Source organism: Tauraco erythrolophus, chromosome 3 (genome assembly GCF_009769465.1).
Source record: "Tauraco erythrolophus isolate bTauEry1 chromosome 3, bTauEry1.pri, whole genome shotgun sequence".
Taxonomy (NCBI): domain Eukaryota; kingdom Metazoa; phylum Chordata; class Aves; order Musophagiformes; family Musophagidae; genus Tauraco; species Tauraco erythrolophus.
Window position 1 is genome coordinate 89,466,684 of NC_141467.1, and position 144,179 is coordinate 89,610,862.

Below are 144,179 nucleotides of genomic sequence, written 5' to 3' on the forward strand. Positions count from 1 at the left end.
CATCCTCTACAGCTCTGTGCCATTTGCTACCGCTCAGCATACGATGAGTTGTGTCAACAGCAATCTGGTCTGTCAATTAAAAGATTGAAAAAAATAAAACACAGGCCAAATTTTGTGTAAACCTCTTTCCAGTTGTAAAGTTGGTATGAAAAGCTTCTGAATCACTCCCTCTGGACCAGTCCCTAGGAGCAGCACCCCCATGTCTGGAGCAGTGTCCATCCAGTCAGTCCCCTGCAGCTGAAGACCAGGGGCAGAAGAAAGTTTAACTCGGGGCCATATCTGATACCTGAGCAACCGACACTTCCACCATGAATTCAATGTTCAGCTCACAAAATTTAGAACATCTTTCCAGTTGCAGGTGAAGTTTTCTAGAGGAATTCATGGAAAAGTAAAGCACGTAATGACAGAAGGCACCAGATTTAGAGCAGCAAGCTTTTTGATTAAAAATCAACAAGCTGTGGGCAAAACCTGAAGAAAATTAAAAGGAAGTATAAAATCCAGGGGAAGAAAATGCACAAGCATAGAAAATCATGAGGGACATATCTTTCACCCCAGGGCTGGTAAACTGGATGAGAAGCAGTTCTACAGAGAGCAATTCAATTCCTCTTACTGCACACATTGCACATATTTCAGCTGGTGATATTATTTGCATCACCAGCTCCTAACGACTTCTTCACAGAGCACCAGGAGTCCTTTGGCTATCAAGTGAGAACCATTAAATAGCGCTTGCTTCTTAAAGAGGTCTCAGATTGTCACCAGTGATTTGTCATATCAGAGTCATCAGAAGGCAAAAAAAATCAGGCAATACTGATCAACAAGATTAACAAATGACTCTGTGCTCAGAAATTTGCAAAGCATAAAGAGTGTAAACACAAAGACATCAGATGTTTTTTACAAGTGTTACAGGTCACCACTGCCAATCCCATCCAATGCCTTTGTTAGCACCGAAAAGGACCATCTCCAACCTCACCCAGACCTTCTCTACTCCGTACTCTCTGCAGCTGTTGACATCTGCACAAACACTACCCAGAACCTTATACTGACGCTGTTCAGCTCTGCACTGAAGTCCAGACTTTGACAGGGTGAAGAGGAGTAGCAATTCAGCCTCTAAAACATTTAAGTATTTGGAGGAACATCGTGTGGAGCTGAGAAGAAAAAGGACATGATAATCTGTGTGGATGGGGGAAAGCATCCCAGCTTTCCTCCACGTGAGCAGTCAGCAGCAGGATGCTTACAGTTTAGATGGAGTTTGGTCCAACTTTGAGAACATTGAAAGGAGAATGAAAGCAGCGCATCATGTCTCGATTGAGATAAGGGCACACCAAGCATGTTTGGATGACAGCCTCTCATGCTTAGTTTTATATTCCTCAAATATTAACATTAAGAATTAGTCTCTGAAACAACTGCGGCAGTTAACCATACCTGAGGAATTACACTTATTTCTTTAGTTAAGCACGTAGATGGTCCGAAGTTTAGCATCCTTTCCTATTGCCTGTCCTGTAGATAACCTCAGGGCTGTCAGACACATTTCAGACTGCTAGAAAGGCTCAGAGACCAACCTATTCCCCTTTGCGTTGTGACCGTGTAGGCGCATGCACCATCCGTTACTGCAACTCCTCAGTGAGAGTGTTACCTCCAACTACAGGAGCACTAACTTTCTATCTATTTACGCAACACCAAATTGCATCCACCCCACCTTACACCAGCAAAGTCCTTATGTTTTATCTACATGTGAAAAGGGAGCTGGGACAGAGGACCACATCCTGCCCTACGCAGGCAGCCATGGCACTATGACCAAGTTAGCGCTACCATTAAGGGAGACGGCACTTCACATCCCACATAGGCTCAAATTATCAGTACACTCAGAGATGATCTTCAAGGTCCCTTCCAACCCAAACCATTCTATGATTCTATGATTTTACGAGTAGCAGGAGAACAGAGGCAGTAAACGTCAGAGCAAAATTGGAGCTATACTGGTGAAGATCCCAAGTATTGACCAACTAGAAAAAACAGTGGGTTCCTTCAGCATCTAAACTAAAATAATCATCCCCTTTTTCTCCTTTCAAACTTTACTTTCCAGACTTGCACAACATCTAGCTTATAAAACTTTCCTGTAAAACTCATGTCAATTAGAGCTGGATTCCAAAGTAACATTTTTGTCTTACAAGGATTATAGTTCTACACAAATCAAATACAATTACAAAACAGTTCTGTCAACACAGATCTGCATGGTTTGGAGCGTGAGAGGAGAGACAATGGCCAGATGTGGACTACGTGTGTAACTAACGACTGCAGGGAAGGTTTTCCCTGACGTGCACGTTTTGTCTCCTGTGTGCATATGCATTACCTGTAGACACACGCTGGAGATGGAACCACGGGGCAGAGGCCGTGCTTCCACTGCAATGACAATAGGCTCGCTGACCAAAAAGCAGTTCTAACATCTTCAGAGGTGATTTTTAAAGACTTTAACGTCACTGGTTTTTTATTAGTATACAGAAAAGCCTTTCACAGCCAAGGAAGGAGAAAAAATAGGTAGCGCTATAATTAAAAATGGAAAGGACATGTTTTATGGTGAATGAGCTGCCAGTCATTCACATTAGGAAGAGAACATGTAAAAGCAAAGTTCCAGGAATACAGAAATCTTCACAGCTGTTGATTCTCATCTATAGAACAACAGTTTCAACTGACTCCACCTTCCCCGCTCGGCAAGGCTTCCTCTAATGATTTTCGCCACAACAGAAGACCAAAGTGCGATTCAGAACAGAATAGTCAAAATCATCGCCAACATCTCCTTACACCTCACCTACTTTCGTATCTCATTTCCCTGCCTGACTCAAACCCATACCTTTAGAAGACACAATCTTTACTGAAGTCTTCCATATTTCTTCATAGGCTTTAACTGACATTTAGCACATTCGATTTAGCTGTATAAAATTTGCTGAACTCATTAAAACTCCAGCACAGTAGAATATTACTGCCCTCTTTCTCACACTTACATCTTCAATCTTAAAGAACTAATTCAAAAGACATAGCTTGTTTTTAACCTATTCCAAGTATTTATTTTGCTAACACCTTTGCAGACCTTCTACTACGTATAACGTTACTGCTGCTTCCTTCTATACACAGTTGCTACAGAGTCAGACTTCTATTCCCCGTTACACAGAAGATCGTTTTTTCTCTCTCAAATGTCTCATCTTAGTCTAATTATCTGCTCTGACTTCTGTTCCCTGGTGGTTATTTTGGTGCTTCAGAAAACTAGAAAATTAACACAGTTTGAATATTATTTGTATAGGAAATGAAACTCAGTGTGGCACTGTAGCAGGATACTTAACTAATCTTTGATTTCAGAGAAGTTCACTGTATGAAAGCTACCACAAAGGTGCCCAAAGTTTCCAAGGCAAAAAATCAGACCGGCAATTTGCCAGATATGTGAGGGCTGAACAAAATTTGCATCCATATTTACATAAATACTGCAATCACTATAGTTTAGACTGGAAAATAATAAGTTCTTAGTCTAACCTCCAGTTTTCACACACTTCTGACTTTCCAAAACATTCACCTCAAAGGCTGAAATATTCCATGCTAGGTCCATATTTAGAGGATGTTATTTATTTTAAAAGACCAAACCGCACTCCTTCAGCCATTTTAGGCTCTCAGAACTCATCACACAACAACATGCAAGAAAGAACTCAAGAAAAAAAAAGAAATCAATGACAGTGACATGTGTGAGCTGCCACATACTAAACCTTCAAATTAACATTCTTGTTAAACAGATAAGAAACCCAAGTTCAGGAATAAAAGCACATCCAGATCGCAGAGTAGGCATGGTGTCCATTTACACTACACTAGCTGCTTCAGGTTAGCTACTTCAACAGTTTCTGTCATGAAGACTTTAGTAGCATCATTGGATTTCAATCCAGTTGGTGGTAGCAACAGAAAATAGGAAAAGAGCTTAGCATGAGATGGTGGGGTTCAGTCTCCACATACCACTAGTTTTGTGCATTCTGAATGTGAAGCCTGTGAAATAAGGAGGTGATTGGTGACAGTCAACATGGCTTCACTAAGGGCAAATCCTGCCTGACTAATTTGGTGGCCTTCTATGATGAGGTTACAGCATTGATGGATAGGGGAAGAGCAACTGACATCATCTACCTGGACTTATCCAAAGCACTTGATACTGTCCCACATGACATCCTTGTCTCTAAACTGGAAAGACGTGGTTTTGATGGATGGACCACTCGGTGGATAAGGAATTGGCTGGATGGTCGCACTCAAAGAGTTATGGTGAACAGTTCAATGTCCACGTGAAGGCCTGTGATGAGTGGTGTTCCTCAGGGGTCAGTACTGGAGCTGGTGTTATTTAACATCTTTGTTGGATACATGGACAGTGGGATCGAGTGCACCCTCAGCAAGTTTGCAGATGACACCAAGTTGTGTGGTGTTGTGGACACGCTGGAGGGAAGGGATGCCATCCAGAGGGACTTTGACAGGCTGGAGAGGTGGGCCTGTGACAACCTCATGAAGTTCAACAAGACCAAGTGCAAGGTCCTGCACGTGGGTCGGGGCAATCCCAAGCACAAGTACAGGCTGGGTGGAGAATGGATTGAGAGCAGCCCTGAGGAAAAGGACTTGGAAGTGCTGGTGGATGAGAAGCTCAACATGAGCCAGCAATGTGCACTGGCAGCTCAGAAAGCCAACCGTATCCTGGGCTGCATCAAAAGGAGCGTGGCCAGCAGGTCGAGGGAAGTGATTCTGCCCCTCTACTCTGCTCTCGTGAGACCTCACCTAGAATACTGTGTTCAGCTCTGGAGTCCCCAACATAAGAAGGACATGGAGCTACTGGAGCGAGTCCATAGGAGGGCCACAAAGATGATCAGAGGACTGGAGCACCTCTGCTATGAAGACAGGCTGAGAGAGTTGGGGCTGTTCAGCCTGGAGAAGAGAAGGCTCCAGGGTGATCTTATAGCAGCTTTCTAGTACCTAAAGGGGGCCTACAGGAAAGCTGGAGAGGGACTTTTTACAAGGGCGTGTAGTGATAGGACAAGGGACAATGGATTTAAACTGAAAGAGGGCAGATTTAGATTAGATATAAGGAAGAAATTTTTTACATTGAGGGTGGTGAGGCACTGGAACAGGTTGCCCAGAGAAGTTGTAGATGTCCCATCCCTGGAAGTGTTCAAGGCCAGGTTAGATGAGGCTTTGGGCAACGTGGTGTAGTGGAGGATTTCTCTGCCCATGGCAGGGGGTTGGAACTAGATGATCTTTGAGGTCCCTTCCAACCCTAACCATTCTATGATTCTATGATTCTATGAAATATTTGTGATATGGAAGGTTCATCACACCAGCTGTTCAAACAAGATTAAAATAAAAATGAGCAACCGCTCCAAGTGACTAGCACATTATGGTTTTAAGTTCTCAACCAAAACTGGGAAATCTTAAATTTCTTCCGTGAAGTCAGCTATACTGAACATTTGTAAGAATTTGTTTTTATTTCAGATTCCAAGTTAAATAAAACCTGTATTATTTGCTATGACTAAACATGAATAACTGCCAAACATTTAGAAAACCTGAGTGACCGCAGAAAATTCCAGTCCAATAGGGCCAACAAATAAGGAAATACTAAAATATCATTAAAATTTGCCTTTATTTTTCTTACAGGAGAATTCTACACAACCAAGGTGACTCTGTTTTACAAGACTTTTCCCAATATACTAAATTTTCAAGAGGATCATGAACAGTATAGAACAGTAAAGAACTCCTCCTGTTGAGGGATACAGCAAAGTTTCTTCAGTTGTTGTAATCTTGGAGAGCCTGAGCCATGAAAGCTTGCCCAGGTTCTGTGCATTGAACTCCTTAATATTCTGGCAATAGGTATTAATTTGACCTGTCAATAGGAAAGAAGAGTAAACACTTGTCAGTTTTGAAATTCAGAAAGACATCCTAGAATATAATTTTTAAAAAGCCAAATGTGCATGAATCATTCAGGATTTATACAAACAAGCAACCAAATCAGCTCGAGTACTCTACATTTAGAAATTTTACATTTTCGGTATTCCCAAATAGGAAACTAAATTAGCAGAATAGGTAAACTGGTATGCTCAAAAAAACTTTAATTTTCTACAATTCTATTACGTACCATTTCTGAAAAGACATATGACAATAAAAAGAATAAACAATTCTTGCTGCTGTACTAGAAGTATAATCACATTAACTGTTCAATTTAGTTCCTCTAAAAATACTACAAGACTAAATTTCTGCTCTGTTCTTCTGCATCTGCTGTCCCTATTAAAATATTTCTAACAAATATTTTTCAGTAGCAGATTGAAAATTGTGGTAATCCTGTTTGACATTTTGCTAGCCTTTTTTTCCACCTAATATTACACTTTATTAGCTATTTCAAAAATCATCAGGGTAGGAAGACTTGTCAGTGCTTTAAAAATCAAACGTGCCCATCAAAACATTTTTATACACATACTGCTACAAGTTATTTCCCTTGTTAGCTAGGAATAGCAAAACATGAAGCCAGTTTAATCAAAATTAAGACTGTTTAGAAGGCCAATAAACTCTCAATTTAATGCTCTATTTGAAAAGCTTTTAAATGCCTCAGAGACAAAAGAGCGAAGTTTTATTCTTTATCCACAAACTTTACTCCGTGTAAGTTGAAGTGGATGCTTTCAATTCTTCCCCTGACTATGGTAAAAGAACAAACAAAGAGAGTGCTTTGGCTGAAAACTGTTTTTTCCTTATAATATAAGAGTTTTCAATTCCTGCTCTTATAAGAGATGATTCATCCTAAGCTATCACCTTCATAAAACACACATGTACACACATACATGCTTCTGTTGCACTTTTAAGCTATGCTAAAGCTGAACGTTTAAATACTTTAATGCTGCTAAGATTCATTAACTGGTAAAAATTATCAAAACAATAGGGTTTTTTTAAAGACTCTGGAAGGAACAATAAATCAAGAACATGATTTCTTCTAAAAGCAGCACTTACTAGCAGTGTGAAACAGTACTAATATTAAAATAATAATCTTTTGGTCACTCCAAAATTTAAAAGCAGTAGTTCAAATTCACTTATTTTTTTAATATCAAAGCACTCTTTACTGTACACTACATTACCAGGACGTTGGTTTAATTTTCTCTCAGTACAAAACAAGGTGATAGCTAACTGATCCAAAAAGCCTGCTATAGTTAAACAATTTGCTTTCTCACATGTTCCGAATTTAGATTACTTAGCAGGGCACCTAGGTTTTCTCTCTCTGTTGCCACTGTGAGGTCCAATATATTCTTACCCTTCCATGAGGCATAGGACAGGCACTAATTTTCGTACCAAACTGCAGCTATGCACTGCAGCATACCAGTAAGCTGAAGAAATTGTGGGGGTGGGACCTATATCTGTGCTTTGTTCCTGTTTACATTTTCATTCACTTTGGGGTGCAGGAAATGGCGATAGTTTCCCTAAAACTCTGGCTGTAGAAATCAAAGAAATTATCCCAATTCTGTATGAAATTAAAAGTAAAATCTCAGGGGCTGCAACAGCTCAACACCTTGGAAGTTATCAGTAACTTAGGGCTGCAGACAACTGCTCTGAAGAAGTATTTCCAGCTCAAACAGCTCATTCCTGCCTCTTGTCCATACAGCCCCCTGACTTCTGGAGTTGAGGGAGGAGCTGGGGTACGAGTGCAGGGAGCAGCCTATTGACTGCAGCAGTCGCTACACCGACTCGTGCAGAAAGCCTGCTCCATGGGGCAGCTCTCCTTTAAAATCCCTTTTCACTCTTCTGCCTTTTCTCATCAACCCAGGAGGCACAGATGGTCAAGCAGAAGTTAGGTACCACAGCAAAATAAGAAGTAAAGGGAGAAAGTCTCCATACACGAAGTCTGAAGCTTTATGCAGCCATTCTGGTTAAATACAGTGGTTTGCTTTCAAAAAAATCACGTGTTCATATCTGCATGGTTAACGTGCCTCTGTTAATTACCTAGATGGTTTAAAATTCTCCTATGCGTGGAACTTTACTTTCTAGCAAAGGCATGGACTGCCTTCTAGCAATGAGGTAGTCCTCCTTGGTTTGGTTTTTGTTGTGTTGTTTGGGTTTTTTTTGTCTGATTTTTTTTAAATACTTCAGACATTAGGGCTGTAGATCACAGGTTGAAACCACTGCCTTTGACCAAATGAAGGACAGCATTTGGAATACTACCAATGCCAAAATATCACACCATAATGGCAAAGGTAATGAAAAATTAAGATGCTTTCTAAGGTAACAATTGCACTTTCTCCCCAAGCTAACATTCATATATGGAAAGATGAGCTGAAGAGGCTGCTAGAATGTTACCTGCAATAAGGAGTGACTCCATTCTTGGAGGCGGCTGTGGTGGTTTAAAAAGTTTGTTGATGTCTTCCTCAGGAAGAGGGGCTTCTCCTCGGCTTTGACGCTGTATATTTTCTTGCTGACGTCTCTGCTGGTACTGAAAATAAAGCAACGGAAACAGAATGCAACAGGAGTTCTGAAGTAGCAAAAAAGCTTTTTCTTTTCAGACACTCTTTACATAACCAGCAAGTATGTCTTAAAACTTATACTTAGTCAATGCAAATCAGTTTATTTCAAATAATGCAAATGCAGCTCACAGTTTAGTTCAATTCACTGATAACATGCATTTCCAACTCCAAGTTGGCACCTTAAGTGAGGTACCGGAAAATTATGCGGTACTGAGGTGGTGGGGTTAATTTTAAAATTTTTTCATAGAGATAAATACTGTATCTGATGGAAAGAATACAGTATGGTAGATGAAGGCCTCCATTTCCCCATGTAAAAAACGGAAAACAAGGTTAGAATAGGTAGATATGAGGAGCCATTACCTCAAATAGTGATACAAACCAGAAATATTGAATTTTATACAAATTAAAGAGCAAACAATATTAATATGAAAGGGAAAGAGAACTTGATTGAAAAAGGTATTTTAAGCCAAAAAATATTAACTCTAAACTGAGAACAAAGTGGTGGCTGAAACAAAGCATAATGGTTCATTTCTCCATTCCAGTTACTTAGACTTTCTGCCGCTTTGATGCCATTTCTTTGTGGGTTACCAGAGGATATACTAGAGTAGCAGTTTGTAGAAGTTATTCTGCTATTAAAAAAAACCAAAACCAACCAGATTTGTTTTTCAGTGCTTTCCTTTGCCATGCAGATTACTCAAAGTTGATAAAAATTAAGGTAGACCATTTCTTCAGCTATTGGATAAACATTTTTTCTTACAGAAGTACATACATTCAAAAACACATATGTGAGATTTCGTACTGTATGTCACAGTGAGGAATTAGTTGTAAGGTTCGTCCATCAAAGCCTTCATATCCAACACAAAAAAAACCTTTAAAATAAACAGGCCAAAGAGTACAGGGTGTTTTCTCTCACTTACTTAAATATATCTGTGCATAAGAGTCTGAAAACAGTTCATACTTGGTGGCATACTCAAATGAAGTAAATTTTTTTCCAGTAGTAGTGACAAATACATGTTTTTGGACAATGTTAAAAATAAAATCTTAAATGCCCATATTTGTATGTGAACTGCATGTAGTTTCTTCTTTCTTTGCATTACCCCATTCAGATCTCAGCAGTCTGCCTATTATTCTCTATTGAAACGGCTTGCTCTTAATCACAACTGCTCTGCTTTAGAAATGAAGTTAAGACCACTAACTATGCTGCAATGAGCCACTACTAAAGCAGCTATAGTTAGTAAAGAGATGAAGTGAGACACCATGGAACCCACTTTGCTCTGCTTTTCAAAATAAATAGATCCTCTTGTTATTAACAAAAGCCTTTGAAGTGGATGCCATCTTTCTATTCAAATTAGGTGGCAAAGGAAAATAAATTTTCTGAAGATAACATGCATGAAGCTGCTATGTCCTCGGGAATTACAAAGCCAGGAGAGACCACTGATCATCTGGTGCTTCCCTAAAGTACTCCCTGTTCAAGCTACATTTTACTTAAGTGAAAAAAGCTATTTTTTGATTTTAAAATAGTCAGTGATGAAGCATTTCACATGAACCACAGGTGCTCTTTTTAATAAGTAGCTACTTTGTGTGGCAATACCTGCAATATTTTATCTTTAAAGTGGCCTGGCCCATTTTCAGTTGGCCAATATTGAATCTTGTCATATATCTGTCTGCTAGATTAAAGAGTTCGAATTTATTTTTCATGCAGGTACTTCTTGAGTAAGCAAGTCACTCGTTAACTTAATTTATCACGTGAAGTGAATTGTGTTCACCAAGATCTGCTTTCCAGGTTTTTGTATCATTCTCATAGCTCTTTTTTTTGCAATTTACCAGCATTCTTCTATAGTAAGACACAGTATTGCTTTATTAAATGCAGCAACAGTAAATAAAGTAATACATCTCCAAATCACACAAAGGTGAGGTTGGAAAGGACCTCTGGAGGTCACCTTGAACAACTCGCCTGCTCAAGCAGGGCCACCCAGAGCCGGTCTCCATACTCAGTATTTTCTAATCAAACTATTTTGGATTTAAAGAGGCTCTTTGGCATCAGGAATTAAAAGTCAGCATCACCTGATGAATATTACAATCTACTGATAGAAAACATGAATAAAATGTCATTTCCAATCAGAGAACAGTCTCCTGTCCTTTAAATATGGACTATGTTTCTTTATTTCTAGATGCATGACTACATGTGATGGTATTAAAGCATAGTTTGTTTTGGAACAATTTACTTGTAGTTTCAGCTCTTTCATTTCATTCACGAAACCTCTAATCCCTGTGTCCACAGTATATTTACCAACAATTTTAGTTTATCATAAATCACTAACAAACCTGTAAAACAGCAAATACCAATCCACACTACACGTCGGCAGAAGTGAATCCATTTGATAATTCCCCACTGACTAGCACATTTTATAAATCTACTTAATGGATATCTTTCTGTAAGAGTTTTATCTTGCTTAGATGCAAATTCATCTGTCTTAGAGCACACCACCTAAACTGTATTTTATGGAAAAAAATCCTCGCATTCAGGTTTTCCATGTTACCAACCTGGTGTTTCTGCTGCTGCTGTTTGCTTACATTCCTCAGGTAAGTATTGTATTTAACAATGTCTTGGCTCATCTCATCCACTCTGTCCATGAGCAGCTGCAGACTCTTCCCTAGGTGATTACTGAAATATAAGAAATATTCATGAAAGATTGAATTAAAAAAAAAAAAGCATTAAAATTTAAAAATCATTTCAAGTCACTTGACCAGCATTTCTGCATTAATGGCATGGTTCACGAATTCTTAAGTTCCTAGTTATCTTTGTTCATTTAAATATTTGACAATACTTTACATAGCATCTCCTCTAGCTAACATCTTCACCATATTGCAAGTATCATATTTAAGTGTTTTGGTCTTTGCAGGGAACCTCGTAGTTATGAAAAAACAATATCTGGCATGAATTTACTGATATTACAGATGCAGGTCAAACATTTGAAAGAAAATGTCCGATGCTTTTGTGACATGCAACCTCAAACAGCATTCCAGGAGATGTGTTCAAAGAGTTTGGTTTCACGTTGCTGCTAGCTTTTTCACAAATATTTAACTGTCCCTCTAGAGGATAGTTAAATATTCTTCAGAACTCCATGTCATTAACTAGTCTATCAAACCACACCTGGAAGTTCAGCAGACATCGCTTGATCTTAGCTGTTGAGAGGGAGTGTTGCGTCCAGTCCAGCCAGCTCCACATTCCATACCACAGGCAACATGGAAGCGGCTAGGCTGGGCGCGTCCAGTTCCAGTTATGCGATCTACTGCCTTGGCCAGACAAATGCAGTCTGTTAAACAACTTTTATTGTAACCATTTTTAGCAATGGATTCAGTATTTTGCAGGAATGCTCAACTTAAGGTATAGCTTCCAAGTTAAAGTTTTGGAAGTTTTTAGGTTGCTGCCCATGGAGACAGTATTCACCCTGAACTGTGTTTACTGGGTAGTGCAGTAAAAGAAGGATACTTGCTGCTCTCTGTTGATCCCTGCGATCAGAAGCTAGCTTGTTGGCTCTGATCTAAGCCTTACCCAGTCCTACTTGGCTGAAGCCCAACGACTCAAAAAGCTGAACTTCATCCTTCTCCTCCTCAACTGAAATCAACTACAATTCACGAGACTCTCTTTCAAATCAAAAATTTGGTGCACTTCTACATTAGAATCACATCCTTCAGTCACTGCTTCTCCACGTTATCTGAGATTCCTCTGCCTTTTACAATGCATTCCCACCATCCTACAGCCTGCGGACTGGGGAAACTCTAACTGGAAGAGACAGGCATAAAGTCAAAAGGGAACCACATACGTAATACTGTGCACATCCCTTATTAAGTGTAAATTATTCCCCAAATCCATAGAACTCATAGCTGGAGACCAAAGCTGGTAACGTAGCACCAGAGACACCAGAGGATACCTGCTGGGAACGTAGCTAAAGACATCCTTATCTCCGAGTACCAGGACAGCTATTTCACTAGCTGAGCTGCCTGAACAAAAGGCTGTATCAGTAACTTCAGACCACCGTGTATCTACCAGCCAGAGATCTAAATCGCAGTTGTGTACAGGGGCAAATGGTGAAGAGGACTTCAGCTACACAGCAGCAAGAAAGGCGCCACTATAATAATTATTTTTAAACTTCTTGGGGTTTTTTTTGGTTGACCATTTCAAGCACATGATATTTAGAACGGCGGAATATTGCCATGGCTAGGGGTGTGCATATTTTCAGGGTTTTATAGAGTTTATATTATAGAGAGTTGGTGTTAGAACTGGATATTATCAGAAATGCCTGTGTAGGTACACACTAATAGCTTTGTAGAGTATGTGGACATCAGGAGTACATAATTATTTTACAGATAGTGCCCATATGAAATATAGCTGGTTACAAAGAATGATTTTATGTGAATCTCTTTGGGACCAGCTTAGCACAGCAGAATACAGAAACAGAGAGTTATTGTTAGAAGTTACAAGAATGTTTGCTCTCATTGCCAGGGAAACAAAAAGCTAAAACCAGATAACTTAAACAGATGTGAACCGAGACATGAAGTGATAAGTATGCTGCAAACACAGGACCAGCTTTTTCCTCAGTTCTCATGTGTCCATCTTTTAAAAAAAGAGAAAGACCAATAGAAAGTAATTTGTAAAAATGTATATATACAATGTTTAAGCAAGTTCTGTTCAGCTGAAGTTTATTCTGGTGAGATTTAGGAAGTTAAATCACAGTGCTCCAGCCCACAAGACTCATCACACGCTTACTTAGCCCAAAGGCTCTTTTAGGCACCTCCTTAACCTTGTGCATTTCCCTACAGCAGATCTTAAAGATCACACTGCTAGGTACCCAAATAGCTCCTACGCATCAATGCAACTACAAAAATTAAAAATAAACCGAAAACAAAATAGAATAAAATTAAATTGAATTAAATTTTTAAAAAGAAGTGCCAGTAAATGCTGCTCACATCCCATCAAGATTCACTTTCCTACAAGGCTCTGTGATAGTCAAATGTAGACGTGGAGCTCAGCACTTGCGTTTGTTGTTGTTCTGAGGGCATGGGTAACAAAGAAACTGCATTTTCAGTGGACGCGTTTCAGTCAGCTGATTCAGCAAAAGAGTCAATTTAAATAGAGTTTACATTTAGATTAGCGAGTAGTGTGCACCAACAGGAACAGATCTATAAAGCAAAACAGCTGGTACTGAGAAACCAGTGTCCATACTACATGTGTCTCAAGGGGGTTTCTTATCATGTGCTCTGACATGGTCTGCTGATCTAAAAGTCCATTAGTGGCTGAAGCACAGTAGGTATCCTCCTAAAGACTATTTGAGTTTAGTTTCATCTGAAACAAGTCAGGTCTGAGATCATCCAGTGGTGATGATCTGAGCACACTCTTGAATTGAACTAAACGACATAGCTCCACCTTAAGATAGCACCAGAAGATCACCACACCTCGGGTTTCAGTGAATCTTTGTGGAAGAAACATCAGCTGCAGAACTGCTATCATACTAAGCATCAGAAAGTCCACACATGGGGGATGTGTTCTTTTATTGGTAGAAATATAGATGATACAAGGGGAAAAAACAGAATGGAGTTTCTCCTGCAGTTAGGACAGTCAAAACTATCTGTCATTCATTCTTATACAACTAATGAAGAAATAGAACCATAGAACAGTTTGGGTTGGAAGGGACCTCAAAGATCATCTAGTTCCAATTCCCCTGCCATGGGCAGGGAAACCCTCCACTACACCAGGTTGCTCAAAGCCTCATCCAACCTGGCCTTGAACACTTCCAGGATGGGACAGCCACAAATTCTCTGGACAATCTGTTCCAGTGCCTCACCACCCTCAATGTTAAAAATTTCTTCCTTATATATAATCGAAATCTCCCCTTTCAGTTTAAAGCCATTACCCCTTGTCTTATCACTACATACCCTTGTAAAAAGTCCCTCTCCAGCTTTCTTAATAATGTACTATGAGAATACTCCTTCACTAGAATTGTTATTAGGATCACTCACCTGTAGTGACCTGTAAAACTTCCTGAAATTTATCATTTGAGACTTATCTGTGTAGCTTGGATGACATAATCAAAAATGCCAAAAAAGGACAAAGACACACAAACTGTCAAAGGGAAACTGTCAAAGTCTGTTTAGAAAAATACAAACAGGACAGTATAGCCTGCAAAGCAATTTCTCATGCTGTGCGTTTTTGCTGTAACAGCCTTATAATTGATGGGGTATAATCTTTCACCCAAAAGGGCAGGTATGAAATCAAGTCCTTGACACATGGATTACTTCTGATTCCTTGTTTAACAATTATCAAATATAAAGGCCAAATAATTCTGAGGGTGAGAAGCAGAAACCTGTGAACAGAGCAACCTAATCTTCAGGTAACAGTCATGGTCCTTTCTGTCTTGTTCTTCCCGCTGGTGCCCCTTGCATTTGGCAGTGTAATGGTCCAGCATCCAGAGAAAGGGAAAGCAACAACTGTACATTAACTGAACTCACGGATCGCTCGCTACACGAAGGCATCCTGTTCGCATATGGATCTGGCTAAGAGACCTGAATGCAAGTCTCCCTCTTCCTGAAGGAATGCTTGTACCACCAGACCCTGCCTTTGCAGATACATTTTAAGGAAAATAAAGGTGCAGTTTGCTGTTGCCAGTGAAGGCAGTTAAAGAACTTCCAGCATCAGCATCTTCCTGACTCTCCCTCCCTCTCTGCCCAAGGATCACAGCATTCTCAGCTGTATGGATTCAGCTGTTTGCGTGGGCACACTTCAAACTCTTTCAGTGAAATACTCTACTGTAAATGCAAAACCACCCTCTGTTGGGGTTTCTCCTTTTTTTTAGGGAGGCTGAGGGAAAGGCTAGAAGGGAAGAGCAGGAGTCTGACTTTTTCCACCAGACTATTCCACAAAGCTATTTGTTCACCCATATTCTGAAACAGATGAGGGAATAAAAATCTTTGAGGGTGGGAGGGATGTAGAGATGAAATGGGGGTGGTGGGGAGGAATGAAGCAAGCAGCTGGGGCTGGAGCCTCAAACTGGCTCTGCTTCTGTAGGATTCGTAACGGGGAACTACACATGAAGCCCACATTTACTTCAGCATCTTTAATCAGGACAGGACTCCAGACACACACTCGCTAAAAGTCTGAAACACCCAAAACGCAGCCTCAATTCTCATCATTCGCAGCTTCCAGTGCCCTGTTCATTAGTTTTAAGCGTCTCTACACACAGCTTGTGGGCCTCAGCCTGCACTTTTGGAGAAGCCCACCTACCTGCACTGGCCCAGGCAGGTGCCCAGCCCCCGAGATCTGAATCACTGTGCTGTACCCAGGCACCTACTTTTGGCGTATAAGAATTCTGACGCTAGAGATGTCCGAAAAAGACAGTCCACTAAACTTGCCTACCATCATCATAAATGTATCCTCTCACCCGCTTCATTTCATTTTGCTTGCATCCCACTAAGGAAGATGAGAATAGGGACCACAGCAAGAGGAGTCTAAGGAAATGCTGTATCTGCTGTCACATTTTCCCACTTCCCATCGGTTCTGTCGGAGCCCCTCTGAGAGTCACTGTTTTTTGGGAAAGGTGCCACCCTGTGCAGCATTTCTCCTTCTGGTGGGAACAGCTTTGGGTGGATTAGGGAGATGCTGCTTGGCAAAGCACATATTTTTGATTAAATATTTCTAAAGAACATTCCCACCGCTTAGCAGAACTTGTTTATGTCTCACCATTTCAGCCCGAGTTCAACCTATGCTCTTTTTAAGAGGATTTTGTTTGAATGAGATATGTAAGTCAGGAGTCTTGAGCTCCATTCCCTTTTCAGCTCCGACTTTGATGTGTGCCTTTGGGCAACACATTTACCCTCTCTGTGTCAGCCTCCCCCATCTGCAAATTAGAGATTTTCATAATTATCTTAATAATCCGTTAAGCACATTGAGATTTCTGAATAAGCAGTACAATGCATAAAGGTTAACATTGTTTTCAAAAGCCAAAGTAACCCTCCTTGTGTCACTTTTGCAAAAATACTGCATCTGATGTTTGAAAAATGTATCTGCCAAGTAGAAGTTACTGCAGTAAATGTTCAGCACATGTTTGCTTCTACTGACGCAAACTATTAGAAAAATTGCTTGAGACAAATTGAGATATTATAGAACAACCCTATTATGAAGCTAGACCACAAAAAAGATTTTTTTAATTTAAACTAGATCATCAATAGAATAGGGAAGAGACAGATGAGAGAATGGGAAAGTTGGTTGTAATTATTTCTCTGAAGATCTGGAACATTATCTGACAGGATTTTAATTCTTGAGTCTCTATCAAAAGACTGGCAGTACTCCAAGGTCTTCAAGACGTTTTGGTCCTTAAGGGTAGCAGGAGGATAACAGTTTGAGTAAAAGGCCTTTACTTGCTATTACTTGCTAACCTTGCGCTATTCTGCCTTCAACTTCTTTCCCTAGAATTCCAGTCAATTCAGATTTCACAAGAGAAACACAAATTTATGTCCAAAAAAGTAAACTACTCTATACAATTATCACAATTGTGCTTCAAAAGGAGAAAGATATTAAGGTGCAGACAAAGTACCTCAAATAGGTACAGCTTCAAACTCAGGCAAGGTGGGTGGCTGAACACGTGAGACTCTTGATGAAACAAACACTCCAGAGGAGATGAACTATGGGTATATAATTTCATTGCCAAAACCATTGCTTCAGAAGATTAAAAAAGATTCAAGGATGCTCCCAAAGGACAGAACAACAACAACAAAAAAAAGTAGACTTAAAGTCACTGCCAACTAATTCTACAATAGCAAAGTTAAGTGAGGAGGACATGCACCAAAATGAAAAGTTGATACCTGAGATGTTTTAGCCACAACTATTCAAAGACAAAAATAAGGAAACACAAAATGAAAATAAAACTCCAGAATAGCGGGGGTTTGAACTCCCCTACTTGAGGCAATATTTTGACTGAGAAATCTCAGTTGTTGAATTCAAGCAAAAAGTAGTTAAATATTTCAGTAGGCAGTATAAGTCACCTTGCCTTGAATAAATGAGGATTAAAATGTTTTAATTTGCCAGCTGAGTTATACCAATGTAAGATACCCCTGAATGTAACCTCCCTCATAACTAAAAGCAGTTATCTATTAAGAAAAAGACACATTCAAAAACCTGTTAATAAACTCACTGGAGCAATTTCCAAAACTTTACTCTGCTCCAGATAAAACTAAGCACCGTAAGCTCCTCAAATAGACCAAGTGAGCCAGAAGAACGCTGTCAGGAAAGTCAGCTCAGGAGGCATAATTCAGAAATATCTCTGAAAACTGTTGAATTAATTCCCCATTAGTAATAACTCTGGACTTCAATAAGCTCAAGAAATTGCTGCCAGTATAAGGGATAGTAACAATGTAAGTTCAAAAGAAACACATTTAATTGAAAAGGAACTTTTAACCAGGTTTAACAAGAATCCAGTTCCAAACGTCACATCAAGAACAGCACTGCACTGCTTCAAAAAAAAAAACACTCATTGAAAAGAAACACTGATTCACTAAGACAAAAATTCTCCTTTTTTCCTGTTGTGAAGGATTCCTAAACAGAAATGATGGAGTTTCTTTTTTAGAAGAGAATCATAGAATTCTTTAGGTGGGAAGAAACCTTGAAGATCGTCAAGTCCAACCATTACCTAATACCGCCAAGTCCACCACTAAACCATGTTCCTAAGTGTCACACTGTCCTAGCTTTGACTGGGATATAACTTTTTAGCAGTTGGAAGAGCTCTGTGTTTTGGATTTACTATGAGGTTTGTTATGAGAAGAGTGCTGACAGTGCACTGATGTTTACAGTTGGTGCTGAGACATCAAGAACCTTTCAACTTCCCGTGTTTTTACCAGTGTGTAGGAGCACAACAGGCTGTGGGGAGCATGGCTGGGACAAAGGGCCCACAACTCCTCTTATGATTGAACTTAGGACTGATGGTCAAATTGGCCAATGGAGCATTCCATATCATGCAACGTTATGCCCAGTATATAGATGAGGGCTGACCAGGGAGAAAGGCCCTTGCTCTTCTGGGAATTCTCTTCAGAGGGCTCTCTTGGACTCTCAGTGTCTCAGAGTGCTCTCTCGCTCTCTTTTCAGGCCTCTACTCATCTGGGATTGTGGTGTTGAGGCTTATCTGTTTTGGGATCACTTGCCAGGACAGGATAGGCATTGATCACCGGGGGTGAGCAATTACGCTGTGCATCATTTGTTTGTACATATTATCATCATTACAAATATATATTTATTTCTATTATTATTTTATCATTATTGCATTTAATTTTATATTATTATTGTTATTAAATTGTTCTTATCTCAACCCATGAGTCTCCTTCCCTTTTCGCCTTTAATTCTCTTCCCCATTCCCTGGGGGTGGGGAAGGGTGAGCGAGCAGCTGTATGGCTAAACCACAACACACATCTACAGGTCTTTTAAATACCTCCAGAGATGGTGACTCAATTACTTCCCTGGACAGCCTGTTCCAATGCTTGTCAACACTTTCAGTGAATAAATTTTCCCTAATACCCAATCTAAACTTCCCCTGTCCAACTTAAGGCCATTTCCTCTTATCCTATCACTTGTTACTTGGGAGAAGAGACCGACCTCCACCTTGCTACAACCTCCTTTCAGGTAGTTGTAGAGAGCGATAAGGTCTCCCCTCAGCCTCCTTTCCTCCAGGCTAAACAACCCCAGTTCCCTCAGCCACTCCTCAGAGGACTTGTGCTCTAAACTCTTCACCAGCTTTGTTGCTCTTTGGACACACTCCAGCACCTTCTTTTGGGTTCATGTTTTTCTTGTTCACTTCTCATTTACTGATGTGAGGACCAACGCAAAAGCCTGTCTTGCACCAGGCTATAAACACCATCGTTCCAGAAAGGAAATTAATTTGTACAGTTCTTGTTTTTTATCTTGAGTCAGGGCAATGGTATGGAACAGTTACTACGTAAGATGTAAAGCTGATGAAAAACTTCATCTGTGGTTTGCGATCTGTTCAAATTAATTTCCATTTCCAGAATTGTACTGCACGACTAGCAGCAGCCCATGCCAGGATCCAGGGTGTAAAAACACAGGAGTAAACCCATAGAAACAATAAACAGCAATTCTGTCAGGTCACCTGGAAACCTGCCGTATACTCCGCACGGTCCTTCTTCTCACACTAAAGTCGTAGAGCTCATAAGGAATCACTGTCATCTCCTACATCCAGTGCCCACTCTCTCCTCAGTTGGTAAAAGCTTTGTGATCTTTGACCAAAGAAAAAGCCTGGCAGAAAGTCTGCAAAGTCAAGCAGACTGAACATCTTGGCAAAAATTCTTCACTTTGTTAATTCCAAGGTGCAAAGTCACAACTTTACTGGACAAAATTATTAGTAATATCTCTTGCAACATGAGTAAATTCCATGGCAGAGTTCAACCCTATACCTGTTCTCTCTTGACCAGTTTCTCTAAAAGCTATCAGATCCCTCAATACATCCACATAAGCTCAAGTAAAGAAAATAGAGTGGAAAATTTCTGCTAACTCAGACAACATGTGGACCGCTAGCAATATGGATCCATTAACAATAGCCTTAGATGATGTGGGGGGGAAGGAAAAATACGAGACGCCACTATTATTCAGCTAACTTGGTTGTCAGAGTCAGAGTGGATGAGAATCCACTTGGATTCTGGCAGATAATGCCTTGATGCAAAAAGAAAGTGCTACATCCCAAAAACCTATTAGTGAATACATCCCAGTTTCTATACGTAACAAGATACTACGTCATTTTCTGTATTTGGCTATTTTGGTCAGCTCAATAATAATCCTATTAATTGTACTGTGCTGTGTAAGATTAAGCATCACCAGATTTCTGATCATACTGCTGGAAGTCATGCCTACTTTGTTATCACAAATGTATTTTCAGGCCAAAGTGCTACAAAAATAAAAGTTATTCTTAGATAAAGTTACAAGAAGATTATTCTAGAAACTCTTAAACAACTTCTGACATCATGAATGCTGGCTGTCATGACAATCAGTCTGAGCATTTTTGTCAGCTTTTCAGATAGAGGGTTTATGATTTCATTTTATTTTCAAACGCATCCTGCTACCAAAGTAGAACAAATGCAATTTACTTTTTATTAAAATAATTTCTAGAATTACTTAAGGAATATTTAACAAAATCAATTTTTATTTCCAGATCTATTTGCCTGAATTTTCTCAATGCCAGTATTTTCTTGAAGAAATACACACTACTGAAAAGGTTACACAGCTCAAGCAGTACAGGTATATGCACATTAGAGACTGAATTTAGCCCTCGAATCTAACGCTACAGTTTTACTATGCAGTTTTTCCTTCAGCAAAAGAACATGAAGGGTAAAGTCTTAACCCCATTAAAAGACAAGGAAAGGCTTCCATGGACCGTAATGAGACTGGGATTTCACCCAAGGTGTTAAACTGTGGTTTGGGAAAGCGAATAAAAATACATCCATTATTGTAACAAGTACTTACCTGCTAGCCAGACTGAGCAATTCATGTCTATCGGCTACTGCGGATTTCTTTTCCAGTTCCCACAACATCACATTGATCAGGTACGAATTCTTAATTACAATGGGCACTTCTTCAAACATGTTTTCATAAGCAATATTGGCTTTTTTCAAGCTGTGAAAAAAGTCAAGAAATATTTATTAAGATAATCAGTAACTTTCTTGTTCTTTTTGTTGAATTTTTGCTCCAACAACAATTGGCAATTTTGTAAAAACTGTTGATTTTCATAGTTCCACAACCAAACAAGAGTCAGTTTTGGTACGAGAGCATTTGCATGGCAAAACCTCACCTTTGCAAAGACTAGGAAAAGCTGCTCTAGGAAAAACTCTCAGAAGTCAAGTAGCTTCTTTGCTTGCTAACATATTACTTACATGAAAAAGCCTCCAGCAAAAGACTGTACTGACAGGATTAATTCTGCCCTTTCCAAAATATTTCACTTATTTCCCTGCCGTCAGGTTTTCTTAAATGCAAGTGAACAGTTAGTTACCACATGACACTGAAATGCCTTTAAAATTCTGACTACTACAATGAAAAACTATTTCCCCAATAGCTGAATAATGAAAACCTTTACTGACCAAAAATTAGACTGACAAAATAGTGTGTGTTTTGGAATAATTAAATTTCATGATGGACATTAAAATATAAATTTCTAGTGTATATTTTTTTTACAATATACATATAAAAACTGTTGTTATTGCTTTATAATAAAGCAGACAGCAATAGCTTTCATAAAGTCTGGAAATAAAGGCATGATCTGTAAGTTTCTAACGAAATATATCCTTAACTTTTTTTGTATGCACACTGGATTTTGGAATAAAAGCTTTTGCTTTTGGCCTCTCATTCTTTTTTTTGTTTTTGTTTTACTAAGGACAGTTTTCCTTGTTCATCATGGAAATGTTAGGTTTAGACACCAAGCAACGAAACGATTCCGTTTTCCCTCAACGAAGACAGTTTAACAAGCAGTTGTGCTTTTGCCACTGAACACCAAGCTGTTTGAGCAAAAAGATGACAGCTAAGGCCTACACCTATTTACAAGCGGATAATCTTTTGAATTATCCTACTTTACTCCAGAAGGTTGTGTCCACACGGGGGAGTTAATTTGGAATAAATACAAAAGAACAACTATTCCAGAATACCTGTTCAATTTTCCTTCTGGGAAAAAAAAACACCTTAAAGACAGACCAGCTATTTCCCGTTCTCCATTTCTTTTTTAATATTTTTGACTCTGTTCCCAGATCCAGCTATCTTCAGCATGGTTCTTACAGCCAGCCTGCTGACCATCTCCAAAATCTCCACCACTTCAGCCCTTATTTAGAGGCCCCAAGACAGACTTCCGTGCCTTCTCAGCCCACTGCATCAGTCCATGCCTATGGCTACCCACAGATATCTGGTTTCCTCAGCACACACTATTACATGAGATTTTAAAATACGTTATTTCATCATCCTGTGTACCCTTCTGCCTCCCAAATAATCCAGGAAAACCTATGAGAAAACATTCTTTTAAGTTACTTACGCTTCTGGAGAGAAGTCTTTTTCTTTGCAAACTTCCATCAGTTTGGGAGTCAGTCGATATGCCTTTAGTGACAAGGACCCTTGGGCAGTCTTAATGGGATCTATAATTAAAAATGGAGGAAGTGTATTATTAGTAACTCCAGATTGTCTTTTTATTTTTTTAATATCTGAATGACAAAAACAGGAAGAAAATATCTAAGTAGTTGTATTAAAAAAAAAATAAGCCAACCAACACAGACAAGACACTATATACTATTGTACTGAAATGTAAAATACATCTAACTATATACAAGTTAAGCTAATTAATAAACTTAACTTGGAGAACATGGAGGGGGGAGGATCTAGACCCATTCTACTTATATTATTTCCCCATTAAAGGTCTAATTCACATTTTCTTTTCTTTCATATGAACTATCCACAGAATTTATGTAAGAGCTACCTCCTTTAAATAAAGATTTTTCCCTTCCAGTCATTATGCAGTAAATTAAAATATTCATGAAACTACATTTTATACCAAAAAAAATTGTAATTTTAGAGTAGCAATAAGCTAATTCAGATCAAGTTGCCCCGCTGCTTCGTGCATTACAATGTAACTGGTATATAAAAAGATTAGTTTTGCCTTGACGTACTCTACTGAATTCAGGGGGAAATTTTCTAAACAAACTGTTACATTCCTAGGACAAAGAAGCTTAACACTTGTAGCATGATAACGGCTGAAGCATGCCAACATGAGAATAAAAGCTGTGTTAACATTCATGTTGTCTGAAACTTAACATAGTAAAACTTTTAGCAATCGGTGATAAAATGAAAACCAAAATAGACTGAAACAAGTGGAAAATTCATCAAGGTCTGATGATGCAATGTTTCCAGCCAATATAAGTATACTTTAACAACTTGTTCTTTACTGTAATCCAATTGTTAACATACTGAAACAATTTTGGGGCAGCTCATAAGATTGATCGTATTCATTAGTATTTTTTCTGACAGATACTCAGGACGTTACATTTACTTCTCAGCTGGAAACTATATGCAAGTCTGCCAGATATGGCAAACTGTGAGTGTTTGGGGAGGGGGAGGCTATAAAGCTGTTAAATTGCCTACGGTTCTGATACAGCACAGAACATCTGGTCTGGAGAGCTTGAGGAAACACCATTAAATAGGCAGAAAAGAAAAAAATCTTTGTGCTAAGAAACAGGCCAGGTTTTGTATGCTTCTGTCAGAGGTATAAAAAAAAAAAAAACTTGGCAATTCCTGCGATGATTGGTCAGTCACGTACAGAGCCAGACACGCTAGCAAGCGGGGTTTGTTAGACATCTGGTCGGGTTCCACCAGCCCCTTCCACAAGGGAGGGGAGATGAAGGAATAAAAATGAAGCAGCTACTCCAGCATTCCAAAACGTACACATCAGGGCTCTGATAGCAAGAAAAATAAACAGAAAGAAGGAAACCCTGTCTAGACTTAGCTGCTGCTGAGGCTGCCGTAGACACAGGGTTGGTATTTACTCGAAAAGGCCTGCCAGGCTACTCTTACAGGCAAAAGACAGAATACAAAAATAGCAGTAATAATATTAAGAGGGGAAAAGAATAATAAAGGAAACCTCATACTAACCGTAAATGAGAACTACAGACTCCTCAATTGCGTGCTGGTAACTGAACTGGGAGTCCAGGAGGGCACGAGTGACAAAAGAGCCATAGTACGTGGACTGGTACCAGCCAACGTGAAGATGATCAATGTTTACGTGGCGAAGGCTTCGCATCATTTCCATCTGGTATTGAACTAGATTAAATAAAAAGTATGTTTAAAGAGTAAACTCACACAATCTGTACTATTTCGAGAGAGAGCTTGATATTGAATGAGTAAATTGTATTTGATTTTATTTTCATTTTTCCAACTGCGTAGAATTTTGTTTACTCACTGCTGGACTGTCTTCATTAAAATCCAGAGCTTCCTCAGAGAACGAGAGTAAGACTAGCCTCAATAAGCAGACTTTTTTCAGCTGCAGTTAATTGCTAAAGCTATCAACAAACTGTTACACGTCATTTACAGTGCGTATTACCTCGCTCATTCATGAAAAAAAAAAATCTGACGCTGGGTTTCATTTTACCATTTGGTAACAAAGAAGCATTGTGATTTAAGTTGTAATACTGTCAGGAATTAGATAACTTTTGGAATCAAAAGGAGAATTATTTAATGAGCATATGAAGTAGAAGATAAACTATTTATGTCTTTTTCATAACATAAAATTACTTTTCAGTATTAGAGTTTGAGGGATAAGCTATAGCTATCAGGTAGTTTTGACTGCATTTATCTTCAACTTTTCCACACTGTTTCTTCTTTTTAGATACATATAAATGCATAAGTATGCATGTACGTATATATTATACATAATACTGTGTATAAATATGTGTGTGTAAGTTACCCTAGACAGTAGAGAACATTTTTTGTCAGGCTTTTTACACCAACAGCTGTAATGTTTCATTGCACCAACGCATAAATTCTGTTAAACGTTTCATTCAAACAGATTGCCTCGATGGAGCAGGATTCTAGTCAGGAATGTTTAACATGATCCCATCGAATGGATCAACACACCTTATCACTTATCAGACCTTTTAAACAGGCAGATACTGTGCCTGCTGGTTAAATTTAAGGAAGCAGATTTCAGTGTAATTATCAAACAAATCAACACTCATAGCCAACTGATAGGAAATCAAGTGCAACAAAACTACACAATCCTTAAGTTTTGTCTGCAGCTGCAAAATTTACAAAGCCAAAAACCAACCCCCTCCTATGCATTCATTTTTGTTAATTTTTTTCAAGGCTTCTCCTTGTGTAGATGAAAACATGACATTCATTATAAAAGAAAGCAACATAAATAAATTGAAGAACAGAATGTGCTACATTTTCAGACTCCACTTCATAATTCTTTCAAGAGGAAAAAAAAAAAATCCAACCATATTCTTTAAAGATACGAGGAGACATTTTTCAAGATTGGACACATATTTTTCCAACTTATCACCCTTACAGCACAAACTACATTCTGCAGTCTGCTGTCCCTTTTCATTAAATTGCTAACTTTTCATTATCTTACTAACTGTATTTTTAAAGTAATCTACGTACATTTACATAAGCCCTTGCAGATTTTTTCCATCAGTGTATGTTGGTGCTTGCATTCTATTTCATAATATCTTAATATAAACGACTTGCAATTTGTGTTTCAGCCAGAACACCATGATAATGCAGCATCCCAAAACTAATACAGCAAAAACTTCCAGGCTACAGTCTGAAATCCCATAATACACCGCAAGCAAAGAAAAAGCCTGCACCATTTGGCTGTCTCTAAACCGAGGCAAATCTAAAGATGCCACTACACGCTCCAGGACAGACAGCTAAGCAGAACTGATCAAAGAACTATTTCAAAGTCAGGTTGAAAATCTTTCCCCTTGCCAGATCAAAATAAATTTTAATCCCACTTTCATTACACAACATCCAGAAGTACTGGCCAGCTTCAAGCACACTCCTCACACAGCAGCCTGACGCTTTAGCAGGTAGCATCTCAACGTTTCTCACAAAAGCAAAGCCAAGATCCAGCTTGTCAAAGAAGCTTAGTCCTTAAACTAACAGGTTTTATTAGTTTTTTCTGGGGTGAAGATGTTAAGTTTCTAAATTTTACAATTAAAACATAAAGAACACAGACCTCCCCTGGAACAAACTAAAAGACTCCTGCTCTGACCACAATTTTGAATTGAAAAAGCATATGATTTATTAAATGTAGCCGGACTAAACTATTTTGGTTAAAAGAAGCTTTTCAAAGATATATCTGCGTGCAAAGCAAATAAGATTTGCTTTTGACATGACGTGCTACAACATGCTAAGATGTGAAATTATGGTTAGATCCTTTCTAGTCAAATGAAGTCATGAAAAGGGAAAACTAGAAAGGGATTTTCAAAAGCAGCTGAAAGGAGATAAAACATTTTTTGAGAATGAAGTTAAGTGTGGACTTTTACATAGCTGAGCTAGACTGCTCCTTGCCGTGGCAATTCTCTTGTAATTGAGGACGCTGTCTAAGTAGAGGTGGTGATGCAACAGTGGTAAAAAGATACTCCTATAAAGATTCCTATGAAATCATGTGGTCGACCCATTCAGATAATTTCTCCTTTAAGAGGTATAATGTTAAAGACAGGGAATACCCTAAGAAAACATTCAGATCTTTTACAAAGATGAATAAAGGTACATCATGCTCTTAAAAGTGTTCATCCGAGAGGTAACTGGTAACAAAGTTCCAGGGCAGTTTCTTTTCTTAAACACAGTATAACCACCAATATGTCACTGAACATAAGTGTAAGTGATAATGTCTAAAATAAAATGGACTCAGTGAAAACCATCCAGATTTCAAGTCAGCAATTCCTCTTCTCATGACTGTTAGCAGTTAGATGATAATGAAGGCAATAGTGGAAAAATCTCAAAGAACCAATAAAGCACCAATAGCTAATGTCTCTGCCTTGGGAAAACGACTACAGAAATTAAAACATGATGCAGTCCCCACCAGGGAGAAATGGAAACTTTTAACCAAATGTCTATACTTTATAACACGTATTAGTAGCTAGATAGCTCCAACAAGCCGCCAACTTGCACAAATGGATAACAGCCGCCAAGTTGCTTTTGTTGACATTGTTACCACTGTTTCTTTACATCTTTTGCCCAATATTCAAAGCATCATCCTTTTATCTAGAAGTTTAGCACAGACTAGGCAAGAGCTCTCTCCTTCTACCCAGTCCTCAGTCTGCTGGGACCTGGGACAGTCATGCACAAGGAGTCATGAACAAGGAGTTCACTGTTTTAAGGAGTTCACTGTTTTAAGTCACAGTCCTTCCCAAGCCACGCTGCAAAAGTGCCGCTAAAGTGCCACCAAGGCTCAGAGTGCCCAGAGCTGAGGTGAGCAAGGGAAAGAGCAGGGCAGCAGCCAGGCCAGGATGCTTCCCCCAACTCCTCCGCATGTAAACAGTGTACCTACATTTTTAAGCAAATCATTCGTTCAGGAACGTCCTTTGGATGAGGAAAGCCAACAGTCATGCTTGAGCTTCTCAGCGTGCTGCTTGCATTGACAACACACAGCCTCTGTCTCCTGAGACACGATCCATCTCCTAAGCACCTCTCTGGGGTGCATTCTTCTTGAAAAAAAAATTCTCTTTTGCTATTATTAAAAAAACCTCCTTCCTCTAAAAGGGCAAATTTTTGTTAGTTTGCAAACAAACTGGGGGGAGGGGGGAATTAATGCAGCTAGTAAACCCTATTACAGTAGTTTGATGGGTATTTTTTTTTCCCCCGAACTAAATTAAGTTTAAACAAACTTGTTGTAAAAGATTAAAGAAAATACTAAAATAACATAAACACTTTTTAGAAAAAGTACTGGCAACATTAGAAACTTTATCTGACCTTTAACATATAGAAAGTATATCTTCTACCTTACCAATAAGAAAACAACACACCCAAAACTATGTAACAAATCAGAGACAAGTCCCAGAAGGGAACACTAATGTGATGATGCATTCAACACTGGGACATCTCAGCCACGTTCTCTAAATACCTTAAAAATATCCTCTGTCAATAATTTCACTATTAGAAAACCTAATTTAAGAAGGGATCAAATCAACTGAGGTACTGGAAAAAAAAAAAAAAAAAAAGAAAAAAGTCTATGGGATGATTTTAAAATGCAAACAAATCTAAGACACCAGAGTTTACAAACAACTGGTAAATTCACATCCTTCCTGAAGTAACAGCTTGTTTCTAAAACACTTCCAAAACAAGTGTTCTTGTAGCAACTTGATACATAATGCAAGTTTATCACTAAAACTGTATAACTTTCATTTCTTTATAAACAATTCACTAAAATTCAGCTCTCAGGAGGTCACATATCAATGTACGTGTTGCTGAAATTCAGTCCTTAAACACTTCTCATTACCATCACATGAGATGCATTTCGGCCTGGCCATATTCAGACTGCTGGTAAACATTATTACATGTGAAACCCTGATCAAAGATGGCCTGGAGGCAATACATTTGATGGCACCTCAGATGCTGAAGGCCTTAATTTCCAAAACATATTTTAAGTTGATACGTCTTAATAAATCTGGTTTTAAGAGTGCCAGACAACACATCTCCTAAAAAGTCAAGCCCCTCCAAGGTGGAAGAACTTTGTGCCCAGTATCACATGCCATAGGCTGGGTTCACATTGCTGCTCACCCACCTCCCTGCAGCGTGCGCTGGACACAGGCTGCACCACCAAAGGAGGTAACAACCAACTCTGTGCTACGAACCACTAACACCTGCATAGCCTTCAGTCCGGACTTCGCAATTAAGTGTTCGTCTTGAGTCACGTTTCACAAATTTGTCCTTCAGCTATGAACTCAAACAGCACGCGTCTTCACGAAGGCAAGTCACTCAATCAAGAACAAGGTAGACCTTTACTGCTCCCTCACCCACAACAGCCTCCTCAAAAACGAGAAGTATCCGAGTACAAATACTGTTTCCTTGCAGAATCTTAGGCATTCAGAAGACAGATGAGCTAAAACTTGAGAGTTGTCACTCTTTAAAATTTACTCAAGACTGAGTATACTTTCCAAGGGACACAAGAGTCCATCAGAAGCAACAGCACCCAGTCTCTGCACTAACACTTCTCTGAATTTAACTGGCAACACAAACACGGCAAATTCCAGTTACTCTGGTCAAACCATACCGAAAAACAGCTAAAATATTCCTTGTACAGTACCACTACTAATGTGGATAGGATTTTTGAGGCAATAACTTGTCTCTTTTGAAGTGCTACCATGTGGTAGCATGCGTACTGAACAAGTGCTACACACTACGTGGTACTTTTTAGCAGCACAAAAAATTCTGTTTTTTCTATACACATTAAGCTTTGCCAAACCACATGTATGCTTCAGTCAGTATCTTCAATGACTAAAACAAGTTAGCAGATGCTAGTTCAAGGAATCAGAGTATGCATTTGAAAAGAAGGAAAATTGATTTATTTAATTTAATTAAGCACAGAGAACTATGGAGACAAGAGATTAATTCGTTTCCCTCTGCACACACAATCTCAATTAATTGTGAAAAAAAACTATGAATCACAATGACTGCATTTATTGATAACAACTCCAATTGTGAAGATATAAATATAATCAGTACCACAACCAACTTATTCTGGTTAAAAAAAAAAAAAAAAAAAGAAAAGGATGGGCAAAGAGAAATAAGAAGGCATAGTTAATTCTGGCAAAGGCAATGTTTTATCTGAAAAAGCATTTAGATACTGCTGAAATGTATTTCTTCAGTGTATGTGTGAAACACACATGCATGCATGTATTTGCAGATTTTTATCTATATCCAACCTCTCCACGCTTCTCCCAAGACAAATGCACAAGCTCAGTAACTCAACAATTCTCCTATTCAGGGAGAAAAAAAATTAAAAGTAAATATTGCCTTCCTCAATAATATTCATTTCCTCCTCTGAAATATCAAGTCAGGGTTACAAAACAGTACTCTATTTTATTCACTTTTGCTATACTGAGCTGAAAGCACCTGATCTCCTCTAAACTTGGAAGCTAAGCAGACCAGGGCCTGTGAGTAGCTGGATGAGAAAAAAAAACCCACCTGAAAATAGGCAAAAGTCCAAGAGTCATAGTCAATCATAAGACCACAAAAACAAAAGTGAGTCAAAAGACTTAATTCAACTCCATTTTAATTGCTAAATTCAAGGATGAAAAAAGAAGACCAGAACATATTTTTCCAAAGTGGATTAAGTTTTTCTTAAGGAATTGTTATATTTCAATAAATTAGCAACTGTAGTGGAAAAACTGCATGATATCTGAAAAGCGTATTTTACAAATTTGCATTTTTTTTATAGACTATGGGATAAATTGAAAGCAATTGTAGCAAACACATCCACCTATGCCACTGATACTACTGCTCTAGAAAGAGCCAGCCCAGCTGCCTTCTGTAAGTAGATGCTCACTACAGCAACTGAGGCTTTGCTACTGTCTTAATGCTTTCTAAAGCAAAAAGTCCTTCATTTTATGAGATAGAAGAGGAGAAATAGAAGAGGGAAAACTCTGAAGTAACTATTCATTGTGTATGCTCAGTGAACTCATTCATTTTTAACCTTGATCACAAATCAGTGTTAATTTCACTACAGCACTGTGGATCTTAATCGAGAGCTTGTTCTACAGAAGTAGTATGGGACAACCAGAGGAGGTATCACGATCAGCAGGTGAACAATAAAAAGTAACAGGCACATAACAAAAATAAACCAACATGTTTGGAGTCCTCCTGTCTAGAGATACTTACCCATGATGAAAGCACACTTCTCCAAACTGTTATTTACTACCAGTTTAGACAGCAGTTGATCATGCGTAAGTCTCCACCAGAACTGAGGACGAGAGGCTTGGCAGTAACTGCACAGGCAGAGGTAACCGTCCCGAAGTCTGGGACATCACATCCGTGCAGGCAGTAACTGCCCATCACCACCTTGTTGCTTTACAGAGGTTGTTGCTCGAAGACACGGGCCAGTACAAGGACATACTTGTTACCAAAGCAGGGCAAGGTAGGAAAGGGTAGCTCTGTCACTGGTGGGAATAAAGAAGGATGAGAACAAGTTTTCAGAGAAAAGGAGTAAAACAAGGGAATAGGGAGCATGGGGATGTGCGTGACGGGACAACGGGAAAGCAGCAAATGGAAGTACACCACTTCCTGCACATGTGCTGGCACTCGCCCAGTGCTTTCTGACAGCAAGCTTGGGGCTCTGGTCTAAACATATAACCACTGAATTAGGAGGCAATCAAACCAATGAAGCTATCATATAATTTTATTAACACATGAGCAAATACTCAGATAAACCTCTGGAAAAAAAAAAAAAAATCTCACTGACCACGTAATTCCCTACAAAACTCAAGATAGTGGAAACTTGTACTGTTTTTAAATAAACACACCCAAGCCTCAAGAATAGTGTAAAGATGATGGGCAGGACTGTCAAGATGACTTACAAAATTGTCTTGTAAGGTATGCAACATTATTCCCAAGGATTAAAGTATTATAATACTATCTTCCAGAAATATTAGAACACTCAAGTCTTCTAAAAGCATTTTTAAATTCGCAAATCCATTTTAACCTAGCATCTTGAAATTAAAGTTGAAATCAAGCAATATAATTCCGCTATTTTTTTAACAATAATCTTTAAGAAGCAACTGCCAGAAGACATGTAAAACATATTTTGAAGGTCTTCTGCCATATATTTAGAGAAGTTTTCTTAGCAATTATACAGAAAGTTCCATCTTCCCGGTATCTTACAAACACTCACTACTTAATCTCCTCCTATATGGCAGGTAAACATTATCCATATCTAAGTATTCATTTGGCTTACTACACTACTATTTTTATATTGACTGAAGATGGATTTGACATAAGATTAAAATCTTTATCATGAAAAAAAGTTTCAGTCCGCCTATATTGTCATGACAGCAGTAAATTACACTACTAAAAATGCCATCTGGGCAATTTAATTCTTGCTTTTCTTGTAAGAGAGCAAGAAGATGCTATCGCATTTCCTAATAAACATCAAATGCCTAATGAAAGCATCAAATGTTTCCTATTAGGAATGGATTCCCATGAACTTCAGCACCTTGAAGTCTTTACTTACACAATTTTTGTCCAAGGAATACCATTCTAGCTGCTAAAACGCAAAGTAGGATTAAAGGTATGAAAAGGAACCAGCATGGTAAAACCCCAACTTGTATGTTAGAGTAACCTCATATTTAATTGAGTATCTCCTTAAAAAAAAAAAAATTTAAAAAGCTCAGTAAGACAAATTCCTACAGAATTTCCTTAAGTTTTTTCTACTGGCCATTGATTTTTGCTTGTTTACTCTAGTGAGGCTACATTAACAGGTAAAAGCTCTTTCTTCACAAAATATCAACATCTCTACCTTAGTGCTACAAGTTACAAAGCAACTAAGCACACAATAAAACAAAAACGTGTGGTGAAAATCTAATTCCTTTCATACATAAATATAAATCAGATTAATGTATTTTTATGGAAATTTTATATTACATAAAGGTTCAGAGAGGTTATTAAATTATCCAGGAAAAAGTCGGAAATGTTTAAACATTAACAAATTACATGATCATTCTTACTTTAATTTAACACAGACTTTCATATTCAACAATTTGAAAGCAGAATGGGGGCAGACACTAAAATAGAAACAACTTAGCAATTGCTGCGCTTTGAAAATCAGTCATGTCATACAGTATGCATCATAAGAAACTGGTCTCATTTTGTTAATAACTTTACAATAGGTGAAGAAAAACAATGATGACTTTACATAAGGGATTCTCGGGCTTTCGAATCCCCCACCTTCCCTTGAAAAGCAGAAAAAAAGATTTTTCTTTTTTGTAAAGCTTCATCGTTTGAGTGATTTGTACCACTCTTATTTTTGCCAGGCAAACACTTCAAAAGGCAGAGAGAAGAGGAGGGACATCTTCAACAGCTTGCTTAAAGCCAAAACACCCATCTCATCTTACCAGATACAATGAAGCAAGTGGGTTTATGATGACTTGGTATTAAATATCCACCTCTGTTTTGAAGAATCTCTCACACCGTTCTCAAGTTTCAAGTTCACAAAACGTGGTCTGAACACTGAAGCAGACACACGCCCCATACAACACTTTTCCTGGATTGTCCTTATATTAAATCGAGACTCATCACAAGAAAAATCATTTTACAGACTGTTTCTTCAGTTGCACGTTACACAAGCTGTTTGTTTTCTGTGACCTCCATCAGTCCATCATGTAGGGGTAACACTGTCAAACATTTGGCAGGCAGAATCAGTCAAGAAAAGTTCTAATTTTTAGCAAAACAGAAGAACATGGTAGCTACCCCCTTAAACACGTCTTTTGAATCAAAATTAGAGGCTTCAGCCTCAGGCTTACAGCTTCTTCCACCAAGGACCTCTGTGGAGAGCAAGATCTCCCTGTGTGCCAGGAAGGCTCAAAGCAGCTAACATCTACTGCTCCTTTAAGGAAGAAAGGAGGACTTCACACAACCTCAAAATTCCCATTAGTTTTACAAAGTCTACTAGTTCTGTCTAGCTCAGGTGCTGTTACTCACTGATCAAGCAGCAGTAAAAAAATCATATTAACAACTTCTTTTGGGCAAGGATAGCACTTAACTTTCACCCCTAATTTAAAGCAATAACTAGGAGCTTTGTGTGATACCTAGGCGAACAGTGACGTTTCCTGAAAAGGTCTTGAAACACAAGGACGTTTCAGCAAGCCTCTTGCAACACTCTTAAAACACCACCTGACACCTCTCTCTCACACATCCCACACAGCAGGGAGCCATTTAACTGTCCATGATACAAAGAAAGACCGAGACATCCCATCTGGCTATCTTAGATAGCGATAAATAAACCGAATGAAAGTGCCAGTCAAGGGTAGCTTCGTTTGAATCTCCGCTGTACGACCATCTACGTACACTCCTCTCTACCGTCAGCCAAGTCCTCAAGCCATGGGCAACGTAACTTTCATTCACACAAGGTACAAGTAAGAGAGAATTCAGGCAAAGTCCTACCCAGCAGACAGATGAGAAAACATCTCTCCACTACAAGATCCAGGGTGGGTCAGCCACTCGCTTTGCCAAGCACTGACTTTCAGATAAAATGCATCTAGTCCTCTTGCTTGCAATCCCTTCCTACAATAAAAATCTTTACCCTTCTCTAGCTTGCACACAGAAACATCCAAGAGTGATAGGTTCCCTGCTGGTTTAGTTCTCAAGCTACAGATCCAGCCACTACACAGGAGACAGACATTCAACATCACTTATTATCACTGGGCAACCCTAAACAGAGGGAACTTTTACTATCCTAGTCCTAAGACAAAAAATTCTCAAAATGCAGGTTTCTGAAAGGGTAACTAAACAACCCCATCACCTGAACATTTCTACAGATGAAGTGAAAGGCTTGTGTTGCACATGTGGAGGATACATGGATCCATACTTAGCTGACACCTAATGACAGCCAGAACTGAGAATCTGAAATAACTGGTTATTTTTGAAATATATTAAAATATTCATAAGGGATACACATTACAATAGTATTTTATTGTAGCATGTTGGTTACCAAGAACTGTTCTCAATTCTTTTTTAGAATAGTTTAGAGTTTGTGAAACAATATGAAGGAAACTGATTGTAGGTGGGCTCAAAAGTAGGAGACCCTGATTAACTTTTTCTAGGGAGCTTGAAGAAAAATATTCAATTTTAGAGGAAGAGTAGAACCAATGGTTCAAATCTCATGAAAGAATTTGCCCGAAAGACTCCTAAATTACTGCATTAGATGACAAGAACTTTTCACATCTCATGAAAACCTACGCCTTTTTACTAAGTCCTCCCTGCCAGCGGCCATGGCACAACCATTTTGGAAGCTGCTGGCTGCACCAAAATCAGCAGGTTAAATCAAATTCTCTTTGAGACAGCCCCTTCCTGCATGAGAAAACCAGCCTCCTTTCACAACTGAAGCCAAACAATGGTAAGTAAATATCAACCTGACAGGCAACAGCATTAGCAGTGTATCAAAGATGCAAAAAGTCATTTAGTGGCCATGGATGCTAGCAAGCAGCAAGAGCTTACAGTGCTGAGAAACATGACATTCAGACTAGAAAATTATCATCCAGAACTGATGGCATCCAAATTTTCAACACATCTCATCCCATACAGTTCAGCAGCTACGTTAGAAGAAAAACAATGTCCTAAGAATTTTGGAGCTTATCAATTGAGGAAGTATGTTACACTTCATTAGGCAAAATCTCGTTTTTATGCCAATTCCAACACAGAGATGTTCAAGAACATCACTAGTACATTGTTGCACTCTTTCCTTACATGACTGCTGCCACAACAGCTATCCATTAAGCAGCATGTGCAACATTTCATTAGTGAAACAGTATTAAGGTACTTAACATTTTCAAAGTGCACAGTTTCAGGCACAACAATACAGATTTCTAAATAACTCCAATATGATGCTTTAACACAGAGTCAGCAACTTACAACATAGGTGCCATGGAAAGCCAGCAATTACAATTTTGAAAGGCTCATTGGCAGGAACTACACCATTTTGACACAAGAATCACGGAAGTCTTTTTTTTTCCTCCAGTTCCCACTACCTTTGTACCAGAATGCTCACTCCTTAATTTGGAGAAGAAAAATACAATTTCACATGCCACACTTAGTGGGGAGAGGAAGAACATCAGTCATTGTTTTAACAGACAAGAACCTACTAAAGTACTTAAATAAGCATTGTTTAGTCCTCAGAGGCTTTCTGCTTGGATTTGAAGAAAATAAAACCTGGTACAACTAAATGACATTTCAACAGATCCTGCCCAACTGTGTTGATGCATGAACATGCTCCAAATCCCAAAACTATTTCTGTATCAGACTTCCAACCTTGAATTGGACAACCTGAATAGTTAGCTATTAAAGGTCCCACTTCCTTTTCCTTTCCAAGGAAATTGGATTTCACGTTACCACTTATTGCTTCCTTGTTTTCACATATGTGTGTATGCATATGTACATATACACACACATTGTCAGGGGAGAGAGAGAGGGAGAGAGAATTACACAATCTTCCCTATACTTGAATATGCATTTAACCAAGAATCAAGATGGATACCATGGTAAATGTTAACACAAATGGCCATGCTTTAATATACGTGGAAAAAGGGTGTTATAAAGCAAATTCAACAATAAATAATAGAGAGGCAACTTCTCAGCAACAAACAAGACACCAAAGCCTGACAGCATGTGTGTTTTTGCAGTATTACAAGGTTCATCTCTATCTCCCAAAAAAAAAAAAAAAAAAAAAATGTCACTTATGTTTTCACACCATTGCCCAACCTGACAGTTGGGGAATTCGGAGCAAAGTAACTCAAAACAGAAATCCTCATTTCATTGTGTGTTAGTGCTGTAAGGTATCCACTGAATGGCATTACCATTGATATTACTCAGTAGAGTTCCTAAAGCCCAGGCTAACACTAGCAACGCCTGTTGTTAGTATAACTTCTTCAATGTGTTCTCAAAGAAACAATGAATCCAGACCAGCTTCAAAAAGTCTTTTCCATAGCACACCAAGAGGAACAATAAAAACAGGAGTGGTTAGATATTTGAGGTGAAAGACAGTCATGCCTTCTCACAAGCAGCCTCTGGCATCTAACAACTTGAGATCATGCACTACCTTGAAATGCAAAAGACATAAAATAATTTAAACAGAACTAAAATGCTCAACAGTTTAAGAATATTAAGTTCAGAAAATAAAGCTCATGGCTTTTAGATCAAGCGACATAAGACAGAGCTAGGGTGAATTTCTCCCATTTCTAGGGCTTGTAACATCATATGGCAGGATTCTGCAAGCCAAAGCTAATATTTCAGCAACATAGCACTGGCAACTTTTATATCTAAGTGTGGCTTGTTCTTTTAAAGTAGTCAAGAACTAAACTCACACCCTGTTTAAACAGGCAGGAAAAGTGCTCTGTGCCAAGGAGGAAGTTATAAACTTAAAGTAGGTTTTGTACATGGGAAACAAGTTGGGAAGCAGAGGGACAGATCCACTGCAATCAATTCTCTAACAACTAAGAGAAAAATCATAGTGTAACATGCAGTGCATCGAAGCTGGAGGCAGGAGGCTGAGGTTCCACTGCTCGATCAGCTGAAAGACCCCCTGATGGGGGCTGGACAAGTCAATTAGTTCCATTCCTGCTTCTTCTCTGAAGATTGTAAGCCGTTGGGACAGCATTCCCCATTTACTCTGAACACAGCCCCAAAGCAAAACAGCCCCGTTTGAGGAAAAGATGAATCACCGTATCACTTGGTGGTACCTGTATTTCACTGACTGCCAAAACACCTTCTCGACTGAAGTATATTTACAAACCTAAAATACAACTGGAGGAAAAAAAAAAAAGTTTATCAAGATTAATACTACCTAGATAGACTTCAGATAAAAGACACAGTGATGGTGAGGCACGCAAGGTTGTGATCAGCAGCACAAAGTCCATCCAGAGGTCAGTCACTAGTAGTTTGTCCCAGGGGTCAATACTGGGTCCAATACTCTTCTGTTATCTTTGTTAATGATCTAGATGACAGGAGAGAGTGCATCCGCAGCAAGTTTGCAATAACTAGGAGGAGCAGCTGATATACTAGAGGTTTGTGCTGACATCCAGAGGGACATCAACAGGCTGGAGACACGAGCTGACAGGAATTTCAAAGTTCAGCAAAGGGAAATGCAAAGTCCTGTCCCTGGGGAGGAATAATCCATGTTCGTGCACATGCTGGGGCTGACCTGCCAAAAAGAAACTGCAGAAAAGACCCTGGGGGTCCAGGTGGACACCAAGTTGACCATGAGCCAACAATGTGCCCTTGCAGTAAAAAAAGCCAACAGTCTCCCACACAGCACCAGGCAGAGCATTGTCAGCAATTTGAGAAAGGTGATCTGAGGTGCTGTGTCCAGTGCTGGGCTCCCCAGTACAAGAGATAACATGGACTTACTGGAGAGAGTTCAGGGACAGGCCATGAAGATGACTGCGGACACCTATCATACAAGGAGAGGCTGAGAGAGCTGGGGCTATTCAGCCTGGAGAAGAGAAGGCTGAGGGGGAATCTTATCCATTTGTATAAATATTCAGGAAATTCGACTTAAACATAAGACAAAATACTTTTTTTTTTTTTTTGGGGGGGGGGTGGTTGGGGGATTTTTGGAGGGAGGTTTAAACTATGAGGCTGTAGAGCCTCCATCCTTGGAGATGATCGAAACTCAAGTGGACTACCTGTTCTAGTTGACCCTGCTTTGAGCAGGGGGTTTGGACCACAGCCCTCTAGACATCCCTTCCGAACTCAGCTATTCAATGATTCTATGAATGGAAAAGATAGCTTAGTAAGTTAGAACACCATAAAGAAAAAAATAACAATCACACCCACCAAACCTTACTTCAAGTCACACAAAATATTATCAGTTGATTTTTTTTAAACTTTTTTTGTTTTATTTTTTAAACGAGGCCAAGATCACAAAAGTTCTGCTACGCACTAATGAAAAATTATAGCGACCTAAGTAACCCAGGTTTGGTTTGAGGAAAATATAGGCTTTTGGAAACAGACAACCAAAGGAGACTTTTTGTGTTTCAAAGCAGTTATTGTCATTCTGCATTCATTTTTTTGTTAGTTATTGAAAACGTTAAAGCAATTATGCAGAGCACTATATAATTCTCAAAAGATTGAGTCTACATACTTTTTCAAATGCAAACAAGACACTAGTCACAATAGGTACAAAATTTTTGGTTAACAGCCACAGACTATATTTATTTTAGCCACTCTCATTGAATGTCAAAAATGCAACAGAAATGGTTTAAAAAAATTAACATGAGTAAGCCAGTCTGAAAATATTTTGTTTCACAAACTGTGCTTACATTTGCGACTGCAGTTCAATATGGTAAGTAAACATGAAAATACAGAACTGTCAAAGGACAGAAAGGAAACAAAGCCAAGGACTGAATAGCACTGAACTGCAATGTCAAGAGGAGTTGAAAAAAAAGGCCTAGAGAATTGATTTTGTTCAACAGATGGGGAGACATGGCAGAAAAAAATACAAATCAAAAAGCATCTTAGCACTCTGGCCATGGTCTCCTGTTTAAAATTGCATTTAAATCAAGAAAATTCAGAAATACTGTTGCAGCCATCAACAGTAAAGTCAGTGAATTCTCTTGAATAATAATATAGCCAGCATAAAATATAAATGAACTGCTGAAGATCCTTTCTCTGCAAGACATTAGAAAGAATGCTATTTTCTGAAGTAATTCACTGAAAAACAAAAATTTGCAAGTGCCAGAGATACACACACATATCAGAAAACAGTTCAAAATAATAAAAGTTTTATAAGATCAACAGTGGTAACTTCGAGGGATCTGGAAAGGTGACACTTCAGTTAGAAAAAGGTCAATTTCTGTTTACTTCAAATAATTATTTTGAACTTCCCAATTTATTTTATGTATCACAATCAGACTATCAGGTACCAGCAGGAAATACTGCAAACTTTGTCAAAAAGTTTTCTCTGCCTCAGAAGAAAAAAGTTTATACTTCTCGGAGTCTTCAAACAACTACTTAAAAACTGCAATTTGTGTTTCCAACACCTCCATATTTTATCATAAGAATACACTCAAGGGGATTGAAAAAAAAATATTTAAAAATCCTTCTTTCTGTAGGAAGCCTCTGAGGCACAGCACTGCTTATTAGAGAGCATTAACGTATCCACACAGACACACAGCTTGTGGTGTGTGCACATGGAGTCCTTACCCATAAAACACCAACTAGATTATGTTGGTTGGTACCATAATGAAAAAAGATTTTTTTCTGCATAGTAAATCATTTCAGTTACTGTTTAGCTTAAAAGTCCAAGACACTTTTTCTACAAACAACCTTTCTTGAGTTTTTAGACTTAGAGTTCAAGAGTCTTGGAAACCATGCTCCGCTCCTTCAGCAGGTGGAAGAGAAGATTCCACATGAAAAATGGCCTCATCAGAGTCCTGTGAGTTAAAAAACACTCGACAAACTGACAATTGCCCTACCAAAACCTCAGTGTGGGAGAGCTGAATCCACAGCGATTGCACAAGTCCAGACTTCCAGCAGGGTTTCAGCACAACCCAGCTGATGGTAAACGATACCATTTCTGTAACGGACAATCCTTCAGTGAGATTTTCAGGTAACTGGCTAAATTAGCTACATGATCACTTCGACACAACTGAACATCAGCCCATTTCACTGTAGTCTTTTAAAGGAGAAGTGGAGCCCAGGCTGTTCTCTCTTCTCTACTCCTCCATCCCCACAAGGCCATGTGGCAGTGAAAGTCCATCCTCAAGGCCTCCTTTCCTAGGCGTTACTTTGGAAGCATGAGGAGGAACAGAAATACTATCCCGGAGTCAAAGATATGCCAATTAATTTTAAAACACAGTTCCAAATTCTGTTTTGGAGAGCAATTGCTGATCGCATCACACTGGCTCTGGTAGCCAGCTGTTGTTAAAAGATAGCTATAAATACATGAAATACTCTTCCAATATGACTTTTCTATGCGAGCAATCGTAGCTGCTACACGGAGGCTACGTAATTAAGTCCCAAAGGGGAGAGATGTTTGCACAGTCACAAAGGAGAGACCCGCAAACAGAAGAGCGTGTGCACAGAATAGTCTTTGTTAAGACCTGTTCCATGTTACACAAGAGTTCACAAACTCTTGACCCAAAGTGTTTTTAAAATTACTCTTTCTTTTACTTTTCCTTTCAAGGACAAGAGCAATAAAGAACCTGTTTTCCAATGCTGCATTTCAAGTGTAAGAATTGCACTTGATCTTTGCTTAATTTTGCAAAGTCTGACAACTTTTCCTCAGAACTCCAGTGTAATATTCAGGTCTACAGAACACAGTCAGATTTAAGGGTTTACTTAGTTCCTACTTACCTTCTAGTTGAAGTTGACTAACAGTTCAATCTAGTTTTTCGGTAAGTTTGTGCATGGAGGTATTTCTTATTCACGGAACCGATAGTGATGAACAAAAAGACAGAGGCAGAGATGGTGCCTGATGAGCAACACCATTACATGTGCTTGATGAGCAAAATCACTAAAACAGACTTTATAGACATTTAACTTGTAGTCCTTTACAATTTTCACCTGTAAAACTTCCCAAAACATCGTTTTGTTACACTCCCGAACTGCCAGTCTCAAGTACTAAAATCTTCATCAAGAGACACCAAATTCAGCAGCTTTAGAACAATCTTGTAACTCAAACATGGCAAGGATAGTGCATGGTTAGCTGAATTTCTGACCTCCTGTCCTTCACAGAGGTGATGGCCGCTGTACAAAGACAAAGACAGCGAGCCACAGAAGTGTCCCAAAAATCAATTTCCTTCCACAACTACCAACTGAATCACCCTCTCTGAGGGATCTCTTCTTGAGATTCACAATTATTACTGAAAATGCTGAGGCTTCTTTAACCAAAAGATTATTTTAAGTTGTAAACAAATTTTAACAGCAAATATGTAAGATATTAAATCACATGAACTATTAATAAAGGAATATAAAAGTAAACAATGAGCTTACATAAACAAACAAAACCTGCTCAGTTTAAGGTTACATTATCTTTACCAGCAAGCTTAGTGTAAATCAAATTGGATCAATACATGAAACTATAAAGTAGTTTGTTGAAATATAGTTTAAAAAACTGTATATTTAATATGAGACATTATAATGCTTCTTCGGGTTATAAAAGGGTTCCTTTCTCTCCAAATACCCATAATACATTTAAAATACGTTCTGAATTTTGATTTCTCACAGTGTTTGATACAAAAAACAAACCAGAAGGTTGCCCTAAAGATAAATGAAACATCTGGTGAAACATGTAATAAGCTTCAGGCTCACATCTGCTACTGAAGTTAGTATTCCCGCACCATAGCTACAAGCTCAATGCAAAGCTCTATAAGAATAACTGAGAACAGGGAGGATTATAGGGAACACATTCCTCAATCTAAATTGATATTTCCTCTTCCATCTGAATCAACATTGTGCTTCCATATGTATGCATTAACGTTCAGCGCTAACCCTCAGTGGAAAAGAATTTCTAGAAGTTATCTCATTTAAAACCTATCCTATTATTTTATATCATAGGGGGTTTTAGGCAGCTTTATGCATATGCAACCATTTATCTAGGCATACTTATATGCACACATATATATATGTAGGTATCTCCAGATAAAACTAGATACGCATGGATAGATAGATACAAATAGTTGTCTCTAGTTTTAGACCACAAGCAAACTTCCAACAATTAATTCATCCATACATGGTTACATTTGACAAAACTTTTTTATATAAAACAAGAGTAGACAGTAAAAGGCATTGTTACTGTAATTATACACAAGTGAAGCCCCAAGTATTTTCAAGCAGTAACTGACAAAACTGAATGTAAAATATTTCCTGAAGAATAAGCTATGTGTAACTCGCATTCCTGTTTCTACAAAAAGGTGGTTCAATATTTATCTTTTTTTACCCATTCACTCCTAAACTTTCAATTTCTTCCATAAACGACGACAGCAAAATGTTTACATTTAATCCCAACATAAATTGCTTTGTATTTGTGACATTTTAAAAAGACCCTCTTGTGCCACAGAGAGTTTAGAAAAAGGCCGATATCTGCACAGCAGGGAAAAAACCCACTTACATTTTGCAACAGCTGTGAAAGATCAGTCCTCCAGAGTAACCGAAATCAATGGCAAACTGAGAAGTGTTTAGGAAATAAAATGTTTCCATCACCTCATACTATCATTCACTTCCATTAGTACTGATGAAAGAGAGACTGGATTTTACACAGTGTTATAAATGGTAGGAACATTACTGACGGTGGAAACAGAGCTTGGTCACTAAAAAATTCTAACATCAAACCTGGGACAAAAATCAGAAGAATAAATACCCTCGAGGGCATTTGGTTAGTCAAACTTACAAGATGAAGAAGTCCTATCCAGACCTATACCTATTTTTCCTGGATAAAAATTTCCTAGTAGAACTGAAAGCAATTAAAAATGTTTAATGCCATCACAGGAATACTGAAACTTTTCCACCGAATAGACCACACATTAACACGAACTGTGTTGCAGAGAAGTCTCTCAGTATGGGGCTTTTTTTTTTCTCCCACTTACCTTTGTACAATAGCCTTTATTATAATAATCAAAAAAGTTTTACATGTACTTAATGCAAGACATGAGACAAGAGTAGCGAACAGATGAATAATGTGGTCAACAAGGGAAAACAGATTAAGAACTGGCCATGGAAAATGCGGTTAAGTGTGTAGTGTCATGACATAAATCATGCACAATACCAAGAATCTATCACGCAGAAATAGAAGCATACCAAATTATTAGGTGTTGATATTAGGCTTGGGTCCTGCTCCTTGACACCCTGCAGAAAAGCGATGAAAGGTTCCAGGAGAAGGATGGATAAAGAAAGGGACCACCGCTGACACAGTGAAAACCGAGAGGCAGAGGGGGCACTTGCATTTGTTCAGTTTCAAGGAAAAAGCAAGCAAGGTTCAACTTCTGTTCCAAATAACTGTTCCAAATAGCCTACCTTGCAATATATCTTCAAAGTATTTTGAAGTCAAGTGTGATGCAAAAGCTTTTCATAACTCAAATCAGCTGAGGGTGGGGAGGGGACGACGACATACACAGGACAGTAAAAATGACCAAAACATTATTTTGATACGAATAGCCCTATGAAATTTGTGCATTAGGATCTGTAAGTCACTATCTGTTTACACTACCTTGCCTATGTACAGTAGGTTGGGGGAATCTCAAGCAAAGTATCATTCAAAGATAAATACTTGGCTAACCTGTCTTTGTGAGCTCAAATTTAGATCTTTGCTTAACAAGAAACACAACAGTTGCTTGGCTTTTCTACGTGATTTGAGAAATAAGTCTACAGCTGTGATACAGATAGTATTTCGCTCAGGCTTATTTCAGAATTACTGTATCTGGCATGTTATCTAGATATTTAACTAAGAGTAAATCAAGTCACTCCAATAATGTTTACAGCTCTTGCTCATTTTATGATAAAATGAACTTTCCACTGTGTTAAGAGACAACAAAGTGAATAAGATAGGAACAAAAATTATACTGTTTCATGTTCCACTCAATCCTTTACCCTCAATTGCAGCTGAAATGGGTGGTCCCTACTCAATCCACTTCTTCCTCCAGCTATGTGAGCTGCATTGACTTGTTGGATTCACTCTCCAGCAGATCAACAAACTAATCTGACTCACTTTGTGGCCATGCAATCGCTACATCTACGCAAGGGAGGAGGCAGGAACATGCAGCCAAGCACACGGAGGAACAGTCGGGACCCTCCCATCCCCTGGCTGTTAGATTAGATTACGTGTATTATGAAAGTTCACCTGCAGACAACAAATCACTCCTTCTAGAATGAACAGTATCATAACTAGAAACAATAATATTTTTTTTGTTATATATCATTCAAATAAACTGTCCTACTAAAATAACAAAGGCGGCGTAAATTACATGTTACAGTTAATTTACCATTCTTGAAACTGTCCAACTTAATCAATAAACTGCTGCTTCCAGGACACAATATAAAAGCCTCTGTTACCTAAGATTTGCTTTGCCAGGGAGTGGAGTCTGAATGAGAGATGCTCGAATTACAAAATTTAACAGTGAAGAGACTGCTGTAAGAACACATTTAAATTACACAGTGTCTACAAAGGTCTCCCTATAACAACAATCATTTGCTTCAGAAATGGCAGTGCAATGAAGTGATCTGCTCCTAGTAACACATGCCCTAACAAGAACTAATTAGGAGAAGCACAAGAAAGAAACTTAAATAGCATTAAAATTATTTAAAGTCATCTAGATCTTACAGAATTTATCAAATAATACACATGTACAGCCTTACTTTGTTTTTCACGTGTGAGAAACTCAAAAAAGATTGTAAAATTCAAAGCAAGAGCCCTGTGACATTAACCGGAAACTTTAATTCACTGAAGTTTAGAATGTGAAAGAGGACAAATCCATACTGAGTGCCCTACATACGTATGCTATATTTATGTGGTGAATGATTAAAAAGGAGTGTCAGAGTTCTGAGAGAATAAATCTTTCCTTAAAAAAAAAAAAAGTCTTCTATGTCACAAGCTGTGTAAAGAGTATTTGCTTTGTCAACTAAAATAGCTGTTTTGAGAGTAGTGTGTATCGATACAGAAAGTACTCTAATCACAAAGGAAAGCTCCAAAACAGTTTGAAACAGGAAAAGATGCAATAGAAGACTACATTAATACTCAAGGTCTCCTAGCTCCTTGGAGTTAGAATTACTGATATGAGTACTTTTATATAAAATTAAATTATTAGGAAACAGTCTCTGAAAAGTTGTATCGCCAAGTAGAGTTACAGGGCTTGGAAACATCAACATATTTTGGTTTAAGTTATTCTGCATTCTTCTCCCCATCCTGCAGCGCATGCAAACCACTCCCCTCGTACACATAGCTTTGTGGCGCTGTTGGCAGGTCGAGTAGGATCTAATTATGTAGAGGAAATAATGGCACATACTGTATTTCACTCTATCACCAATTAACAACTACATGAAATAAGTCGAGACAGGAACCATCAAAGAAAATGTCTTCCTCTCTGCAGCACTCTATAAGGACAAGATGAATCACAAAGAATATTACTCAAACTCCAACTGTGAATTTTATTTCTTGTGAGAGAGAGAATACAGATTTCTACTCTTGGGAGACTGGTAAAATAGCAGAAAAATTAAAAGGATTGAAGCATATGTTTAATTCTGCAGCAAATGCAGGATCAAGGCCCCAAATTGAATATGATCATTCAGATTCGACCATAACAGCATGAGTTCTCCCACGGCACCACCTAACACTTCCATGCCCTTTCTAGAGAAGTGACATCTCTGAGCATCTTCCTATCAAATGAACGCTACTTCCCCCACTCAGGCTTTAGATCAACAGTCTGAATCACCTTTCCCCCATCTCAAAGCCTCTCAATTTCCTCTCCAAACAGGACAGCTGATAAAAACATGCCAATATATTTTCTTCTTCTTCCCAGTTGGCCACCTTCTTTAGCTTGACATTCCCCACGGCTCATTTTCTTGTCAATCCAAGCAAGCTTTACTTTACATGAAAAATCCCACCTTGAAATTCATCTGCTCTTATTGATAAGTAAAGCTTACTAAACATACTGCTTACAGGCAGCACACGGGGATCCTCTCAAGTTCTGTCCTAGACCCACCTTTAAGAGAAGTCAATCACAACTTAAAACACAGTCATTCCTACATACAAAAAAAACCCAACCAATGGACAATTAAATGGCCCAGTCTCTTGATATTTTCTCAATTATAAGTCTGACATTTGCTTTCCTTTGGCTCTGACCGGTATGCTAATAATTTTTTCATATCAATTCACAAAGCCGATGTAGATAGTTCTCCTATACAACCACTTTCATATACTCTAATACAGTATAAAGACGACTGGAGCAGAAGGGAAGAGGTGTTATAACAAACGTAAGTTGATCTCTCCACTTTTAAGGCTTTTTTCTGCCTTTCCATTTTCTGCATGTAAATCCTCATTCGGTGCTGAAAGAAAGGCTCACTTCCTTTTTGCTATTCCCACACCTCATACCCATCCCCACTACCTTTTTGCACAATTTCAACTAAACTTCTGAAGAAAAGCAGAAACGCTGCCCTTTCTGCTTACAAAGAATTGTCCAAAACCCAGCTGCAAATCCTTCTCATTATGCTTTGAGAAACCATTCTTCTGTGAGGACGCTTAAGAAAGCTTGATAAAAGTCTATCAATTTATCAAATCTAGTTTAATACCCCCCAAGTTGCTAACACTTCCAAGCAGGGAAACATGGCGGTTGGTGCATCTCAAAATTGCAATATGACCACATTTTGGTTTGACAAATATCTTAACACGAATAAGCAAACGTACAGCAACCCCTTTGGGCCCCCCTTTCTAACGTAGGTTTTAACTGCTACACCACTGAACGGGACGGTGCAGGGAGGAGGATGCTTTCCTATACACTTAGGAACCAAAGAACCCATTTACAACTTCTGAGTCACTTAAATATAATTTACGGGAAAAAGACTAACTGCTGTGAAAAATCAGTGAGGAATTTATGAATGACTCTAAAAATCCTCTAAGACACCCAGCTTTTAGGCACATAAGAAACAACAGAGAAAACATGCTTGTGTTTGAAAGGAGACGGTCCATTAAACTGGATACTAGGAAGGCTGAGGTACCATAAGGACACAAATAAAATATTTTTTAAAAACTGTTTCAGTATATAACTAAAAAAAAAAACAAAACCACCCAAACTCACAGATACAGTCCCCTCCATTTCAGGAGAGCACTAAATGCAACTACAGTTTAAAATGTGCTTAAACAAAGAAGTCATGAGGGGTTTGCAAAAAACCACAATGTATCATCTAAAGCACAGGAAAAACTTGGTTAAAAGCTAGTACCTTATTTTAAAACAAATGGTGTTACACTGAAAGCTTGCTATACCTTGAAAAGTAATTCCTGTCTCTAGTAAAACACAAGATATCTCACCTTATCCTCTCTTCACTTGCATGTTTCTATGATGGTGTAACAGTGCTGCCTTATAAACTTCGAATGAAAAATTACCATCTCCTTCAGTAAATACTTTTAACATGGAACAAGTTACTTAAGCACTACTTTAAATATTTATTTTTACCATTTGTTGCTTAATTCTGTTCAGTGACATGCCTTTACTATGGCCAGATCACAGACACTCACCTTTTCATTCTGGGGTGAAATGTCAGTTGAGATCTTCCCTGCCACCACATTAGGTACTCTCTTTGAGCTTCTCCATTTCGTATATTAAAAGCGAGCCTATGGAGATCTGTCTTGATAGAGCAAATTTGGCCTCTGAGATATTGTCAAGGGACATTCACAAGCTACTACCCTGTCCTTCCTCTGCCTTTGTAAACTGCTCCCTTTGTCTCTAATTGCCCTCCACTGCCACAGCCACCAAGACACCCAAAAGACCAGAAGTACCAGAAAAACCCACACTTTACTTTCACATAACTAAAGAAAGTCAAAAAAAGAGTCTGCAAAACAGCAGGATTCCTCCTGTCCACAGTGTGAAGTGTTGAGTGTGACTTGGTTAGGGTTAACTCAATTTGTCAGTGCCCTTTCCCTCAATTATCCAAGACTAGTAAAATTTTCAGAACTGGGTAGGTAGCTCTCTTATTCTAAAGAAATGCTTAAAAATCCTGCTTCGATCTGCCCACTGCAAGGAACAGTGCAGTTACCAGACTTCATTCATCATCTTTTGTGGAATTTTATACAAAGTAAGTGAAAAATCTTTGGGTTTTTTTTTTCCCCCATTACTCATAATTGACTTATACAAATTACATAGGAAAAAAAACTTAGGAGTCATTAATTAATTACACTTAGAAAAACAGCATGGTAAAGTATTTCTAAAAATTTTGCTTTTCCCCCCTTCAGTATCACAGTAAGAACCACAGGCTTTATTTATTTTGGAATGACTTTCAACCCATTTTCCTCTAGCTGGTTATAATATTGCCCACTGTCTTCTAATAGCTGTGAAGTAACTTTTTTTTCAGTAACAAATTACACAATCTATTAGCAGGTCAGACGTTTTTCTTTCTTTTTCAACTTCCATGAAGGCCAGCCATCCAGCTACAGTAATTTTCTGCAATTAATTTTTTCTTACTTATAAAAAAAAAAAAATATTCCTACCAAAAACTTAAAATACTGTGACTCTCATACCTGTTGAGGTCTTGCTCTCTAGTTGGTTTTACAATGACACAGTTAAACACCTCAGACAAAATTTTTTAAAAGCTGTTGAAGAGGAGGGAGAGCACTATTTACATGCCCAGTTTTCAGATAAATGATGTTTAAAATAAAATCTGGCCTGAAACATCAAATTACTAGTAAGTATGGTGTGCCAAAAACGCATACTACCATCTGATGGCACCTCAAACAGATTCATCTAGTCATTAACTTCATATGTATCCTGAAGCGACAATATTTTGTATAAACCACTTTCTTGCTTAAGAAAATAAGCTGGTTTTATTGAGTAGAAGCAAACATCTTCCCTAGGATGTACACAGATCACCCTCCATAATAACTATACAGTACACTAAGTTTTTGTACTTTGTACCTAATACGTGTTTATCATGAAATACTGTCTACCATGATGGAGCACATAATGATAAAGACCTTTTAGTAATTTTTAAAACACATACAAAGCAAGTTCCTCTGGAAAAAAAAGGAGGGGCTGTTATGCTTTAGCTCTTCACATGAAGAACTACTTAACGCTCAAGAAATTAAACACTTCACAGCTATTTCCTTCATTTTTAGAAAAGAAAAGCCATGGTCTAATATGAAAGGAGAGGATTAGTCCATGAAAATATGAGAGAAAAAAAAATTAAAAATCTTTTTTAACAGAAGACACAAACTGAAAATAGAAGTCGCTACTAAAAAAGAAATCACCAAATGTTCTAGAACAGATGTCCACATTTTGATTTCGTAGTGTTTATGTAACTGAAGAATTAAAAATCAAATTAGGTGACAAGAGGCAAAAGATTACTATCCTCTTCTCATCCAAAGCACAGATTACTACCAATTTATGGTGAAATACATTCATTGCTGTCAGATGTTCAGCAATTGTGTCACTGGGAGCCACAGAAAAGCCTACTTGAAACACCGTATCTGCGCTTCTGGCATGACTAAAGGAACACATATATTAGGTTTCCACACGAAAGTTCTCTCTTTACTTAGGTTAGCAGCAGGAGTTATTTTAAAGAATTACACATTTCCCTCAGTGTCAAAAACTTGCAGGTCCTCAGGGTCTCTCATGGAGGTAAAATAATCACTTAGCACACAGTTCATCAAATTTCTCAAATGCTGGTTTTATGCATTGAATCAAATCCTTCAATTTTTACAATGTAGGAAATAAACTTACTCATTTTAGCCTTATCTTTATGAAAAGAGAGACTTTGCCTAAAAAGAAAGACCATTACTTTGCCTTATAACTTCTACTTCCCATCACCACTTCCCTCCCAGCAATACCAAATAATAACTCACGCCACAGTAAATACATTATTTCTTCATGTATAAATTCTCCTTTTCTCTCTCTCTCCTCTTCTTATTGCTGATTTCTCAGCCGATTTAATGCCCGTATTCTCTCTGTCGTCCCTGCTGCTTAAGCTTTGCCTGTTTACTTATGCAACTCTCAATGAATAAATATAAAAGTAGTAAATTATCATCTTGCAAACATATTAGTAAGGTATGTAAAGTATATAAACATAAGCAGTAAGGTATCATCTCCTGCATTTCTCTTAAGCATTACTCTGCCAATCCTTCTTTGCCTTTCGATTTACCACTGCAGACAGGGGCTAATCCATCTAAAATTTTCTCCAAAAGCCTATTAAAGACATTCTTTTTCCCAGTAAAAATTGTAGGTAAACATTACCTAGTAGACAATTTACTACTTAAAATTAATAACCCACTTGGTCTGTTCAAGTCCCAGTATGTTACTGTTTGGCACATGTCTATTCCTCAGCAGAATGGACTTGTAATACTATTTGATTGCTATGATATCAATTAATTACCACATAACATCTTCATGATATAGAATCATATAACTTCCATTATGTTGCATAAAAATTATTTATTATCAATAAAAATAAGAACATCTACTTCTAACACCAATGTTTCTTAAATAATGAAAATGTATTTTTAAAGTATAAATTAATAAAATGTAATCTTCAAATCGATATTGAGCTGCAGTGAGACTGCTACCGTCTTACTCTTCTTGGGAGTAAAATCTAATTAACTTGCACTAAAAGTAGCCAGTTCATTTTTAAAAAATAAATAAAAAAAAAAATAATAATAATAAAAAAATCTCTCCAGGGCTGAACTATTCAATACTAAAAACTTAATTTCCAGCCTACTGTGAAGGGAAACAGCAAATATGTGTTTGAAATAAGTCAGCTGGATTATTTTCTGTAAAGACAATAAAACTACCTGCAAAGAGGTACATTTTCTTGGGCATTACTATTTTGTGAACTCTTTTGTAGAAGACGCAAAGCAAATAAATCTGTCCTTCAAATGAGCCATCCAAGCTTTTAAAAGAAGTCTCTTCATATTTTTGGCTTTTCTGCATCTTTTAAAAATAACTGTCTAAAGCATTTGGGAGGCCCTACTACTTAGCATGATACCAATTTAAAAGAAGGAAATAACACGTTCTTCTGCCAGATTCCAAATCAACTTGATGCCCAGGCCAGGAACAAAGAACCACCATGCTCTCAGATAACAGTTTAATAAAATTTGTGGCATCTGAAGTAGCAATCTTTACCTCAGCATGATACTCGCAGGCATCAAATTTAATAAAATGACCCCAATAAAAGTTAATCAGAGGTGTTTAAATGTATTGGCAATAAAACAAATTTTATGGCCAGCAGAGTCAGTTATCTTCTGTGTGACAAATTAACTGAGCACTGAAAATGGGCGATGCATCAGTAGCATTTCAACAATGAAAAACGCATGCAAGCCAGTCGGGAGAGAAACTCCATGCAGAAGGAGCACATAAACGAATGAAAACCCAAAACATCATACATTTCGTACTACACAGAAATGAAAAACAACCAAAGGTGTTTGTTTTTCTTCAAGATGACCACAACTTTACTGAGGCTACAGCAACAGGTACTCCAATAACACCTGCTCTTTAATCACATCCCAAATCCAGAACAAGTACCATTAAATACTAGAAGAAAACAGTCATGGTCAAAAGGTTTGCAGGTATACTTGCAAGACAAGGCATTAATTCTGCTGAGGTATCTATCATGCAAGTTTGAACATCTACCAGTATGAACCTCTGAAATTTGTAACATGCCTAATGTGACCTTAATTAACTTTCTTGGAGTTAGGATGATAAGCTAGAGTGAGCTGGTTAATATTACATGTACACAATACATTACAGGAGTAAAAGCATCGTTGTTACAAACAGCACCAGCAGATGCATCTAGGTCAAAACCAGTCAACTTGTTGCTTTTTGAACTTAAAGCTGGTAAGTTTTTCCCTGGAAACAATCCATTACCTTTCCCATCACAACAGTCATCCCTGTACCATCTATAAAGTTTCTAAAATTGCCTCCTGTAACAAAGACAAACTTTGTACATCTGTTTCAAAAGATCTCTTTAAGAAACTAATTACATCACATTCAGCTCTAGCTGCTCTTATTTTAAGGAAGAAGTACTGTACAGCTTTGCTAAATGAAATGCAGATCAGAAAAGCAGAACGATTAAACATTAGGTTTGGGGTAAAAAAAAAAAAGTAAACAACAAAAACTTTGTCTATCTTGAATACTTGACCTTACAATTTTGCCTTGCAGCATGAGATGTATTATTGCCTATTAAGAAGGAGAAGAAAAAATACTTTATCTTGTGAGGAAAGAGCAGCTGAAATTAAAGATTAAAACCAATTATCAGCCTTGTCAAGTCTGCAGTATCTTAAGGGAAAGGCCTGTTTACTTTTTTCTTTTTCTTCTCCAAAGCTGAGGTGGTAAAAAAAAAAAAAAAGTGTTTCGCTTATTGAGCACATAGCTAATACCAGCTTTCTTTCACCACCTCTCATTGTCCACTGCCTTAAAACCAGAAGAAAGTCACTACTAGCAAGAACTGGTACATGTAATAAGGAAATCACGTTTCATGAAGTTGGGGGTGGGGGTGTGTATGCAGTGTCCATTTTTATCCACGTGTACTTCAAACAAGAATATAAGCTGTCGTAGTTTCAAAAATTTTTGAAGTACTTTTCTGTCTTAAGAATTAATACTCTCAGTCGCCTTTCTGAAGATAGCTTTTTATATATACTACTACAAAGGATGCAGCCTGTAGCACTGTTTCCCTAAAAGATAAATTCAATTTTCATATTCTAACACCTCTTTAGCTGAATACCCGATGCACCCTTTCCTGGCACATATTAACTTCTACTTACTCCTGTCTTTATAACCAGTGTAGACAAGCAGGAATTTTACACAGACATGGTTAAAGCAATTAAAAAGATACCTCTGATCATTTTATTCCCAATGTGAAAAAAGGCTAATTAGGAATAAACTAACTGTGAAAGTTTTCCTTGGGCCACAGAGAGCTGCATTCATACACTAAAACAGAAATGCAATTTTATTTAACGCTTGTAAGGTCTAACAGAGACAAAGCCATGCCTTAACATGAGCATTACTAGTTAGTTGTGTCTAGCTCATCTAGCATTGCTAGACCATTACCAGCAATGCACACGTTTAGCGAACGAGCGTGGCAACTGGGGCACTACAGGATTACTGGTTTATGATTTCTCTAAGTGACAAGAACAATAGGGAACATAGGGAGAAGCTTTAAGACAGCTGTACGCTGAGGAGAACAGGAAAAAAGTCAAAAGACTTCAATTATTTTCATGGTAAAACTCTGCTCTTCAGCATCTAAAAAAGACAAGTTGCAGTGCTTATAACTCACAGTTAAAAGAGCACTTCATTTCCCTTTCCAACAGTTCCCTACAGCTGCCACCTGTAAGACCACGGTTCAAAGGAGCACAGGAGAAAAAAAAAACAACAAAACAACACAGGAAAGGAACCCACACAACTGAAGAGCTGGAGGAGTCAGAAAGAGTGAGAATCAGTTATTGCCTTTTGCTTAGGGAAATTAAGTGTTGTGATATTAGACATTCCAAAATTAGCATGAGACAAACTTCCCAGGTTTCTCCCACAACTACCCAGGCATCCCAAAGTTACTTAAATTCTTCTATGCATCAGTTTCTTTAACTGTAAACTAGTGATAGTTTACCTCACAGAGAGGTTATGAGGCAATTAACTGATCATAAAGTGTGCCAAGATCCTCAAATGAAAGGTGCTATGCAAGTGCAGGGTATTAATCTCACACTCTAGGTACAAATCATTCTCCTATCCCACCTTCTACCTGGTGTTGGCAGCTTTACAACCATCTAAACTCTCTACTACACACGTTGGCTAGGTTCCCCGCAGCGGACATCTTAGACACAGTGCACTTTTGTGGTTCAACTACCTACACTTTCCTGCATAAAACAGGGTGTTTGGTTCAAGACATCTGCAGCTTCAGGTAGGCTGCCCAAATCCGCAGCCCGTGAGCTGCAAGCAGACATCAAGGTTTTTGGCTGCAGTACTACAAGATCCATGAAACTTCTGTCAGCTGCATGTAACAGATATGTTGCCAGATACCATCTAACTGGCATAAAAGTCGTAGCGTAGGAGGAGCAGAAGGATCACTGGCCATCTTTGTAAGTTTAACTTTTAATTGCATACTTTTCAAAAGGTGCATTGGGTCTATAACCAGTTTTAACACTTACACTTCATTCATCATAATGTTATTTAAATGATATATTAGATGAAGATTTCTCTCTAAATTAATAAAACAGTCTTAACTTTGGAGCATGCAGTAACATAAACATTGGCGAATTTGCAATCATGATTCACTGGTGATTCGGATCCAGCAGATGTAGCAAAAAGGACGGTGCAGCAAAGAGCTCAGGCTTTTATCAGCCTGGTCTACGGGTCAAAGGATGAAGGGGAGAAAAGGTTTCAAAGCAGGAAGCGCAGGGGAAAAAGAGCAGCAGTGCAAGCGAGGGCAGATCTGCTCTATGTTAGCAGGACAAGCCGGGGGAAGGAAAGAGAAAGATCAAGGAGAGAGACAAAATAGTCGTAAATCAACTGTAACTCTTAATGCCATAATCTGGACGGGAGATGGGAGAGACTTTAGAAAAGAGGTGACAGTAAAAATTAATTTACCATAAAATGATATTCCATACAAAAGACCGAAGAAAAAGCAAAACACTTTAGAAAGTTAAAGAAAATATGTCATTTGCAAGGTTCCAGATAGGACGGAAGAGCAGCAGTTTCGGAGTCTGCACGTGTGGATGACACGATGACAACAAAGACGACTGATTCAAAGACAGCCTGGTGGGACACTGTGAAGGAAATGCAAAACAAACCATAACGATGATCAAAGTTACACAACACTGGCTATATCCATTTTAGTTCTGCATTCACTATAGCTTCTAGTTATGATTTACTAGTATAAACAAAGCTTTTTTTTCCTTCTTCTTCTTCCAGCAGCTCAGAAGTGCTTTGCAGTTCCCCAGGCCTGAAACCGAAGTCCCTTTCCATTCTTTTCTTCCAGGTCTCTTTTGAATATTTTTCCCTTTTCACAGAGCCAACAGCAATAGCATTTTATAGATGTTCAGTGCACTATACACCTTTCTGCTATAGAGACAAAAGGAAGCACACATACACATTTACAGAAGTCCTGACTGCGAAGAAAAGTATTCTGGGAAGAAAAATACCAACGGTGCTTTTAAGTATTCAATACTTTTTAAATTAAAAGACTGCTGAAGTGTTTAAAAACACTTGATCAATTATGCTCCTCATGTCATAATGTATTAATTCTATTCCTACACAACAAAAACGGGGTTTTTTTTGTTAACTTTTAAGAATTTGAATGGATTTCTAGACAAAATACAGTTAGCATTAGTAAATAACTTCAGTGAAAGCTTTAGTTATTCAACCACATCTACAATTCTCTTAATACTTTTAGTCATTTCTTGATAAAACCAGAACAGTGATCTCGTTTGTGTCAAGATACAACAGTAATCTTTCCTGAGAGTAGAAGCTGTATTACCTTATTCTGTAACAGTTTCCTGTAATTTTCAAAAAAATGGGGATGGGTCTTTATCTGAGCCAAAGATCTGAAAGACATTACTAGAAAATGAAAACAGAAAAGTCTACCTGAGCTGAAGGCCCAGAATTCAGCAGCACGTTTCCTAACAACAGCTAATACAGAAATGCCCTGTTAAAAGTAACTGCCACAATTTTTATCTAACTTTACAATAAACAAATCATTCAATCAACCAGTTTCCATACTTAAACACACACACTTGGCAGAAAGTCTTAGAGTATCATGGAAGTTGTGTCATCGTTTTAGGTAACTTACAAAAAGAGTTAATGTGGATTGGGAGTGTACATTAATACTATGCTTTGACACTTCAATACAAAACTTGACCACTACGGTTTCCTTTATTTGGCCAGTGCCTTTTCCACGTTATGTGTAGTACCACATTTGAGAACTGATCCAGGTAGCAACAGGCTCATTGTGTAAGATATTAGGAAATCTCTTAAATACGTGGGCTCGGCCCAGATAACCGTAGGCAGTCACAGATCTACCCCGGTTTATGTGGCACTTTCCAGTTCACAGACATACAAGCGAGGGCTCGGATACAGATATCGCTGGAACAACTGCTCGGGCAAACCGTGCGAGCGGGACCCCTGCCCGCTCAGGACCACGCAGCAGCACTGACTACAAGCCAGCTGGAGCCCTCACTCATCACAGCAGCACAACTGGCAGGAGTTAAAGGACTTAGGTCCATACAAGTCAGTCCAGCATCTCCTGCAACACACGTTTGAAGAGGTTTGCTTAAGCTTCGAAGCGAGTTGAAGGACAGTGACACAAGATGAGAACTTCTGAAGAAAGGAGATGTGAAATAAGCAAGAAGGGCATATATGCACTGCATGCATATGACCTGAAAATACAGACCTGTTGCTATTTTAAACTAAGATCATAGCAGTTTTTTGAATGCAAAAAGTGTCAACACTAAAATTAATTAAATAAAAAGCTTGATAATTAATTGTTAAGAAATAATTTATTTGTTCTGAAAGAGAAAACATGGATTAATGAAATAGTTGCGTGCATATATTTAATGAACTTTAAATTTCACATTCAAATCCCTAAAAAAAAAAAAAAAAATCAGATTTTACAGAGAAAAAGAAAATGTAAGGCAGCTTGAACTTTTGAATGTAATTTGGAAACAAAACAAAACAAGTGAGGATGATTTGCCCTCTCTTCCCCTCCATCCCCCACCATCCTCTCCAAATAACATGTTCTCATTTTATCCCATACTGGATTTTAAAGACATTCGGATTTTACACTGTGCTTACCATGTTCACATCAACCATCTTCCTCTCTGTCAAAAGCAGAAAAACCGTAACTGACTAAAATGCCAAATAATGAAAAACAAAACATTCTTTCTCCTTTTTACCATTCTGAGATACTTGAACTACAACGTTAGAGATGTTTTCATATGAAGTCCAGTTTTTAATTTCATAACTCTAGATATTCTCAGTGAAATCAAACCACCTTCACATCAATCCTTTCACAAATGAAAACTTCCACATACGGCAGAGGTGGGGGCGGGGGGTGTATGGAAAATATTACCACACAAGCTGATCACATTACAGATGTTGAAATGCGTAGATTTTTGTAATTTAAAAGTCTCTTTCGAATTCAGGATAAATAGGATATCAAAATCATAAGGACAGTGCAAAAAGTCATTTGATAGCTGTTTCCTCCCATTACATCTTGTTTGTAGCAAGCGTTTGGCTAACATATCCTCCGAGACCTCCCCAGACTTCCCCTCAACCAGCCACAGACTATCACTACCCTTAAGAGTTTCTCCTCATGACTCACCTAACTCTCCCTTAAGAAAAATTAAACCTACTGCTTCTTCTTGCAGCCATCTTAGATATAGGGGGGGAAAAAAAAAAAACCCACAACAGTGTTGTTCTTTTGCAGAAATCTTTTTCTTAAAGCAGACTTAATGAAATGTCCCTTCACCCTGTCTACTCTGAAAAACTCCAAAATACACGAGAAACGAAGAAAATCCCAATTAAGAACTATTGTCATCCTTATCACTAAACATTTGCTGTTATATAAAAAAGTTATTTTCAGCAGCAGTGCTGAGTACTTGATAGACTCAGCAAGAAAAGTAATATTGCAAGAGGCTGAATAACATGTTTAAGTATCCACAACCAAACCAAATACCCAGACGCTATCAAATACGCAGTCCTTCCAGCTCTGCCAAACAGCAAAGCATCAAAAAGTTACAATCTAGGCATTTTGTATACAGTGATGCTTTTATTTCATCTCTGCAAAACTGCACAGAATCATAGAATCATTTAGGTTGGAAAAGACCTTGAAGATCATCGAGTCCAACCATTAACCTAACACCACTAAGTCCACCACTAAACCACGTCCCTAAGCACCACATCTATACATCTTTTAAATAACACTCCAGAGATGGTGACTCCACCACTTCCCTGGGCAGCCAATGATTGACAAACTTTTTGATCAAGAAATTTTCCCTAATACCCAATCTAAACCTCCCCTGGTGCAAATAGAGGCCATTTCCTCTTCTCCTATCGCTTCTTACTTGGGAGAAGAGACCAACGGCCACCTCCCTACAACCTCCTTTCAGGTAGCTGTAGAGAGTAATAAGGTCTCCCCTGAATCTCCTTTTCTCCAGGCTGAACAACTCCAGTTCCCTCAGCCACTCCTTGCCTTCACAAGCTTCATTGCCACTCTTTGCACACAGCAAAATTTTATTAAGAGAAAGAACAGTTACTTCTCACATTCAAGTTATTAAGACTGATCAGATTCTATTAATTTATTAGCAAGAACAAGCATGATCAGAGGATGGACCCACATGTTCCTTCCTTCATATTAAAATGCCACTTAAAGAAGTGAAAGGAAAGCAAAGGAAAACCATAAGGAGCCCGTGTGCATCGCACAGAGGGCAGCGCTGGGAACCCGAAGCTGGACCAGAACCCCGCTGGTTCACAGCACAATGCAGAGCTGCGCCCATGGCGCTGCAGCCATGCTCACTTGTGACACTGGCTCCTGAGGGACACGGCTGCAACATGCTAACGCACACATGTCCTTTCTTACTGATGCCCACCCACACATGTCCTTCCTTACTGATGCCCACCCTGATGCTTCCACCTGAGATGGCAGCACACTGCTCCATGAGAATATTGCCACTGCCCTCCATGGCATGATGCAGATGCATCCCACATCCAGTGAAAATCATCTACTGCTCTACTCACAGATTACAGCTCCAGCTCTTGTTTAACAGGTGCTTTTGCTCCAAGGCTGACAAGCTGAACTAGCATCTCTCCCATAGCAATTTCTGATTTAAGAACTGTCTTGGTTTTTGCAATCTCTCTTTGTATTGTGTCAGATTAAAATCTAAATCACAGCGATGACAAGGAACATTGACATTATAAACAGACAACTCTTTAAATAAAGTTGTGATCAAAGCACCAAATAGCCTAATAAAACCCAGGTGGCTTTAGCTTATGGTACGCCATACTCAGTGTTTCAAGTGGCCCATTTAAAAGATTTCCAGGTGACAACAAAAGAAGGTTTCTTGCCAGTTCTTTCATTTCTGGCTCTGCTTATGTATCTGGTACCTTTTGATAAGAAGGTCTAATTTAAAAAAAAAAAAAAGTTAAAAAATACTTCCTTCAAGAGTCAGGCTTTTTGCCACAGTTGGCAAAACCACAGAAACCAATGTGGCTTTGTGTTATTCACTATCTACATAACGCATAGCTAATTACAAAGGAGATACCAAATGACTCATGTCTGCCATAGTTTTCTGTGGACCAATGTGTTTGTCCTGGAAAGTCCAAAAAATTTAATGGGAACTTTAATAAAAGACATAATCTTCAAGTTCCAATTAAAAACACAGTATTTTAAACTACTTTTGAAAGTCTTTACCTTTAAAAGGAGTATAAGCTCTGACAGCAAGCAGACAAAAAAAAAGATTTGTTATTTATTCTACATTTTAAGTTTGTGCTTTATGCATCCAAATACATAAATTAATTTCTTATAATGATGTTTCAAGTGAAAATAGTGGCTTCGAAGATTAAGTCAAACACCACAGAATGGAGCATCGTGAACAACAGGAACCCATTTTCAAATGTCATTTTAGAAAGTAAAACCAGGAGCTCAAACTTCTACATTTGAGGACAGAGATTTTTTGTTTTTAATTCTACATCACTGCATCAAAGTAGAATTTTACAAGGAACTCTGTCATCCCTCACCCTGCCATTCATTATTTCAAGTAGTATCTTGCTTCCCTATCCTCCTAAGCACATTTTAATTTCTGACCCACTCTTTCAAATCCTTTTCGAACAAAAGAGTGGATAAAATTTTTGCATGGAAATCAGGTTTAGAAGTCTAACATTTTTAAAATGCTATGGCATTTAGCCTTTCAAACCCCCATTTGCCTTTCAGTTACAACCGAAATTTTGGTTTCCAAATTAGCCAGGTAGAGATGCCAATATTCCACTGAAAGCCATTAAGACCTGGACACCTAAACTCCTGTGCTGTTTCTAAAATGTTTGAGCAAGGATGTGTTTGTACAATGTTTGGGACACCCAGAGCCAGCTGCCGCCTCCGGGCATGAGTGCAGTAATGCATAAATCACATTGCACTTCCTAGTTTGAGAGCTACCCAGCTTTCAGGATGGGAGCACTAACTTTGTTACAATTTACATCTAAACGCGTCTGACTCCCACGCCTTGCTCCGTCTCCTCGGCGTTCCTCTTATGTTCAGCACTTGGTGCCTATTGTAAACCATCGCTACATGCCTCCAATTCTAGTTTCTGAAAGTTCATCAATCCCAAACTGATCCTCAACTGTCTTTTCATTTAGTCTTCCAGCACTAACACACCACTCAATGATTTTTGATACTCTACTACTCTAAAAAGCACATGACCAAAAAAACAAGCAAACAAAAAAAAAACAACCCACACGACATCAAAAAAAACCCCAAACCTCCACCAAAACTTCCAAGGAGGCATTTCATTCCTATTATTTTCATTTTGAAATTATTCTTCTCATTCCTGAGGATAATTGCCATGTTTGGTCTAGTTCCTGAATACCTGGTGCTGCGACCTTGTCTTTCTTGTGCATGATGAGAGCTGCGTAACTAGAGAGTAACACATCAAGTCCAGAAAAACCACCCTCAGTAGAATTAAAGTTAAAAAAAATCCTGCCCTTGCAGCTTTAGTTATTCTTTGTAGGACTCTGGAATATGTTTTTTAACTAGAACCACCACTTGGCTCAGGGGACGAAGACCTTCAGAATTTCCTGAGTAACAAAGACCTCCATTTTTAAGAGTGCTTGTTGTTCCACTGCGTGAGAAAGGCTGTCGAGCCTCAGTGCGTACCAGGAGTGGCACCCAGTGTTCAAATTGCATCCTTACAGCAGCGTCTTCAATCCCCTTCTCAAAACGGTCTTCCCTCCTCCCTTTCTTTCAGGCTGTGGCCACAGCAAAAGTATACTTTAAAGCAAAGCAGTTTACATAAAGCTTCTGCCAAACTGTTTTAATCAACAGTGCATAGATGAATCAAATTTTCAACTATTTAATGGGGAGTACAACTATGAAGCCTGATAAAATTCTTCAATTAAGCTATACAGCTACAGATTTAAACTCGGAATGAAATCAACATTTGCATAGACTAAGGTCTTTCAACTGTACTCAATGACTGACTTAACAATCACAAGCTGATTTATTCCCGATGATTGGTATTATTTTAATAGCTCAAATCAATTTTCCTAAACATGCTTTGTTAGAGTGGAACTAAAAATCACTCAAAGAATTAGGAAAAAAAAACCAAACATGTTTTGCAGCTATGTGGGATTTTAAAGATTGTCAGTCGTGCTTGGCAAGGACAACTGAGGAAAAATGAGAGTAACAAATCTAGTAAATAATAGTCCTTTTGTTTCCTCACAAAGTTGATCAGAGGGATAAGACTTTGGTTTAAACAAACTTTAACACCTGAAGAAAACTATAAAGAAAGCTTCCCCCAACCTGCTGCAAAAGCTACAATTTCTACTTTCTTTTTCTTTCGCTATCACAAACAGTTAAGAGTTGCACAAAGGGGATTAAGATAAAATACTTAACAATTATCCAAAAGTGTTAAACAGCTATTACTCTATCAGTAAGAACACAGGATGCAGCAATACAAATTGCTAAAAGGAAAAAGAAAAAGGCAGAAAGCCCCCCCAAAAAAATCAAACCAACAAAACTGAAACCATCCCACAACATCCGCCCCCCCCCCCCCCCCCCCCCAAAAAAAAAAAAAATAAACATGCTGGCGGGGGGAGGGAATCTATTTCCATCTACATGTGGATGTCAAACTGCAAATATCCCTTTCAGCGATTTTGCCAGACTTCGGCTGGTCAATGTTCCTGTTTCAGTAATATCAAAAACTAAATCCCACCACAAGCCTCTCTCCCCTCAAACGATGAAGCCTGGCATTGCCCATCTTAATACCTGCCTCACACAAGCTAGTGCGAGGAACATTACAGGTACCTCTTCAGGAGTCGAACACCTCACAGCTGAGTGAAATTCAGAATTCTTGAGAACGTAAAAGATTAGACCTCAGTTATCCTGCAAATATCTCTGAACCAGCTTTTCTTTCTAAGCCAAAGGCACAGAACAGGCAGTACAGAACAGTTTATCGAGAACTCTAAAATCCTGACGCTCAGTGGCTATAATGCCACCCCGACTTACCCCTCTAATTTCTCTGCTGCATAAACACACCTATAAAAGCTCTAAGATATATCCTACGGATTAGTTTTTTTAAATATATAAAAATATATACACACATATGTACAAATATAAATACATTTTATACAGATACATTCACACACACGTATTGAATAGCACATTCAAGTCTTGTTGAATTATTTCCCCGTTAAGATTTATTTTGTCTCAATGAGACTTCCACTTGCAAAAACATGCACACATTGCACAGCAAATATATCTCTGTTAGGTGCCTAATATGGCCAGGGAAACCATTTTGATTATTCTGTGCCCGCTTATGCATTGTCCTACAAAACAATAAGATAGAACAGCAAGAAACTAGCAATTAAGAGAGTCTGAATGCACATCGGGAATCACTAAAATCCACACTAGCCAAGTCAGGAACAATATGACTGATGAATAGGCCATATTACATTAGAATTGTTAGCAAGTGTTAAAAAATCATCCTTAGCAGATGTCCCTTATGACCTAAATATATCGCACAAAGAACATGCCTCCGTTTTGTTTTCTAAAAAAGTTTTAAGAAATCTTTCCACTTCTATTATTGACTAAAACTCCACAATGCTGCATGTTGCCCATAAACATGTGCATCAAGGATTTATCACACTAAACCTACAAAAATGTACGAGTATTTTACTGAAGAGTCAACAATCTATTTTAACGTGTAAATTCATGCAGGAGAAAAATACACTGAACTGAAGCATTTAATCCAATAAAATAAATCAAACTCTGTATTCGGCAAACAGTGAAACAAAAGACGCGGCGCATACTACAGCAACTTCTCCACCAACACACCACAAACCAAAATATAGTAAATATTGTAAAGTTAGATGGGCGAGAACAACCTTGCCTGCAATAAATGTTTTGTAGATACAGTCAATAAGGAATGACATGAATTTAAACTCCTATACACTATTACATGTGCAGCTACACGTACTGCTCATTTTCATTAGAGCTTTAAAGAAATTTTTACTTCCTTAAATTTTGCTGTTATTAAGATTCTAAACACTGGCTCACCACACTACAGCAAAATGCAAGATTTGCTCAGTTTGAGCTTTTTCAGTTTCTCCATATATTTCTGACTGCATCACTGTATTTAACAACATATATTAATTATAAATAAATAACACTAAAATAGAGATCTAAACTTAAAATCGACTAGGGATGTTTCTCTTTTCTATCAAAGACTAGTATTCCTCTAGAAAATCTTTTAAGTTTAGTAATCTTTGTGAATCAATTTCTTATTCCTTCAACTCCACTGCTGCAGTAGGTTTCCTGTTAGCAAAATGGATTTCGAGTCTGTTCCTCAAGGATTCAAGTCAATATTCAGTACTGAACCTTGGGCCACTAACCCCTCTCTGCCTTTCTATCAGTAAAATAAATATAAACGCTATAAACAAAAGAGGTGCCACTGGATTTAATGTGTTCTGCACCTCTAGTATGTATAATTTTATTCCATAGGAGAATAACGCTACACAATTTTTCCAGATTATGCAGTTGAGAAATCCATAAAAAATTATGAAGCAAGAAACAAGAACCAAAAAGATTTTTCTTGATTTACTATTACTTCTCATTTCAATCAGTTTCTCTTATTTTTTACCCAGATGTATTGATTTGAATTGTTGGTTGTTCACTAGGACTATAGGCATTTCCTTCATTTTGGCTCTCAGAATAAAATACTAGCACGTGGGATTTGTTCATTTTGTCACGCTTTTCTTCAGCTCCCTCAAGTTTATTGCAGCATTCTTCAGGGAAGGAAATGGCTAAATACTTGCATTAGCAAAAAAAGGAAAGGAGGGGGAATGGAAAGAGGTAATAAGAAGGTGTTAAAAGAACAACTCTCTTCCTCTTGATCCAGTCATACTGGGAGAAGTGTTGCCAAAAGAACAAACGAGCGTAGAGTCAAAATATGTGGCCAAAGCTACAGGGGAACACAGGGACCACAAGCAATCGGTTTCTTAAGAAAGGAGAGGCTACAGACCAAAACAAAACACACAAAAAGCACAGAGAGTGATCCAGGCAGCCCAATGGAAACATCCACCCCTGTAGCATGTTGTCTAAGACTGAAGAGTTATAAACAAGGATGAAGAAGTAGAAAAGTTTTTACCAGAATTGACAACGTCTTTACAGAGTCTGGGTTTTCTTCTGGATGAAGCTTTACTTCCTCCAAACACAGAGGTAGCCTAAAGATACTGCTTTTCCAACTTTTAGGCACCCAAGAAGGCACCTACTCAGTTGGGTAAGACGAATACAGGATCTACCAGGATCTCTGTTATGTGTTCTAGCAATCGCCTGAAAAAATACCTGTTTCCTTAAAATACAAATGGTTATATTCGGACTTTTTCCTGAATTGCAGGATAGCAGATAGAGTCCATTAGAGGGGGGGGGGGAAAAAAAGCCAGCAACTTTCACCTTTGCCATATGTTCACAGTAACATCATTTCATAAACTAATCTGTAGAACAGCTCAAAGAATTACTTGGGAGTCTCTGCTTTTAATAGGAACTAGCACATTAGATATCATTTACCATAACGTTTCTGCAAGTTACTGATAAAATATGAACACGAGGTCATTTGCATCTGCATGATTTAAAGTGTGGAGGATTATTAAGTATTTTTATATTTCAGAGTTCTTGCATATTACCAAAACTGAAAAAAATAACACATTTAAATGAATTTGTAAAAAAATCAAACAACCTTTAAATTCTTTGTAACTCACCAAAAATTACTTTAAAAACTTTTGAGTACTCAGGGTAAGTAAACTGTATGTTTTCTCTCCCTTAATAAACAGTAAGCATAAGGCTTAATGTTTTCAAATCACTATCACAAACTATAATATAGGTATAAAATTCAGAGATTGATACCTGAAATCAAAGAACAGATATTAAATATCTGAATATACTTTTATTATTTAATTAGTTTTCATCTTCTGTGCACTTTAATGTCTGATCATATTAGCTAAAAAAAATCAAATTCAGAATAGTTATTTTGTAGTATTTTACTTAAATTGCAGAAAAAAAAAGAAACTGGACTTTCATATTGCTGATTACATAAAAATTGTTTCTGCAAGTGTTACAAAACTACATGAAATATCTATATAGCAAATCACATATCATAAGTAAAGAATACATCTAAGATAGAACACAAACCATGAAGTAAAAATCTCCTGGCTTCAAGTTCAAAACTTGCATATAGTGAAGTGGTTGAAAGTAAAATTAAGCTGGGTACAGTCTTCCAGCTCGTTCTAATGCTGCTGAAAGACAGTTACCTACAGCAAATTACCTATCACTTCAAGTAGATGCTTCTCTAACTTCATTTTTAGGATTCCTAAATGATTATTCTTAAGCATAATTTTCAGTAAATTTCAGCATGAAATGTGTTTATTAAATATGCTAATATCCATTGCAATTGTGAATTATTAAAAAAATCAAAATATGACTGATTTTTTCAGAATTTAAGCAACCACAAGGATTTTACGTTTAAAATTACCCAAGGAAAAATGCCATGAAATATGTTTACTTAAAAAAAAAAAAAAAGATAAAAGTACAGTATCGCAGTGTCTAAAAGCAAATTACACTAACTTCTTTTGCAGCAAAATCTTAATGGAACTAGATTTAAATTAAACTTTAATATGCCTAGTGCTTTAAAGAGCAAAATGATTTCTCTTTTATGATTCAAAATTAGACGTCGAACAAAAGGATTTACCTACCACTTTAAAGCATTGCCTCTACAGTAGAAATCAACTTGAAAACCCAGAAATGCAATAAGCAAAGCATTTCAGGTACTTCATCAAATACTATCGGAAAAGGAATACTTTACATGCAGTTTCTACGTTTAGCAGAATAAACCTACTTAAATAGGCTGTCTAGGAAGATCCATCACAAGCGCTACCTCCGCTTTCTTATTACACGTGGTAGGATTGGGAAGTGAAAGAGAGAAAGCTCCTGTTCTGCTTTTAGGACACACATACACACACAAAAGCCTCTGAACCAAACTCTACCCATCCATGTAGTTCCTTAGAACACACGGCACGTTTAGGCGGATTTAAGACACGAAAAACCATTGAGTCAGTAGAGCTGTATTTAATCCAACGCACTCCGTGACTTATTTTTGGAACCCGTGTGTATCGAAGATGACACGAGCCCTATCGGATGAGGAGGACTGTGATCCCTTCCCCGCCGGCGAGGCGCAGGCTCCCGGCCGCCGAGCGGTGCCGGGCGGCGCGCTGGCTGCGAGTGCCCTCTAACGGGAACCCGCCCGCTCCGCCCGTCCGCAGCCTGACGGAACTGAATTCGGAGCGCTTTAACATCGGGATGAGGATCCGTACGCGTACTCTTCGCATTCCTCTGTTCCAGCTAAGATAATTAAAAGCACCTTTTCCAAGACTTTATACCACAAAAACGTGCTCCGGGGCACGTTGCTGTGTCTGACACAGACGAGCCCACGCGCCCGCACACGCAGGGCACTCCAGACCGCGCCGTGAAAAGCAGCCTTTTATCTGAATTTCTTCTTGAATTTCGTGCCCAGTAAAGACAAAAACCTCCAGCAGAGATAAGTCTGCAAAATATGAAAACTTATGTAAAACATTTAACAAGCTGCACGCCTGCCACTCCACTGAACCATTGCAATTACTCGAGCAGTGTCAATATTAGTTTCCTTTTAGGAAACAGATCGAAAACTGGCACCAGTGACAGGTAAAGTACAGAACAACCCAGGTGTGATTAGCAGCTTTACTAAAGAATCTTGAAAATGTATCTTATGTGATACATCTTATTACAGGGTTAATTAAGGTGTGCTTAATTGTCAACCCCTCTGTCAATCAGTATATTCCAATATCGGTTCTGGCAACTCACAAAAAAATCCAAAACATGGAAGACTAGACAAGGCTGTTTTGCATCTCTAACGACTGACCATCCATGCTCTATCAGCATCATCTCAATTCCTTACATAAATTCATCCTTATCAAGTCTGCGGACTATTCATGAATTCTTTATACCTACATGATCAAAAAAAAATCCAACTTACAATTCAATATTCTTTTTACACAGAGCACAATGTGAAACTTCATAAATGCACAAACAAATCTGATGGGCTTTTGCCAGCACTTAATAATTGAAAAGTCAACATTTACATAGTATAGCTTTCCTTCCTAAATTACTATAGGAACTTATTAAAAACACAGTTGTGCAATTCAGATAAATGGTCTACAACTGGAGTTGGAACCAAAGCTGTAATTTAGGAGCTTTTGGGTCATCTCTTCACGTCCTTAGTGAAATAAAACTTAAATTTCATGTAACTGGATTTCTGCATTTCACAAACATTCTGTAAGGAAACAGAAGACAATACACATGGCCTTTTCCATTTTTGCCAACTGTTACACCTAAAGAGAAAAAACTTTAAAAAAAAGATAGAAAAAAATTTGTCAGCTAAAACCGTGTCTGCCTGTTCAGAACACAGTTACAGCATGCTCAAGCTCTGTCCGGCAGATATGCCTGCAATGATAAACCTTTGAGTTACAATACCAGCAGATTTAAAATGGGAATAACCAGAAGTTGTTTTCATATGAAAAACTGACAAAATTTAGCCTTGACAGAAGTCTTCACAGAAAGACTCAGCACAGCTAAGGGGCTGTGATTTAATAACATCAGGACTTCTACAGCAATACTAGCAAAAGAAATCAACCTTCACATAGTCCATTTGGTCCCTATAGTTATATACGTACTATCTGAGAGATTCTGGTTTGACCATACAGGGGTTTCAAGTACCTTAAGGGTCCACACTACATCTCCAGTTGTACTCACAAGGCTGTTTGTGAAGCTACACTATTAACTTAACTCTAGAAGACAGTAGCCTTTTTTATTAAGATGCTTTTTAAAAAGTCAAAACATTCCACTAAACACTATCACACCTATGCACTGAAACACAGTACGCTGGAAAGCATTAAGAACTCATGTGACTTTCGTCTTGAAGCCCCAATGTCAATCCAGTACAGCAAACCACAGGCTTCACTTCAAGAAATGCAACCTCAAAAACGAGTCCTCCAATAAAACAGGAAGGTCCTTAACACAGCCAACACTCACTTCATTCTCACTGCAGCAGGCAACAGTTCAAAAACACACTCAGTTCACTGGTTTATCTTAAATTAACTTTTCTAAGCATGTTCCTTTCAGATACCTGAAGCCTCTGATTCTGCAAGGATCACGGATCGCAGGTCACTGTACCAGCAACACTGGAGGTAAGGCTCAGCAGTACGAACTGCTGCTACCTGGCCAATTAAAACCCTGAAAAAGTACTATATAGGAGCTATGACATGCTTTTTCATCTGGAACTGCAATCATTCGAGGCTAAATAAAAGCCACAAACAAAGAAAACAGTGAGTGTTTTTGTGGAAATGTTCCACTGTTATTTCTAGTTGTTACTGACTGATGATACAAATAAGTAACAACCTACAGCAGAGAAACATACAGGTATTAGAATCTTTGATCATCTAGATACTTCTAACCTGGAAACTGAAAAACAAAATCAACCTTCTCAGGTAAAAAAGTAAAATCACATCGGGGGTGGAGAAGGCAGCATCACCTTTTCATCTGAAGCACTTCAGAGGGAACCTAATAAAAACTCTGCATAGTTACAAAAGAAGAAAAAAGTTGCAACCTTCTAGAACTTATTTTGATGTATAATCATGTAACTGTCTCAAAGTTTCTATTGGTGTAATTACCACAGCACTTAATTTATTATCTCAGCTTTGTAAGTAATGTACTAAAATATATCAGGTTGAAATAAAATCTGTTTCAAAATATCTTAACAAAATAATGTCTCAAAATATCTATAATGAATTCCAAGATGTATACTACATTTCTAACTGTTGCTTTCCATGAAAGGAATTTAAATTTCCTTTAAACAAGGAGAAGAGCTACTCAATGAATAGCACTGAAGATAAAAACAATGAAGTGTGAAGGACTGAAGTTCACGTGTCGCTTAGAGACACAATTTATAGTCAAGAACAATACATTTATTTCTTAGGAAGAAAATACAACTCACGCATGATACCTTTTTTGTAAACCTGAACTGAAAGCAAGCAAAACTATGCTCAGACAAAAGCTTGGAAGTGCTCTGAAGTCAAAGTCATTTTCAGAAAATTACCCTTACAAAAACAAGCTGGGGTGCTGCACTATTTCACAGAAGAGCCTAAGCCAAAAATCCTTACAGCAGAAATCTGATTTTCCCTGAACAAGAGCTGAACGCATCAGGTGGAGAGGGAGGGGAGGAGGGAGCACATGGGAACAGGGGTTTTACGTGTAGATAACGGAAAGGATCTTCTTTAATTTTAAGATCTGTGTTTTGAGAAATAAATTCAATACCTATGAGGCTTTAAGTGCACTAGCATTAAGGAAACAGTCATTTGAAAAGTAAATGCCTGCCCCAAAGTTCAGAGTGCAGCTCCAAAATATCAAACGTTCCTGTTGAAGCATCTTTTGCCGAAGACTCAACACCATAGTCCTGTTCTGCAATTCTCTTCCATTAGCTCACACATCATCAACTAAATTTCACCTACAGATTTCCAACACAGAGCTGGGCTGAACCCTCCCGCCCCCTCCAACAATCTTGTGCTGCAGCAGGCCAGCCTAGGTGTTTAAGACTTCCCTGACAGGAAAATCTTACCAAAAAATTACACTTTGTTAAAATAATCATAGGGAGATGACTGCAGGAGAAACTTTCTGAGATGAAAAACACCTGTGGATTCATAGACAGTAGAGAATCCTCCCAGATTTATAATAAGAATTAGTTGAAGCTAAAAAAAACTCTTACATTTTCTGTAGTTTCCAGAAATAGTCCAATTGAAACTGCACTAAAAAGTGTTCTTGCACTAGAAGAATAAGTTTGGATATGTTTTTTTTTTTTAAATCAGAAATCTTATTTTTGAAGGAATTCTGTTGCAGCAAATAGACAAAACAATACTATCTCAGGCATTAGCAGCAAGAGATAAAATGGCACCATAACAAAAGCATATCTAAGCATATCTGAAGAAATGGTTGTTGCCAACAAGTTAGAAATACATCTTTATCAAATTGATTCTTAAATGTCATGAATACCTATTTCAAGTTCAAATTAAGGATATTTTCTTAGCACCCTCAAAAATGTGGTACATATTAGATTTGCTCAGTTTAAAAAAGGAAAACATTAACTTGAATGTTTCTTGCCAACTATCCTACAGTTTGTTTGCTCAAATATCACCCTCCTGTACGTAAGCTCAACCCCCTTAATGATCATCTCAAGACCAGAATGTAAATGAGTATTTTTCAGGTGACCTGTTTCTAGAACTCCTGCAAAACAATACAGAAGAAATTATTTTTTAAGTGTATTCATTGAATTCTCCGTATAGCAGATTAGGAGTTTGCCAACAGATAACAGCCCCATGGTGACTCTCCATTTTCTCCCCGCAGGAGAAGGGCAGCTGGGGTAGTGTGGACCTTCAGACAGCGTAACAGTCCCTGCATTAACAGAACATCAAGTATGACCAAAGTCTACCAAGAAATGCTTTCTGCAGGCCCAGAAACTTGGATTAGATGATCCCTTCCAGCCTATGCCATTCTATGATTCTATGAATCTAAATGGAATTGTTACTATGCCAGAATCTTAGACAAGGGGAGGGGGGCGAGATTTAAAAACAAACAAAAAAAACACACCACAAACACTAAGCAAGAAGAAAAGACAATACAATGTTACTCTGACCAAAGAGAACAACGTTAAGTATCACTTCAGTGACAGAGGCACTGAAGTGCCAAGAACCTTATTCTTTCCTTCCATATCTCTGGGCCTGAATTTGTGCAAATATATAAATCCAGTTGTGACACTGATGTAACATACAAGTCTTAGAGGGAGGGAGGTGCCATGTTTGGTTTGATTTTTAGCATCCTGAATTTTAAGATTCTGGCATATAACAAAGAGATTTCTCTGCTGGAGTATCTGTATCTAGAAGAAAAAAGAACCTTTTGAAAATCTGGTAGGAAGCTTGCCTAGCTCCAGGAAAAACAAACAAGGAGTACTTATAAAACATTACTGTTTTTCACATTGGCAAGACAGAAGACAACTCTATATAGAGCCTAAAAAGGTACCTAATGCTCAGCTGGCAAGCTCAAGAGTAATTTTGTTTGGGTTTTCATCTTCCCTAGCCTCTACCACATAGGTCAAAGGGCTGAACAGGTCACGAGTACAGAGAAAGCAGAATGAACATGAGCACTGTGTATTTCCTCAATGGTTCAGTCTATTTGGAGAATACAGAGAGAAGAATCTCTCTGACCCATACAGTAGAGGCTAGGGAAGATGAAAACCAATACAATATGGCTCTTGAGCTTGGCTTGTAGGGTTCAACAACCCAAAAGAAGGTTGTAGCGAGGTGGGTGTTGGTCTCTTCTCCCAAGTAACAAGTGATAGGAAATGGCCTCAAGTTGCGCCAGGGGAAGTTTTGACTTTGGTACTTGGAAAAATTTCTTCACCAAAACGGTTGTCAAGCATTGGAACAGGCTGCCCAGGGAAGCGGTTGAGTCACCATCCCTGGAGGTATTTAAAAGGTGCGTAGAAGAGGTGCTTAGGGACATGGTTTAGTGGTGGACTTGGCAGTGTTAGGTTAACGGCTGGACTCAATGATCTTCAAGGTCTTTTCCAACCTGAATGATTCTATGATTCAGCACAGGCAAGCTGCACTGACCTGGCTGCAAATTTCCTATCACTGCTTGAGGCATGCATCGGTGTCACTGTGATAGGTTCATTTTTGACTCTGGCCAGAGTTTGTTCTTCCTTCTGTGCCTGCAGCATATGGGAACAGAAGGTTGACAAGCTAAGACATTCAGGTGAGGGAAGCTCCACAAGCATTGCCTTTTGCACCTTATTTCATGTCAGGATTATTGCCTACTTGCTAAAAAGGGAAAAAGAAAGGCTGATAACAAGAGTCACTCACTTGGAACAAAGTTTCTCCCAAGCAGAAACAGCTGAACCTTATATACAAGATCACAGACTTACAGCTTCAACATGGTAGTCACCATATGGTGAGACGAATCCATCTCAGAAACTAAGAAATTTATGTCACTCTCTGCTTGCCCATCAGCTACATGGAAACAATTCAGCCATTTTCCACAGGAAAAACTGAAGCATGGACTCCAATTAAAAACGTAGATTATTGCAAACCTTTGAAGAGCTCCAGAAGAGAAAGAATCTTTAAAACATACTTTAGGCTTTAATAAAATATAGTTCTGACTCAAGCACCATGTTAATGAAGGACAATTAAGATTCCTTTGTGTTTTGCCTTTTTTTTTCTATAGCAAATTGTATAATCCCACAACAGAAGGAACAAGCAGCTAAGAAACCTTACCAAGTTGCAAAGAATTCTTAGAATTATTCGTTTTAAAGGCAGAGTCTGATTCTTTTATAATAAGATAAAATATTAATTTAATAATAACTAACCTTGTTTTAAGCACGAAAAAGCAGTTTATGCTTTAAGTAAACTCACTCATACCAAATTATCAAAATTAGATAGACTCAAGCTTCCAACCAGAAATACTTCGACTATATTGCCTCTTTAGTTACTCCTGAAGTTAAACTATCTCTCTTTAAGCTCTAACAAAGAAGCATTTCTACTAGTATCATTAAACACACACACATATACGTATTACCAAAATTAGAATTCTAAGCCTTTAGAGTTTTATTTATAAATTTTATACCATTCTGTGTCAAGCCAATTACATTGACTTACAGTGGCAATAACAAAACATTATTAGGATGAGCAAGGAAACACCAAGACAGACAGAAACCACTGATGCTACTTCTAGCTCACTTGGAGAAGCAAAAATACCACCCAGATTTCATGTTAACCAGTGCCTCTTAAACTTAGAAAGCTCTGGTCTCCAGGCTTTTAATGAGTACTTAACACATACAAATAAATCTACAGAGAGGCAACCTATATGTCTGACTACGTACATACATACATACACACACACATAATACACACACAGTCATTTTCATAAAAAGCTTTAAAATCTGAAAACTTATTTAACTTCCTGTGTGGACAGTCTTACTCTAAAATAAGTGTGTCCGTATAATACAGTATTTATCTCTATAACTTTCCTTACATAGACAAGATTTCATTTGGATAAGCAGGATAGCATTGTGAGTAACCCACCGATGCCTCAAGTCAAATAAAACCACTCTCTGATCACATACAACCTTCTGGTCACTGTGGAGAAAAATAATAATCCTTTCTTGCACATACGGATTTTTTTTTTTTAATCTAAGCTTTTGCAAAACTGTAACCATTACCTTCATCGAAGTCTGCATCATCTTCCGTATGCTGAGGGAAAGGGAAGCAATTTGTGATTTCAAGTCTGTCATCCACCACAAGACCCAGCAGCACTCCCTGGACCACTTCATTCCCCTGTCCTTCTTCTTGGTAATGTTTAATGATCTTTAACACAACCTAGAACACAATGACAAGAAAATCATAATATGCAATGGGTTTTTTTGTCCTCAACTATATGTTTGGAATTTTTAAATTGCTGAAGTATTGCATAAATTAGAGATGAAAAACAAACGAGCTACTGGTTTAAACACCAGTAATTTTAATACAGGTTGAAGAACTGGAGATCACGCTAACATTACAGGAGAATAAAAAAAGACCATTAAAAGAACGGTCAAAATGCAGTTCTAAAGCAATTTTCTGAAACACTCTTCTAAAATGAAATATTGATCTTTTTTTACTTAACCTTGTTGCTGTAACTGTTAAAAGCTATCTTGTAGGGGCATTAAGCTCCCTCCTGAGGAAAACATTGCACAAGAAACTACCAAAACACCTTGAAAGTAACTATGCAGAAACTGTTAGGAAATTTTTTAAAGGCACAAAACGCATCAATTTTCAGTTGCATTAACCTTCAAAGTTACATCTCATTGCATTTTTACTTCAAATGATCATGTAATTTATATTTTGCAAACTATGTGTCACAGGATATTTAAGAATACTGAATGATAAAAGAAGGGAAGAAAAAAAGAAGCACAAATTACTCATCATATTTTTAGTAATATAATTCTCACTTCCTTCCTTAAATCTGAACTTCACAATGAATAAGTCTCATAAGAAGATACTGTAAATTGGAACAGTATGAACAAAAATAGTCAATAATTTGCCAGAAACACTTTACACTTAAGTAAAATTTTATGCTTAACCAGAACAAGATAACACAATAACCTCAACCACAGACTTGAACGAATGTATACTTTCTCCAGCACAAGCAGGTTTTATTTCACTAAATTCTAATCCATCCAAGCAAAAGGTACCCGAAAATGTCTGACGACTATGTTGTCATTAAAGCCAGAGTACTTTAAAATCTATTGGCAAACAGATGAGTGTAATGGATATCAGCTCAACCACTCCAAGAAGAGATTTCATACAAATACTGGTATTTAGTGAACATCCTACAGGAGGGGGGAAAAAAAAAAATCCAAACCATTAAGGTCATGTTTACACATCAGGAGCATATATTTGTCCCTAGCTTTCTCCTTGGCTGTTTAGCAGAACTTTGTCACAATTTTAAAAACAACATTAATGAATTAAAAGTGCCACAATATAGGTTAAATGGAAGAAAAACATGACTAGGAAAGAAATAACTTACAGACACATTGCCTTCTTGGGGTAAAATGGGAAAACAAGAACTCCACATACAGCCTGCTTGTGAGGTCGAAGGAGAATGGAAAATAAAATACCTTTTTCCAACTAAGTTGGATGTAAGTGTCAAACAGGACTAAGATCCACGGATTCTGTTTACCCACAATACCACTCACTTCTGCTTTCTTTGCATCCGGATACACTCACACTGAAGCCTCTCAATCACAGGTAGATAACACTGTTTCACTGCAATACACATTCGCATCTGTCCCTCAGGTCCTTCGAAGCCAAACTTTCTTATTCAATTTGTTAAAAGAGGAGAGAGACAAAGAGATACTTTAGCTATATAAATCTCATTTCATGGGAAAACAGTAAGGAAATTAAGATCAGTGGGCAGTATAGTAGAATTTAACAACTCTGAAAGCAGCACAGCAAACACCAGTTTGAGATCACCTAGATGCAGAAGATGGATGCTTTCTACCACAGAGCCAGCATGCAAATAACATTCAACTTGTGTTTAGTGTGAAGTTAAGGTTTATCTTGTATTTGCCATAAGATCTGTCTCCTACAGTCAAGGAATCCATAACGAACTGGACAGGTTACAGCACAGCATGCTCTCTGCCTACCGCATAACTATTCTCAACATCTTCACAGTCTTGTAAGCTTCACCTTTTCTAGTATTTTTCTCCTCATTTGCTCTTTATTTTTCTACATACACTGACTGTCCCTGTTACTGCGAATCCTGCTTCCCTGTTGATTCCATTCCAGGAGCATTTGTGATACGATGCCAATTTTATCGCAGCATCTCTGATGATAATTGCTCACAGAAAGCAGCTGCAAATGAAAAGAGCATGGGCTGTCATCGAGTACCAATGATTTTGCAGGGAGATAAAACTAGGGTTCAAACCTCTTAAATGCTCACCAAATACCACCATACACAATGAAGCAATGACACACACAAGCCTGCAGTTTTCAGTCTCCAGCCTGAAGACCACAGCAGATATTATCCAGGGAGACACAGACCCCAACAGAAGCCTATCTGCAAGCTTCTTTCCTAACGGAGCCTGAGAAAGGTAGCAGAGACGGTCAGGAACTCACTGCTCTAAATTTCACACTCGGTAGCAAGCTGTAGAAGCTCAGGTTTACGACTGCACTGGAAAATACATTAGCTACTGAAATAATTTATAAAAAGATAAATGAACAAGTCTGAGAAACGCATCCAATGAAACATGATTCTTGTTTTCATGTTGTTCTGTGTTCTGGAGAGTTTTATGTAGCGCATAAGACACAAGTCTTTAGTATAGTAGGCTCTTAAACTTGGATTGAAAACTGCCATCAAAATACTACCATATGACCAAGAGGGAAACGTGCACTGGAACTCGTGTTTCAGGACTAGAAATAGACCTTCAAGTATAAAGCAGAACTATTTCTCTAGTGATAACAAGACCAGTTTCAAACAATAAAAATGTTGCTTCCATTTGCTTGCTAGTCTCGATCCAACAGGAACAGCTGATCACCGTACAAGTGACAATGCCAGGACATTTCCTGATTTGACTGCACAAACCAGTACTTCATATTGAGTAAACCACACACACACACACAAAAGTTAACACTAACTTGTATTTAGATATTTCCCCCCCAAAAAAATGTTATGTTTATGAAGCATCAGAACAGAATCAAAAGTTTTATTGGTTTAAAAAATAAATCTATGAAGTTTTAATATAAACAATGCAAGTAACATAACACACTGAGAAATATAAATCAATTTTTCCAAATGACATAGAAATAAAATATCCCAGAGAAATCTAAATGAACACGAGTATAGCCCATCTTTCATCCAATGCTAATTCACTTTCCAAACACTATTTATAATTCCCATCCACTTATTAATCTAATAAGAGATACTGTGTTTTTTTACAAACTGGAATTGTTTTTAAACACCCTTAGAACCCTCACTGCTATACCACTGCTAAGTGAAATTAACAGTAACTAAACCACTTTTCAGCTGTTACTGTTAAGCAATGCAGCTGGTCAACTACAAAAGGCTACCTGCTCAAGTACAAAATGTATCAAGTAATTTCACTTACTGTTAAAAAAAAAACACAAAAAAAACCCACAAAAAAAAACCACACCACACACACACCTCACCCCACAGATTTCTAAATTCTGATACACGCAAGTCAATAATCATACGCAGCTTGATTTAGTAAATACAATTAATATGTAAGAAATACATACTAAATTAGCAAGAAATACATACAAAGACTCTTTAGAAAAGAATATATGAAAAACTGCTAAATAAAACTAGAGAGTCCCCCAGCCTTATAAATTTAGCGTTCAAAATACCAAAGCAATTTAATCACTTGGAGTAGCCACCTGTCAGATTTTAATGGTCATCAATCCTCAATTAACACAAAAAAAAAAAAAGCTTTCAGTTCAGCAGTGGTTCTAATCTTCCAATCTTCAAAGCACTGCTCAAACATTAAGAATGAAGTCATACTACAAAAAAGAACCATTCTGAAACTATTAAAAACTTCAAAGATACATATTTTAGCTATAGGAGTATAATGTTAAATTTTAACTTTGGCACTATCCCGACATCACTGCTGTTAATTTCAAACGTCTGTATCTCATTACAGAAATATCTATAGCATGAACCATCAGCTGAAGTATCATAAGCTTTGGGGGGGGTCCTGGGAAGATTCCGCTGTAAGGACATGAATATGCCAAGATGCACATTTCTGTCTTTCTCTAAAGAGAGACAGCAGCAAATCTAACCACTGAAGATTCATTTGCGAGTGTGCTCCAGAGAGCTGAAAGTCACCACACAGAAAACAGACTTCCAGTACCTGTGCTGTGTCTTACAGATACGACATCAAACAAGAGGGCGCTTCTGTTAGCCCACTGGATGCATGATGTAACATGCCGGTTTACAGTCTTAAATCAAGTATTTAAATCTTGCTGAATGCTTAACATTTTTTCCCCATCCAAGAAAGCTTTGTCGGCACAACCACTAGCACCAATTGCCAGCATCTGGGAAGAGGGTGGGGACAGTGCAAACCACACTGTGCTACGTAGCTGTTTACAAACCAACCATCATATGGGCATCAAATGGGGAAGGTGCCACAATGCCACGTCCTTTCAATATTTAACACTAGTGAAACTGCGATCAATACTTAGCTTGGCAAAACAGTCTTGAAAGCGGTTACCACTGATAGCGTCTGATGTATTTTGAATACCTCCATATCGCATATGGAGCCTTCTCCATATGAGTTCTTAAACCTCTAACCATGACCTTTACATTTAGGCATTACAGCATGAGCTATTTTAATTAAACTCCTAGCATAGACAAAGTTCAAGAGAGAACTGTTAATGCAGTTTAGTAAACAGATAGATCTCGACTGTCAGTACTAACAACTACTCACGCAATTGAGTTTGAACTGTGCTAAACTCAAGGATGCCTAGAAACAAGACCTACCTGATAAACATAAAATGCGTATATGGCATCCCTGGAAAAAAGACAGTTAGTTAATCTGTTCAATAATATCCAAATGAAGATGCATCAAATCTAACACAACAAATTTTATACTGATTTAGTGGCCCTGCCTGCTTCCCCAGCTCACACTACACGAAAAGCAAATCTACAATGTGCATTGTGCTGAGACTTAACCAGGTAGCTGCGCAAAAATGAATTTAATTAAACAGTTCTGAAATCTTCAGTTAAGCACTGAATGGCTTTGTTTTCTAACAAAGACTTGAAAAAAACCCAAGAGAAAACTACACCAAGATATAGTGAAATACAGGCAATGTTAACATTTTTTAATAGTTCCAGATAAGGGGTGGTTTGTTTTGGGTTTGGGGGGAGAGGGAGTTGGGGGGGTTGTTGGAGGGGAGTAGGGGGGTTGGTTGGTTGTTGTTGGTTTGGTGGGGTCTTTTTGAACACACTACAGATAAATGCTTACTCTACACTTACAAAAGACAAGTTCTGGAAGCTGACCAAGCAAAAACTTGCCCTGGGCCGATTTGTCTCCTGGCAAAAGCACCACTTGATAAGACAGTAACAAAGTCTCTCAACTTTCCTGCCAGGAGAAAAGGAACTCTGAAGTAAATTAAAGATATCACTGCACAGTTAAGAGCAAGAAAACATATGTCTAATACACATAATGCTCTCCTCTGGATGATTAAGGAGACAGATGTTTACAGACACACATAAAAAATTCCAACTTAATCAGCATAGTCCACTGAAACACATTCTAGAAAGCACTGCCTCACATCACAGCACAAAATCAACAGGTTGATATCCTGCTTTTTCAGGTGTTGGATATGAAGCTTCATGATGCAAGACTGCCATCACACAAAGCCGTGCCATGAGGTGAACTGAAGATTAGAGATGAAACTGAATTCTCCATATTACACTAATTTTGAGAAATATAACAATCTCTACTAACAATCAAAGCCTGAATTCACTTAAATGCATATACTAGATCGTTTGCAGAGATTGTTGAATTCTTCTAGATTCTTTTGTTCAACAGTGCTGATTTTTTGACCACTCCTGACATGACTGATGTCTAAACATTTATTCTTTTCTTATTATTATTCTTTCATGCTTAACTTTGGAACAAAAGCTCTTAAAACTGTTAGACCAATTTTATCTCAGTAGAAGTAAAAAAAAATTGTTTTCCATTAAGACCTTCAACATCTTAAAGTAATTGTTTTGATAGGTACCTTCAATCCTAACTATGACTGGTGGTCACAAAAAAAAAAAGGTATTTTAATTCCCTGACAAGTAATCAGACAGATACTTAATCTGAACAAGGACAAGACCAAGTAGACCCGAAAACCAAAAATGTTGTTTCTGAACAGCAAGTTCAGAAACAACAAATCTTAGCCCTCACAGTTCTGTCTAGCAACTATAATAGTCATCATTTGGACAGAAGGCCTCAAACGCCCCACAATGTTTTACCTTTGCCTTGACTGGTTAAAGCCCCAACATCAACATTTACAAAGCCTTTGAAAATACAGTTCTTGGAACAGTGAGCTTACATGTTATATCAATCAGTAGCTAACAAACACCAGATGTTAAAATCTTATTTCTGAACTTGACCAAAATGCGAGGCTTAAAAACAATAATTACATATGAGGCCTAACAGAATAGTGCATGCCATTTCTTCCCATCTCAATCAGGTGCAAATATCAACATCTCTTTTGACATGAGAGTGGAAGTTTCGTGGAGCTGAGCTTGAATTCAACTATTATGAACAATGTATATTGATCCGAGGCGGTCCTCAAATGGGGGATACTACATACGTTTTCACACAGAAATTATAAATCATAGGATTCTGTGGGTTTTGTCTCATGTAGGTCCTCAGTACCAAATCATTTGAAAATCCATGGTAAATCGAATGGAAAATATTCCATCTTGTAGGGCTTTTTTGGGGGGAAGTGAATGTTACATGCTCCTGTACTATTTGCATACTTTAGAGCATTAGGAAGTATACAAAAAGCATTCAAAGCTTTTTATTCCCTGGGTGACTTACTACATCAGTTGGTACCATCACCTGCTTAGCTTGTAAACCTCATGACTTCAGATGATAGAAGTACAGAAGGGAACACCAGTAACCTTCAGAAAGGAGTGCAGCTCCACAAGATGTACATTAAGCTGAACAAAACTATCCAAATCATAACAGATTAACATCAGTATTTTCAGTCATTCCTACTTGGCTTAGGAATTCTATCACCCTATAATTATAGGAATCTCGATGGTTTTCCATATTACCTCCTGCCTCATAAAATGCTTACGGCCATCTAACGCTACACTTTCTTGCGTTGTGGGGGTTTTTCTTTCCTATTTTTTTTCCAACATAGCATTAAGCTAGATAAATTGGCAAGGTATATTCTATCTCAGTAAACAGGTGATTTAAAGCACAACTCAAATTCAGCAGTAGGCCAAGAAGCATTTTATCACTCCTTCCTAATCATTAACTGGTCATGTGCAGCTTTTCCAGCCATGCCCCAAAGAGTGTACCTATTTACGCTGAAGCTCAGTCTAAAAAAGTAGACGTTCAGTTCCTTTTTCACTTTCTGTACGTCTGTTACACAGATCACATGTATCTCAGCAACACGTTCGACGCCAACGGAACGTAAAGCTCAAACCACCATCAGGCAATGCCCCATACAAAATATTTCCTAAGTATCTGCTCTTTCAGTTGTTTTGTTATTTTTCTTTTTAGGATGAACTACTTCCAAACTGCTGTGATTCAAGAGCTATAGACTGTCCCTTCAAGCAAGACAAAAATCCAGCCTAACAAGAACGGGGTCTTCCTCCTCTACAGTAATACAGCCTGCCTGCACCTTCCAACAAAGGTGGTCATTCACAGTGCAAGTCCAGGCTCACTACGGACACTGCCAAGTGATTGACACATACACTGTATTTACTGGAAGCACATCCAATTGCTGTACACACGGGTTAGCTTCTCACTCATTCTATTACTAGGACATTTCAAAAGCTGTAGGGATTTTAAAAAAACATAAAGCCTATAAAAAAAAGCTACTCCAAATTATAAAAGTCGCTGTTTTTATATAAAACCAGATACGGGACATGGAACAAACCATCAGCTAACACCTAGAACTAAAACTGGTAAATATCTTATCTAAAATATAAAGTGAAAAAGATTTTGCTACTGACATAAGTAGGTAGGTGGAATTCAGCCTGAAGAACTGAAATAGCACAGACATGAAGCCTGTTTCTGTACAAATACAACATCAGAAAGGGAGATTACTAGGCTTTGGTTAGAAGTCTGTTGGTTTTTCATAAGCTGTGTATTTTCTTGACTCTGTCAGGAATTTACGTTAATCAGCTCGTGTCTTGTAGGTACCATGAAACATCTGTTTAAGTCATTTATTTACTCATGTCCAAGCAAGCTGCTCGTTCTTGCAAAAGGAAGAAGTTAAACACAAACTGCAGCGCACCAAAGGAAAAAGTCATTGAACACTGGAGAAAAGCAAACGTTTATTAAAACACAGAAACACAGAAAAATATCCATGGTTAATCAAGGTGTGTTTTATCAAGCAGGCCAATCTCCTCCTGACTTTTGTCGTGATACATTTTCATTTGTTTTTTTTAACAGGTTAACAATCGTCTCTGTGGTTGTCCACAATCCATTAATACGCTTTAAATATTGACTCAATGTAAGTAAAAATGCACCGTTACGTTTCTGTATTTAAATTCTCCATTGCTCTGTTCACACACTGGCGTAATGTATTTCTCCGCAATACAAAGTTTCATAACACATTTCACAGTACACGGATTCATGGTCATTCCCATGGAAACCATCAGGGCCACAGGCACTGCAAAATCACTTCCTTGTAGAAACATTTCTGTAAGGCAGCCCCAGGATTTCAATCGTGCGAGCAGTAGGGCGTTAGATGTTATTAGCACGGTTAGGAGGTAGTGATAGGGCTGTAATAAGATTAATATCCAAAATTCTGCTAGTTACAAGCGGGACGGAGCATTTTCTCAGGACTACTCGGTGTATTATTCATCCTGTTTCACAAATCTCACCAAACTCAAATCTTTCAAAAACATTCAGTACTTCAGGCAATTTTTGCAAGTTGTCAGTTTATTGCCAATTTATATTTATTATTTTTAATGAATCCAATACCTAACTATCATTTCAAGAATGAAAGCTGATTAATATACTCCTTTAGAGCATAACATATGGAAATTATATAGAAGCAGTAAAGGCAGACAGTTTCAACATTTTCCTCTTGATACACCAGTGCCTTATACTTCAACATACAGTCGATACATACATTCTGTGTGTTAGTGAATCACCATCATTCAAATATTCAGGCACTTATTGAGCTAGTAGTGTATTTTTAAGAGGTTTTCTCTTCAGCATCAACTTCTAGCAGCTTCCTATAAAAAGATTTAAAGATGATAGCCAAAAGCAGCAGTAGCAAATTTTAACAGCCTAGTTTTTAATCAGATTGTGCCAAACTGTTATCATTTTGAAGCTGAAGAACTGCAAGACAGTTACCCTTATTTATTTGACCTTCAAAAATTAGTAAAATACAGCAGAGCTAGATGGGAAGGAGGGAGTAGGGGCTCATCTGAGACTACTGATCTTTTTCAAAGACCCTACCCTGCACAACAGAACTGGAATACATCTATTACTTAAGGGTGTGTCTTAAAATCATGACTTCCATATGCATTCAACAGATGCTTCCAAGTAACCATTAAAATCCCTACTGGACATGATTTCCATGTCATTTTAATAATTTATAGCCTTTTGCGCAACAGTTTTTTCCACATTCAAGCACTTATCCTTTCTGGCAAATGCTTGGTTATGTGCTGTGGGGCTGCAACAGAGACAGATCCTCCTAGTAACAGGTAGTGCAATCCGGAGCACAGAGCCTGGACTGAGTCTCAGTTTTCCTGCTGACTTAAAGTATAAAATTGAGGAAAAAACATGAAAGTCAATTATTGCTGGTAAGCTTCAGCTTCCCCATCTTTCAAAGAGAGGTAAGACTTGACTTTGTATCACCATCTGAACATGGCCATGCAAAAATCACTCCCAGGAGAGTTCCATTTCTAATAATAACTACTGTGACAGCAAGATTAAAAATAACTCTTCTAATTTTATCACTAAGAGTACTAATGGATAAGGCAGTATGGCTTTCAGATTGTTCCCAAAAAGTGATGATAGCTGCATTAAATAGTCTATATGTAATCTAAAGTTTAAAAAGCTTTAAAACAGTTTTTTTTGCATTGATAATAATTTAATAGTAAAAAATAGAGTCTTAAACATTCAAAACTCGGCTCTATGTTAACGAAGAATTTTGTCAATGAGGTTGCTTGCTTTCCTCAGATTTGCATTGGAAAAAAAAAAAAATCAAGTATTGACAAGAAGTGGCTTACACCTCCAACTAAGATCCTAAACACCAAATGGGCATGACTCTTGCTTAAAATGAATAGGTAAGTACACTGCCTATTGCGCAGATATGTGGCTCCATGGAATGAGAAGGATGTGCAAGTGGACTACAAAGCAGCATGCAATGTTTAAGCAGAACAAAGCCAGGGACTAACAAGCCTTATATGCTCAAAGCAACATCCCAATCCTCCTTTTCCAGTAAAAGACCAGATGTTTATAAAAGAATTAGCCTGTTACTGCATGCACACAGCAAAATTCAGGTGCACCTTCAAAGTCCAGTGAGTAAATAAGCTTCTCCATTAACTTTAAAATTAGATTAAGCCACCAAAAAAAATTAAACATTAAATGCTTATCTTAAATAAGCATCCACATACAAGTCATTCAAGAATATTTCCACGTTTATTCCTAAATAACCTTATGTATGCATGTCACAAAAGACGTTATCAAAGTTAAACCAGTTACACTCTCTTTGTTTTGCATTGTTGACTTTAGACTGTTAGATCATCTTACAAAATGCCAACAAGAATTCTTACTATACAGGCATGAAATTTTCCAATTTATTACATTAACAAGGTATTTACTTTCCATTAAGATGACACCATTTAACATGTGGTAACTTAATGTAACTGCTAAGAATTGTTGTTAAAGCAGGCATCACATCTCTGCAACCTTAACGTTGCCTAAAGATCAAAAAAAAAAAATACAAATGAACAGCATGCTCAAAACTGTACCACCACTGGGAATGTATTCTGAGCATGTGTGTTAAAACAGAAAAATAACAGACAAAGTAATCATATCCAAAAAAAAAAACATTTCTGACAAAGAAAGCTTAATAAAAAAGACTACAGCAACAACAAGTTGAAAATACATTATCTTCTTTCGAAGACTAGAAAAACAAAAGACTTGTCCCTCTTCTTACAAGGTCTCTCATAAGATCTGTAAGATGAGAAGTTTAACTGTTAATGACAGTAGTGTAGAGGGCAACACATTATTTGTCCTTGCACACAGTTAAAAGAAAAGGCTGTTTTGAAATAATATTTTCTCCTTCAAGTCTTCAAGTGTAACACTGCTCAACACATTTAAACCACCTCCACATTTAGATTAACTCCTTTTGTCAGCACACTAGTTTCACAGTATGAAGCGATACCAGATGTTCTAGTTCTAAATGCCTCACTAGAGTATACTTACCATGATGCTTAGTAGATGCTGAGTGCACCAATGCACTCTTACAAATCATTTGAAGTTTGTGCTCTGTTAGCAAGTATACTTGCCATCCATTGACCAGACACACTGAAATTTTAATCCTCAGACCATCATGGTGTGGGTACTTTATCTGTTTCAGGTTAAGAAATCTCAAAAAGGATAGTGTCTGTATTTAAGAATGAAATCAACAGCAAGAATAAGAGTTTACAATTAAATAAAAAAAAAAACAACAACCAAACAACCACAAATGCCTCTTCCTTGCTAGAAGAAACCACTCATAGACACAGAATTGAAGGAACCCTACATTTGTAAAACAACAAAAAAAAAGAAAAACCAACAAACAGATCCTTTTTATTTTGCTTTAAATAGAAATGTGTCAATGTAAAAAGAAGCACAAGGAACGCAGAAGACAGGTAATGTTCTTGGCACACTTCATTCAACTCTTTACCACTTTGATTTGTACCACTGTTACTCTGGTAACAAAGCTGTCTCAGAAAATCCAGCAGGTCAGATGCCGTGGCACATTTTCCACAGAGTGCTATAAACCCTCCTGCCGAAGCATTATGAACAGAGGCAGCCAGATGAAGGAAGAAGGGATGAGAAAGCCAACACAGTCATATGCGTCAGAACTTCACTAACCCTGAAAAATGGAAAGTGTTATATTCCAAGGAGGTTCTTCCCCTTTCAACTTGTTAATACACATCAATGCCTTCTCTTCTGAATGTAAGCACGGATTATATATCAGAACTTCCCCTCTGGGTTCTATTCATGCAACTCATTGTACCTGAAGATTAATAGAAAGCATATACATACTATAGTACATACTAATGCAAAACGCTTCTGCATTCACCATGGTTCAAGGGAGCCATGAACACACCAAGTTAGTATTCAATTCACACAGTAACTCTCAGTGTCAGCTTCATCTGATCTGATTTTTTAGGGAAACAGGTCAAAGAAAAGTCAAAGAGATTAAACTTCAACTTAAAATTCCATCCAAACTCCTTTAGAGGACACATAAAACACCACAAGGCCTGAAGGACGTTACATCCTAAAAGTCCGTTCTACAGCTCTGCAATGTCAAGAAACTGGACTGAGAACGGCTGACAGAACACGAAGTCTGGGAGTTTTCACCAAGTCTTCAAAAAGGGGAAAGGAGAGGGGAAGAAACCACACAAAAAACTAGGAAAAGCACAATTTTCACAACTTGAGAACACAACAAAGATTTTTAGTCAGTTCAATATAGGCTTCACTATTATTATCAACTTTAAATGACAGGTACTCAAATACTAGAGAAACTGTTTTCCTCCCAAGCGGGTCAAAACCTATCATGAAAAAAAAAAGGCGCTTAAAAGAACATTTACAAGATGAGTCTTGAAAACTGATTTTCAGTAAACACGGTATCATTTTGCTTTATTTACTATGATCAGATAAATCATCCTAAAGAGCTTCTGACCCAAGAAGCTAACTAAGCCTTCCCAATAAACAACTGGGGATAGGACATCATCTGCGTTTACAACAAACATGACTGATAAAAAGAAAATAAGGTACAAGCAACTTAAATACCACAAATGTGAGTAGAGTAACTATTAAAAAAAAAAACAGTTCAATAATTATGAGCTTTGGGTTTTTTCAGGGGTTTTGTTTGTTTTGGGTTTTTTTTAAGACAGACTCACACGCTTTCACATCTATGTTATAAAAACTAATTAAAAACTCCTCTACATACTACAGATGAGAACACAAACCATTAGGCACACTATGTCATCACCAAATCAGGGATGATATAACGAAGCTTACAGCAACAATCTTTTCAGTAGATCAGTCATATCTGACACAAGAGAAACACCTACACTACAGCCACACTGGTGCAAATAGAAATGCAGACAAGGCCTCCAACTTCTAACCATTTTCTTGACATATTTTGGCCAATGTATGTTTATATTTAATTTAAATAAATTGGCAATGGTATCTTAAGGTTTAGCTTAAGTTCTATATAAACTTTAAAACATGCACCTAAATATATATTCAAAGACTCATAGAATTATGCAGCTGGAACAAGTATTACCTGGCATTAGAAGATCATCCTGAGTGTTAACATGGCCTCTAACCCTCATCTCAGAGTTTGATGGCCCAAAGATTCAGGTGTGCCCACTCTTTGCTATCCATAAAGGCTTCTGTTGAAAGCTGTAGAAACATTCATTAACTACGGAATGGCAATTCGTTACTAGTATTAAGGCTTCCCACCTCACAGCTATGAAGATAATGGAATAGAAACCTATGGTTGTTTCGAGAAGCCTACCTAACTTTGGCTACTTTCTACAATATGTAAAATCTGTGTGCAATGGGTAAAAGTGCAAAAAGAATTCATATACAGTGGTTTAATAAAAAAGGAAACCTTGTTCCCATTAATGAAATAGTAAGAGCAACATGCATATTAATGCTTTAGTGTGTTATTAAGATTCTAGTTATATTGCTATGCAAGAGCAACATGTAAGAAAATCTTATTCAGGCTGTCAACACTGTTCGCCAAAAGCATTACTGGATATAATTTTCTGAATGCATACATAACTTCAAAGGTCAGGATTTTAAAAAGAAAAAAAAAATAGTCATATATTGGTGCTTAAGATTTAATTAGATGAGGAATTATTTCACTTTTACTCTCCTTCCTAGAATATCCTGACACAGAGGATTTACAAAGAATGAAACAGCTTCCCAGTAACAACATACCTCCTTGTGACTACTATGAAAGCAAACTTGATTAGCAAAACTCACTTATTTGGCCTAGCAGCCAGCACACTCGCCTTGCTAAAAGATCCCCATCTCCCAACCCACAGCTGTTATTCTCTCAGAAGAAAGTTCCCATGCACCCATTATCTACACACCAGTGGTCAGACAAGACCCACAACCCACCACATGGAGTAACTCTAGTTTTGAATATCAGTTCAATTCCAGTATTACATAAGCTTTCACACTCATCTGCTAAAAATGTTACTCATCCCACCTGATGAGGGATTCCAGAAAATCCAGGGGATTCCTGGAATGCATTAACAATAACTTCCTTATCCAAGTGATAGAGGAACCAACGAGGAGAGGTGCCATGTTAGACCTCGTTCTCGTCAACAGGGAAGGGCTGGTAGGTAATGTTGAACTCGTGGGTAGCCTTGGCTGCAGTGACCATGAGATGGTGGAGTTTGAGATCCTAAGGGCAGCTAAGAGGGGGAAGCTCAGCAAGCTTGAAACCCTTGATTTCAGAAGAGCTGACTTTCGCTGCTTCGGGAGTGTGCCATGGGATAAAGCCCTGGAGGGACTGGGAGCTGGTTGACTTTCAAGGATCATCTCCTCCAAGTTCAAAGGCATTGCATCCCTAAAAGGAAGAAATCAGGCAAAAACACCAGGAGATCCATATGGATAAACAAAGAACTCCTAGCTAAAATCAAATACAAAAGGGGAATACACAAAGCATGGAAACAGGGACTGGTAACCTGGGATGATTACAAGGAAGTTGCTCGTGTACTCAGAGACCAGGTTAGAAAAGCTAAGGCCCTGACAGAGTCAAATCTGGCCAGCAATATTAGAAATAACAGAAAAGGATTTTATAGGTATGTGAGAGAAAAAAGGAAAATGAGAGAGAACGTGAGGCCTCTCCGGAAGGATACAGGTGACCTGGTTACTGAGGACATGGAGAAGGCTGAAATTTTCAACAACTTTTTTGCCTCGGTCTTCACTGGCAACCACTTGAACCACACCATCCAAATCACAGAGGATGCTGGCTGGGTCTGGGAGAGTGAAAAACCACCCAGGGTAGGAGTAGATCAGGTCCGGGAACACCTAGAGAACCTGAAGGTGCACAAGTCCATGGAACCTGATGAGAAACATCCACGGGTCCTGAAGGAAGTGGTGGCTGAAGTTGCTAGGCCACTAGCCATCATATTTGAGAGGTCCTGGCAGTCTGGTGAGGTTCCTACAGATTGGAAAAGGGCAAACATAACCCCCATCTTTAAAAAAGGGACCAAGGACAACCCGGGAAACTACAGACCAGTCAGCCTTACCTCTGTGCCAGGTAAAATCATGGAACGGATTCTCCTGGTAGCTGTACTAAGACACATAAAAAATAACCAAGTGGTTGGTGACAGCCAACATGGCTTCACTAGGGGCAAGTCGTGCCTGACTAATTTAGTGGCCTTCCATGACAAAGCTACAGCGCTGGTTGACATGGGTAAAGCAACAGATGTCATTTTCCTGGACTTGTGCAAGGCGTTTGACACTGTCCCACATGACATCCTTGTCTCTAAAACGGAGAGACACGGATTTGACAGATGGACCACTCAGTGAATAAAGAAATGGCTGGATGGTTGCACTCAAAGAGTTGTGGTCAATGGTGCGATGTCTACATGGAGACCAGTGTCAAGCGGTGTCCCTCAGGGGTCTGTTCTGGGTTCAGTGCTGTTCAACGTCTTTGTCAGCGACATGGATAACGGCATTGAGTGCACCCTCAGTAAGTTTGCCAATGACACCAAGCTGTGTGGTGCCGTGGACTCACTTGAGGGAAGAGATGCCATCCAGAGGGACCTTGATAGGCTTGAGAATTGGGTCAGTGCTAACTGCATGAGCTTCAACAAGTCAAAATTCAAGGTCCTTCACCTGGGTTGGGCTAATCCTAGGCACAAATACAAACTGGGCACAGAGTGGGTTGAGAGTAGCCCTGAAGAGAAGGATTTGGGAGTGTTTATAGATGAGAAGCTCAACATGAGCCGGCAGTGCGCTCATGCGGCCCAGAAGGCCAACCGCATCCTGGGATGTATCAAGAGAAGCGTGGTCAGCAGGTCAAGAGAGGTGATTCTTCCCCTCTACTCCGCTCTTGTGAGACCCCACCTCAAATGTTGCGTCCAGTTCTGGTGTCCCCACCATAAGAGAGACATAGATCTGTTGGAGTGTGTTCAGAGGAGGGCCACAAAGATGATCCAGGGGCTGGAGCCCCTCTGCAATGAAGACAGGTTGCGGGAGCTGGGATTGTTCAGCCTTGAAAAGAGAAGACTTCGGGGGGACCTAATAGCTGCATTCTAATACCTGAAGGGAACCTACAGGAAGGCTGGGGAGGGACTTTTTACAAGAGTGTCCACTGACAGGACAAGGGGAAATGTGTTTAAGTTGAAGGAGCACAGATTTAGATTAGATTTTAGGAAGAAATTCTTCAGTACGAGGGTGGTGAGACTTTGGAATAAATTGCCCAGAGAAGTTGTGGATGCCCCCTCCCTGGAGGTGTTCAAGACCAGGTTGGATGGAGCCTTGAGTAGCCTGATCTGGTTGAGAGGCGTCCCTGCCCATGACAGGGAGGTTGGATTAGATGATCTCTAAGGTCCCTTCTAGCCTACGCCATTCTATGATTCTATGATCTTATGTCTCCAAGTGATATGTGATTTCATCTCTGTTTTCACAGTTTTATATCTTGCCTGGTATCGCTACTAAAACTGTGAGAACTGCAGAAATAGGCAGAGGAGGCCCTTAGTTACTGCAATTTTAGACAGTTGAGTAGGCTTAGAAGTTTCACTACAAAAGCATTCCAGAAAAGTCTCCAAGCTTTGATGGAAATTCGGAACCTTTTACTAGAACTACATCATTTTGCAAAAGCAAATGCTGAAGAGTTACCACAAACATGAAACAAGGTTACCCTGCAAACTTCCATTGTAATAATGCTGCAAACTGGAAGACAAAAGCTTTTAATGACAACAATCTAACTCGCTCCATCTGCTCTCAAGGTCACAGGACAGTTACTTTAGCACGAGCTACTCTGTCCTCTTTGCCTCATTTACTCACTTTGCTGTGCAAGAGAAGGGATGCAAAGGTACTACAGAGCAAACAGTTGGCACTCATACAGTTAAAGGCTACAGCCCAGTGCATGTGTAAAAAAGGCCAAATAAAAAAAATGAAACAGCAGAATAGCAATTTTGAAAAAACTCACAATTTAAAAGATAATAAATATCAGGAAATGCAGCTAATCCAATTTGTTCATTACGCTCTCTTCTATTGCTATAATGGCTCTTATTTAAAATTGCAGATGGAAGAAAACCAAGTACCTTTACCATTAATCCAATAAGCACAAAATTTACACACTATTTCCTTTTCACCCTCTCTCATTTCAAATTTTCCACTAAAAGACAAGAAAATAACCGTGTTCTGATGAAAACTGAAATATTCCACAAGTGGGTTTATATCTGAAACCCTCTAAAACAGAGTAGGGCTTCACGACACAGCCATAACACCGAACAAAAACAGAAACTTCTTTTTTGTTACATGGTGTAAAGCAGACCCCAAATGAATACAGGACAAAGAACGAGAAAGAGGAAAGATGATGTCAGTTACGCTTATGGAAACAAACACCAAGATACAAAAAAAAAAAAAAGAATCAGTTGTTCATACGATTCCAGGAAAAGGCTATTTTCAATACAGTTATCTGTATAAATCAACAGTACAGCACCACCAACTATATTCCCAGAAAATATGTGATATTTAGAGATTTATAAAAGCTTTAGGTATGCACTCAAAGTTTGAACTTCAGACATAAGATCAGATTTGTAGAAACAAGGAAAATTAATATTTATACCCAACTTCAGAAATTCAGACTACTCAGACTGGTAAGTGTACAAGAGCCTTGTAAAAGTTCCAGCAAATTTATGGATTTTATTCTGCATTTTGGCATCATTAAATGCAAGCGTTTGGTAACCCAACCTTCTTCCTTGCTTTCTTGCAAGAAACAGCCAAGGCACAAGTATCTTTTCATAGATTAACACAGAAGGTCACTTGACTGTACAGGTAGGTACTCCTACACGAAAACTGCCATGTCTATTCAGCCAACCTGAAAATTTCTTTTCATTCAAGGGAGCAACTTCTGCTAATGTTCTAAAATCCATCAGCTTTCAGTATAGAATTTACTGCACTTTCTCTTACTGAAGGAAAAGAATGTAAGGTCAATGAACCACACTTCTTTCAATATCAAAGTGGCATCCCTGCAATCAAATACAGTTGCAATCAACTGTGAATGCAGCTGGTACCTCTGGAACTAGCTGCCCTGATCTACCAGCAGGCAGGCGAGAGTATGCAGAAGTCCCAGAATTAATAAACCAAAATAATTGTTAGTCTTCATATGTCTGGGTTGCAAAATGGCAAAAGATGATCATAAGGTGACCTTAATCCTGTATTTCTTTTAAAACACAACTACGAGACAGCTTGAGGTGACCACATCAGATACACATGTTCCAATAGTACAAGGCACTGAGCCAGCAGAACTATGAGACTAGTTCCCAACAGAATGAAAACTTACATGATGTCCATGCTTATACATAAGCTCCTTCACCAAGTTGCTGGAGACTTTACTACACTTAAGAACTTACTTCTCCAAGAGGGCTAGCTGTCTTAGGGACTCCATGCAAGCAGATAGCTGAGCAGAGTAACAACTATTCGAAGAATAAACTCACTCACCTTCTAAAAATGCCTTTATAAAGCAATCTGCACAAGATAAAAAAGCTTACAGTACTGTAAGTGGAGAAAGAGCTTTGAGAAGATGGGAGCCCTAATTAAGTGCAAAAGCCTACTGGAAACCAAGCTGCAGAAACCCAGTCATGAGTTTTTTTCAGTTCTTACATTAAGAACATCATTTGCTTTTCTGTGAGTATTGCAAATGGACACGCATGACAAAACTTACAACTACTGTTTTTAAGAACTCCAGAAGGTATTTAAGATTCTTTTAATCATAATCATCACAAGTTTGAGCGACCGGGTAAATCCTCACTTCTCAAAAAAAAAGTGGAACTATCAAAAGGTTGCTTAACTACAGTCATATGGAAGGCCAAACACCTCTCCTCACAAAAAAAAAAAAAAAGAAAAAAAAAAAAACACCAAAAAGGACAGAAAGATCCCATGCACACAACCACTACTATGACCACTACTACTGTGAACACAAGTTTTCTTTGGGCCACTTGAGTGGAGAGAACAGGATGGAATCTCTATCCAAATTACACTGTTGAAATTTCCACAACAGGAACTGAAGACAACACAACGTGGTGTACTGCACTCAGCTTCCCGTCTGTTTCTCAGGATGGTCAAAAACTTAATACATGAAATCTCACACAAGGTTGTATCTCATCTGAAAGAAAAAGCAGATTGTAAATGTGAGTTTATGGAGGTGTTTTTTACCCTGTGATTTCTAACATTTCTTGCAAGGAACATGACTGGACCACCTACTTTGGAAACTGCTTTCACTACAGCTTTATTCATTAAGCATATAATTTTCCTGACACATTGCTATATCAACAAAGGCTCAATGTAAAAACTTCAATGCTGGAGACACTTTGTTTGCTGAATCAATACAAGCTGAATCAGCACAAGCACTTTATGACAGCATACATCAGTGACATATTAGGACTAAAACTAATTAGCGTGGCCAGCAGGTCAAGGGAGGTGATTCTGTCCCTCTACTCAACTCTCGTGAGATCCCACCTAGAATACTGTGTTCAGCTCTGGAGTCCCCAGCACAAGAAGGACATGGAGCTGCTGGAGCGGGTCCAGAGGAGGGCCACAAAGATGATCCGAGGGCTGGAGCACCTCTCCTATGAAGACAGGCTGAGAGAGCTGGGGCTGTTCAGCCTGGAGAAGAGAAGGCTCTGGGGTGATCTTATAGCAGTCTTCCAGTACTTAAAGGGGGCCTACAGGAAAGTTGGAGAGGGACTTTTTACAAGGGTGTGTAGTGATAGGACAAGGGGCAATGGATTTAAACCGAAAGAGGGGAGATTTAGATTAGATATAAGGAAGAAATTTTTCACTCTGAGGGTGCTGAGGCACTGGAACAGGTTGCCCTGAGAAGTTGTGGATGCCCCATCTCTGGAAATGTTCAAGGCCAGGTTGGATGAGGCTTTGGGCAACCTGGTGTAGTGGAGGGTTTCCCTGCCCATGGCAGGGGGGTTGGAACTAGACGATCTTTTAGGTCCCTTCCAACCCTAACCATTCTATGATTCTATGACTTTCCATAATATGCAACTAAACCCATGTTATCCCTTACAGTTGTACAAATTCTTATATAGACTACACATCCCTGCTCACTAGGGATGAGTTAAACAGCGGTCTGGAGAACAAGCACAGACTGCCACTACTAATCTTTATATCTAAATAATCCCAAAGCAAATCACAATACTGTCTTAAAAGAATAACAGAAACCTCATATTTCTATTCATCACATAGTCTAAAATGCACTACCCATTCAATTCAATAATTCAGAAGACAATCAGTTCCAATAAGAGAGCACCTGAAAGGTTCCTTATTTAACAAACCTCCTCAACATCAACAACTCAGAGTCCACATGCAATCAGTGTCTTCTTCTGTGTTGTAAAAGCAACTGGATACAGAGCCTTGAGTAGCCTGGTCTAGTTGAGAGGCGTCCCTGCCCACGACAGGGAGGTTAGATTAGATGATCTCTAAGGTCCCTTCCAGCCTATGCCATTCTATGACACTATGATTCTTTGATACTTCAGTCATTCCTTGTATTCCTGAGACGGATGAAGAACATCACTCACTTTTGCTTATCCTGCCTTACAAAAGACATTCCTAACTCAAAACTGCCAATACATCAGTATGCATGGATAATTTCTTTCTGCTACAGATCTCTCTAAAATGAATTGGAAAATTGTGATAGTTTGATGGGGGGGGTGTTCTGGTGGCAGGGGAGGGGATTTGCTCCCTGTGCCACCAGATCTGAGTCCCATTCCCCCCCGGGGAGGTTGAGCCAAATTGGCGCCTCTGCGAATTGCCCTATTTAAGTTGGGACAAAGGGGCGGGAAAGGGCTTTTTGCTCAGGAGCGAGGAGAGGAGAGAGCAGGAGGGCACTGCCCTTGCTCCCGGCTCCGGCCGGGCGACTGCCCGGGCCCGGGCTGGCGCCATGTGCTCAAGATGGCGCCGGGGGAGCCGCATGGGGGTGGCTCGGGAAGCGCCTCGCTCCCGGGGTGCCCGCCGGGCCGAGCTCCTCTAGAGGAGATTAAGATCTAAGAGAAAACAACCACAACGACCAGGTCAGTTAAGGATGGAGCAGGAGGAGGTGTGCTGGAGCTGAGGTTTCCCTTGCAATCGGTGTGAAGATGGCAGGCGGCCCCCCTGCAGCCAGGGTGTACTCGGCGGAGCAGAGACCCACTCGTGGCCCGTGGAGAAACCCACGTTGGGAAAGAGATGCCTGAGCCCAGGAGAGGTCGTGGAGCAGGGGATGCACGACGAGGTACTGTTAATAATGGGGCATGGAATGCACGACGAGGTCGTGGAGGCATCTGGAATCCGTGGGACGACCCACGCCGACGCGAGTGGCAGCAGCTCCCTAAGAGGCCGAGACTGGTAAAGCCCGAACTGGTACAATCCATGGGGAAGGATTGTAATCCTGCGGGCAGGACTCACGTTGGAAAAGTTTGGGGACTTTTTTTCTTCGTGAGTAGGGGATCCACCGAAGCAAGGGAAAAATGGTGTAAAGACTCCTCCTCCTTTAAGAAAGGAGCGGCAGTAACAACATGGATGAACTGACCTGCACTCCCCATTCCCTGTCCCCCTGCGCCGCCGGGGGGGAGGTTGAGCCAGGAACGAAAGGAAACGGGGTGGGGAGGTGTTGTTTTAAGATCTGGCCTTGTTTTCTCTTTTCTCCTCTCAAGTAACCGGTTTCGTTCCCTTGTGTCTCCTGTTTAGTAACTGTTAATAAATTGGTTTGTTTTATGAAGAAAGCCTGAGTCATGTTTTGCCCGGGACCATGGTTGGTGGGTGCTCCCTTTCGGTTCTTGTCTCGACCCTCAGTCCAAAAACCACGACAAAAATAAAACCACGTTCAAGCTATCAAAAATAGAATAAAATACTTGGAATATCATTATGATGCTGATACAGTAGCTAGCCATATGTATCATTTGATGGCTGAGACCTTAACTATTTAGCAGAAAAGCTGACAGAAAAGGGTACAGACTTGTATTTTTCCTCTCCTTTCTGTCAAATCGTGTAGACTGGAAATCTACATTCACCTTTAATTTCAGAAGCATTTTATAAACAAGTATTCAGGTACTTCAATCAAGTTATCAAGTCTCTACAATCTGACACAGTTCTCCCTCAATCTTCCCAAGTTTTGGTGCTATTATTTTTGTGGAATTCTCTAATAGTACCAACATTTTAAGAAGTTATGTGGATTTAGCCTATCTTATCAGTTAGAGTTTCATTGTTAGCTTTTACTACTGCCATGGCAGCGCTTTTTAATTTACTACTGTGTTACCTGAAACAAAACTGCACTTACTCTAAATTCAAATTACACCATCACATAATAAAATAAGGAATTAATCAGACTGAAATAATAAAGAAGATAACTATAGGATGCTCTACTTCTACCAAATTTAAAAGGAGGCCAGAAAAGTAGGTATTGCTGTATCACTACGTATTATGTTTTAAAGTAACGTACTGACATTTAGAACTTCTCTTCATTACTAATACGATTTTATTTTACTTTATTGTTCCTCTGAAATAACAAGCTTTATAAAAGTTCTTTCACATTCTCACATATACAGGAGACCGATGTGTCTTCTATTTCGCACACACAGACCCAAAAGCAACTTACACAGCATGTCTTTGCTTTCAAAGCAGTCCCATTTGAAAGGATTATCTATGCCACTGCCAAGCGATGAGGCACCAGTGGACAGAAACAGATCGCTCGCTTCCCTGATGCCCGCCAAAATCTGTCCCCAGGTTTGGCACATAATCACCCTGGTCCTCATCATCAAGATGACTGACGAAGTCTTGGTACTTCGTAAGAACACAGACAAGACATTTAAATCATTAAGATATTAGAAGCGTTTCAGAATTTCAGTAAGACGCTCTAGGGACTTGCAATGGGAACCACTTGGCTTATGAAGCAAGCAAATCTATGCCAACGGTTCTCTTCACAACAGGTGTCATAGAAGTTTGTGAACCACACTGTTAGTGCCCCGAGAACACTTTGTAGAAGATCCATTGGCAGACGTCATCTGCAAGCAGAAAGGGGAAAGCTCTCCACTGTTTTCAGCAGGCCACCTTCCTCTGTTCAGAGTCCAAGAAAGAGATGCCACTGCGCTCTACCAGAAGAGTACACATGGACAAGGAAAAAACAAAAGCATAAAGCAAAAAGTAATCATAGGCATTTGTTGGACTGTCAGAAGCCAACCATCAAAGCCAGTCACAGTTGATTTGAATGAACAGTAGTACACAAAGTAGATTACACATCTGTAGAGAACAGTTTTGAAACATCTGTTCTCTTTATTTCATTAAAGCGAAAACAAAAGAAATAAAATTTAATAGTTGTTATTAAGTCCAAAACTGATAAAACAGCTTTTACACCAAGAGAAATGGAATTAAAGGTGCCGATCTGTATCCTGCTTTTAACTATTCCCTTTTTCATTGTTCCCTCAAACTTGCTAATAAAAAGCCACACACCCCCCACTGTCCATCTGGCACTAGCCTGCTTGCAACAGCAGCAGTCTGCTGTCAGCTGCTACATTTTACAGGTCACATTTCACAACTGGTCAGTTTTCGCCTAGAAAATGCTACATGCACCAAAACCACAGATACACAGACAGCTGAACAGAATACTGCAAAAATACTCTTAATGAATTCAAATTTTCTCTTTCATTAGAACAACTATATAGAAATAAGTTATCCTTCCTCTTCCCAAACATTTACCATACTGCCTAACTCCAGGGTAATGGCTGGGGACTATCATTATAACAAATAACAAGCTTCAAAGCTCGCCCCAAAATTATGATCTTCCCTCTCATTACCAGTATACTGACTCTCCTTCACACTCCAGCTGCTCAGCGTTCCAGTGAACGTTCCAGCGTTCTTTCCCACTTGGGAAAGAGAATTAAAAAGTAACAAACAATGCTTCTATTCTTAAGTTTAAGTAACTATTTTTCCCCACTTTATGAGATGGTGAGTAGTATCAGTTGTATGGGACAGGAACCGACACAAAAATATCGAGCCGCAAAGCCAAGAATCAACTTCAGTGGACGCTCTCCCACTTCAGGCCTGCATGGATCGCCTATATTAGGACAGCCTCATTCCCTGCTAAACCCCTTCAATCCGCCGTGTTACTCTATTTATTAATAAAACACAGTGGGCATTAGCAGCCCTAACGGAGAAGGCAAAAAGCACAACCGATGAGGGAAAAGCCCACCGTGCTCACCACCTCTTACACCTGTGTAGTTTTCAACAGTCTGAGCCATGAAAGGTGGAAAGAGAAAACACGGGCACCAGAGCAGAGGGAAGAAAGAAAATATTTAAAAGCAATTAACTCCTACCCTGTCCGGCCTTCGCTTCCACAAGGGAGGGACAGTCTCCTCTCCCCAGGGATGAGCACAGAGGGAGCCCAGTCCGGGTTAGGAGGCTCAGGAGGAGAATTAAACCCCTCCTGTCCGTCGAGGCGCCCCGGCGGCCCCGGGACACACCCTGTCCCCACCGCGGCCCCGCCTGACAGACAGGGCCGGCCCCGCCGCGGCCCCACGCGGCCGCCCCGCCCGCCCGCCCCTCCACCGGCCCCGGCCACGGCCACGGCCGCGGCCCCTGCACTCACCAGGCCGTCGATCTGCACCTGCTTGACGGCCGCGTCGCCCGCGCCGGCGGCCTTGCCTTTGCCCTTCGAGGCGCCGAAGCCACTGCCACCGGCCCCGGAGCCTTCCTTGCGCGACGCCATCTTTCCCCTCGCGCCGGCCGGAAAGAGGAAAACGAAACACCGGAAGCGGCAGCGAGGCTGCGGCGGCGCGCGAGGAGAAGGCTCCGGGTGGGAGCGCGGCGGGAGAGGGTGTGCGCGCGCGTGCGCGGGGGTGCCGCGGCGGCGGCCGCTGCTCGGGGGCTGGGGCGCTCCGCGGGCCGGGCCTTCGATCCGCTCCGCCCCGCTCCGCCAGCCGCCACGGCGGTCCTGGGCGCGCCTGGAGCAGGAGAAGCCCCGTGCAGTCCTGCGGCCATCCGCGCTCACCCGGCCTGGGGCGGGAGAGAGGCCGAGGAGGCCTTCCCCTCCGCGTTCCTCTCCGCGGGCCTGTTGGCGCCTGGCAAACTGTTCCTGACCACCTGGGAGCCTCAGGCCGTGCATTTTTCCCTGGCTTCCTTGGGTCACAGCCGCCTTACCGGGCCAGCCTTGGCCGGCGGGCTGCAGTGAGGGTTCCCCAGCAGGGCTGGGAGAGGCTCTGCGCGTGGGGGGCCTTTACAGCTCATAAACCTGCTCGATATTGAGGGAGAAGCACTTCCAAGAGATAATAGATGTGAAAGCTTTGGGGTTTAGCTTAAAAAAGTAGACTGCTACGGAGTTCATGTGAATATCAGTCTTGAGCATAACTAACCAGTCAGTGCACTGAGAGGGGATGTGAAATCTTAAAATTAGACTCAAACAAACCCCTAAACTATCAACTACTCCTGTTGTTCCCGGGAAAGGGTTTAAGTCTTGCATTAAAAGTTGACTGTTGGTTTTGCTTTGCTGCTCATTTCCGTTTGTTTGTTTTTTTAAGTATTCCAAACCCTACACATTCTTCTGAAAAATGAAATGGGTTGTGAAAGGTCAACATACCAAACACCCCAAAGCTGTCCAGACACTATGCCAAATATGTGACCTCATAAAAATTCACCATGAATTTTTTCAACAATGTAGCTGATGCTAATTTCTAACTGGAGGAGGGGAACATATTTACCAACACTGATACAAGATGCACTTGCGTTTTCCAGCAGACACAGATACAGCATTTGCCTGTTCCTATAAAATGGTCTTAACATCACAAGAATATTCCCTACCAGCTGCCTGCATTGAAGCTGGAACAAACTCAAGCAAAGAATCTAGTGTAATAATCATCCCCACCAGGCAAACCTAAATGCCACTGATACCACTGACCAGATCTGCATCAATTCTGCCAAGAAACCTCGATACCCAGCTTAGCTAAGAACACCTCATGATAGATGTCTGAACTTGAGTGAGATGAATCCCACTTCACCTATTCCATTGGGAAAAAAACTGTTACATGAAGATTGAAGGGGAAGTTTAGGATTGCAGCACCACTGAGGTCAAATATGCCTTGTGTCCCAAAGAGACTGAAGCGTGCATGTGCAGCGGGATTAGGGTGTTGTTCTAAAAAATAGGCTTGTGGAGAGGCTGATGCAATAACAGCCCCGAGTTTCAAGGCAGTTTGCTGTGGCCAATGAGCTCAACCATTACGTAGGTGTTGCAAATTTGAGTCCTACCCTCAGCAGGTTTCCATGACTGAATGTTGCACTCCCACTGGCATTGCCTTTTGAAGTTTTTCTGGAGAACAAAGTTGTTTGATTCAATATTAATATTTCACTTTGCTGTTATGTACACATGCATATCAAGTTTTAATTTACAAATATGATCAAATAGCTTTAATTAAAGAAAACTAACATTAGGAAAACAGTATTATGGTAATATAGTCATTTTCAGCTCCAGTTCATGGACTGCTGAAGATCTGTGGGCTACTTCAAAGATGTTGGTGAAAGGTATTTAAACAGAAAAAAACATGCTTTCTGTCAGTATATGCACAATGGTCTACCACTAGCAAATTCTTAGGGATCTGAAAAGGAATGAAAACTCCTGGGATAAGACAAACGTAATTTAAAAAGGAAAAAAAAAAAAACAACACAAACACCCAAACCCCCCCAAAAACCCCAAACGGACAAGTAGCTACAGCACAGAACATCAGCATGTTCAAAGAGGCTGCTGTGGGCACCCAAAATAGCCCTATTCAAGGGACTGGCATAGAGTTCACATTACTTAATGCACTGCCAGAATAATTCAGTCAATTTGGTTAATTGTGATTAACATGAAAAATGAAACACAAATACCAACTTTCTGCTTTACAGAACTCACCAGATCCACGCAAGAGGCCACGGAAAATTTTGCCATAGAAAATAATGAATTCTTGAAAAGGAGGCCATAAAAAGTACGTCAGACTGAAAAATTTTGGTAACGTTGCCCAAGCTATTGAGGAAAGCTACCCAACAGAAGACTTCCCTCACAAAATATTTTATAAAATTCAAGTAGCGCACAAACTCCATTAACCATTTTTAAATGATACTCTAAATCAAAAGACAGCTGGAACCAAACAAAATTCCTTTATTCCCCAGTCCTGCTGAAGTAAAACCTGGTAGAATTCAGGCATGTAATTTATCTCTACAGCGCTGCTGCACTGTACCAATGCTACGAGCAGAACTAGTGTTGCTAAATGGAAATTATCTGATCAAGGGCTCAAAGATGTAATCCCTCTCAAATCGTCAGACTGACTTTGCCTTAAGGGCCAAACCAACTCGAATCACGTTTGTGTGTGCTGCAGGCTAAGACCGTGCACGTGAATAGTTACCAGAGATGGGCTAACCTGCAATGACTTGTTACCACTTGGTAAATGGGTCGCGTCAGAATTCTCTGTTTTTCCTCCCTACCCGCTCAGCAATTCCAAATATTTTTAAGCATAATGAACCCCTTAATTTCATTATCACAAAGTATACAGAAATAGAGAAGAATCACTTAAAATACACTTGGCAGTGGTAGGTTAACGGTTGGACTTGATGATCTTAAAGATCTTTTCCAATCTAAACTATTCCATGATTCTATGATTCTACACAAATAGCAGTCTGTACTTGCACTCAGACACAACAGCACCCCAAATACAAAGTTGCACTAATAACTACAATTGCCTAAAACAACATTAATGATTTACAAAAAAAAATGTTTCCAGTAAAATAATATCCAGAAACTCAGTGGATTCACCTAACACAGACTTAAATTTGCCTTGTAATATCTTGCACACTTACAGAAGTTTCAAGTTCAGAAAAGCTCTGTTTTCTTCTTGTAGGGGGCCTACAAGAAAGATGGGGAGAGGCTGTTCAGGAGGGCCAGTTGTGATAGGACAAGGGGTAATGGTTTTAAAATAGAGGGAGGTAGATTCAGACTGGATATTAGGAAAAAATTTTTTACCATAAGAGTTGTAGAACACTGGAACAGGTTGCCCAGAGAGGTGGTGGATGCTCCATCCCTGGAGACGTTCAAGGCCAGGTTGGATGAGGCCCTGAGCAACCTGATCTAGTTGGAGATATCCCTGTTCCTTGCAGGGGGGTTGGACTAGATGACCTTTGAAAGTCCCTTCCAGCCCTAACGATTCTATGATTCTATGATTCTATGATTCTCAAAGAGATAAAGTTTCCAGGCTTAAATTTTCAAACATCAGGAAACACAGACACTTGGCATGTCTCCATAGGAACGTATTGCTGACATTTTTCAGTATGCCATTATCTGTAACGCACCTACTCTGCCTTAGCAGGCAGGTCCATTGCTCAAAAACGAAGTAGGTATCTAACATCTTTTTTTTGTGAAGTAAGGCTTGTATTTGGGAGAACTGTAGTGAATATGAGGCTGTACTTAATCCCTATATTCAAATGCAAAGATTATTCCACATAATTCTACATATGGCATGGCCTCTTTGCTCCTTTTGAATCATTTTTGTGTTGACAGGATGCCTTTTGATAGTAGCCTCTCACTTACATACCACTTTCATATCCCATAGGGGCAGTGAAAATCCTTACGACAAAAAGGTCCCTCTGTGTCAATGGTATCTGTGGTGGGTTGACCTCGACCAGCAGCCAAACACCCATCCAGCCTCTTTGCTCACTCCCTTCTCCCACAAGATGAGGAGAAAACAGAAGGAAGGCAAGAAGACTTGTGAAATGAGTTTCAGAAGCCATGGGACAGACAAGATCTCTTAAAAGCTCATGCTTTGATTTCCTTGGTTTCCAATAAAAAAAAAGAAAAAAAGGCGGGGTCAGAAGAAGATGTAACAGGGACTCTCAGGTCTCCCCAGCAGACACAGTTTTGCCAAGCACCTGCATTATTCTTCCTTCCATTAACTACAGTTATATTCAGTGGCGCTGCGCGCCATGGGCAGGCAATTCCAAATGCCTGCAGCGTGTAAGCCTTGTGTAATTCAGGGGTTTCAGCCATTTGTGTTCTGCTGGCCGCAGCATTTTAAGTCTAAAGGAAATGAAATATCCCCTGGCCTATCAACCCTTGTGATCAAAGGTTCTCCCTGATGAATAAGGTAGCACTCTACACCCTCTTTGTTCAGATTATCACTGATCACTTCACTAGAGGCAAGTCAATCAAGTCAGGCCCTTTGCATACTTATTTCCACAGCATCTACAACATTCTGTTTCATTGATAAATAATAATCTTCTGAAGTGTCAGATATTCATCCAATGCTTACTACTTTCCACAGAGAAATTCAATGTGAAAATGTAAGATCAGGCCACATAACTGCATGGGCATTTGGTGCCAAAGAATTTTTAAGTACTAGTATTTGTCACGAGGCTGGTTGTGATTTTAAAAGTTATTCATGCCAATAGTGAAGTCCATTCCACAATTTTTTCTAATTTTCTTCAAGAGAATCAAAGTGAAGAAATTGGGTTTATTGGATTTTTTTATTTGAAATAGGAAATGAAAAGTAATAAGGTGCAGGAGCAATAGAAAAATGGTAAAGGTGGGGGCTGCAACAGCATAGAAACCCCGAGGGACAAACATCAAATGCAATAAAAGAACTACAGGACCAGAATGTGAGCTTTGAAAATTAAATTTCTTTTCTGTAAGAATGGAGGTTTCAGAGGCCATGTGTGGTTTCAGCCATGCTCTTAGACAGGCAACCTTTCAGCATTTGCTTGGCTAAATGTAAAAGCATTACTGTAAAAAAAAAAAAAAAAGGAGCAGCTATCATGCACACTAGCATAGTAAGGTATTTCTGCACATTAAGGAAACATTTGAAAAACATAAACTTTTTTTCTCTGCTTTCTTCAATGACTGCTTTCCAATAAATGTTTTCAGTTACTTTCTATTCTTATCTAGTCTTTCTACATTCCAAGTGTTTATAGCTATTTTTATTATTAATGGCTCATTTACTGTAGCACCTCAAAACCTTTAGCATACAACTAAGAGGAACAAAAAAATGACATAGGAATTGGCAATAAAAGTGCCTAATGGAAAATGTATTTGAGAAAAAAGACCGAGACATTTTAAGTGCTAATTTTGGCTTGTAAAACAAAGAAAAGTTATTTGCACAAAATCATTATATGTTTCTCAGCAGAGCCAGACTTTTCCTAGAGTGTCAAGTTAGAAAATTCTGTAAGCATACAGACTATGCATCATTTATCACCACAATGTAAAGATTTCTCTTCTCTGTTCCCAGTTAACAGATTTCTCACTGAAATCCATTAAAGGGTGAAAAGACACATGTAGTATCTCAGGCAACAGAACTGAATTTTCTTGCACAAATGAGAATTTTGGCCATAGAGTTAATTTATTGTCTGAGATAGGCTTCTCACGTAATTTCTCATCGAATGTCAATTTGTTCTGTCTTATCTTCATAATCAACTAATACACCTTCTAATTCTTGATGACATGCAAGCTATCGCATGCCGAAGACAGCGACCTTCCTAAGCAGAACAAGAAATGAGGAAACCAACAGAAGTAAGCATACCAAAAATCCAGAATACTTTATATCTTCCAGCTTCCTGTAATCTCCAAAGTAAAACCATGTAGTTGTTTAACAGAACTAAAATGGACCTGATATAGTTATTTTCTATCAGAAATAAGAAAAAGGGAAGAGGGATGTCCTGCTCAAAATGAAGCAATGGATACTTTCATAGGCATAATAGGACACAAGATGTAAAGTATCACTCCATTTTTCCCCTCCATCTACCTAGCCCATCAGCTATCATACAGTCAGTATTTGGGAAGATATCTTCCTGTCTTCTGCGTTCTTCCCACCGCCGAAATTGAAGTTACAATTCCAGTCCTGGGTACTCCACGAAGACTTCCTATTTTTTTAGATTATGAAACTTTTACATCACTCTTAGGTGCTTCCGCAAGCTCTGCGAGTATAGAGGGAGCAGTACTGCAGCATGTCACACGTGGTGCAGAATGGCAACTAACTGGTGCAGATCTCGATGAAGAGGGTGAGGAGGAAGGCTGCTCTCAAAGTCTGCCCTTTTCTGTCCTGACAGCAGCATGAAACCAGTTATTTAACACTTACATCTTAAAGAGCGACATCAACCGAAAATGCTGCATAAACTAAATGATGTGTATCAGTGAAGCGTATCCATTCAGAAAGACAAAAGATTTAGTTAAATTAGATAAGATCTGATTTAGTTCATCATTCATGCCAATTTAGCTCAAGGTCAAAAAAGAGAGAAAAGCCAGTGTGACATTTGAGAAGCTATCAAGAATCTCACTGATTATTTTCAGCCCTTTAATTTCTTTCAGCTCTAGTAGGAAAGCTAAAGTTGCCTGCAAAATCTTTGTTCTCCAGAGCATTCTCAAAGTATTTGCTACTATAAGCAGTCACTTAAAAGCCCATAAAGATATCCATTGTATTCTGTTTCTTACCCATGGAAACCACCAGTATGTAGTGAAACTAAGTATCCTAACATATACATTAAATGTGTGCTGCTTATGGTACGCAATTTAAAAGATAGTTAACGTGGGACATGCTGTCATGAGCAGTTACGGTATTTAAACCTGAATTAATTTTCTAACTAAGGAGTCTGGTAACAGTCGAGCCAGAAAGGTGGAGAAAGCTTTACCATATACAAAATTCTCATCTGTTGAGTTCGTACCGATCCGTAAAGCAAAAACCATAAAGGGCTTGTCACAGCCATGTTTATTATAAATCCAGATGCTGCATTCCCATGAGATAACAGAAGAATCGGTACTGTGGTGAACATACACGATGAAGACTAAAATTAAAAAGCTCAAAACCAGCCTCAAGGCGATGAAAGGAGGAGCCAGCAATGAATAATAAACATCCTGACAAATATAATTTAGCATATTAAATGCTGCTGAATCTTATTCTGTGGCCTATACATACCTCGGAAAAATTCTAAAATACACCTAGGAAAATATTTTCCGACACACTCCAATAATGTTTTACTCTCCTGTGTTTATTTATTACAGTTTTGTTTCCAAATCTTGTAATTGAAAACCCTGTCCTTTTCTTTTTTGCAAATCAGTTCATTTTTTATATTTATGCAGATAACCATGGAGCACAACAAAAGCCAACACATTCAGATTAAAAAAGTCTGACACAGGACAAGTTTGGGAGAATCAGGAGCTGAGATCTTTTTCCTCGCCAAGCTACAAGCCTTGCCAAGTGCCGGCTATTAAGGAAAATCTTTGTTAGGCCGACATCAAAGCTCTTTTGATAAAGAACAGCTTTCGCTTTAAGTAATCGACATGTCACAGCAATGTATATTATTTAATTCTACCGCTGCTTCACCTAGCATCTCAAAAACAGCTGAACTCATTTACGCCAAGAGATGGGCTTCTCTGCAAAGCGCTAATGCTCTGCTGAAGCAAGTTCTGTGTGCAGTGCAACGGGTGAAGCCGAGTTTCCTGTGATGTCTGTCATTGCTCAGATTTGGTAAGTTCAGTAAGAACTGACGTTCTCTCCTTCAGTGTGACACCTTATTTTTATAAATACTGCGTATTTACCCACAAGGTATTAATATTATTGATAAAGTCACAGGCACTGCTTCGTCAGATCAGAACTGTACCCTAGACCAGTGTCCTGTACCACAGCGATCACGAACTTGTATTTCAGAAAAAGAAGTTCCTGGTTTTAAATTCTGCTTCCTGTCTCTGGAAAAAAAAGTCACATTAACAAAGGTTGTGCTTCAATGCCTTCCACTCCCTTCTTCAGGTTCACTGCCACAATGATCCTGCTGGAAGGCAGGCTACTGATACTGCAAGTGGTTCGTTAGTTCTTCGATAAAATGGTCGCTCAAAAAAAAACCCTTCAAAGTCTTTTAGTGGTAGAGAACTGATGAAACTTCTCAATTAAAAATATAATAGCAAGCAATTTCAAAATGGTATCTTCCTCTGAGCCTTATGACAAGCTTTGCTGTGCTACAGACAGTTTCTGTAAAGGTACGTGGAATGTGAGAGCACTTGGTTCATTAAGTCATCTGGTTAAGGACAGTCAGTGTAAAAGAAATAAGAAGGAAAATGATGTGTAAAAGGCACATGGACACAAAAATTGCTGAATTAGCAGGTGGTAACAAAGACAACAGAGAAGAGCAGAACTCCAGGCCATTAAAGGAGCTACCAAGGAAGCCACTCTGAAGACCATTGACCTGCGCTTTGTCACTGGTAAGATGGGGGAAACATGATTATGAGTTTTACCACATATCTGAGGGGGTGTGTGGGACTGCACAAAACTTTTTATGCCATATGAGCAGGGGCTTGTGCGACTATGCAAAACTCACTGTGGGATGTTCACAGAATTGGCCAAAGGCAGGGGAGGAAGGATCAGTGTGGATCTAGGGAGTCATGAAGGAAATTGGGGAGAAGGGGGGCTCACGTGTGAGCAGGCAGCAGACCACTTCACTGTCCATACTTACATTATATACGTCCTCTGGGGGTAGGGGGGCGTATGTGCATGTGCACATGCATATGCTCCTCCAGGATACATGCAAGCCCCAGGTCCAAAGAGTGGACATGGATGGGCGTCAGCAGCCAGGAGCAGCAACCCCGCAGTCCCAGAGACCACTGGATTCAGCAGCTCCCGTAAGATCCTTATGCTTATTTTTAAAAAATCCACTCTACAGATTGCTCATGGGAATAGTAAAATAATTAAAATTAAAAGGAAAATAGTGAACTTTATTATATGTAAAATACTGTCAAAGCATTAAAGAAATGTTGAAAAGATTATACTTCTCTGCACCGCTATAATATTCTTACAGACATTACTTTCAACATTTAAAATTTATTACAAAGAAACTTTAAAAGAATTGCATAGAGCTGAAATACAATTTACAGAATGGCACCGCAAGTAGTTTTATCACAGTTAATGCTATCTTCCGCAGAGTGAAGAAAGAGAAATCTGTGCTGTTTTGCCCGCTAGCCAGCCTTCTGAACATATTTTACCATACCAATCGCATTACAACTTGCCTGTGATGATACTATTTACCAACCGAACAGTGAAGTATCTCATCACAATGGTATTTAACACCCGACTCTGGATTGTATCTTACTTTGCACTTAGTTCAAAACGATGACTAGTTCAAGCTCTCGTTTACTTGCTTCTCCTTTTTGTCTCCATTCTGTAATAGCAGTTGTTACTGTCAGACATTCCACATTCTCGCTGACAGTTCCACTGAGAGATGTGCTGGCAAAGTGTTCTTAAAAAGGAGTAACTGCCTGTTGTCGTGGGTTCGGCTGAATCCCCCCACACAGCCGGTCACTCACCCTCCCCCACTCCCAGGAATGAGGGAGAGAATTAAAGGATAAACAGGAAACCCGTGGGTTGAGATAAGAACAATTTAATACAGATGATTTAATACACAGTGTAGATGCTCACCACCCCCTCGTATGCGAAGCCCGTCTCGTCCCGAAGCTGCAATCCCGGACGAACGCGAGGCCCCAAAATAGAGAGGGGCAGAGAGAGACAGTACTCTGAGAGTGGGAGTACTGGAAGAAAGAGGAAAGAAAAAGCAATAGAGCAAAAGCGCAGCAAGCGCAAAAGAGCAAAAGCGGCGAAAGAGCCAAAGCGCAAAAGCCCTTCTGTCCGGCTGTGCCTCACTTTTATACTGGGCATGACGTTGCATGATATGGAATATACTAATTGGCCAGTTTGGCCCTCAATCTTAAGTTCCACCACAAATCACAAGGGGAATCGTGTCCCCCTTGTCCCAGCTATGCTCCCCCCTTATCCCGCCGTGTTTCTGCACTCCGGCACACTGAAAAGTCCTTGGAGTCTCAAACATCAACTTGCTATCAGCATTCTTCTCAGAGCAAGCCTCTGAGTAAAACCAAAACACGGAGCTCTTCCAGCTGTTAAAAACTCTGTCCCAGCTAAAACTAGGACACTGTCTTTGGGCAGTTAATTTTGAAAAAAAGAAAAAAATCATCTAATAAGGTTTTATTTTGGAGTCCTGCTGAGTGTTTTTGTCTAATTTTTTAAATAATGAAACCGTGAAGTTAGATAAAGGAACGGACACACCACACCAGGATGGAAATATGTTGGCCACAGGATTGAAGTTTAATAAGGACCAATGAATTCCACTTATCACTTAGCTGATAGAATAAGGCATGTATCTTTGTATGTCCCTGATACTCATGAGCACACGCAACTGTGCCCTGAAGACAGCTCAGAAGAAGGATTTAATGACAGAAAAATACTGTCAACTGCACAATCATATCCCATGGAAAACACTCTCAATCATCTGCTCATCCCACTTTTCATCTTGTAGCCACTTTAAAATATCTTCCCATTTGAACATTTCCATTTCTAGAAGAGTAATTAAATGCATTATTATTCAGTTTCTCTTAATACTAACTAACCTCTTAATACTAACTAACCTGCTTGGAAGCAGGTGTTTCCCACGTCTATTTGGTAGCAGAAAGACCAACGTGACAGGTATTTGCTTAAATGACCTTAGAGCAGACTGTTTACAGTGAGCTAACTGGCAGGCAGCTGCAAATTTTGCTTTCCATACAATTGTCCCTGGCAGAAAGACGTCTGACGTTGTACCCGTGCAGCACGACACGTCATTAATTATCATTTTGATGGTGTTAAGATACCACATCCCTTTGCCTGCCTGAAAAACAGGCATTAAGGTCAGTTTCCTAACTGCCAAATGCCCGATGTGCTCTTGTTTTCTGTTGGAGAGGGAGCAGTTTGTGCAATCTAGCTTTTTGAATGGCAGCTGTTTCCCCAGACTACAGTGAAATTAAATTTTCTGTCATGGAAAAAAAAAGTAGCAGTATTAAAATGTGGAATATTTGCTTTTCATCTTCAATTTTGTGCACATAGAGCTTACAATGAGGTACTCAGTAAGAGCTAGCAATGTAAGCAGGCACTGAACAAGCCTTCCTAAGGAAAGCATGCCAATGCATGATCCAACTACAGTAACAAGTCTCTGGGACAGTAATTGTAATTTAATCATTAATTAGAAAAGACAAAAATCCTGTGTATCTCTGATCTTAGCAAGCGGCAGGAGCTCGTACAGCACCGCAAAACACCGGCTAGCGAACCTAGAGAACACCTTTTCCAAGTGATCCATGTGAAGCACGGGATGGGTCAGCCAGAGCCCGCGCGGGCGGGCAGGCAGCACCGGCAGCGGCCCCGCTCACGCACCGGAGGCACCGCCCGCCCCCGCTCGCCCGCCAACAACGCCGGCCCGGCCGATGCGGCACGGGGGCGCCGGGCACAGCCCGCGCCGGGCACTGCCCTCCGGGACAGCGTAACCGCCGGCCCCGCCGCGCCGCGCCACCGGCCGCCCTCCCCTGGCTCCTGCCCCCTCAGGCCCCGGGGGGCGGGGGGCCGCGGAAGGCCCCGCCCCGCCCCGCGGCGGCGGCCGGGCCCAGCGCAGCTTCCGGGGGAACCACCGGCCGTTCCGGGCGGGCGGGCGGCGGCGGCGCCATGAAGGTGACGCGGCAGAAGCACGCCAAGAAGAACATGGGCTTCTACAAGCACAACTTCCACTTCCGCGAGCCCTTCCAGGTGCTGCTGGACGGCACCTTCTGCCAGGCCGCGCTCCGCAACAAGATCCAGATCCGCGAGCAGCTGCCCGGGTACCTGGGCGGCGCCACGCAGCTTTGCACCACCCGGTAGGGCGCGCGGCGCGCCGCCGGGCAGCCCCGCTGCGTATGCGCGGGGGAGGGGGGGGGGGCTGGAGACCGCGGGGGAGTCCCGGAGTGGGAGGGCGCGAGCCGCGGTGCGCATGCGCTGAGGAGGCAGCGGGGGCCGGGGGCGGAGCGGCGTGTTTCTCCCTGTCCCGCCGCCTTTCCTCAGGCGCCGGCGGTGGGAGGCAACCGCAGGGCTTGGGGCTGGTGGCTGTGGCGAGGGGGTGGTGCTATGGGCTCTTGTTAGCTTGCAGAAGGATAGGAGCTTCTGTCAGTGGCAGCTGCTTTTCCGAAGGTGGCGGGAACTGCTGAGGGATGAGGTGGGGCGAGGCATGACCCCGGTGAGTGAGGGACGTTCGGGTGGGCCTCTTCCCGCTCCCAGCGTCTTCTTGGCGAACTGAGATCAGAGGCAAGCTCAGATCTCTTGGGTAGGGAGGGAATTACTGCTTGTCTGGAGTTTCAGCCTGCCAGGGTGGGATTGTTTCCAAAGCAGCTGTTCTCAAGAACAAGGATGTGCTGGACAAAGGCGTGGAAGTAAAGCATGCACACTAAATATCTACCTTACCTTGAAGATGCCTTTGTTTTTACTTGACTTTGTATATTGTGTATGATAAAATCTCCCTCACCTGGATTTCTGCAATGGCAGAATAGCCACCTGCCTGTCATGGAGGCAAGTACTGAAAATACCAGGAAGGTGTATACCCTAGGCTACAAAAATTAAACACTGAGCCACCTTGCAAAACACACAGAACTGGCCTGTACTTCTAAACAGAGAAAGGATCGAGTCATGACCTTAGCTGTGAAAGGACTTGGAATCATTTTGATCCAAACTGTATTCCAGTCATGTTTGAGCGTTGCTTCTTGCTTCCTTCTTTCAGCAATATCTGTTGGTCTTTTTGACCTTTTCACATAGGGCAGCTGAACAGACTCCTTTATTCTGCTGTCAGAATGCTGAGCTGGTGAGGCAGCACCTCAATGGCATGACCAGAGCTTCCCTGAGGAAATGAGCTGGCTCACTGTGAGAGTCTTTGCAAAAAGAACAGGCGCAAGACTCCACAAAGGCTGTCCTCAAAGGCTAAACTTTCTTCTCTGGAAAGAAAAATAGTTTTCTTTAATATCTTACAGTTATTTTGGAGATAATGGTAAACTAACTAAAAAATTACAAATATATTTTTGGCATGCTTGCTCCTGATTAATCACCATGCTACCATATCCTTGAAGCTGCGTTTCAAGCCCGTATGTTTCTACCGCTGTCCACATTTAATAGTAAGACTCAGTGGCCGAAATGAGTTAAGTTTCAGCTCCTGTTCATTTCTGAGTACCCAAGCTAGTGTCCTCACAGACTGCTACACTGTTCTGTGTGAACGTCTGCTCTGAGTGCTGCTAAGAGGAGGATTTTAGGTTTGCTTTTCATTGTCTCATTGGAACATTGTGGAGCCATAAACTTCCAGATTTTTAATCATACGGACAATCTTTCTTCTTCTTTTCCTTGAGTTGGTTGGATTCTGATAGCAGGTTTAAAGCAAAGTGATGGACACTAATACAGTTTGACTTCCATGCAGTGATTAATGAGTTTGTGCTAATTCAAATAATTTTATTTGTGAACTAGTAGTTCATATACCAGGTTATATCCAAACGTAAATGTAAGGACTTAGCATTGTCACTGATACGAAATATTTAAAAATCAATGTAATATAATTTCATGTTGTCACCAATTGATCTTATTTGGAACTGAGGAAATCTTGAGCTCAATTCAAGGGTTGCTTGGGAATGGGCTACTGCTTTCATATTACTGGTTGCCATTTACAGATCATAGATCCTGAACAACTGGGCATTGCTCATTCCTGACTAACTCATGTCAGCATTTTGCTGTTGTAAAAAATGTGTAGATATTTTCTCACTTAGAAATCACTGTTGCTTTTGGTTTTCAGATGTGTTCTGAAAGAGTTGCAATCATTGGGGAAAGCACTGTATGGAGCAAAATTAATTGCCCAAAGATTTCAAGTTCGAAACTGTTCGCACCACAAGAATCCTGTGAGTGGCTCAGTCTGTTTGCTTTCCATGATTGAAGAAGGCAACCCTCATCACTTCTTTATTGCTACGCAGGTAAATGCTCATGGGAAATGTAACTCCATTTTGTTTGAAGTGATCCTTTGATACTTATGGATAAGGAAACCTACAGAGACCTTGATTATGAGATTTTTAAATAGCTTGTGGGAATTAATCGTGTAGAGCCTTATTTGCTCTTAAATGTATTTGCTAGTTATGAAGTAGGGAATCTTTTGTCTTACTTGAACAACTAGATTCTTTCACCCTAGAAGGATATTGCTTAGTTTAGCAGAAGGTGTAGAAAACATACTGACTACCTATTGACATGTAAGAAAACAACTGACAAATGTTGATTTCCATATTGCTTGTGTGTGCATCCCCTGCCCCAAACTGTTTGGCACAGTAGTCTGAAAAGTGAAATTAAGCGTTAAACAACCAAATAACTTCAGTTTTAATAAATTTTGGATGTTTTAACTAAAGAATAACGGTTGAACTTGTGTACAAATAAGAAAGACAGGGTTTTCTCTTAAGTCTTATGGGGACTGAATGTGTAAATTTTATACGCTTTATATATAAAATGGTTTCCAGTAAAATTCTGTGTACTTACATAAGATACAAGGAGTTTCAAATGTCTTGTTATAGAAGAAATTGTCTTACTTCATGTGAAGTGGTGCACTACATACCAATGAACTGGGACTTTTTCCTCAAAAAATGCATGTATGCTTATACATGCATGAAAAAAGGGAATGTTAATAGATTTTCCATTAGAGGGAGAGAAATGAAAATTTAAATTGCTCTGAAAGGCACTGCCACGTATATCTGCTAGATTAACTTTCTTATCTTTTTCATAATGTAATTTATCTTCATAGTATTGTATTAAAAGCAAGTGCATTTGAATTGCAAATATCATTTAATCCGAAAATATTGACTAAAGTATTTAATTTACAGGACCAGGATTTAGCAAACAAAGTGAAAAAGAAGGCTGGTGTTCCTCTCCTCTTTATTATTCAGAACACTATGGTGCTAGACAAACCTTCTCCTAAATCCTTGGCATTTGTTCAGAAGTTGCAGGTGAATGAGCTTGTTCCAGAGCACCAGAAACAAAGTATCGTGCAGCTTAAAGAAAAAGAAGGACTATCAAAGCAAGAAGGTGAAAACAGAAGAAAACGTAAAAGGGCAGGCGGCCCCAATCCTCTCAGCTGTCTGAAGAAGAAAAAGAAGAAAACACAGGAGGGTGAGGAGCCTTCTGCTGAAAAGAAGAAAAGAAGAAAAAGAAAGCGAAATAGAGTTAAGGCAGAAGCCGTGCAGTCAGTGCAGAAGAATGAAGAAGAATAAAACCATCTTTGTAAGCAATGCAGGACTCGAACATTGTTTGAACTTTGCAAAAAGAAAGATTAATAGGCAATCATGTGAAACCAAGTTGTTAATATTAAAACTTATTTTTATGAGGTGGTACTCCTTATTACTGCATCTCAACATTTGCAGGTTATTGTCCTAGTAATTTATTCTCTTGTTTAGTAATTGGGTTTGTGACAGAATATTTAGGAGCCCTCGTGTTTCATTATCCTCTCCAATATTGTGATTCCTGCTAGAGTGTTCACGTGATCAGTAGCAATTCTTTAGAAATGCTTCGTGGGTTTCATACAGGTTTTGGTGGGATACTAGACTTCTTTCTAAATCTAGGTTGCTGTTCTTACTAAAACTAGTTTTGACAGTTATTCTGTTACAGAATGTGAATTGTGTAGTGATAGGACAAGGGGCAATGGATTTAAACTGAAAGAGGGCAGATTTAGATTGGATATAAGGAAGAAATTCTTCACTCAGAGGGTGGTGAGGCACAGGTTGCCCAGAGAAGTTGTGGATGCCCCATCCCTGGCAGTGTTCAAGGCCAGGTTGGATGAGGCTTTGAGCAACCTGATCTAGTGGAAGGTGTCCCTGCCCATGGCAGGGGGGTTGGAACTGGATGATCTTTGAGGTCCCTTCCAACCCAAACCATTCTACGATTCTATGATTGATCTAAAAGAGCATAGTATCCTACTTATCTGTGATGTTTGAATACAAAAGTCAACTCTTTGCAGCAAAGTGACCGGATACCCTCAAGAAGTCCCTTCCAGCCTAAATTGCTCCATAAACTCCATATGAACTGATATGTCAGTTATTTATGATAGTTATTAAGATCCTGAAGGGCATGTGATTGTGTTGATATTCCTGGCATTACGATGGCACCGCTAGTGTGTCTGGTTTGTTGTTCCTTTTCAAATAGGAAGAGCGCAACTTTGAACTACTGAATCGAAGCACTGACCAACGCCCAATGCCATCGCAGCGTAGCACGGTTGTGGAGGAGTCCTGGCATACAGCCAGCTGGCGATGGGACTCAGACCCTGACCCTGTTTCACTGTTCTGTAAAGCGATGGACAGAACAGAACTGGGTTGGAGAAGGGAGCTGCCAAAAATGTTTCAAATACTAATTTTCTTTAGTAGCTGTTCCCTGTACCTTGCGTGTTTGGTGGCATTAGGAGGCAGAAGTGAGGGACTGAGGTGACGCAATGCAGGGGTGCGCAATACAGTACATGCTGTGGCACAGCTGTGCGGTGGTAGCATTCCCAGTCATTTCTTGCCAGATTTTTAATGTTTTCTGGCTGCATTTCTGCTTACCTGAGATGTAATTCTTGAAAGCAAAGCTTTCTGTTTCTTCACCTACATGAGTTTAAGCCATATTTTTTAAACAATCCTTCAGCCAGTGTATCATACATTTGCAAATTAGTTTTCATTACCGGCACAGGTTCTTGAATGTCTGGAGTGCGTACACAGCTACAATGTGCGATGCTTTCTGTCGGCTTTCCAAATTACAAGGACGGGTGTTTCATGGACTTTGAGAAACCAGCTTGAGTCATGGGAGTTGGCCAGTCTTAGTGGAAACTGCAGGGTCGCTCTGTAGGATCTGCGGAGATTTCCCCCCCGCCAGCGCAGGAGAGATACGCAGCAGAGTGCTCTCTGCTTGCAGCATGGTCCGCTGCTGCTGTAGCCCCAGGCTGAAGCTGATCCTCACAGCCCAGCCCTAGGAGGGCACGGTGCTGTTACTGGTCCATATGAGAGGCCACACGCGCCTTGGGAACTGACCACGAGAGATGGAAGCAGCAAGGAAGGGTGCTGTACTCTAGGTGAAAGCTTTAAAAATTAAAAACAGTCGCGTTCATTGTGGTGTTGTTCCTACATTGATCGCTAATTGTAAGGCCTGAGTAATAACTCCTGGAAATTCCTTAATATATTTTTAATATATATCACCTGTCTCAAGCTGTCATATTCCCTTCTCCCTCACTTAACTTGGTCTCAGTGCCGTATTAATGTAGTTTTGCTTCCCATTCCCCTTTAGATGTTGATTGTATTTATTCCGCCTCCCCAAACCCACCCACAGAAAGCACTGCTGTAAGTAAAGCTTGGAGCAGTCGGCAGAGATAGTTCATCTTCAAAATCTCATTCCAAGTCAAAAGTATATTAAAAACCCAGTACCTTTGCGATAAACACTGTTTTTAAAAATTGAGCAGAAAACACACCCTAATTACTTACAATAGTCCCTTTCAGTGCAGTTGAACCATAAAGCTTGAATTTACCTTTTTTGAAGACTATAGACAGACAAAAACATAGTTACTGCAAAAAAAGAATATTTTAACATTCCTCTAATGACTCCCACCTTAAGGAATTTAAAACAATATTTATCTGTTTCCTTAGTATTTCATTAACACAAACTGAGTCATGGTGTTGCCATTCGGAAGAACTGGAATGAAAAGGGAGCAAGCTCTTCAGAGGAAAGCTGTAAAATTTCTCTGCAGCGTAGCTGCAGCGCTCCTCCAGCGAGGTAAATAATGCGCCTTTCCGTTTTGGAGGAGAGCTCCTGCCCAGGCAACAAGCAGAGGCAATCGGACCACGCGTTGGCACCGTTTTGAAATTTGAAAAGAAAACCCACCCCAGGTTCCAGGTAAAACAAGTCCGCCAGGCCGGAGCCGAGGGGCTGTTTATGCGTCATTCAGTCGGTACCGGTAGGAGCTGCCCGTGACGCCGGTGACAGGGCTGGCTCTGTCCGGGCTGGCTCTTGTCCTGCACACCGGCGTGGCTGCCCACAAACGCCCCGTGCGGGTGCTCCCCGGCTGTGCGGCCTCTGCCTGCCAGCATATGGGGAGGCTCAGCTGGGCCGGGTTAGAAACGATGCTGGGATCCCTCTAATAATTCAGCAACGTGAGTCACGGGAGCATCCCTCGGTGTAGTGTAAAACACCGCTGTGGAAGCACCTGCAGAGCTAACTGCTGCGGTAGGTGTTCAGCTCCGTGTTCTGCCCGAGGCTGTGGTGGCTGGTCCCACTCGCTTATTTATCAATAAATGGTCTGGAGATCTGGGCATGTCTCTAGCATAGGCAGGGTTCCCAATGCGACTTTTCTGATAAAGTTTAGGATCGTTTTGTTGCAGCATGTCAGAGGGACTTGTTTTGATGTTGAAACTACAAAAAGCCAGAGGTAAATTAAAAGGAGCTTGAGCGAAAACGTCTTTGGGGCTATTGATTTCCTCTTTTCTCAGACAGGATATATATATACCCCGAATCCTGTGTGGTACCTCACTAAATCTTTCTTTAAAAAAGAGGAAATAACCGATGTTGCACAGTACAATATATGCTACATGTGCAGTGATAGAAGAAGAAAACAATAATGCTTCAGCCACAGTCTGCAGGGCATTAATGCTGAATTTAGGACAGAGTCTCATCTACCAGTGGCAGAAGATGCATACTCAGACTGCCTGCCAATTCGATTGGCTGGATTTATACGTTGGTGGGATCCGGTATTGTAAAATAAATCACTCCCTGAGCATCTGTTAACGACACTAAATAGATGAGTTAATTAGAAGCTTCTGGAACCTGGGATGTTTATGAATCATTAAAGTAAATATGAATATGGTGTGACTTGAAGAATAAATACATGCTGGTGGTGAAAGGAAAATAGGATGTCCAGAGCAGACCTGCTCATTTGTTTTCAGCCTCCCTGATAAGGTGTGAATGACTTTTCCATCAGCCTTAGAGTCTTCCTGGAGTTTCTTGAACACGTTCTGTCAGATACAAGATGAAGAACGTCAGAACAATACCATTATTTATACTCATTGCATCTTTCATATAGAAGTTTCACAAGCAGCTACTGTATATTTCATACCTCTGTGTGGGCGTAATATCTCACACAGGGAGCAGCCGGAGATACGGGGAATGAACAAATAAGAGCCCCAGCAGGTGTCATCATTTACAATTTCAGGGAGAAAGATTGCAGTGTACCGAGAGAGAATGACAGAAAGCAAAAGCTTTCGTACCCAGAGAGTCAAGACCGAGAGAGAGACTGCACCTTGTGATTTAGCAACGGCCTAACTCATACCGGGAGAGGGGCTTGTGATGTATTTCTGGTAATTATTATGCCTGTGCACTCTGAGCCCCAAATTTGTCTCAGAGAGCTTAGCTGTCTGCCCACGGAGGCAGTCATTTGGCAGAAGTTGCTTCGGCTTGTTACAGAAGAGACAGGCTGGGTTCTCTCGAGGAACTCGATTTTCTGATTTCTTCTGCAGTCGAGAAGGAGAGCATGCAGCTGCGCTGTGCATATGGGTACAGGGAAAGACCGAAGCTGTTAACAAGGATCCAAAAGCAACCCAGAGCCAAGAGCTGGGAGGAAGAAAAGAGACAGTAGATTACTCACTGGGATTTAAAAGAAACCAAGGAAGAGAGAAAAATATATATGAGGGTTTCTGGGTGTTAACTAGAGGAAAGAGTTGGTCAGTAGCGAAAGGTGAATCAGAAATGGCTTAGCTGTCAAGGAGAGCAGGGAACAGAGTAATAAACCATAAACAAGTAATAATAAAAAAAAATCTTTCTGATTCCCTTGAGAAAATGTCATTGCCCTTTCTGACTCCGTTTCTGCCTTTTCAAAACAGGGAGCTGGGCTGACTAACCCGCTCACAGATCCTGCGTTGATAGCCCGAGACTTTGCGCAGAACGTCGGTCTCGTGATGCCGAACACTCCTTGTCTTTATGGTTTTTCAATGTTACACACTTTGCTGCACTGGCGGGTTTGCAGCCAAATCCTTCTTCGGTAGAGCTCGCCTGACATTGTGCATGGCTCGCTGCCCGGCACGCAGATATTACATCCGGGAGCAACCTTATTCTTGCCATTATTGATAGGGTGAATCCATGTAGTTAATTGCTCCTGAGGGTACTCGCAGCAATAGCCTGGAATAGACTGAGGCTCTTCTGGTTGAGGAAATCATGACCCAAAGCATGGTATGGGGTTTTTTTTAGGTCTAATCTCCTTCCAGGAGCTCAATAGGGGACTTCAAAGTTTCCTGTTGCAGTCTTGACTTCTAGTTGATCCAGAATGATCTTTTTGCCATGTTTTTCCTCTGGGAACAAAGATGCTACTGATTTGACTCTTCAGGGTGGATACTCTTTCAGACTGTCTTGGAGAAACACTGAGGAAATTTTTCACTTTGTGAATTGGCACCCGTTTCGACAGGCAGGTTTTCAGAAAAAATGAAGAAAGCAGTTTTCTAGAATTCCTGGCTCTCTCTTTCCACCCCGACCTCTCTGTCAGCTCCCAAAAATACAAGCAGGGATGTTGCGGGATGGTCCAAAAATCTGTCTAGCCCAGCATCACGCCTCCAGGAGTGGCCAAAAGCTGTTCCTCAGAAATAGGATGAAAATAGACAAAACAGGTTTTTTGGTACTTCCCCAGATGACTTTTCAACTTTCTGACAATTTATTAGGGAGTTCCTGAACCAGGAAAAATATTTGTTTTTAACAGCACACAATGAATTTCTGTTTCACTGATTTGTCCAGTCTCTCCTTGAGACCGCGTAAACTTTAAGCCTCTAATTTTCTGTGGTAAGGAGTTGCACAATTTGAACGTATCTTATGAAAAATACTTTCACCTGTCTGTTTTGAACACACTACCTAGCAGCTAGCCATTGTAATGGGGTGAAATATTAAGAAGTTGTTCTTTAGTTATCCTTCCCATGCCACTCGTGACTGCATAGATTTCCATGACAGTCCCACTCATTCGTCTGTTTTCCAGCTTGAAGTGTCTTCTGCAGCACCTAACAGCAGCAGGTAACAGGAAAGCAAATTTCAACTTACTCAAGTCCACTTGAGAAGACCAGAATGTCACTGCTTTCTGCTGGATGTTCTCTGAGGAAGAGAGTGGACAAGAAGAGTTTTGTGAGAAAAGGTGCAGGACAGGAACTGTGTGTTCAGCTCTTGGTTTGCCACCCACTCCCAGGTGCCCGAGCTGAAAGCCATTGCTCTTGGATGTGTCTTGGCTTCTTGCCTGTGGAATGATAATATACTTATTTCCCTGAGCTCCCAAGCTCTTCAGAATTTGGGATCACTATCATGCACAAGTCAACTGGCTACTGCAGTGACACTATTTTAAGAGCCTAGTCTTTGCCCAATATACGATAAATCCTAAATAAAACTCAGCCATACCCTAGACTTACGGCTGTAACCTTGTACCCTAAAATTAAGATGTAAATTATAATTCGAATAGAATAGAATCATAGAACAACTCAGGTTGGGAGGGACCTCAAAAGATCATCTGGTCCAGCCTTTAATGGGAAAGGGAGCCTAAATGAGACTATCTAGCACCCTGTTCAATCACGTTTTGAAAACCTCCAATGATGGAGACTCCACCATGTCCCTGGGGACGTTGTTCCACTGAATGTTCTTCCTGTAAAAATTCTTTCTTATGTCAATATGAAACCTCTACCAGTGCATCTTGTTTCTGTTGCCCCTTGTCTTCTCCATGTGGCTCCTTGTGAAGAATTCTTTGTAGCCACGCCTTAAATACTGGAATACAGTGATGAATTGCCCCTGAGACCTTCTCTTCTCCAAGGAGAAAAGACTCAACTCCTTCAGTCTTTCCTTATAGGGCAGGTTCTCCAGCACTTTGATCATCTTTGTGGCCCTCCTTTGGACCCTCCCCAGTCTGTCCACATCTCTCTTGAATTGTAGGGGCCAGAACTAGACACAGTGCTCCAGGTGTGGCCTGACAAGCACTGAGTAGAGTGGTATGATCACGTCTCTACCACTGCTAGTAATGTTTCTGCAGATGCAGCCCAGGATGTGATTTGCCTTTGTTGCTTCAGCGGTGCACTGCTCACTCATGTTCTGCTTGTTGTCCACCAGGACTTCCAGGTCCCTTTCAGCACTGCTGCTCTCCAGCCACACAGAGCCTGGCCTGTACTGGGCTCATTGATTATTTCTTCCCAGTTGCAGGACCTTGCACTTGTTTTTGTTAAACTTCATACAGTTCTTGCTAGCCTGCTCCTCTAGCCTGTCCAGGTCTAGTAAGATGTAAGATGGCTCTCCCTTCTGACGTGTCCACTGCACCACTCACTTAAGTGCACCAAGCAAACTTGGTTAGGGTGCTTTCAATCCCATCATACAAATAATTTATGAAGATACTGAAGAGCATGGGACCCAGTATCGATCCCTGGGAGATCCCACTTGTGACAGGCTGCTCACCTGAGTGAAAAACATTGACCCTCTGAGTGCGACCTGTTAGCCAATTCCCTACCCATCTCACAGACGACACACCCAATTTGTATCTTGCCAGTTTGTCCAGGAGAAGGCTGTGGGAAATGGTGTTGATCATTTTGCTGAAGTCCAGGTGAACAACGCCTACTGCTTTCCCATGTCGAGAGAAGATGTTATTTTGTTGTAGGAGGTGATCAGGCCAGTCAGGCGTCATTTGCCATTGGTAAATCTGTGCTGGCTTTTCCCAGCACAGATTCATTCACCTGCTTCATTTGATTAGTGATACTTTCCAGGAGGACTCGTTCCATTACTTTGCCAGGGATCGAAGTAAAACTAATGGGCCTGTAGTTTTCTGGGTCCTCCTTTGGGCCTTTCTTGTAGATGGATATGGCAGTTGCCCTCTTCCAGTCATCAGGTACATGCCCTGATTTCCACGATTTTTCAAATATTATAGACAGTAGCCTTGCACTGAGAAGTAACTAGTTCCCCTGCCCTGTTTGGCAATGGTCCTATGTGTTCCCTGTGCTTCTGTGTACTGCTCGCATATCTGAAGAACCATTTCTTGTTGTTCTAGACGTCTGTCCTAGTTTTAGCTGGGACAGTTAGCTCTTCTTTTTAGCAGCTAGAAGAGCTCCGTGTTTTGGTTTTACTCAAAGGCACGCGCTGAGAAGAATGTTGATAGCAAGTTGATGTTTGTGGTTGGACGTGATACTCCAAGGACTTCTCAGTGTGCCGGAGCGCAGAAGCACGGCGGGATAAGGGGGGAGCACAGCCGGGACAAGGGGGACACGATTCCCCTTGTGATTTGTGGTGGAACTTAAGATTGAGGGCCAAACTGGCCAATTAGTATTCCATATCATGCAGCATCATGCCCAGTATAAAAGTGAGGGACAGTCGGACAGAAGGGCTTTTGCGCTTTGGCTCTTTCGCCGCTTTTGCTCTTTTGCGCTTGCTGCGCTGTTGCCCTATTGCCTTTTTTTTCCTCTTTCTTCCAGTACTCCCACTCTCAGAGTACTATCTCTCTCTGCCCCTCTCTATTTCGGGGCCTCGTGTTCCTCCGGGATTGCAGCTTCGGGACGAGACGGGCTGCGGATAAGAGGGGGTGGTGAGCATCTACACTGTGTATTAAATCATCTGTATTAAATCATTCTTATCTCAACCCACGGCGGGTTTCGAGTTTCTCCTTTAATTCTCTCCCTCATTCCTGGGAGTGGGGGAGGGTGAGTGACCGGCTGTGTGTGGGGGGTCCAGTTGCTGGAGTGGCCCAACCCATGACAACATCTTTGGCCAATTACAGCTCTAGCTGAGCCTTAGCCTTCCTGACTGCCTCTCTGCATGCCCTAGCAAGGTTCTTCTAGTCCTCAATGACTATACGGCTGCATTTCCATAGCCGAAATCTTCCCGTAAGTCCTGTGATTGTATTTCTATCCCACTTTTAGATCTCGCTTCTCAGTATCCACATTGAGTTTTCAGAATGAGAATTGCTTGTTTATATTAGATTTTTTAAATTAATTAACCTGGATATTAGAAAATTATATAAAGTTTCTGCATCATCATTAGAATTCTTACAGAGTTGCAGTGTTTCCTTTTGCATTGTGTGGAGAAGAAGTCAGATTTATTGTTACCCTAGACAATAACAATACTGTTGGTATCAAGCTTGAGTCAGAGAGAAATTTGCACAAAAAATTCGAAGATCGGCGCTATCAGAACCCAGGCAGGCCTGCCAAGCTCCTAAGCTGAAGATAGCAACATTAAAATGGGGATATGGCATTCATACAAATGACTGCTCTGTGCCAATCAATGGACTTTTCTTCCATCTATCTGGCTTTTTGTGATGTCTAGGGGACTTGATTTCAAGTCTGTATTTATTCCTTAATGCTAGTGAGAACTAGAACATTGTTATTACATATGCTTGACCATATCAAAATGGCAGACAATTAGCTTCAGTTATGTAGAATATCTGAGGGATGTTTAATTTATTAGATTTTTAATTGGTCTCTGTGTGTAATGCAGTAGGAAAAGGTAAGAAATGAGGCTGTATAATTCATCTGAAAAAAAAAATCTTGTTTCCTCCCCTCATTCCTTCCTTTTCAACTATAGAGTTTTTGTTGTTGTTGTTATTTATAACTTATTTAATTATCTGCTTTGGAATGATTTTTGATGGATACTTGCCAGTTTACTAATATTCACTGCCCACTACCTGATGGTGTCACAAACACACCATCTGTTCTCTTGTGCCTTCCAAAAGTCTCTGAAGTAGCTAGCTAACTCAAGCTGCAAGTGGTTGGATTGCTCAAAATACATAATCACCAAACTTCTAAATAACAAAACTTTTCTTTCGTATATGTTTTTTTAAAACTACATTTGATTAAGGCTTTCTCAGGTACCCTCCTGTTATACGCAAGCTTTCCTCCACCAGAAACACAGCTGGTACCATTATGCTGAAAAAGACTAATTCCCTGCTTTCCTTTTTTTTGCTTTTTTTTTAAGAATTTCTCAGCATTTTTTCCCATGATTGGGCCAAAACTGTGTGTCTCAGTCCCTGGACACATTTCTTTTGATATCCTACTTACCTGCTTAGTGGTAAGCACCACTTGTTTGGTGTATTTGAAAGTGACGTGAACACCACTTATCTTTGGCTGTACCCCTGCACCAGCATTTCTGCATCAAAGCCAGATCCCACCAGCCTTTGCATCTCCTTTGCCCTCTTCTCCTTTCACTCCTCCATCTCTTTCTAGGTTCTCTCCTCTCTGCAAGTCACAGAAAAAACTGTGGCATTTAGGTGCATCCGTCTTCTGCATGAGCATCGGAGGTGTATGGACAGTGACCAAGTGCATCCATCTTCTGCTGGGCACAGGAGGTGTGCGGACAGTGACCAGGTGCATCCATCTTCTGCTGGGCACAGGAGGTGTACGGACAGTGACCTGAACAGAGCTGCCACTTACCAGATGGAGAACAAGAGTTTGGGGAAGGCGCTGGATGTATTTACATGTATAGGTAGTTTGGGCCCAGAAAAGAAAATCTAACCTAAAAAAGGAACTGATAACACTAATACTTGCTAAGTTTAAGTAAGCTTATCTCAATTACTAAGTTTACTTTAAGAAAAAGCTTGAGACTGAAAATTCTGCTCTTCAGTTGAGAACAGAAGAAATGGCTGAAAAATGTATAGTATAGTCTTGAAAACATTTACTCTTCACTAATGCTCTTGGCTTTATGACTGTCCTTATCTGACAGTCTTGCTGGTAAACTTTTCCAGGAAAGGGTTTATGATCAGTATCTCCTTGTAGAATCGTAGAATCTATGAGGGTTTCCCAGTTACCCCGAGGAAATGACTCTTTATGTTATCTAGAATGAGCTCCCCAAGGGTGGTAGGCAACTACCTCACACCCCAGCACTTAGGTACATTTAATGACTTTGTAAAACTCAATCCTGGTTCATTCTTTTACCTGATTTTGGCTGGGAGAATGGACCTGAAAGCTGGGAACACTGGCTCAGCCTCCTGGTCATGCACGACAGTGCTTGCAGCTTGGCTGTTTTGTGGCTGCTGTGCCCTTTCCTTCAATTACTAATGAATTAATCCCTGTTAAAACATTTTTGAGTAAGAAATCTCAGTAGGTTACAAGGATAATAATGTAATTATTTTAAAACGCAAATAAAGCAATATTTTTGGTGGGATAGTGGATATCTCTACAGGCTTTTACTTAAACTCCATGAAACAGGCAGTGTTATTTCTGCGGCTGAAGATTAATTTCTGTGCCGTTATCAAAATGTAACCCTTGAGGAATTAATTGCATTTGTATCTCGTATTGAAGTCCTATTTATACAATCAAGCAATCTGGAACAGATAAGCCCCTTCTTGGGAAACCTCTGCTGCTCGACAATATTTGACTTTGTCTCAGACAGGTTATGGCCCGCTGGGAGCTGAGGAGCTCACTAAAACACCATTTGTAATGCAACGTGACAAATCCCGGAGCCAGGGCGATAATCTCTGCAAACTCTGTGCAAACAGTCCCTCTGTCTCAGCAAAAGTGATTAATGGGCTCTGCAGAATCAGCATATGGCCCCCTGTATTAATTACTTCGGAGGGCCGCTAAATGGAAACCCCAAAGCCTGCAAAGGCGCCGGGGGAAGGCTGGGGGATTTGCGAGGCCAGGCCGGACATGGGGTCCCGCGCTCTGGCTGCGGAATGGCAGGAGTGGGAGGCAGCCTGAGCTCCCCCGGGAAGCCCCGGGGATGTCTGCAGAGGCGGTGTGGGGTCCCTGAGGTGCAGCTCCCCGGGAGCCCCAACTTTGCCGGTGCTCAGCGCAGCGAGCGGGATCACGCCGGCTTGTCCGGGTTAGGCACATGGGCACTGAGCTGCTTCTGGCTGCGGCTCTGCTCCTTCAGGCACGTCTTGTGCCCAGGTCAGAACCGGGGTGCTGGTGGACGAGAAAACCCCCGCCCAGCCTGCTTGTAAATTGAAGATGGGGAGAGCAGTGAGGTGGGGACCTGGAGCTGGAGGGGATGTGCTCATTCCGAAGGGACCGTGGTTTGCAATATTCCCTCTGTCTCTGCCATAACTAACATGATTTAAAATGCATAGGTCCTTTGTAAGTTATTGCAGCTCTACTGCAATGAGTGAAACCATGCCAATTTATCTCCAGGGAAGATCTAAGCCTAAATGTTTTACAGAGAAAAAAAGAAGATGAGGAGAGAAGTGTGCATTTATCTTTCCAGTACATTCTCTGGCTTTCATCCAAGGGGAAAACTACGTCTTGTCTCAGGACTTTTAAATCCCAGCTGTGGGACTCTGGTTAGAGACCCCCATGGAAAAGTCTTAATGAATTTACCATGAATTTTTTCTAATTCATTAAAAATATGTCAAATCCAGAAAAGCACGCTAGTCTGTGTATTTTTCACTTGTCCCATAGAAGTCTGTGGCAGGGATATTGCTGCCTTCCCAGCCCTCTGGAGTTACTGGGTGATGCACAATCCCGCCCGCTCTGCCACATGTGATGTGTTTGTGCCCAACAGGCTGAACTCCCAGTCGTTACACCATACAAGTGATTTCAGCTGGAAGAAATCATTTGGTTATTCTGACTGTTCGGTGTGATCCAGTGACCACACAGGGTTTCCCTGCACCAGGACAGGAATTATATTGATTATTTATGGTATTACATTGGATGTGGGGCCATCTTAACTAAAACAGATTTGACTCTCTCCCCTGTGTAATATCTGTGCCTGTGCCAATGGACCCCAGCAAAGGAAGGGCACAGTTCCCTACCCTGCGTTATACACAAGGAAACAAAGGCAGAAATAACTTTTCCAGTTTACATGTGAGGAAAAAAATATTACAGCGCTTTGGCTTCCTTAAAGAGCATCTTATGGTCTCCCTCTTAACTGAAGCAATACACCAGAATGGATAAACATAGGAAAAGGTACCTACCAGGACACTTTGCACAGCAGGGTACTGAGTACCAGGTGGTTTTTTTTCAAGCATAGGAAAGTAAACAGGACAATTTTTCACTTGTTCAAAGTGCCCATTCATTGGGCGTTACACCTGATTTCTAAAGGCACTGATCTGAGTGAGAGTTAGAAACTCAAAAGCTTGCAAATCAGCTGTAAAGAAAGTACTAAAAATCCTTCAAGTTGTCTGTCAGGATCTTCAAGCTCTTTAAAAATGTAGCTCTCGAAACTTCACCACTGAAACCTGAACTAAATCTCCCCAGGTAAAAGCTCACTGTTTTCCTTGCACTACTCTGTCTTGAGAAGAAAATGCACAAAATGTTTGGAAAATAGCATAGTATTTAGTTTTACAGAGTATGTTCCTCTGAAATTGCCTGGATAAAGGCAGGGCAGCAAGAAAGTCACAGTCACAGCAAGGAGGCTCAGGTCTCTCTTCTGAGAAATAAGACAGCTTGAATTTTAAAAGGACTTTAAATAAAACAAGCAATAAACCAAAATAATTATTCCAAACTGTTCTGAAGTCTTGCCACTTGTTTGGCTGAGTAGTGAGCAGGGAGGGCAGCCTGTGTAAGGGCACTTAGTCCAGGTGGTCTGGAGAGAGTCTGCCCCTTGACACCCATACGAGGGGCTTTCTCTGTGCCATGAACACTTTGATGGACATTTTGTACTGGAATAACAAATTCATAATCGTGGATATATTCAAAAGAAAAGTGTCTTTAATCTCACATTACTCTTCTACTTTCAAAGCCACTCAATTAGAGGAATTACTACTGGAGATAAATCATAGAATCATAGAATGATTTGGGTTGGAAGAGGCCTTAAAGATCATCTAGTTCCAACCCCCCTGACATGCACAGGGATACCTTCCCCTAGGATCAGGTGGCCCAAAGCCTCATCCATCCTCGCCTTGAACACTTCCAGGGATGGGGCAGCCACAACTTCTCTGGGCAACCTGGTCCAGTGCCTCACTACTGAAGAGTGAAGAATTTCTTCCTTATATCTAATCTAAATCTGCCCTCTTTCAGTTTAAATCCATTGCCCCTTGTCCTATCACTACATGTCCTTGTAAAAAGTCCCTCTCCAGCTTTCCTGTAGGCCCCCTTTAAGTACTGGAAGGCTGCTTCAAGGTCTCTCTGGAGCCTTCTCTTCTCCAGGCTGAACAGCCCCAACTCTCTCAGCCTGTCTTCATAGCAGAGGTTCTCCAGCTCTCAGATCATCTTCGTGGCCCTCCTCTGGACCCACTCGGACAGGTTTGTGTCCTTATGTTGGAGCAGGTCCAGAGCTGAACACAATACTGCAGGTGGGGTCTCACGAGAGCAGAGCAGAGGGGCAGAATCACCTCCCTCGACCTGCTGGCCACGCTGCTTTGGATGCAGCCCAGGATATGGTTGGCTTTCTGGGTGTGATGGGTTGATGTAAAGGGGTTCTGGTGGCAGGAGAGGGGATTTGCTCCCTGTGACTTCCCTGGTTTTGGAACCAGGTTAGACCCGGTTCTGGCCACCAGATTGGACTCCCATCCCCCTCGGGGTTGAGCCAATCAGCGCCTCTGCAAATTGCCCTATTTAAGTTGGGACGAAGGAACTGGAAAAGGTGCTTTGCCCAAGAGTGAGGAGAGAAGGGAGGAGGGCACTGCCCCCGCTCCCTGGCTCCCGGCCGGGGTGCTGCCTGTGCCGGGCCAGCACCACCCGCTGAGGATGGCCGCAGAGACGCCGTCTGGGGAACTCGGGGAGCACCCCGCTCCCGGGGTGCCCGCTGGGCCAAGTTCACCCAGAGAGGACTGAGATCTGAGAGAAATGGCCACACAGACACCAGGTCAGTGAAGATAGAGCAGGACAAGGTGTGCCGGAGCTGAGTTTCCCCTGCAACCGGTGGCAAGAGGGCAGGTGGCCCCTCTGCAGCCAGGACGGACTCGGTAGAGCAGAGATCCACTCACAGCCCATGGAGAAGCCCACGTTGGAGAAGAGATGCCTGAGCCTGAGGACGGTTGTGGAGCATGGGACACATCTAGAGTCTGTGTGACAAGTCACGCTGGAGCAAGTGGCAACAACTCCCTAAGAATCCGTGACTGTGGTAAAAGCCCGCACTGGAGCAATCCAATGGGGAAGGATTGCATCCTGCGGTAGGACGCTGGAAAAGTCTGTGGATTTTCCTTGTGAGTAGGGGATCCATTGGAGCAGGGGAAAAGGGTGTAAGGACTCCTTCTCCTTTAAGAAAGGAGTGGCAGTAACAACATGGATGAACTGACCTGCACTCCCCCATTCCCTGTCGCCTGCGCCGCTGGGGGAGGAGGTAGAGCCAGGAAGAAAAGGAAAGGTGAGAGGGGGAGATGTTGTTTTTAAGATCTGGCTTTTTTCTTTTTTATCCTCTCAAGTAACTGGTTTTGTTTCTTTTTATCCTTTCAAGTAACTGTTAATAAATTGTTTTGCTTTATTCCCAAGCCGAGTCTGTTTTGCCCGGGACCATGGTTGGTGGGTGCTCCTTCTCTGTTCTCGTCTCGACCCTCAGTCCTTTTATTATATTTTTCTCCTCTCCACTTCAGTGGGGAAGGAGTGAGAGAGCTGCTGTGTGGAGTTTAGTTGCCGGATCGGACTAAACCACGACACTGGGCTGCAAGCACACATTGCTGGTTCACGTTGAGCTTCTCATCAACCTGTGCTTGAATAGCCTCTCCTCAAGGCAGATAGGTCAGAAGAGCAGTGCCTGGCAGTTTGCTGATGGGAACAACTGCTTGGGGAGAGGAAAGAGCAGCTGGTCTGGAGGCAGCGGGCTCTTCTTTGTATCACTTCTTTTTCACTTTGTGGAAGGAGTCTTTATTCTTCTCTGGGAAGTTTCTAGCTTTTGTGGTATTCAGAGAGAACAGTTAACCCATAACCGCTGGCAGCAGCCGAGCATGAAGAGGCGTGTTAAAGAGAAACTGCTGAAAACTCTTTAAATTGCATTTCCTCAAAATGAAACGGGATGAGATTACAAAGTCTCCTTGGCCTGGACCTAAAACCAAAATGATTCTTCACTGGCTAAATAATTTCGTGCGCTGAGTAGACTGCAGCCTGCAGCCTGAGACGGAAAGGAAGTTGGATTTTCCTTAAATTCTGTCCTTTGCTGCTCTCATGAGAGCTTGAAACAGGGCTAACACAAAGTAATTCCTTCCATTGCCAACCTTGGACTCTGGTTTGATTACTTACTGCATTAATTTCGCAATTCCGTGATTTGAACCCATTGGTTTATTGATTTAGTCTTAATAGGAACCCTGATACAATCACGGGATTGTTCCATTTTTAATTAACTTAGGAAAATTGTAGCAGATTAACCCTTGCTGCCTTAAGAGTAAACTCCCTTATTTATTCCTTTCAACAAAATCTATTTCAATAAAATCCACCACACCAGTTTATTCTATGAGTCAGAAGCCCAAGTGCACATGTAATTTAGAATAAGGTATTTCCAGGCTACTTGATTCTTCCTTCGGATTAGTATGAATCCTTCACATACTACTTGGAGAGTGAGAGTGGCACAGAAGGGAGCATGGAAAACAAAACTGAACAGGGGAAAAAAACATTTTCTCACACTGCTTATTTTTCCAGAAACATGCTATTGAATCATGTAATTATTTCTAACTTAACTACTGACAGGTAGAAAAGGTTCAGAAATATGATTTAGGCATGGACAAAATAACCGTTGTTACTGGTAGATGGATTTCCAGGTGTCAGACTATTCAGCGGGGTGGCTTTAGATAACGGTCATAGTTCATATTTGTACAGTACCTTACAGTCCACTCTGCCTTCTGTCACGTTTGATAAGGAAATAGTCCACTTACTGTATTGAAATTTCAACTCTGTAGAGAGTAATCATACATTTTTAGAGTATTTTCCATTCTGGCTATCTGGTGTTATTATTGAACTTTTCAACTAGTTGCCCATGCTTTTTGAAGCATGATCATACCTTTTATTTCTTTCTCAGCACTCTCTGTTAGCTATTACTTACAAAAATCTCCAATACTGGATGCCCAGGTACAAAGCAAGGCTGCACAGTCCAGGCCTGTGGACCTCTTTTCTTACTGTCTCCACATCTTAAACAGGGAGCTCCTGCACTTACTGTGTGCATCCTTCTGGCACTCAGAAAAAAAATCTGGTTTTCTCCTTCAGTTTCCCTGGCCCTACAAGTATCATTTTACATCTGGTACTCTTGTTTATCTGAACCGGAGCCAAACAACTCACCGTAGACTGAATACGTGCATTTGTAGATTAAAAGCACTATGGGTTGGTTCTCAGATTTGATTTTCTGAATCAAACAATGCATGGAAAGAAGGGGGATAATGGGTGTATTGTTTGCCTAGAAAGAGTAGGATGTCTATAATGAAAATATGGGTTAGAAACAACCAGAAATTAACAGAATGTTGATGCAGCTCAATTTCAATCTCCAAAACTACAAGCACAAAAATGAACTGCAACTCAATGACTTGTGAAAAAACCTGGGGCATTGACTACAATGAGCTTGAAGCTTCTCTAGTGAAATCATTCCATCAGATGTGTGCAAACAACTGGAAGAGGAGAACAGCTGGTGTAAAGACCCTGGGATAAATTGCTGACCAAAAAGTAACAGAAAATGCAGAAAAATGTCAAATTCGTTCAAGTTTTAAGGAGAAGAGACAGCTGCTGACCACATTGGTGCAAAGGAAAAGGTGGCTGCCAAAAAAAAATCAAAGGTTATGAGCCATGAAATGTCCACAGCGTCAACAAAACAGATCCTCTTTCTCAGCAGCTCTCGCCAGGACTTTTGCCACTTCTAGGAGCTCACAGAAAAGAGGAAAACCAGTGGCTGGAGATTTCACCAAGCTGGTCCTGCACATTCACGCAGAAGGGAGCCTCCACTGATGACAAGGCTGCTCCAAGCAAGACCCTGCTGGTCCTGCTGTTGCAGCTGGGATGCACTGGGGACTCCTGTGACCTGCCCTGGGACTCTGCCAGGACAGCAGATGACAGGGAAGGAAGGTGGCTTTGCTCAGCCCATGGCACAGATTACCAGAAGCCAGAGCAGCAGCCCTAAGGCTTTTGTTTTCCTGTATTTGATGTATTGTTGTAATGCTGTCAATATTTGAGCTAATTTTTGATGCAGAACGAGTCCATCTGCTCTCTGCTAATGGAAATATTGCATTTATCGTCACGCTTTTTCCATTTTTCAAACTTAGGCTGCTGAGAGAGCTCAAAGGTAATCCCGTGCGTCTTGTGAGTGGGATGGAGCAAACAGAAAGGCTGCGGCACTGCTGGCTCCCCCACTCAGCCCTTCACAAATCCCTGCTTTCCTGATAAAGTGCTTTACAAACTAATATTACACACCAAAAAGATTAAGCCTTTGAAATGAAGGAAGCAGCCGGGTCACAGCTTGGTGTGCAGCGAGTGAACGGTAACTGGGAAAAAGCCTGCTTAATATCAAACAGAATGGGAACTTCACAACATGTTGTAGAAGACACTCGGTTATTTTAAATCTTGTACCATGGACCACCCTCACTCTGTTCACACATACGCACAAGTAAATCAGATGATACTTCGTTTTCTATATCCCCCATGGAAATGTGATTCCAGAGAGCTCCCCACAGTTTCAGTTCAAAGCTCAGATCAGTAAAGTATTCCTGTGCCTTAGAATAAAGACTTGTAAATATGTACTTGCCACCTGATTTTCTTTGTAATATAACCAGGGGGTATGTCTCAACAAGTGATAATTGGGAAACAACCACGTGTGAGAAATCACCTTCTTTCAGAAAGGAGACAGCCAAAAATAGAACTGAGCAGATCACAGCCCAGGGCGCTCCAGGATCTTTCCAGATGAATGAGAGCGAGTGGAACTGAAATGGCAAAATCAGAGCTGATGACAGCTTGCCTGCCTGCTAGATGTGACCTGCAAATGAATTTTAAAACATTTCCAACTACTATCACAATTCAGGTCGCATATCCTTGTCACCTGCACACAGAGGCACATTTTGGAGGGAAACGGGTGGCTTTTTTTCTAGCTGTACCTCTTGGTAGATATGAGGTATCCCCAGACTCCTTGGCTTGGTCTGGGGCAGCTGCTACACACCTTTCTGTGCCAAGCACTCCCATTTCAAGTTCAGCAAATCGTTTCAGGAATAGTGAAACTGCCATTTCCATCAGATGTGAATGCTGTGCCAGCCCTGGCTTTGTGCTAGGAAGCAGGATCCAGCGTGGGTGGTGGGTGAGACGAGAGGCTTCTGTTCCCCTGCCAGCTAAAGCAAAAAAGCAGCACACAAGTTAACTGCCTAAACTGGCCAATGGCCTCATAATAATAATGTTTGGATGTTAATTGTGTTCTCTCAGCGTAAGGAATATCCATCGGTTCCCTTAATCCTGACAAATCAGCTGTTCAGTTTCTGACAGTGTCATTTATTAGTCTTGTTTTAAACCATTAGGTTTAAAAATAGGCTTTGAAGGGGAGGCGTTGGATCCTGCCTGGGAATTGGTGACAGGGTGAGATTATTAAACCTCCTCTGGCACAGGGAGGAATAAGGAGAGAGCGAGCAGGCAGCTGACACCAGCCCAGTGCAGTCCCCTGGAGTGACAGCAGCACTTATTGCAAAGGGTCACATCTGCCCACATCCTCTTCCCATGAGGTGATGAAGACCATTGTTCCACAACACCATTTCGTTCATTACAGCCCCTGGTGGCAAGCAAGAGAGAGCAGTAGCACAGCACTGGCTCCTGTGGGACATGATCACCAAGACTGTGGAGTGTCCCCTGGACAGCCCAGCTCCATGGTACCAAACTCCAGGACCAAAGCTCCGACTGCACTGAAATCCATCAGGAAATTTCCACTCACTTCAACAGCACTGGCATTTCAGCCAATTTTTGCTTCATGTGACATGATGCCATGCTTTCCCAGAGTGATTATTTTTGTCTGTGGAGCAAATTTTCCACTAGTATTGTCTAGACTTTTACTTGCCTTTGGCCTACAGCAGATGAGATCTCCATACTTGAATGAAGAGAAAGAAACATTTGTCCTGTAGTTTAAATTTAATAAAGGAAAAAGGAAAAGGAAAAGAAGAATAAATAGAGGAAGACAGAGCCACAGCTGAGGAGGATAGGACACTTGAAATGAGAAAGTCCTGAGGAGATGGAGTATGAGAAAGACAATAGGTCAAAGCTGCACAATGAATTTGTCACCAGGCTCTGTTATTTTTGATGTAGTTGTGTCATCCATTGTGTCATCCATCATGGGGATGTTTTCTCCAAATGAATGAAGTGCACAACAAGCTGCCCTCACAGTTATGTGCATATACAGGAATAAAATACCTTGTCATAATTTTTACCAGAGATTTCCAAGTATGCTAAGAAGACAAGGAGATTTTTTTTTCTGATTCAATTTTCTGTAGGAACACTCATTTTCTCCTGTTTTATAATAACCCTGCTCTGAAGGTGGGACATCAGTTGAATTCATTGCACTTCATTTATCAAGTTTGCAAAGATACACAGAAGACATCCCTCGAGGGATGAAAAGTTCTGATACTTAGAGAAATAAAATTTAATATCTACTTTGCTGGTGTAATGGAAAATTTTATTACTTTCAGAAATATATTTCAAGTTGCGAGACAAAGGTTTTAGGCAGATCTTTCAGAGAAAATTGTGTTTTATTGAAAATGGATGTAAAAGCAGATTAAGTCTCTTTCCATACATTAATGCAACATACTTTAGTCTGCTTCAAGAAGTCAGACCAGCATGTGAAAAATCTGAGCTTTTGTAACTGACAGTCAAATTTATCAGGAGACATCCTACAGGTAAGCCCAGTGTTTACATGAAAGCGTCCTGAACGCTGGGAAATGTCTGTAAAACCAGACAAAAGAAAACAAAACTAGACAATTAGAGAATCCACAGTAACTGAAAAAATGCATATGAGAACCACCTGGCCAAAAAGCTCAAAAGCTGTAAAATAACATAGCAGCAGTAACTTCAGCAGGCAGACTGGAATGGGTGTCTTGGAGATGTAAGAACAGTTTTGTCTTCTGCTCCTCTGGCAGTGCCTAGGTAATCAGCTACAACTTGATACCATTGTCAGAAAGCTAGTTAATGTCTCGGAGCAAAACGCTGTCCTCTGGTGTTAACGCTCTCCTTACTTGCCAGTAGACTTGCAAAGCAGAGAGGGTGATACGTAACTGGTGAACTTCAGCCGTGGTGAGTCTCTTACTTAGATGGGACTCTCATCACCAAGAGGGTCATAGAATCGTTGAAGAATCATAGTATGATTCTCAATGGTTCTCTCATATCCATCTCAGTGCCACAAAGGGGTGCAAAGGTAGGTCTAGCACAACCTTGTGATGGGTTGTAATTGGCACTCTTGCTAAGGAGGTTGGCTGTCCCAAATGCTGCTCTGGGATGGTGACAAAGTGCATCAGAGCCTCCAGTAACAAACACATTGAGAAATGACAGCCTCCAGAAAAAGAAAATTGTCTCTTTCTGAAGGACATTAGGGAGTGATGTTGCTGTTAGTCTGGTATCATCATAAAAAAAAAAAAAAAGTGCTTGACTATAGGAAAACTGTTGATCCTGCTCAAAATTCTTCTGAATGAATCTGTTCTGCCACACATTCCCAATGCTCACCAGTACAAACTCTTCTGCATAATTCCCCCAGCCCCAGTATATGTCAATGCCACTGTCCTTGTCTCCATCCTTCAGGACAATCAACATTGTCCCATACTTCACACGTGGACAGTGCATGAACAGCTCCCTGCCCAGGAGGTTTCGTGACACAGCTGTATTGGAGTGAGCTGTCTTGCTTCCTGTGATTTCTCTTAGGACCAAAAGACCGGGTTCTTCCATATGTCCCTACATTCCAGCCAGCTGATAGCATTTTGTACCAGGGAACAGGCCATGCATGGACCTACATTAGCAAATAACACTCCTGTGCACTTTCAATTTGATGCACAATCTGAAAAACCTGAATGTCATTTGAAGACTGCTTCCATTGCGTCTACAAGAGAAAACTAGAAAGAATGATTCATATGGGGAAAATGGAGGAGGGAACTCTTTTTCGCTACCGGAGCTGGATTTGTGATGCTTCACTAAACTAAGCATTGCTGTTGATAGCAGATCCGTGCCAGAAGTGCCCTGGGATGGGAATTTATGGGAGTGGAGAGAGTGCAATTGCCAGAAAGGGTGGGAATGATAGTCCTCCAAGGACTTTCTCATAAAGAACATTGCCTGCTGAGCTGTTTCCTAACTGGATAATTTAAAATGAGATTTTATATTCTCTCTAGGACATTTAGCTCCCACAGGTTGTTTTTATCAGTTGAATAGTTTGGGTGATTCCCTCTGCTACCTGTGTTATCTCCAGGGTGGCTGTCTTGTCTTTTCCTGGGAGGTTTGTGCTCCAGTGCTGATCTTACAGAATCATCATAGAATCATAGAACAGTTTAGGTTGGAAGGGACCTTAAAGATCATCTAGTTCCAAGACCCTGCCATGGGCAGGGACACCTTCCACTAGATCAGGTTGCTCAAAGCCTCATCCAACCTGGCCTTGAACACTGCTAGGGAAGGAAGTGCTATTTCTAGCTACCTTGAGCCTCCTAAAACCTTCTGAAACCTCCCCTTGCTCAGGAGCAGACCTTCCCCATCTTGCCTGCCGGTAAACACCACCATAAGTAGTGCAGCTCCTTGAATGGCAAGCTGGTGGCTCTTAGCACCTGTAGCTGCCACCACTTTCAGAGCATGTGGATGACCTCGGCCTCAGGGATTCGAATGAAGGCTCCAAATATCTAGTCAATCTAAATCCAAGTTAAGAAGGAAGTGGACAATTCCTTTCTAAGTTTTGCCACATATCTAAATTTTGTGGGACCATTGTTAAGATGTGGTCAGGTGCTAACTAGCAGGGTGAAGGGACCCAAGAAGCCTCTTCTGCCTAGAAGACCTTTCAGATTTGAAGGACGGAAGAGGAAGGGAATAGAAAGAGTCTCAAAATCTGTTTTCTCTACAACTAAATTTCTCCATGGCAAAGAAAGCATATGGTATGAATACAAAAACTCATTACTGTAGACCTTTGGGAGACACCACGATTAAGCAAAACAGAGCCAGATGAACATTTAAGAGAAACAAATTGCCAACGCTGGAGAAAAATAACTGAGAGCCAAGTGACTACAGTTGCAGATTCATGAAAAGAATAATCAGGAATGTGATTTCTGAGAAACACTTTTTCCAAGAGAAGTTTCTGGCTCTGTGAGACCAATGCAGGCACGGAGGGAGTAGGTTAGCTCAGTCCTCAGTGACGGTGTGCACAGATACTTAGGTTGGTAGCAGAGAGCTGATGACATTTTTCTGTGGACTCTTTCCACCTCATAGTACTTTAAATATTTCAAGAATTTAAGATCCTTGCCTGGGCTGCTGAGATTCTTGGTCCTTCTTTTAGAGTGAGGTCATTTAAAATTAAAATATCAGCACAGAAATGCCATGAAGACAAGTTTCCTTCCCCTTTGATAAGGAAATATGGAGTCACAATGGAAGATAAATACATGTGACCTCACACACACCCTTCAGTCAGTAGGAAATTAACTCCTTTAAATCTTTTCTTGGCCTTTTGCCCACTGTTACATGGCTTTCATCAAGAACTCATACCTGTCAGACTTCATCGTGCTTCTAAACCCTAAGCCTGAAAAAGAAGATCCAATTTAGCTGATTTGAGCTAATATGGAGAAACTACAGTTTGTAAGGGATTATTTTAAATGCTAGCTACTCATACTACATTTTACCGGGATCTAGAAGCTGTTTATAGGAGGATGTGTTTTAAACACGTGCAGACTATGTATTGTGGTGATGATTTGTCAAATTATGAGCCAATTAGTTCTGCAATCAAACTTCATAAAAGCATCACCTCATTGCTACCTGTACCTTTTGATTAAACTGGATTTCTCTATCCTATGTTCGGAAGATAATTATTTTGGACAGCGTTAATTAGAAGCTGAAGTTTGCAAATAATATACAGGTTTTGGAGCAGGCTAGTCCAATTAACTTAAAACATTATTTTTTGCTTTAAATGTCATTCCCAAATTTGCTGTAACATTTTAAGTTGCCTCTTTGGATTTAAAGCCTGGTGCTAACTTGGTACCTCTTCATTAGAGCAGGCAGAAAAGAGTCATGGATGAGCATTCATTACTCACATCTGTGTAACATTCAGGTGAAACCAGCTTGATTTCTGCTTAAAAATCGGATTGTTTTCACATTCCTACTCTAAAGCATAAAGTCATCTTTTTTGTCTGTGAGTCTTGTCCTGGTATTCTAGTCTAAGTCTTACTCAAGTGATGAAGACTTGAACGTGCATCAGTGGCTTGGGTGCAAGGACTCTGTCCAAACTGTGAGGCTTCTGGTGAGAGATGCTCTGTCCACCATACTTCTCAGCTCTGCCACTGGCAGGTTGTGCTGTGATGAGGAACAGAGCATTAGCTCTCCTCTGCAGCTGGATGGGCTTGAGGTGATGAGATGTAGGAGTGAAATGTCAGGGCACACACCTCAATAACCTTCACGGGGTTCTCTCACATTGACTTCACACTGGTTGGTCATGATCAGGCTTTCCAGTAGGACAGGCTGGGAAATTCCTCTGCCAGAGGGAAAGGAGAGAGGCACTTTGTAGTTCAGGTGACTTGTCAAGTGCCATTCACAGAGGAGTGTTTACACAAGTGTCCTTGCACGGTGCATCCCTGAGGAAAATGTCAGCCCCTATGGAGCAGGCAAAGCCTCAGTCCAAGGCTGTCAGGGAACCCTTGGCAGCTCACAGTTGAGTACCAGTCTTGGGACCACCACATAAGCGTATCCATTTTCTTTTTGAGCAGAAGAACACTCAGGTCTTTACCTGTGTACTCAGAAATGATGTGTGAGCCAGTTGTGACACTACAGGACTCCAACAACTGTGGTACCCTTCTTTTTTACAAGAAATAAAACCCTTCTGTTTTACAACAAAATGAACCACGTAGCCTCAGTTCCAGAAGTCTGGTCCTTTGACAGGAAAAAGTCATGGCCCGAAAATCAAGCAGAAAACTCTCTGTTACAGCTGAAAAACTGAGCCTCAGGGATCATGGTAACAGAGAGGGGTTTTGAAGGAAAATCACTGAGACAGTATGTTCATGTTTGTATCCATGGATCTCTAAGCAAGCAGGTAACTTTGTCATATCCTTGTCCTGGCAGCTGAACTGCAGACCCTGGCTCTCATCCTGCTGAATCCATCTCCACAGCTGGCAGACCTTATGCCTCTACCTCATTTGCAATGAAAACCCAGTCACAGAATCACAGAATGGTTTGAGTTGGAAGAGACCTTAAAGATCATCTAGTTCCAGCCCCCCTGCCATAGGCAGGGACACCCTCCACTACATCAAGTTGCTCAAAGCCTCATCCAACCTGGTTGAACACTGCCAGGAATGGGTCATCCACAACTGCTCTGGGCATCCTGGTCCAGTGTCTCACCACCCTCAGAGTGAAGAATTTCTTTGTCCTCCAGTTTAAAGACATTGCCCCTTGTCCTATCACTACAAGTCCTTAGAAAAAGTCCCTCTCCAGCTTTCCTGTAGGCCCCTTTTAGGTACTGGAAGGCTGCTAGAAGGTGTCCCCGGAGCCTTCTCTTCTCCAGGCTGAACAGCCCCAACTCCCTCAGCCTGTTTTCACAGGAGAGGTGCTCCAGTCCTTGGATCATCTTCATGGTTCTCTTCCGGACCCACTACAACAGCTTCGTGTCCTTCTTATGTCAGGGGCCCCAGTCCTCTCACTTTCAGTCCAGCCTCAGGGCTTCAGAGTCCTGTGGCTCCACTATACATATGCCCAGTACTCCTGGCTGGATTTGGTACCTGCTGCATTTCCCTCAGGGCAGGAATGATCTTGTATTTGGTTTGGGTTTGGGTTTTGGTAGCAGGGGAGGGGCTACAGGGGTGGCTCCTGGGAGAAGATGCTAGAAGCTTTCCTGGCTCCAAGTTGGACCCACTTCTGGTCAAGGCCAAGTCAATCAGGGACAGTGGTAGCGCCTCTGTGATAAAACATTTAAGAGGCGAAAAAAACTTGCTGGGGAGCCTGCAGTGGAGACAGTGAGAGTGAGTGGGGCAGAGAGTGAGCCAGCGGTTGCATGGGGCTTAGTTGCCACCTGAGCTAAACCACGACAGATCTGCACATAGCACTGAACCAGAAGGGCCTTTTCCTGACAGAAACAGCACTCACTGAGTCATACCGGTTGCCCAGAGAAGTTGTGGCTGCCCCATCCCTGGAAGTGTTCAAGGCCAGGTTGGATGAGGCTTTGAGCAACCTGGTGTAATGGAGGATTTCCCTGCCCATGGCAGGGGTGTTAGAACTAGATGACCTTTGAGGTCCCTTCCAACCCAAACCATTCTATGATTCTATACGAACAACATCTGCCATAAATGCAGAATAATTTTAGCTAAGGTTATATGCGTTACATATCTATATAAATAGGTTAGATAACTATATAGCTAGACCTAATGCTCCTCTCTGAGGTAGGCTCAGCCTTCTCTTCCCCAAGCTTTGTGTGTTGGGAACAACCTGCATCAGCCCTCCAGGGAACAGCTCTTGGCTATCAGCACAGGGAGCACGAGCTGCATCGAAAACTTCTTCCACAGTTGCGTGCACCAGAGACAGAGCTGCTCGCTCAGTTGTGCCTCATCAAAAGCAGCTCGCTGGTAATCAGTAAAACCTGTCGAACATCTGCAACACTCCGATGGTCGTGTCGCCCCTGCCAAGGGAACAGCACAAGCGAGACAAGGGAACGGCGGTGGTGGCACAGAGCAGCTTTGCTGCCGACGTGAAGGATGGTTTCAGTATTCCTGACACATTCCTCTCGCGTGCGGCGGGTCTGCTCTTATTGGGCTTAGTTTTAAACCTTTTTAGTATCAGGGCAACCTGCTCAGCCTCAGCCATAGCCTTCCCGTAATTCCACGAGCTCAGTGGCGAAGGTGACAGAGATCCCAGCCCCAATTCACATCGCTGGGAGCCGCCTGCCACAATTAACGAACTGGAACTGCTTCTGACAGATGTGAAGATGAAACTTAGCACTGGCAGCACCCGGTGTCTTCAGCACTTATTTCAGTCTTGAGAAATGATCAAGGAAAACCTGCAGCTTGTGCTGCTAAGTAGCTGCCACCATAACAAACCTTTTCATGCCTTTTCTGGCTCATTGCTGCCTCCCTCAGCATCATCAAGACTAGCTACAAGCTTGCATTTGTGTAAAATTACACAACGCAAAATGGTCCAGTTAGTTTATTTTCAGGGTCTCTCATCAGTTATCTAACCCATCAGAGAAAAATTCTTAAGTTAAGCATCAAATTTGAGTTTTGATTCCAAATGCTAAGCTGCTTCTCCTATTTTTTCTCACAACATTGACTGTGGTTTCTTATTCCCTAAATGTCAGCATTTCTTTTGTTTTGGAGATTAGTCCCGTAGTCAAGAAATAAGAGAAGCAGCTTAATTTATGCAAAAATGAATTTAGCTGAACTTTTCTGCAAAACGCTCGACAGTGGAACAGTTTCTAGTATCCCGATCCCTTCGTTTCAGAGTTAACAATCCACTGCGATGTGTGGTACCCGCTGCCCGTGAAGTGACTCTCTAATTCTGCCTTAGCCTCCAGTAACGCGAGCACTGGAGAGATTAACTTTCACAAAACGAACAGAAAGCAAGTGCAGACACATCCTCTGGCAAGGGCTGGCCTTGAGCTCTGTCATAGAAATACTCGATTTGAGGGAGAACATTCCAACTTTTTCCTTGGAAAAGCAGAATATTAACACTGGTGCGCAAGTCAAAGATAAACATGCCGATCCACCAGTTTTAGCCAGTGCTGGGACTCCTGAATTCAAACAGCATGATTGTGAATATTTTCTTCTTAACACACATGCAAAGTTGGCGCAGCCATCCAAAAAGCAATCCTCATCCCTTCCCTTCTCTATTCTCCTGCCTGGTGCTCCTTGTGTTGTGCTGGCACAAGGTTCTGTATGGCTGCCCAGTGTGCGGGATGTAGGAATTGATCCAACTGGAGGAAAAAAAACCATGTTTCCTTCGGTGGGTTTTACCCTGAATCAGTTCCCACCATCCCCAAAGGTAGATAACTAAATTGTACAAAGTAATTGCCGGCACTGCCTGGGCACTGCAAGGCAGGAAAGGGGAAACCATTCCAAGACAGTGGCAGAACAGCTTAATTTAGAGAGGAGCCCTTGCACGGAGAACGCTACTGGCTTCAAACCCCCATCTGCTCTAGAAGTATGCCGAGTGTCATGAGCAAATCTGATCAAGAATACATGTGATGAGAAACACAATGTCAAACAATGTTTATAAACATCCATGATTAAAGGTCAACCACACAGTCCTCAATTTTTTAGCGTTTGTTTCAGGCTGTACTATAATGTTTAATGTTTTCTTGAAAACAAAACTTGGGCAAACAAGAAAAGCAGGGGGATTGGGGAAGAACATGTAGAGACCTCGCTCACGACAGCCAAACCACTTCTTGCATCCTTCCTGGCTGCTGGGGAATAGCTAGGGCCAAATGAAATTGGAGGGTGTGTTCTCCCAGAAAGTTTCTGGCACTTTATTCTACTTATAACACAACATTAACATCAGTGTTTGGCTAATACGAATATTTTCTCCTAGCTCAGTTTTTGGATTTTTTTGGACTCTGCATGAAAATGTTTTGAAATAAAACAAATGTAAAAACTGCTCCTGTGAGAATAACGAGATAAAACCTTCCCTTTCTCTACCTCCTTCTCCTGTCTATGCTGTGTCTTTATTAGACGTTCAGAGGTTTGCAAGAAATGCGAAGAATTGTCCTTTCTTCATTGTGTGTTGAGACAATCTATTTCCTGGTCCTTCAGCTTTTCTATATATTCATCTTGCAGAAGTTCACAGTATGTAGCCTAGCCCATTCTTGTAGATATAACAAAAGAAAAATCTCTGAAAAAGCACAAGCAGGAACATGATAGCCACCTGAGGAAATGTGTTCCACAAGCAGTAGATGCTTGAGAGCTTTGGAAACAGAAAAACTTAGCAGAACTTCATTCCCCCACCTCAAAAGGTCATCTGCTACATACCACCACATAGACACACATGTGACAGTGGGATGACAACAGGGAGTGGAAAATAACCCTGTAGAGTTTGTCTGCCTTTATTTGCAGGTGTAAGAGCACATTAGCTGGAAAGATCAAAGCAGAAAAGGCAATCTGGTGTCTACAAAAGATGGGCACAGCTCAACATCTTTCACACCATGTACTTGACCCGCAAGCAAAGTTGCACATGACAGCTGCCACTTCCAACAGGTTGCTAACCAACTTGGTTTAAAATCCTGATGTGTGAGTTCCAGTGATACCTTCAGCCAATGCTTCTGGCTAAGTTAGAACCTGCCTTATGTCTTGTGAATTATGAGTCCTCTCTACTCATACCCTCCCCAGCAGCGGAGAACTATTTAACTTACAGATTTAGATCAATGTCACCTGCCTGACTTCCTCCCGTCCACTCCAGTTGGAATGAGAACAGAGCTCTCTTGAGGGAGAACTGGAGCAGTATGTCTTCAAAGTGGTCAGACATGCAGGGCAGGAATTCATTCAACAACTGAATCTCCTCACAGGAGTATATCCTTAGATTCATCAACTGTTTTCCTTTTCACTCACCGAAAAGGAGTACTTTGGAAAGAAGGGCATGCATAGTAGTCACCGATGTAAGTACTTAAGATTTGCAGACAGAACAAACCTGCTGCCAGTAGGGAAAACAGAACAGTGAGAGGTATTCCCAGCAGTTCCTTCCCCTCTCCGGTGCAGCAGAACGCTATAGCCAAACCCACTGGAGACATTCCAGCCTGAATGGTAAAGCAGCAAGGAATACATTTTACAGTAACGTTATCGATCAAATCTAAATCCCTCACAAGAAAATCGGTTTGTGCAAAGTAGATGGCATTACTGAACTGCGAGGAAAATGCCTTCTTATCTAGTAAAAACTAACTGAATGCTTATGGTTAATTCCTTTAAAACCGTTTAGACA

At 40.3% G+C, this 144,179-nt stretch overlaps 2 protein-coding genes across 2 annotated transcripts; one reads left to right on the forward strand and one right to left on the reverse strand.

Annotated features, from left to right (window-relative positions):
- Nucleotides 1-5,753: 5,753 nt before the first annotated feature.
- On the reverse strand, nt 5,754-99,174 carry EIF3H (eukaryotic translation initiation factor 3 subunit H). Its single transcript, XM_086609531.1, is given in 9 exon segments — nt 5,754-5,825; nt 5,828-5,884; nt 8,338-8,470; nt 11,046-11,166; nt 21,019-21,168; nt 22,568-22,667; nt 24,175-24,342; nt 73,970-74,126; nt 99,045-99,174. Coding segments are annotated over 9 exon segments (1,044 nt in total). The 5' UTR covers nt 99,165-99,174; the 3' UTR covers nt 5,754-5,787.
- An 11,751-nt stretch (nt 99,175-110,925) lies between these two features.
- On the forward strand, nt 110,926-114,631 carry UTP23 (UTP23 small subunit processome component). The gene is made up of 3 exons (XM_086609532.1): nt 110,926-111,119; nt 113,066-113,240; nt 114,132-114,631. The coding sequence occupies exons 1-3, from the start codon at nt 110,932-110,934 to the stop codon at nt 114,516-114,518; spliced, it is 750 nt and encodes a 249-aa protein (XP_086465658.1). The 5' UTR covers nt 110,926-110,931; the 3' UTR covers nt 114,519-114,631.
- Nucleotides 114,632-144,179: the final 29,548 nt, after the last annotated feature.

What these genes read in the sequence shown, in the direction of transcription:
- UTP23 (XM_086609532.1), top strand. Translation starts at nt 110,932, where the DNA reads ATGAAGGTGACGCGGCAGAAGCACGCCAAGAAGAACATGGGCTTCTAC. An exon ending in ACGCAGCTTTGCACCACCCG is followed by an intron (nt 111,120 to 113,065) that starts GTAGGGCGCGCG and finishes TTTGGTTTTCAG; the next exon opens with ATGTGTTCTGAAAGAGTTGC. An exon ending in ACTTCTTTATTGCTACGCAG is followed by an intron (nt 113,241 to 114,131) that starts GTAAATGCTCAT and finishes TTTAATTTACAG; the next exon opens with GACCAGGATTTAGCAAACAA.